General features: G+C 38.9%; 6 protein-coding genes and 1 long non-coding RNA gene across 8 annotated transcripts in view; 4 read left to right on the top strand and 3 right to left on the bottom strand.

Moving 5' to 3' along the window:
• Positions 1-6,515, top strand: part of LOC121370830 (lambda-crystallin homolog) — a 16,999-nt gene extending 10,484 nt beyond the window's left edge. For both annotated transcript variants that reach the window (XM_041496331.1, XM_041496330.1), the window contains exons 5-6: positions 262-367; positions 5,522-6,515. In XM_041496331.1, coding sequence (XP_041352265.1) covers positions 262-367; positions 5,522-5,757 — 342 coding nt within the window. In that variant the 3' untranslated portion in view covers positions 5,758-6,515. The remainder of the gene's footprint in view (positions 1-261; positions 368-5,521) is intronic.
• A 7,503-nt stretch (positions 6,516-14,018) lies between these two features.
• LOC121372142 (lambda-crystallin-like) lies at positions 14,019-22,740 on the top strand. The gene is made up of 6 exons (XM_041498410.1): positions 14,019-14,175; positions 15,265-15,499; positions 16,286-16,447; positions 17,473-17,667; positions 19,824-19,929; positions 22,302-22,740. Exons 1-6 carry the CDS (start codon positions 14,123-14,125, stop codon positions 22,541-22,543), a joined length of 993 nt encoding a protein of 330 aa, XP_041354344.1. The 5' UTR covers positions 14,019-14,122; the 3' UTR covers positions 22,544-22,740.
• Positions 22,741-38,916: 16,176 nt separating this feature from the next.
• Positions 38,917-43,507, bottom strand: LOC121369917 (lambda-crystallin homolog). The gene is made up of 4 exons (XM_041494997.1): positions 43,337-43,507; positions 42,406-42,600; positions 41,578-41,683; positions 38,917-39,207 (listed from the first exon to the last, which is right to left on the bottom strand). Exons 1-4 carry the CDS (start codon positions 43,505-43,507, stop codon positions 38,987-38,989), a joined length of 693 nt encoding a protein of 230 aa, XP_041350931.1. The 3' UTR covers positions 38,917-38,986.
• Positions 43,508-44,971: 1,464 nt separating this feature from the next.
• On the bottom strand, positions 44,972-47,386 carry LOC121370370 (lambda-crystallin homolog). The gene is made up of 2 exons (XM_041495539.1): positions 47,149-47,386; positions 44,972-45,471 (listed from the first exon to the last, which is right to left on the bottom strand). Exons 1-2 carry the CDS (start codon positions 47,199-47,201, stop codon positions 45,225-45,227), a joined length of 300 nt encoding a protein of 99 aa, XP_041351473.1. The 5' UTR covers positions 47,202-47,386; the 3' UTR covers positions 44,972-45,224.
• Positions 47,387-49,741: 2,355 nt separating this feature from the next.
• Positions 49,742-65,011, bottom strand: LOC121370833 (probable pyruvate dehydrogenase E1 component subunit alpha, mitochondrial). Its single transcript, XM_041496334.1, has 9 exons — positions 64,895-65,011; positions 63,540-63,605; positions 62,694-62,867; positions 61,584-61,710; positions 57,434-57,525; positions 56,106-56,354; positions 54,882-55,018; positions 54,196-54,304; positions 49,742-51,415 (listed from the first exon to the last, which is right to left on the bottom strand). The coding sequence occupies exons 1-9, from the start codon at positions 64,937-64,939 to the stop codon at positions 51,260-51,262; spliced, it is 1,155 nt and encodes a 384-aa protein (XP_041352268.1). The 5' UTR covers positions 64,940-65,011; the 3' UTR covers positions 49,742-51,259.
• Positions 65,012-72,404: 7,393 nt separating this feature from the next.
• LOC121370834 (snake venom 5'-nucleotidase-like) lies at positions 72,405-101,111 on the top strand. The gene is made up of 9 exons (XM_041496335.1): positions 72,405-73,071; positions 85,320-85,533; positions 91,656-91,844; positions 93,315-93,512; positions 94,700-94,831; positions 95,301-95,420; positions 97,866-98,027; positions 99,376-99,579; positions 100,293-101,111. Exons 1-9 carry the CDS (start codon positions 72,730-72,732, stop codon positions 100,493-100,495), a joined length of 1,764 nt encoding a protein of 587 aa, XP_041352269.1. The 5' UTR covers positions 72,405-72,729; the 3' UTR covers positions 100,496-101,111.
• A 24,531-nt stretch (positions 101,112-125,642) lies between these two features.
• LOC121370383 lies at positions 125,643-131,414 on the top strand. Its single transcript, XR_005957673.1, has 3 exons — positions 125,643-125,792; positions 129,264-129,357; positions 131,258-131,414. It is a non-coding gene; the product is annotated as an uncharacterized LOC121370383 (long non-coding RNA).
• The last annotated feature ends 2,351 nt before the right edge of the window (positions 131,415-133,765 follow it).

The following is a 133,765-nucleotide window of genomic DNA, read 5'->3' on the forward strand; positions in this document are numbered from 1 at the left end:
TTTAAGAGTACAGCGCAGCACACTACATTAGATGACACCATATCACACCACACCACACCACATCACACCACACCACACCACACTTTCTTTCGTGTGTGACATGAATCAACAGATGACCAATTGTATACAATACCCCCCTCCACACACACACACACACACACACACACACACACACACACACACACACACACGCACACACACGTACGTATGTGACTTTCAAGAATGAACTAATGTTTATATGTATTAAACTGATGTCTTGAGGACGGAGTCTGTGACGTGGCAGACGTGGAGACGGGGATGACTGAAGGTCTGGGGATGTGGTACTGGTGCATGGGCATGTTCGACGTTCAGCACTTGAACAGAAACGGTACACACATTTACTTAGACGCCTTACGATTCTGGCCCGTAGGAACCAGGGATATGGTGCGGGGGTTCCCGTGTCACTTGAGGACTTGTTTTCTTACCATATATATGACAATAAAAATAACGTTTAAAACAGCTGAAAGTTGTCATGCAAAATATTATTTTGTTTTCCTGATGCCTGGAAATCGCACTTGAAGCCTTCCAATGATACATTTTTTTTTTTTAATTCGACTTGCGTCCATCCGTTAATAGGATATGTGCTGCCCCCTCCCCCCTCTCCTCCACATTTCAGATAGTTTCCTACTGACCTGGGATTACTGTGTTCCTCATTTCGTCACCATTTTATTGATCAAATAATATATTTTTAGTTATGTATTATAGAATATATATGTATGTATGTATGTATTGATGTATGAATATCTATATATTGTATGTATGTCGAGGTTGACTATTACATACATAGATATTAACGCACTGGCGCAGGGGATAATTAAATCCTTTCTGGCCTCACAAATTATCCCATGCCGTTGCTGGGACTCGAACCTGTGGCACCGATTCGCCCGCAAATTGCAAGACTAACCACAATACGCTCTGAGCTATCGAAGCTTCCATAAAAAGGAAGCTCTTTTAACTCAACCATATGCATGGGGCCTACAATCTACGCGGTCGATCCCGCTTACGTGTATGTATGTATGTATGTATGTATATATATATATATATATATACATGTATATGTATCTATATATATCTATATACCACCATATGTGCAGCAACAAAACCTATGTATATGGTGCCGAACATAATTGATATCCGAGCTCCTTCAATGTGTGGAGATAGGATTTAGGGACCGTTCCAGAAATGATCCATGGGGATGTGTGAGGCACTCTAGTTGTCTGCCTTACTGCTTCTCCTTCGCATACATGGTTTAACTAAACAATAGTTTGTGGGCTGTGAGTATACACAAAACCAATTGCCTTCCACCCCTCCGGGCGGGACGTAGCCCAGTGGTAAAGCGCTCGCATGATGCGCGGTCAATCTGGGATCGACCCCGTCGGTGGGCCCATTCGGCTATTTCTCGTCACAGCCAGTGCACCACGATTTGTATATCAAAGGCCGTGGTATGTGCTATCCTGTTTGTGGGATGGTGCATATAAAAGATGCCTTTCTACTAATGGAAAGATGTAAAGAGTTTCCTCTCTATAGCCAATAGCCGATGATTAATAGATCAATGTGCTCTAATGGTGTCGTTAAACAAAACAAAATTTATTATTTCCACCCCTCCGCTCGCGTGATCGAGTCTGGAACAGCTCTTTGTTTAAAAAATTCCGAAAGTATGTATTGCCTTTTAATTAATTTCTTTGTTTATATATTCTTGTGACAATAGTTGATCGAGAAGAAAAGTACATTTAGAAAATAATTTTCTTAGCAGTATCCATCGTCAAAACAGGACAGAAGTTTATTTACACTCAGGCCGTACTACAACGGCGTCAAACGAACAACAAACAAACAAACACGTTTTTACTCCATTGGTCATATTACATGACATGACGGAGAAAGCATTTATCAATGCGTCAGGGCATACCTAGCTAATTGATAAAACAGCGGGTAGGGGTGGTAAGGGTGGGTAGGGAGCATTGTTCTTCCAACTTGAGATTATGCGTCCCAACTTCGTTGAAGGGCGAATTAATAAATTACTACACCCCGCCGCCCCCTCCTATTCACACACACACACACACACACACACACACACACACACACACACACATTCAGTTTGCTGGCATGTTGCGATGCGTGTGTTATCCTAAAATTAGCTAAATTATTATATTATTGTGAGGTTTTCTTTGGCGTCTGTCAAATACAATTGAGCACATAATCAGTCAGGGATTAAGAAAAAAAACCCCACAGATCGCTGATAAAAAAAACCCAACCCCAACGAATTCACATTCCTGCTGTGTTTACGAAGTTTGCGTTCTGGGGCCTAATTCACTAAACTCTCGCAACTTTGCGATATCGCAGTCCAATGCTAAAAGACGTGCAAAGAGGATGCTTTGTTGTCTAGCAGAGCCTAAGAAAGAAATGTTTTATTTAACGACGCACTCAACACATTTTATTTACGGTTATATGGCGTCAGACATATGGTTAAGGACCACACAGATTTGGAGAGGAAACCCGCTGTCGCCACATAGGCTACTCTTTTACGACAGGCAGCAAGGGATCTTTTATTTGCGCTTCCCACAGGCAGGATAGCACAAACCATGGCCTTTGTTGAACCAGTTATGGATCACTGGTCGGTGCAAGTGGTTTACACCTACCCATTGAGCCTTGCGGAGCACTCACTCAGGGTTTGGAGTCGGTATCTGAATTAAAAATCCCATGCCTCGACTGGGATCCGAACCCAGTACCTACCAGCCTGTAGACCGATGGCCTGCCACGACGCCACCGAGGCCGGTTAGCAGAGCCTAAGACAGCTTTGTGAGTTAGGCCCAGGTGGTCGAGCACATAAGGAACAGTGTACTGTCTTAAATATCATTTCACTGATGTTGGTTTTTCATCACACTTTCCAACTGAGGTGGCAGAATAGTTCTTCTTTGCACTCATTTTTATTCTTATTAGGATGTTTTAACTGGTTTACTTATATTAATATACTTGTCTTTGACACCCAATGACCGATATAATTAACTTTGCGCTAGGATGTTATTAAGCATGCATTCATTGTCACCCAATAGTCGATGTGTATTTTTGTTCTGTGGTGTCTTAAACATTCATTCATTCATTCATTCATTCATTCATCCATCCATTCATTGATTCATTGATTGATTGATTGATTGATTGATTCATTGTTAGTATTGGTTGTGTTAATTAATTCACCATTACACCCACTGCATTAATTAATTAATTAATTCGTTCATTCATTCATTCATTCATTCATCCATCCATTCATTCATTCATTCATTCATTTATTCTGTCAATTTATTCGTGTATTTGTTGCACTTACCTTATGCTTAACAATGTTGCTAGAAAGGTTGTTACGCATATACAATGAGTTACTCAACTAGTTATAAAAAAATAATCGAAATATTGTTCATCTAAAACCGTAATTAACCTTTTCCCCTCGGGCTGGAGGCAAACGGTAAACAACACAAATATAAAACACAGCTGACATGTATCAACAAAATCTTCTCCCGCATAGTGTTATCATGTCATAAATTTGAAAAAAAACCCACCCTTCATTATTACACTAGTAAGAATTTGTTTTATCTCGAGGAGTCATAATACATATAACACTGAAACAACAGGGCGGGATTTAGCTCAATCGGTTAAGTGCTTGCCTGACGTGTTTGCGTCGCGGGATCGAACCACCTCAGTGGATCCATTCAATTGATTGTTTTTTTCTCGTTCCATCCAGTGCAGTGCATATCAAAGTGCATATTAAAGATCCCTTACTGCATTAGGAAAAATGTAGCGGGTTTCCTCGGATGACTACGAGTCAGAATTACCAAATGTTTGACATTAATCAATGTGCTCCAGTGGTGTTGTTATACAAAACAAACTTTCTGAAGCAAAATTTCCTTTTATAATCAATTTTCCGCATGTCATAGCAATAAAATAAGTAGGCCTAATAATTTTTATATCGTTTGATTGGTTGTGAGTAGTGTAACGTACCTCAAACTCATCCGATTGGTTGTAATGACTGTAACGACCACCAGACCCATCCGATTGGTTATAATGACTGTAACGTACACCAGACTCATTGGTTTGTAATGCGTGTAACGTACATCAGACACATTCGATTACTTGTAATGAATGTAACGTACACCAATCTCATTTGATTGGTTGTTATGAGTGTAACGTACACCAGTCTCACCTGGTTGGATATTATGAATGTAACGTACACCAATCTCATCTGGTTGGATTTTATGAATGTAGCGTACACCAATCTCATCTGGTCAGATGTTATGAATGTAACGTACACCAAACTCATCTGATTGATTGTTATGAGTGTAACGTACACCAATCTCATCTGGTTGGATGTTATGAATGTAACGTACACCAAACTCATCTGATTGATTGTTATGAGTGTAACATACACCAATCTCATCTGGTTGGATATTATGAATGTAACGTACACCAATCTCGTCTGGTTGGATTTTATGAATGTAGCGTACACCAATCTCATCTGGTCAGATGTTATGAACGTAAAGTACACCAAACTCATCTGATTTATTGTTATGAGTGTAACGTACACAAGTCTCATCTGGTTGGTTGTTATGAATGTAACGTACACCAAACTCATATGATTGATTGTTATGAGTGCAACGTACATCAATCTCATCTGGTTGGATGCTATGAATGTAACGTACACCAATCTCATCTGGTTGGATGCTATGAATGTAACGTACACCAATCTCATCTGGTTGGATGTTATGAATGTAACGTACACCAAACTCATCTGATTGATTGTTATGAGTGCAACGTACATCAATCTCATCTGGTTGGATGCTATGAATGTAACGTACACCAAATTCATATGATTGATTGTTATGAGTGCAACGTACACCAAACTCATCTGATTGGTTGTTATGAGTGTAACGTACACCAATCTCATCTGGCTGGATGCTATGAATGTAACGTACACCAATCTCATCTGGATAGATGTTATGAATGTAACGTACACCAAACTCATCTGCTTGGTTGTTATGGGTGTAGCGTAAACCAGTCTCATCTGGTTAGATGCTATGAATGTAACGTACACCAATCTCATCTGGTTGGATGCTATGAATGTAACGTACACCAATCTCATTTGGCTGGATGCTATGAATGTAACGTACACCAGTATCATCTGGTTGGATGCTATGAATGTAACGTACACCAATCTCATCTGTTTGGATGCTATGAATGCAACGTACACCAATCTCATCTGGTTGGATGTTATGAATGTAATGTACACCAATCTCATCTGGTTGGATGCTATGAATGTAACATACACCCAACTCATCTGATTGGCTGTTATGAATGTAACGTACATCAGCCTCCTCTGAATTGATCATAATGAATGTAACGTACATCATTCTAGCGATTTTAATTAACTCAAACATAAATATTTCACACCGAATTGATGTAACCACAAGATGATTTTGTGTTTACTTTATATTTGCAGGTTGGCAAGATTTCTGTATCAGAGGCGGGGACATGGTATTGGGGATACAGAAAGACATAAATTTTTTTGAGAGAATGGGAGGCGATACAGCCAGGAATATCGAGAAAGATTTGTCAGTGCATGTGCCACTAGACCAATTGCAGAAAGGTCGCAGGTGGAGAGATAGGCGCCTTTCATCCCTGATTAAGTTCAAAAACACTTTAGAGCAAAGGGATTCTCAAGATGGTGACATTTGAAGTAATGAAGAAGATCTTCGTACGTAGATACACCGTCTAAACAAGAACGTATTTCAAGGACACAAACGCTGACCTCGCCCGAGGAACTGAAATTAGTTTTCACGTCTGCTAGATATAATAATTATATCCTGTATACAAGTTGTGATTTTGAAGTTATAACCTGTACAGACGCTTTTTTTTTTTTTTTTTTTTCATACGGTGAATCAGTTTATTCAATTGTGTTTCAAGGCTAGATGATAATGAAAATACAACCTCCTGCCACCCCTAGTTAATCATTTCTGGACTAGCCCTACATATTAAACCCTCGAGGGAGCTGTATTTCTGAGAGCACTGACAGATTTATGGCTTGTTTTTGTCTGGCCTGTCGTTCCTTTGTTACTCAGAACATGCACCAAGTTCCTATTGATCCTTCAATCAGAGCCTCTAGATTGTCTTTCTCAGAAACGTGAAATGAAATTAAGGATATGGTAATGTGAGTAACTCAAGAAAAGCAAGAAAGCCTTTGTGACCGTCTTCTGTATAATTCATAATGTGTTCGCAGAGAATCGGTTGATTGGGACAGATTCCATTTGCCCGATATACGTATGCGTATACGTGTATGTTTATTAATAATGCATAGATATGCACACGCGTACTGAATGAATGAATGAATGAATGAATGAATGAATAAATGAATGTTTAACGACACCCCAGCATCCACTATTTGGTGTCAAAACATAGATAGATAACTAGTTTAACGTGCTCATATACCACTAGGGCTTCGAACACGCCCATCCAGAGTCCGACCTCCGATAAGATCGGTGGTCTGACTCGGGATGGGGGAAGGGAGAGTTGAAAATGGACAGAATTTTGAAAATAGCAATTAGTAAAATTAATAGAATTTTTGTCAAAAGAGGTAAATATATGGAATTATTATCCATATGGTTAAAAATACCTTGGTGCGTATCAAAGTGATACGTCCCACTAGAACGCCAAGTGGGACGTAACTTCATGACGTCATCGATTGGAGCACTGCAACCTTACAGGAACATCAACCAAACGAGATGAGTGATATAAATTAACATCGATTATGGGTAATAACTAGAATGTTAAACTCGCTACCATTTCTTATCATGTTTGTATCCCTCGTGAAATAATTTTCATTGTGTTTTACTCAGGACATAAACATGATACGAAATGGATATCGTATGATTGTTACACGCATACGGAGACGCATAAATGGAATCTACTCAACCTGTTTGCATACAAAGTGATTGTTACGAATTACGCATTGCGTGTACGCATACGGATTACGGACAAATACTGGAAATTGAAATCACTGGCCTGCGACGTAAGACTGGTAGGTACTGGGTTCGCAGCCCGGTACCTGCTCCCACCCAGAGCGAGTTCTAACGACTCAATGGGTAGGTGTAAGACCACTACACTCTCTTTTCTCTCACTAACAACAAACAACCAACCCACTGTCCTGGACATACAGACAGCCCAGAACAGCGTGCTTGAACCTTAATCGGACATAAGCACGAAATTAAGTTAAAATGAAATGAAATCACTCTCATCGAAAACTATGGTGTAGAGGTTATGTTACAGTCATCCGTTTTACAGTCGGTAGAGCGCTCGCCTGAGGATGCTTCGATCGAAGGATCGAATCCCAGCGGTGGACCTATTCTCTGACTGAGGGTTTTCTCGTCCCAGCCAGTGTCCCATTCCTGGTATATCAAAGGCTGTGGTATGTGCTGTTCTGTGTGGGGGAGATGTATATAAAACATATTTTGCTGCTAAGGGGGAAAAAAACCCATCTCCACCTACGCCCAGGACAGGCGTGTGCAACAACAACTTGTTATGAATGTGCACGTAAAACCCTATGACCTGACCTGACCTGACCTGACCTGACCTAAGTGAAAAATGTAGCAGGATTCCTGTGAAGACTACGTTTACAGTTACCATATGTTTGACATCTAGTAGCCGATGTTTAATTAATGTGCTCTGTTGATGTTAAACAAAGCAATCGTAGTTGTTTTGTTTTAAAGCTAATACATACGGGTTTTTATTTTATTTTTCGAAGTTAAATAAAGTTGTACACCATTTTGTTCCCTGTGTCTGGTATTGCACACCTTGTTGCTTTTCGCCAAGCTGCATATCAAGAAGTGACTGAAAACACTTGCCTCATGGTGAGAGAAGGAAGGACATCTTTTATTTAACGACGCACTCAACACATTTTATTTACGGTTATATGGCGTCGGACATATGGTTAAAAGGACAGACCCTCGTTTCAACCCGTGGAAATTAACACTACATTTAGTTAATCTACAAACCTGTAACACATTTGGATAAAAGAAAGAAAGAAAGAAATGTTTTATTTAACGACGCACTCAACACATTTAATTTACGGTTATATGGCGTCAGAAATATGGTTAAGAACCACACAGATTTTGAGAGGAAACCCGCTGTCGCCACTACGTGGGCTACTCGTTCCAATTAGCAGCAAGAGATCTTTTATTTGCGCTTCCCACAGGCAGGATCGCACAGACCATGGCCTTTGTTGAACCAGTTATGGATCACTGGTCGGTGCAAGTGGTTTACACCTACCCATTAAGCCTTCCGGAGCACTCACTCAGGGTTTGGAGTCGGTATCTGGATTAAAAAATCCCATGCCTCGACTGGGATCCGAACCCAGTACCTACCAGCCTGTTGACCGATGTCCTACCACGACGCCACCGAGGCCGGTCATTTGGATAAAGTTACAGTTGAGTGAAACATGAGTCTGTGATTTTGAAATGGTGAAATACCCTCTAAAAATAGACTAAAACTCGACTCTATAACTATTACTCCTGCGCGTGCTGTAACCTCACCGTGGTGCAGGGGTGTAACATTCTCTCTGAAAATTACCAATACAGCACACATTTAAATTTTGAGTAAAAGTCAGTATCTATCTGTGATATTTGTATTTTTGCACAGTTCTTTACACTGTTTTTATTTAAATCTTGAATTTTGATCATCACCTTATTTGTTTGCATTACCATAGTTTGACACCCAATAGCCGATGTATTTTTCGTGCTGGGGTGTAGTTAAACATTCATTAATTCATTCATTCTATAACTGTTACTTCTTAGACGCACGTGTGTTTTAAAAATGAAAAATGCATTTTGTGGTACCAGGATGACCAAAAACACTTCGAATGTACGGAAATGGATAATTTAAACAATACATACTTTACAAGTAAAGTAAGATTTTAGCTATCAAAAACGGCTCTTAATAGTTAAAACTGTGTCTTAGTATTTAAAAACTAGGGCATGTCCCTTTAAGGACCGCACATATATTGAGAGAGGAAACCCGCTGTCGCCACTTCATGGGCTACTCTTTTCGATTAGCAGCAAGGGATCTTTTATATGCACCATCCCACAGACAGGATAGTACATACCACGGTCTTTGCTACACCAGTTGTGGAGCACTGGCTGGAACGAGAAATAGCCCAATGGGCCCACCGATGGGAATCGAATCTAGATCTATCGCGCATCAGGCGAGCGCTGTACCACTGAGCTATACCCCGCCCCTGGCATGGTGAGAGATGATAAACATATTTACCAATCAAACTACATTCTAGTGACCGTTTGAACTATAAAGCCCACTTGAAAAATTCTCATCAAAACATAATTAGAGTTATTTGTATAGACGTGAATGTGCCATTTCTCTTTGAAAAGCTTTTTAACAAAAGTGAAAAAACCTAACAAAGATGTATCCACAAAATCAATTTTCCATCAACAAATATAGCCGTTTATATTGCACTGCGATGCACTTCAGTTATACATGTACATCAAAGATTTATATAAGCGTGCGTTATCTTCAGGGACGCAAATCCCCAAACACATTAGAAAGAATGATTAATTTGTTTTTGAAAAAGAAAACTTCAGGTTGAGTGATTATTACAATCTGTAAAGAGCAGGGATGACAGAACACAGCTTCCTACCCCCCCCCCCCCCCCCCACCCAAATAAAAAAATTAAATAAAATAAAATAAAAATAATATATATATATTTTTTTTTTTAAATACGAAGCTGCCCGTTTTGAATAGGAATAGTATATGTAGCGAAGGAAAGAGGGCAGACATGTTGCCCCCCCCCCCCAACAATTAAAAAGAGAAGAAGAAAAATACAGAAGAGCCTTGTAATACCCCCCCCCAAAAAAAAAAAAAAAACCCCAAACAATTGGACCCCCCCTTTTTTAAAGCTGGAAAAGACCCCGTGATTATTCTCTGCCCCAGGGGCGGGGAGGGGGTCCACAGGTCTGGACCTCACCCTTTTTTGAAAACCTGCATAACCGGGCCTGATTATATTAACTGTTCTGTGTAAAAGGAGAGGTCAGTCATCACATTTAGACCCCCCCCCCCCCACACACACACACACACTTTCAGAAATCCTGCATCCGCGCCTGCTCTGTACTGCCACGCCAGTTAATTTAGACAAGGTACGAGCATGTTATTGAAGTCTAAAACAAAACATTTTAAAAAGTAATGATCGATTTAAAATGATGGGTCTTGGTATTGAAGCACACATTACGTGAGATAAATGATGGTGAGAAGCAGTAAAAAAGTAAAGTTTGTTTTATTTAACGACGCCACTGGAGCACATTGATTTTTTTTATCTTATCATCGACAATTGGACGTCAAACATATGGTCATACTGACACTGGTTTTTTTTAGAGGAAACCCGTTATTGCCACATAGGCTACTCTTTTACGACAGGCAGCAAGGGATCTTTTATTTGCGCTTCCCACAGGCAGGATAGCACAAACCATGGCCTTTGATGAACCAGTTATGGATCACTGGTCGGTGCAAGTGGTTTTTACACCTACCCATTGAGGCTTGCGAAGCACTCACTCAGGGTTTGGAGTCGGTATCTCGATTAAAAATCCCATGCCTCGACTGGGATCCGAACCCAGTACCTACCAGCCTGTAGACCGATAGCCTAACCACGACGCCACCGAGGCCGGTAGAAGCAGTATGAAAACCACATCCATCCATTTCTATCATCAGAACGATCTAAGGCAGAACGTAGCCCAGTGGTAAAGCGTTCGCTTGATGCGCGGTCGGTCTAGGATCGATCCCCGTCGGTGAACCCATTGAGCTATTTCTCGTTTCAGTCAGTGCTCCACAACTGGTGCAACAAAGGCCGTGGTATGTACTATCCTGTCTGTGGGATGGTGCATATAAAAGATCCCTTGCTGCTAATCAAAACGAGTAGCTCATGAAGTGGCGACAGCGGGTTTCCTCTCTCTATATCTGTGTGGTCCTTAACCATATGCTCGACGCCATATAACCGTAAATAAAATGTGTTGAGTGCGTCGTTAAATAAAACATTTCCTTTCATCAGAACGATCTATGCAAAATACGTGTCAGGGAAACCGTTTTTGTGACGAATAATAACAGTTCATAAGAGTACAAACAAAACCCCCAAAACAACAACAACAAATAATAACAATAAAATAAAAAATAAAACACACAATAGTAAGAAAATAAATAAATGAAAAACAACTGTGCGTCTGAAATAAAAATAGTTTTTGATGGGTTGTTTTTGAAAATAAATTGGCTATTTCGTACTTTAACAAAAAACGTTTTGGTGGCATGTGAACAAACAAAGGGTCGAAATCAGACCGAATATTTCTGCCTCTGCAAAGCTTTATTTCATGTTTTATATTATCTTTAAATGATTTGCCTATTTTATATTTATATCTTATCTTCAATGGCTTTTACAGAGACAGAAAGTAAATGCCATTGAAGATAAGATATAAATATAATATAGACAAATCATTAAAAAATAAATATAAAACATGAAATAAGCTTCATTACAGAGACAGAAATATTCGGTCTAGGTCGAAATATGCTAATCATACATGATCGGACATGATCGGACATAATCGTACATGATCGGACATCATCGTACATGATCGTACATGCAGTCGGTAAATGACAAGCATATAGAGACTAACGCAAAGCACATAAACTAGCTGTGAGGCAGAAATCAGGGCACGAGTAATCTAAAGGGTCAAAGCCAACGGTCCAGATACCTCCACAGGGTCGGGTCTGGTCTGGTCTAAAATAACTAGGGGTGGGGGCAGTAAAAATTCGGGGAACTGTTATGTGGGGTCTAAGAGGCAAAAGGAGAAAAGGAACACTTTTAAAATAAAAAGAGCATTTGGTATTTATTCTTCGGGTGGGTTTGGGGGGAGGGGTGACAACTGTCCATCCCCTACATCCTATTAAGTACCGCCCTGCTGTCGCGTGTCAAGTGAACATTTCATAAAACTACAACGGCAACCCAGACGTAAAGCGTGTCAAGTTAAATATATAACTGTTTATCAAGTTTGACATACAAATAATTAGGATTACTTATGAAAAGCTGTTGCCAGTACACGTACACTATATTTAGTATACGTAAACCATTGAGTTGAACAGTCTTCTATTTCGCGCATTCAACCAAAGAGCACATAACATTATGTTACAGTACTGCCAGCATTTGACACATAGCAGGCGCGTGCGCAGGGGGGGGGGGGGGGGGGGGGTTTGGGAGTCGGAACCCCCCCCCCCCCGCCCCCGCTCAAGGCGAAATATTTTTTGTCAGAAAGCAGCTCGGCTAGCCAGCAGAAAACACCTCAGAATAGCCCTAGAAGGGATCAATTTTTTTTAACATTTTCGGGGGGAGGGCCCCCCAGACCCCCCGCGACGGGCTTCGCCCCCTGCAAAATTTCCTGCGCACGCCCCTGCATAGGCCTACACAAACAAAGAGAGAGAGAGAGAGAGAGAGAGAGAGAGAGAGAGAGAGAGAGAGAGAGAGAGAGAGAGAGAGAGAGAGAGAGAGAGAGAGAGAGAGAGAGGAAGGAGAGAGAGAGAGAGAGAGAGAGAGAGAGAGAGAGAGAGAGAGAGAGAGAGAGAGAGATACTACACACAAATCCGCGGGAACGAACACGCGCGCGCGCGCGCGCGCACACACACACACACACACACACACACACACACACACACACACACACATACATCGCTGCACTACTGACAAACAATACAAACTATTGGCAGTTTCAATAATGGTGATAGTGATCAACTACACAGTGGGTTCAGCTGAATATTTAAGGCCGAATTTACAAAACCTCTTTAGGTCCTTTATGGTAACTACATGTATATACATTCTTAAACACCAAAATTTTGGTCCGTAATGTATAAATGCTATTAAAGAAAACTGCACCCAAACAACACATACACTGTACCCTTTTGATTTTAAACTATCTTTTGCATCCAGCTTGTGTATTGCTGACACGATTTACAGACTGAAATTCTAGCAAATTAAGGGTCCAGCTATACCACAAGAGCACACTGATTTATAAATATGTGTATGTGCGCACGTATGTGTGCGTATGTGTATGTGTATGTATGTGTGCGTATGTATGTGTGCGTATGTATGTGTGCGTGTTTGTGTGTGTGCGTATGTGCGTGTGTTTGCTTATGTGTGTGTGTGTGTGTGTGTGTGTGTGTGTGTGTGTGTGCTTTGATTTGTGGTAATTTAGACTTAGTGAGAAAACCCGCTACATTTTTCCACGAGTAGCAAGGATTCATTTATATGCACCATCCAACAGACAGGATAGCACGGCCTTTGATATACCAGTCGTGATGCACTGGCTGGAACGAGAACTAGCCCAATGGGCCACCGACGGGGATCGATCCACGACGGACCGCGCATCAGGCGAGCTGTTTACCACAGGGTTACGTCCCTCTCCCAGCTATAATGTTTCGCTTTTCGACTTTGTGTTAGTGCCTTGCCTGGGGTACTTGCGTCGTAGGATGGAATCACACGAGTGAAAACATTCTCTGATTGGGCTTTTTCCCGTTCCAACCAGTGCCCACAGACTGGTATATCAAAAGACTTGGAATGTGCTGTCCTGTCTGTGGTGGTGGGGGAAGTGCATATGAAAGATCTCTTGCTACTAATGGAACAAAAATTAGCGGGTTTCCTCTTTAGACGATGTTTAAACAAACTTTTAAATGGGTATGCGCGCGCGCGTGTATAACTGTGCATGCATAATCTTCAAAACTTGAGAGACGAATACCCCCTCCCCCCACCCCCCACCCCCTCTACGTTTATGTGTAACCTAATACATGTTTTTACTGCATCCCCCAGTTTGGCACACTCCACGTACACATGTGCAATAAGTATACTGTTTATGACTGAAATTATAATGACTTTTTATTTACGTAACCTACATTGCCGATGTCCCTGTAAAGTGTTTATCTCTCGGACTAGTTTTTATCTTTCCACATTATATATATGCCAGCAGGCGGTTAGTGTGACCTTGCCCACAATTAATTAATCTACAGTGTCAATATGGCCTCCAGTGGTACTCCTCTCAGGGACGAAAGGATCGCTATAATTGGAAGGTGAGTTGTGTTCCAGCACTATTCTGTAAGTGAGCAGCTCCCCAGACGTTTAATTTACTGTGTTGATGTTACTTGTAAAGGTGGCTTATGCCGAGTTATGCACCTCTGTTACAGTCAGCGAAAAAACAGATGCAGTTGCTAATAAAAAAATGTATACTGAGATAAAGAAAGAAGAGAACAGTTGGTATTGTAGACGAAATTCCAGTTACTGTTAGCATCGTAATGTCTGTTTAAAGGACAAGGATGTAATGTGGGATTAAATGTCAGTAATGTGAGATTGAATGTCATAAGGTGAGATTGAATGTCATAAGGTGAAATTGAATGTCATAAGGTGAGATTGAATGTCAATATCACGGTTAATCTCGTGACAATATGGATTAGGGTGTTGGTTGCATTCACTCACTCCTGTTGGTGTTGATGACTTGATGTGATCCACCATTATGTATGAAGATAGCGATGAAGCAACAACATCAACTGTTTTATATAAAGATGGTCAGTCTTCCTGTTTCTCTCTACATGTATCTGTCTATCTCTAGCTACCCCCCCCCCCCCTCTCTCTCTCTCTCTCTACGCTGATTACAGGTTGCCACATATATAGTCTTTAAAAGTTTTGTTGTTGTTTTTTGTTTTACCGTCTGTACTGCGAATCAACGGATGTGTGTTTCACAGTTGTCTATAAATCAACTTATGACATGTCTCATTCACATTATAAATCGTTTGGGAGGGAAAAAATTAGCCGATTAAGGCAGGTGACCGCTGATTACAGGTGGCCGCTAGGACAGGTTTGACTGTATATATATATATATATATATATATATTATATATATATATATATATATATATATATATATATATATATATATATGCCTCTCTGTCTCTGTATGTCCGTCTCTCTCTCTCTCTCTCTCTCTCTCTCTCTCTCTCTCTCTCTCTCTCTCTCTCTCTCTCTCTCTCTCTCTCTCTCTCTCTCTCTCTCTCTCTCACTCACTCTCACTCACTCTACATTTAGAGTATAAATGAAAGGACAGCTACTCACGCGTAAGCTATTTAGTTATTTAGAGACCTTATATTTTCGTTTCACTTCCTCAGTGGTCAGATCGGGCAGAGCTGGGCTTTACTGTTTGCCAGCGCCGGTTTCAAGGTTTCATTGTATGACGTCAATCCAGAGAATGTGACGAAGGCCCAGGAATTGATCCTTCAGCTACTCCAATATCTGAAGAAGGAGAACTGCCTGCGAGGATCACTTCCAGTGCAAGTTCAGTACGACCGGATATCAAAGGCAGACACTATCGACGCATGCGTCAATGATGCTATATATGTGCAGGTATGGAAATCGTGAAGTCGTGCGTAATGCTTTAATTTGCTGAGGGTTGGGATTAAGTGAGTGAGACAGTGGTCGCCTGGAAGGCTATGGAATATAGGATCGACCCTCCTCACACACACATACATACATACATACACACACACACACACACACGCACACAAGCAACACACGCATGCGCGCGCGCGCGTAAACCAACAACATAAATACAATTAATCGAGTGTTCATCTTTTACAGTATTTGAAAGATAGTAAAAATTGTAAAAGAACTTACAATTATAACTTGGTCTCGTGTCTCTAAGATTCCGTCTCTATTACATGGTATCATCATTCGTGTTTTAGTCTTACTAATCACTTATTAGTCATACAAACATGCTTTGTGACACGTATTCACACATTTGCATAATGATGAAACACTTGTGCGTATTGCCCATGAAGTATGTATGTGGGCATATCTCCCTTTTTCAGTCTCTCCGTCTTTCTCTGTCTCTGTCTGTCTGTCTGTCTGTCTGTCTCTCTCTCTTGTCTCTCTCTGTCTCTCTCTTCTCTCTCTCTCTCTCTCTCTCTCTCTCTCTCTGTCTCTCTCTCTCTCTCTCTCTCTCTCTCTCTCTCTCTCTCTCTCTCTCTCTCTCTCTCTCTCTCTCTCTCTCTCTCTCTCTCTCTCTGTGTGTGTGTGTGTATTTACATGTGACTTTCTTTGTCTTTGGGAACATTACATCTGTGTATTACAATGGAAATCAATGAAAAACAATTTACAGCTCTTTTTAGAACCACCACGTTTTATTTGTAGGAATGTGTATTCGAAGATTTGGAGTTGAAGCTCCAACTGTTTGCTGATGTTGACAAACATATTGGAGATAACACCATAGTGGGCAGCTCCACCAGCTCCATGCTGCCATCTGCCCTGTCTAAAGACATGAAGCATCGACACAACTTTCTTGTTGTCCATCCGGTAAAACATGCATTTTACACTGACGCGTCTTGTAAGCTCAATATATTTATATGTGGATGTGGATGTGGATGTGGATATATATATATACACACAGTCAAACCTGTCTTAAGCGGTCACACAAGGGAGTAGATCAAAGTGGGCGCTTAAGACAGGTGACCGCTGATTACAGGTTGCCACATATATAGTCTTTAAAACTTTTGTTGTTGTTTCTTATTTTACCGTCTGTACTGCGAATCAACGGATGTGTGCTTCACAGTTGACTATAAATCAACTTATGACATGTCGCATTCACATTATAAATCGTTTGGGAGGGAAAAACGTGGTCGCTTAAGGCAGGTGACCGCTGATTACAGGTTTGACTGTATATATATCTGGTGTGTGTGTGTGTGTGTGTGCGTGTGTTGCGTGTATAAATGAATGGATAGATGGATAGATGGATGGATGGATGGATGGATGACATACATTGATGGATTGTTTGATGTTTGGATGGGTTAATGCATGCATTTTATGTATTGATGATTGGATGGGTAGGTAGATAAATGGTCTGTACCCATATGTGGATAGAAAGATAGATGGGGTTGTGTATGTATGTATGTGTATGGATGTATGTATGCGTGTGTGAGAGTTTCTATGTGGTTGTGTGTCTGCACGCGTGTCTGGTTGTGGCTGTGTGTGTGCGCGTATGTGTGTGTGTGCGCGCGCATATGTGTGCGTGTGTGTGTGCGTATGTGTGTGTATGTGTGCGTATGCGTGTGTGCATATGTGCGTGTATGTTTGTGTGTGTGTGTTTGTGTGTGTGCGTATGTGTGTGTGTGTTTGCGTATGTGTGTGTGTGTGTGTGTGTATTTGTGTGTGTTTTGTGTGTGCACGCGCGCGTATGTATGTGCGTGCCACTGTGTGTATGCGTTTGTGTGTGTGTTATTTGCATTCATCGTGTTTTAAACTGAAGGAAGATAAAAAAAAAAAATTACACAATAATATATGAACAAGTCCATTTTAATCAATTACGTTGTGTGTTTTTTTAGACAAATCCTCCATTTTTCGCTCGTGCTGTGGAACTTGTACCAGCGCCATGGACAACACCGGAAGTGATGGGGAGAACTCGAGAATTGATGGTTGCTATCGGCCAGGCTCCAATCGTGTTAAAGAAAGAAATTCCAGGATTTGTTCTAAACCGGATGCAATTTGCGATCGTGGGCGAATGTTACAGACTTGTTAAGGTGATGTGCATCTAATACTAGGTTCAGACTATCAACTGTCACGACGACGTTGGCCAACTTGACGGTTATGTTGTAATTCCCCCAACTCCCTAGTTATATATGGGTGCGCACATATTAACAACTAAGCGGGCGTAGGATTTGTTTACAATGAAAATCGACTTGTAAGACCGCTAAGACTTGCAACTGGACAGTCGTAGAAGTCATGAGGACAGAAAGTTGGCCAACTTTGTCGTGGCAGTTGGAAGTCTGAGCCTAGCATTACTCGCGCTAATTGTGGTTATTACCCTTACACAGAGAATACTTATCAGACTAATGTGCGGGAATTTTAGCAGCTGGGGGGGGGGGGGGGCGGAGGGTGTGTGTGTGTCTAGACTGTGGGGACCGAAGTTTATAGGAGCAGAGGGTCGAGTCATGCTCCTCCAAACACCCCCCTCCAGAAGCGCCTGATTACACAAGCTTATATTACGACGAATGCATACACACCAGTTGTAATACAAACCCAAAAAACCCTAACAAGAATAATGTACAACTAGTAACACACGAGTTATAAAAAAAAACAGCATTTTTTTTTGTAAGATGTAACATTGTAGGAAAATTAAACAGAGCGCAGTGACTCTCTATTCATGAGTGCGTGACACACCTGCGCACTCACTTGCACTGATACCTTTCAACATACTCACTACACAAAAAGATAGCATATGCTGCCATTGAACAAAACATGGCATAGGGACTAAGCGATAAAAGTTTAAAATACGATTTAACTTCAAACTGGATTAGCTTAGAAAAGAAATATATGTTTATCGGTTAAAGTTAAAAAACCCAAATCAACGACACCACTAGAGCACATTGATTTATTAATCATCGGTTATTGGATGTCAAACATTTAGTAATTTTGATATATAGTCTTAGAGAGGAAACCCGCTAAAAAAAAATTCCATTAGTAGCAAGGGATCTTTTATATGCACCATCCCACAACATTCCACAGCCTTTGATATATCAGTCGTGGTACACTGGCTAGAACGAGAAATATTGATTATCGGCACCCCAGGACACTAATATACGATTATTTAATGAATGATATGAGAGTGTTTCTTTCGATATTTCGTCGAGAGAGAAAAAAAGATGAAACCCGATACAGCCACACATGCTACTCTTATCCATTCGACTGATGACGATTACTTCAGCACTTAACTGACATGCAATGAGGTCATGATTGATTTCTAGTATTTAATTTGAAATGTCCTTGGAGGTTTTCTCTGAAGAGGGACGGCATTTAACTCAATCGGTTGAGTGCTCGACTGAGGTGCTTGCGTCGCAGGATCAAACCACCTCGGTGGATCCACTCAACTTATTTGTTTTTCTCTCGTTCCAGTCAGTGCATCACAACTGGTCAAAGGTCGTGGTATGTGTTTTCCTGTCTGTGGGAAAGTGCATAATAAAGATCCCTTTCTACTAATGGAAAAATGTAGCGGGTTTCCTCTTTTCTAAGATTATATGTCAGAATTACCAAATGTTTGACATCCAACAGTCGATGATTAATAAATAAATGTGCTCTAGTGGTATCGTTAAACAAAACAAACTTTACATGTCAGAATTAATTTATTAATCATCGTCTATTAGATGTCAAACATTTAAAGTAGTTTTGACATATAGTCTTAGATAAGAAACCCAATACATTTGTTAGTTATTAAGAAATTAAGGATTTTTTTATATGCACCATCCCACAAACAGGATACCCCATACCACGGTCTTTGGTATCCCAAATGGGCCTACCGTCGGAGACTGATCCTAGACCAAATGTGCAAGTCCTAAACGCGAATTTTTATTTTATTTCAGAAAGGGCGGGACGTAGCCTAGTGGTAAAGCGCACGCCTGATGCGCGGTCGGTCTAGGATCGATCCCCGTCGGTGGGCCCATTGGGCTATTTCTCGTTCCAGCCAGTGCACCACGACTGTTATATCAAAGGCCGTGGTATGTGCTATCCTGTCTGTGGGATGGTGCATATCAAATATCCCTTGCTACTGATGGAAAAATGCAGCGGGTTTCCTCTCTATGACTGTGTCAAAATGGCCATATGTTGGACATCCAATAGCCGATGATTAATAGATCAATGTGCTCTAGTGGTGTCGTTAAACAAAACAAACTTTTTATTTCAGAAAGGTGTCATAAGCGTTGACGGCTGTAACAAGACGATATCGGAGGGCATCGGTCCGAGATACGCGTTCATGGGACCTTTTCAGACGGCTCATTTAAACGCAGACGGTAATAGCAGTTATTAGTTGTCACCGACCGTGAAAAATAAGTATCTCCTTCGCGGTGTCATCATTAAAAAAAAAAGAAGTAAAACAAAGAAAGAAAGAAGTGCTTTATTTAACGACGCACTCAACAACTTTTATTTACGGTTATATGGCGTCAGACATATGGTTAAGGACCACAGATTTTTTTAGAGGAAACCCGCTGTCGCCACATAGGCTACTCTTTTACGACAGGCAGCAAGGGATCTTTTATTTGCGCTTCCCACAGGCAGGATAGCACAAACCATGGCCTTTGTTGAACCAGTTATGGATCACTGGTCGGTGCAAGTGGTTTACACCTACCCACTGAGCCTTGCGGAGCACTCACTCAGGGTTTGGAGTCGGTATCTGGATTATAAATTCCATGCCTCGACTGGGATCCGAACCCAGTACCTACCAGCCTGTAGACCGATGGCCTGCCACGACGCCACCGAAGCCGGTAAGTAAAAAAAAACCCACGTCGTAATTAACCTGCAACTCGATCGATCAACGTCCCAGGTTAATACGCCCTCGAAGTCATTTTGACCCGGGTTATTTCATTCGTTTTCAAATGGTTTCGCCCTACATGTCACAAGCATCGGAAGATGCCAGCACACGAGGGACCAGTAATGTATTAGTTTGGCGCCTAAGGGTGGGGTATGTTGGGTTGAGGGGGAACAGGTGGTTTATTATCTTCATAATTGGTGGTGCCACCTGTGCCCCCGCTTCCAACACCTATATGTATGTTTGTGATAATAAATTCTACTTTAAAACGCTAACAGCTTATGTTCACCGAAATGTTACAAGCGTAATGCAGTAGCGTAGGAAGGTGCCAAAAAGTGTGTGTGTGTGGGGGGGGGGGGGGGGGAGGCACACTTATATTTACACACTTTTACACTATTATAAAGCAAATATAAAGCAAAATATCTGAAAAGTGTGTGTGTGTGGTGGTGGTGGGGGGGGGGGGGGAGACATGCCCCCTTGCAGCCCGCTTCCTACGCCAGTGTAATGCTAAAGATAATAGATTATACGTTATTTACATGATGTTAAAGGGTAAAACAATTTAATATTCTTAATTTGATAATGGAATATAGTTTCTTTATCAGTATGTTTAAATTTTTAAAATGGGAACAATGGCATTTTGGTGTTTCCATTTTTGTCGCTTCAACTTATTTTCGTGCTTATATCCAATTAAGGTCAGCCATCTGGGCTGTCTGTCCAGGACAGTGGGTTGGTTATTAGTTGTTAGTAGTTAGTGAGAGAGAAGTGGTCTTACATCAACCCACTGAGTCGTTAAAACTCGCTCAGGGTGGGAGCCGGTACCGGGCTGCGGACCCTGTACCTACCAGCCTTAATATCCGATGGCTTAAGCACGATACCACCGAGGCCAGTCATTTGATGTTAAATAATCGCCCATCATTAAAGGTGCGTGTTCCTTTTGAAACCTTGTACAATACTTCAAGTTAAAACATATAGTCTCTTGTTTAGAATATTCATTTCTGCTTTATCGAGTTTATTGTTAGTTGTTCTAATGTTCTAACGAAGCTCAATGCATTTATTGGATGTGACCGTTTGACGCAAGCCAGAATTTGGAAAACGCTGAGTCTTTTAGAAATATCAGGCCCGTAGAAACCGGAAATGCAGGTGGGGGTAGGTGCAAATTACGTTTTGAGGCTGTGACCCACTCACTGGACATTGTGCCCCCCCCCCCACCCCACTCCAGATATCGTTCCTACGGGTCTGAATATTCTCTTTGTAATCGTCAAGATGTTATACTATTAAAAAACATTTTAAAGGGACATTCCTGAGTTTGCTACATTTTTAAAGATGTTATCGACTAACAGAGACTTTTTAACGATTGTAATTACATATCAAATATATTTTTTTGCATAAAATATTATTGGCTGTATATTAAACGTGTTTCTGATCGTTCTAATATTTGTTCTAGATTACATTTCATTTTATAAAATAAATATTGTTTTTTCGTACGTACGAAATTATTTGAAGACAAACTCCAGTTTGGGCTTCTTAGAAATATTAAGACGACCAGAAACACATTGAATATACAGACACTGATATTCTAAACAAGAAAATATATTTAATATAAGTTTAATCGTAGAAATATTTTATTAGTCGGAAACATCTTACAATTGAGCAAACTCAGGAATGTCCCTTTAACAAAAGCATTTTTTTTGTTTTCAGTTTGTGGGTAACAACACACTCAGATATAAATGGCATGTCACAGTGTGCAAAGAATCTAATACTAGTATTATAATTCAAAAATAAGCAAAAACAAATAGATAAATAAATGACTAAATAATAAAATAAATAAATAAATATGTTCGTCTGTTTAATCCGCAGGATTTCAGAACTACTGTGACCGCTATGGCGACATAATATATCGTGTCCAGCAATCGTTTGGACCTCCAGAGAAAATGGAGGGAGAATTGGTACAGCAGATACAGAACGAACTGGTGAAAAAAGTTCCTCTGGACAAACTCGATGAGCGTAGAAGATGGCGTGAACGCAGAATGGCTGCGCTCAACAAACTGAAAACAGAACTAGCGCAACAAGGACAAAATGCTACTGATTCCGGAAAATAGTTTAGAAAATTATTTTCCTTTTTTTAATCCTACAGATATTTTCTAAAGAACTTTCTTAAACACCCGTTTATGAGAACACCATGCATTATTTTTGATAACACATGGGTTGTTAACACACGTACGTGTTACACGTGCTACGGCTGTAAATAACTTTTAGTCGAAAACGAAAAAGATGTTAAAATTTGCTTAAAACCTGGTTTTTGAGGATATGTAACAAATAGAATGATACATTCGTGTCCGTTAGAAACCATTTATCTCACAACTCGTTCTTTAAAAACGTATTAAACTCGCTTTCGCTCGTTAGATACATTTTAAAACAACGAGTTGTGAGATAAATGGTATCTAACGGCCACTCATGTATTATTCTCTGTATATTCTGCACAAAAAGTAGTGCGTTAGTTTTACATTCTGTGAAGTATTTACTTGCACAGAAGGATTTTTTGTTAAAGAGATGTTCCAAAAATGACAAAATTCAGTCAATAAACTAAAATATTTGATATCACTATTAAAAATATGTGTGTGTGTTTTAATATGTTGTATGTGAATAGAGTATTTTAGATTCAAAATTATTAATTCATTTCATTTCAACTTATTTTCGTGCTTATATCCAATTAAGGTTCAAACACGCTGTCCTGGACACACACACACCTCGGTTATCTGAGCTGTCTGTCAAGGACAGTGGGTTAGTTTTTAATTGTTAGTGGTTAGTGAGAGAGACGATGGTGTAGTGGACTTACACCTACCCGCTGAGTCGCTAACACTCGCTCTGGGTGGGAGCCGGTACCGGGCTGCGAACCCAGTACCAACCAGCCTTATATCCGATGGCTTAACCACGACACCACCGAGAACGGTAAAATGATTAAAATTTTGATAAACATTTAGTATTTACATGATTTAAAAATATATTTCTTATGATAAAGGTGAGGTGAAATGTAAACTACTTATTCAAAATTAGCCGAATGGAATCAGTCGTTGTTGCTGTAAATATTAAATATTATAGATTCTTGCAATTAGTGCAATATATGGATGAATGATTATAAATTAACAAATGAAGAAAATGATTAAAGTAATAAACGAATGAAAGAGAAAAAAGTTAGTTTGTTTTGTTTAACGAAACCACTAGAGCACTGTCACGGGGATCCTATAATACCCATAACTGAATGAAACACACGATTATCCAAATATCTCTCCTAACTGTATATCTATTAGATCTCTCTGTAACGGGCAGTTCAACCCGCGTGGCTCGTCTAGGTATTATCAGAGATAAGATCTTATATAAAGTATATATTATTATAGCACGTTTAGTTCACTAGAAAACACAACAAAAACACAATACACTTTGGAATCTGTATTAACCTACGCTGACAAATGTACTGCCGCAGTAGTTAATTAACAACAACAAATAATAACAACCCAGAACTGATCACTTAATTAGTTAATCTCTAGGTGTCTAGTTTACACAATATTGTAATCACTTCACCGTGACACAACCCCCACACGTGTGATAATTGAGAAACGCTTCCAGGGGAACTTAATTAATAAAGGAATTACAACTCTATTCCTAACTGGTTAATTTTTAATTAACCCTTACTACTCATTCAGTAACGTGTAATAATTGAGAAACGCGGCCAGGGGAACTTAATTAATAAAGGAATTACAACTCTATTCCTAACTGGTTAATTTTTAATTAACCCTTAACTACTCATTCAGTAACCTTGTAACACAGAATTAATACTGGTACCGATCACAATAAAGACAATAACCTACAGTTTACCTAGGTCCTCTAGGATGACTGGTTAAGCTTTATATATATTAGACAGTGAGCCTACAGTTTATTGCGTCAGATTACCGGCAGCACCGTTTAAATAATATTGGTATAATACAGTATTAAAATATTTAAAGTCACATCAATCACATCAAGGTTATACACAGAGCAGAAATAAAATATTTACCAGTCCGGACGGACAACGATCCCTGGGAGCCTTCCTATGGTTCTCCCCGATATCTCTAAAACCCTAGCTATTTATCATAAAAATCCAAATATCGCCTGGGGGTACAACGCGGTCCTCCCCCTATCAAGTGATATTTCCACAGCGACCAAGCCTGCATATTTTTCTTAGATGGCCAGACTTGCCGACTAACAGAGACTTTTTAACGATTGTAATTACATATCAAATATATTTTTCTGCATAAAATATTAGTGGCTTTATATTAAACGTGTTTCTGATCGTTCTAATATTTGTACTAAGTTAAATTTCATTTTATTTCCAGTTTAGGCTTCTTACAAATATTAAGACGACCAGAAACACATTGAATATACAGACACTGATATTCTAAATAAGAAAATATATTTAACATGTAACTTTAATCGTAGAAATATTTTATTAGTCGGAAACATCTTACAATGCAGCAAACTCAGGAATGTCCCTTTAATATTTCAACGTCACCAAACCTTGTTTGAACTGGTGCAGGTGCACTTGTCCCAAGACATCCCGTATCTGCAAGTCATAACTGTAATATATAACGTAGACCAATTGGCCTAAAAGCCAGACACAAAGTACAAAGCAATATTTGTCACATTAATGAAGACTCTTTTGTGTATTGTCCATAGACCTCGTCTCTGCTATAAATAATTCCGTTCGAATGATAATACTGCTATAAATAACCAAAGCACTCAATATGTTTCAAAATTATATTTCTTTTCTGTCCTTTACAATATACAGTGTGCTCGAGCCCTACTTTGATAAGGCACTGGATTTTATGTTATACGGTAGATGGGTTTCATTAGAAAACAAGTTTGTTTTGTTTAACGACACCACTAGAGAACATTGATTTATTCATCATCGGCTATTGGATGTCAGACATTTGATAATTTTGAAATATAGTCTTAGAGAGGAAACCCGCTACATTCCCCATTAGTAGCAAGTGGTGTTTTATATGCACTATCCCACAGACAGAATAGCACATACCAAGACCTTTGCTATACCTGTCGTGGTGCACTGGCTGGAATGACAAATAGCCCAATGGGGCCACCGACAGGGATCGATCCCAAACCGACCGCGCATCAAGCGAAGGCTACGTCCCACCCTCCCTTGAGAGGATGTTCACACGTTCCCGGAACCGTGCCCACTGGTCCGTGGGGCCATTGGGCTATTTCTCGTCTCAGCCAGTGCGCCACTACTAGAATATCAAACGCCGTGGTATGTGCTATCCCATCTGTGGGATTGTGCATATGAAAGATTCCTTGCTACTAATGGAAAAATGTAGCGGGTTTCCTCTGTCTGTGTCGGGGACGGGACGAAGCCCATTGGTAAAGCGCTCGCTCGATGCGCGGTCGGTCTGGGATCGATCCCCCTCGGTGGGCCCATTGGGTTATTTCTCGTTCCAGCCAGTGCACCACGACTGGTATATCATAGGCCGTGGTATGTACTACCCTGTCTGTGGGATGGTGCATATAAAAGATCCTTGCTGCTAATCGAAAAGAGTAGCCACGCGGGTTTCCTCTCTCAATATCTGTGTGGTCCTTAACCATATGTCTGACGCCATATAACCGTAAACAAAATGTGTTGAGTGCGTCGTTAAATAAAACATTTCTTTCTTTCTTTCTATGTCTGTGTCAAAAAGACCAATTGTTTGACATCAAATAGCCGATGAGTAATAAATCAATGTGCTCTAGTAGTGTCTTTAAACAAAACAAACTTTACAACTTTAATCAAATACATTAAAATTAAACTATGACATGACTTATTCTTATTTTTTCTTCATCTTCTTTTCTTCTTTTTTCCTTCAGCTATTTAAAGAAATATAGCATAGTTCGTTTTATAATGACTATAAATTAAACATAAAATAATATACAAATATGTTTTCTTAAATTTCTCTGAAGGAACGTTTGAGCTAAGATATATTACTTTTAATTAAAATTAACGTTAAACTTTTAAAATAAATATTGAGTCACATATATTAATATATATATATATATATATATATATATATATATATATATATATATATATATATATATATATATATATATATATATATATATATATATATATATTTAAAACATGCGGTATTTTTGGTTTGCTCGTTGTTATTCTGTTTTCTTACACATTCGTTGGTGAGATTCTGAGAACATCATTTGTTGTTTTTGATAAGACATACTGTTAACACATATACGTGTGAGAACAGTTTAAAGGGACACACCCTAGTTACGCCTATTTGTTAACCATTACGGCGTTGTTGTTCGCTATTAAACCCCATTTTTCACAAATAAAATTGCACTTTACTTACATTTTATTATTTAGAATACACATTTCCATTCACCTGAAGTGCCTTTTGGTAATCCTGATGTTTGTAAAACCACGAAATTAATTTTTTGCATTTTTTCACAAGACGTGCTGTCGAGAGAAAAAACCGTTAAGCAAGCGAGGTCCAATCTATTTTTAGAGGGGATATTTCCATTTCAATGTCACAGACGTTGGTATATCACGTGACCGTTATCATTTTGGTTCGGTTTGTTTTCTCGTGCACGGTTCGCGCAATCAACATCCGATTTGTTGTTGTTCATTTGTGAGATTTTTCTTCACAGTTCGTGAACATTTTCAGTAACAATAAAGTTCAGACAAGTAAATGTCTCCATACAAAACGTTACAGACCCTTAAAACCAATAATTTTGCTAAGTCCTACGATATCTGGAGAGGGGATACAACCAGGACAGAACAGTTGGAACATGTCCAGGAGAGGTGAAACGAACGCACCCCAAGTCTGTGAAATTTGTCGTGACGTAGGCATTGTTGTGCTTCGAGCGACATCTACCGGTGACATCAGAATACTAACTTTCAAAATTATTTCAAGCAATTGGGACATGGGGATTCCCATGGTATTTATCGATATAAAACCTGCTTTTTCACTCCATTTGATAAAAACGTGATCTAAGTGTGTTACAGGTTTGTAGATTAATCAAATTATAATTTATTTTCGCTGGATGGAACTAGGGTGTGCGGCTTTAAGGAGATACGACTGGCTGCTCCTAGGTTATGACCAGGGCCCGTGCTAATAAATGACTCTAATGACGTCACACGCATACAATTCTATTAGAGTCTCGAGTCTAGATTCTAAAAGTTTTATAATCACCAGGCCTGCTGGTCGTCAATGCCAAACCATCCAATGAAAAAAAACGGCATGATCAAAATAGATCACTCAGTGACGTACAGGCTCAATTGAAATTGACTACAAGCGCTAGGGCCGTAAATAGGTTTTAATTAAAAAAAGGTGTTTAAGTTTATTTAAAAATTCTTTTTTTAGGATACATAAGAAATGAATACTACATACGTGCCCGTCAGATCCCATTTATCTTACAACTCGTTGTTTAAAAATGTATCCAACTCGCTTTCGCTTGTCAGATACGTTTTAAAACAACTCGTTGTAACATGAAAATGGTATGTAATGGACATTCAGCCAGTACTCCACAACTGGTGTAACAAAAACCGTGGTATGTATTATCCTGTCTGTAGGATGGTGCATATAAAAAAATGCCTTGCTGCTAATCGAAAAGATCAGCCCATGACGTGGCAACAGCGGATTTCCTCTGACGCCATATAACAGTAAATAAAATGTGTTGAGTGCGTCGTTAAATAAAACATTTCCTTCCTATCGGGCATTCATATAGTATTCTCTATTTATAGACTAGTTTATATTAACTTAGTATGGATATTTTAAAGTCATATTTATAACTAATGGAAAAATGTAGCGAGGTTTCCTCTCTAAACCTACATGTCAAAAATACCAAATGTTTTGATACAACAGTCTATGATTAATAAATCAATGTGGTTTAGTGGTGTCGTTATAAATAACACAAACTTTTACACATGGATTCCCCTGCCCGCCTGCCACTCGCCGTGGGATCCGGCCCGACTTGGTGGTGAAAAACTCCACCTGGGTGTTGGATCGCCAATCTGGATTGGGCACGATGCGCACCCCAATCGTTAACCTTTCCTCCAGGGCTTAAAAATAATTTAATAATAGGGAAAATATAAGTTTAGAAAGCCTGATCAAAAAAAAAAAACTGTGTCAACTAAATATTTCTAACTTAAAATATCATTCTATCTCTCTTTTTTGGCAGACACATTAAAAAGTGTTAAATCCCCTGATTTAGTGTAAGTTTCCAAATTAGTCGCCTAGTCTACAACCCCTCTCCCCCTGGTCGAACCGCTGGCCCGGCCAGAGATAGGACCAGGGGGAGACATGCCTGAACCCTAGTGGATATAGGCATGCAAAAACTGGTTTCAAGTTCAAGTACACATGGATCACATAAAATGTGCTAGTTGTAGTGCATGCATGTTTATTAACTAAACAATCGGACTAGTTCATTTGTGAAAGTCGAGGTTGGGGCGAAATTTGGAAGAATTCATCTCGCTCACGCCAACGTATCGAATACGGTTATAATATTTCATCCTCTTTGGGACGAGTTTATTTCGTACAGGAAAAGGGAGTGTCTGGGCGAACCTACTCTGTGAATCTTTTGAGTATCCTTGCACCATATGCATATTAGCGGCCAATCAGCGAGTCTGCCTGCACTGGTTCCCGCGACGCTTGCACCGACTGAGTACACCCGGACGTATGTCCTCGCTCGGCGCACCAGTAGTACTGGCAGCCAGTCGATTGAAGTGCGACCGAACCAAATGTCAAACGTCCCCATTAGTATTTAGGCCATGTCATGACTTGCACTTTAATATCCGAAATGACATTATGAGGAATAATTTCCTTGTTTCTGAATGTTGTCACTACGGATTAAAAACAAAAATATATTGTTATGGCGAGAGTATATGCTGGAATATCAGCACGAAATCTAGTTAAAATCTTTAAATACGGGAAAGAAAAGGTACGATATAGGGTGGGGGCTGATCCCTCCCCACCCCAGTGACAGCCCTTTGCGACCAACATGATGCGGATGCCTCTTGTACATCCTCGTGCTAGCAATATGATCGGAAATATTTTATTTGTTTTCACGTGTAAATTAAAGGGACATTCCCGAGTTTCCTGCATTGTAAGATGTTTCCGACTAGTAAAATCTTTTAACGTCTAAACATACGCATTAAATATATTTTCTTTTGTTCAGAATATCATTGTCTGTACATGTATATTCATTGTATTTCTGATCGTCTTAATATTTGTAAGAAGCCCAAACTGGATTTTGTCTTCAAATAATTTCGTACGTACGTTAAAAACAATTTTAGGAAATAAAATGAAATTTAACCTAGTACAAATACTAGAACGATCAGAAACACGTTTAATTTACAGTCACTAATATTTTATGCAGAAAAATATATTTCATATGTAATTACAGTCGTTAAAAAGTCTAACATCTTAAAAATTGCAGCAAACTCAGGACTGTCCCTATATTGGGTTTTTTAAAAGGTCCCAGACACGTATCCCTTTGAGATTACCACAATCGGTCATAACATTCAACGATCTACAGTCTAAGTGAAAAACGTTCCAAGACATTTAATATCTATGTCATGATATGCAAATGTAATCTTCTGACAGTGAGAGTCTGTTAAAAGGCGGCCCACGTTTTGCCTTCCGTCATATGAACATCACCCACATAGTAATGAACTCGCCCTTGCCTAGATTAAAAACATTTAGATGATGTGTAAAACTAATATTGAAACATTTGTAGCATTTTTCATTTAGGTTTTTTCTTCTTGTTGTCATAATGGTGTTGTCGGCTGATGAGTAATTATATTGATCACGAAAATACGCGAGTAGAACGTTGTTTTATATTATTTTTATATAAAAAAGAACCAATCAGAAATGGATTTGCACTAGTTGAATAAACATTAATTTTTAAAAACTACTTGGTAATGTCTAGACCGATATTAAAGGGACTGTCCCGAGTTTAAAGCCATACTAAGATGTTGGCGATAACAGCCTTGTTGGCGACTACTGTTTAATACTAAATACATTTTCTTGTTTAGTATGCCAGTGTCTGTATATCGAATGCGTTTGCGGTCGATTACTAATGTTTGTAGCACCTAGTTTTTACTTTAATTCGTGATATATATAAAAATCCGGTAAAACCGGTTTGGACTACTTCAAGCATTAGGACAACAACAAACAACTTGTAAATACAGACACTGATATTTTAAATAAGCAAATGTATTTAATTTGTATGTTACGCCATCGAAAAGGTTCTATTGGTCGGACAGATTTTACAACGGTTGTACACTCAGGACTGCCCCTTTAAAATATATAGTCTATATCATAACGCACAGTTACTTGTTAGAATTCTACACCATAGACAAATTCATTATGCATTCACCATAAACCAAGCGTCTGTTAAAACCATATCATCCATGATAGGAATGACACGAAAATGGCATTCTACCCTATTGAGGTTTTGCGAAACTGTTGATGCTATGAAACTTAAACAACCAATCAGCATGCTAATTGTTCTTAGAATTAAAGATACTTGCAATTGTGACTGTAATTAATTATTTGCTTGTTCATTTAAAATAATTATCTGCCTGTATTAAATCATATAGTACACCATCGTAGAGTAATTAAATGGTGTGGGCAAGATTACCCTTTTTCTTCCCTGTCCCTCTACTGCCGCGGAATAGGTCACTGACGGTGCCAGAGGCCGAGTCAGGGGTGGGCGTGCCTGAACCTTAATTGTATATGGGCACGTTAATAAAGTTCTCACTTCCCACTTCCCTGTCATGTACAGAACTCTCTGGCGAAGTCAGAGGTTATGCCCACGACAGGCGTGCTTTAACAGTTCTCTAATGGAAGCATGCCAAAAAATCATTCACACCCACATTACCTTTTTGCACTGTATGGGACAGTCAAAATTGTCTTCCAAATTATTTAAAACTTTAGAACGACGACTATAAACGTATTTACATTAAACAAAAATACACCCACTAATTTATCGATTATAGATCACTAATTAATCAAATAAAGCCATCACCTTTTGTCCAAACCCGTTTCTGTCCTGGAGAGGCAGTCCAGGCTGTTGGACTGTGTCACCAGGACGGCTTGCTTGAACCTTAATTGGATATAGGCACGTGAAATACTTATAAGTAAGACGGTATTGAAAGGCGATGATACAGTTCAACAGTCTGTTTGTTTTGTTTAACGACACCACTAGAGCACATTAATTTATTAATCACCGGCTATTGGATGCCAAACATTTGGTAATTTTGAGGAAAGCCGCTACATTTTTTTCATTAGCAGCAAGGGATCTTTTATATGCACCATATAGACAGACAAAATAGCACATACCACGGCCTTTGATATACCAGTCGTGGTGCAACGACGGGGATCGATCCTAAATCGACCGCGCATCAAGCGAGCGTTTTACCACTGGGCTACGTCACGCCGCCTCCACAGCCAGAATGCATGATAGTAGGCCTACATATATTTGAATTTCGATGGTATGGGTATCCAGGTATGGGGTGGGACGCAGCTCAGTGGTACAGCGCTCGCCTGATGCGCGACCTATCCCGTCGGTGGGCCCATTGGGCTATTTCTCGTTCCAGCAAGTGCTCCACAACTGGTGTAACAAAGGCCGTGGTATGTACTACCTTGTCTGTGGGGTGGGATGGTGCATATAAAAGATCCCTTGCTGCTAATTGAAAAGTGGCGACAGCGGGTTTCCTCCGTCAATATCTGTGTGGTCCTTAACCATATGTCAGACGCCATAAAACCGTAAATAATGTATGCTGAGTGCGTCATTAAATAAAACATTTCCTTCCTTCCACAGACACATCTCAGGCGAGCACTCTACCTACTGACTAAATCACGCCTCTTTATATATATATATATATATATATATATATATATATATATATATATATATATATATATATATATATCAATTTGATACTACTGCATTTTGCATGAATCAACACCCACCTCCTCCAGCTACTTGTAACAGTAACACCTTTCCTATTGTATTGAAAAATCGGCTGTTATTTATACTGACAGATGCTGCATCAAATAAGCCCACTGACTCATTTCGCTTTGAAGGCTACGCGTTTTCTTTTATTTAAGGACAAGTACCAAATAGCTGAACCTTTTTATCTTAGTACATAAGTAGCAAACACCACGATGAATAGAAAGAAGCTGCATTTGCCAAAGCTGATAACTTCATCGAAAAGTTGTAGGTAATGTGTTAAAAAAATCTATACTTACAGACAAAAATAGTTTACACAATGTTAGCCTAATCGAGAACAGTGAACAGTTGTAATGATGGACAATGGGCGGATCCAGGCTATTGTAAAGAGGGGTGACACAAAATTTAAAAAAAGGACAATTTGAATTTGTGGATAAAGTTAAAGTTTGTTTTGCTTAACGACACCACTAGATCACATTGATTTATTAATCATCGGCTAATGAATGTCAAACATTTGGTAATTCTGACTCGTAGTCAACAGAGGAAACCCGCTACATTTTTACTAATGCAACAAGGGATCTTTTATATGCAGTTTCCAACAGGCAGGAAAGGATATACCACGGCCATTGACCATTTGTGGTACACTCGTTGGAACGAGAAAAAAAACCCCAGTCAGTTGAACGGTTCTGACATGTAGTCATAGAGAGGAAACTCGCTATATTTTTCTGTTAGTAGCAAGGAATGTTTTTTATATACATCATCCCACAGACATCGCATATCACGGCGTGGAGCACTGGCTGGAACGAGAAATAGCCCAAATGAGCCCACCTAAGAAGATCGATCCTAGACCGACCGCGTATCATGCTAGCGCTTTACCACTGTCGAATACAAATAAGCCGAGCTCCCAAAGGGAGCGAAATCTCTGATAGGGGAGGGGTTCGGATGCATGCTCCCTTGAAATTTTTGAAATACAGATGCTCAGAAAGAATTTTGTGTGTATATTGTGAATGACTAAGGGCTCTTAAAATGGACGGGGATGTCGGGGGTGGTGGTGGTGGTGGTGGTGTACAGGATCCCTCTGACCCACCGCTGGATCCGCCAATGCATGCATCAGTACAATTTAACTAATGGATGTCAATGTCACTTGCCAGCTCAACATTTATTGATGCTTTTTTTTGGTGTTTTTTTGTGTTTGGCAAGGGAGTGAAACGACCGTGGAAATCGAGTGACATTAAATCGATTACATTCACCGTTTTATGAGTCACAGCTACATACGCTACATGTCTGCAACAAATTGTTTTTTTGTTTTTTTCAAAAGTCAATACGCAGTTATGATATAATTTCCTCATGGTTAGCCACATTAATGCTAATAATCTGAAGATCCAAGCAGCGATGTCATGGTCTCTAGGCGATTATCAGCATCATATCGCCCAAACATTACAAAGGACATTTTCACATTCTGTTGCTGAGGACACCATCTAGGTTGTCAAGGAATGACTAATTTATATTTGACACGTGAGTTTCTAAATTCAGCACCCCAAAACCCAAACATGGCCAGTGTAGTGCAACACATTACATTTGTATATGCATCTATATTTTCATTGTTATGGACGCCATCTTGGTTGCTTAGAAAGAAGTGAGCTGACAGTTGCTGAAGATGTACTTTTATATCAGGCATCTCCCAAAAGCCTTCAAAGGCTCAACCTGCTGAAATATATATAATATACTCTTCAAAAAAACAGTAGGGGAACTCTAATACGAATTTACAATTGCCAAAATTGTAAGGTATATTAGCTGTGGGGAATGCAGGCCTTTCCTCAAGATTTGTTTTAAGGCGCTTACATTTTTAGCATTAGTATAACACAAATGAAGCCAAAATAAGTGGGGTAGTGGGTTGAAAACAGTTAAGTATTGTCCTTCAATCCAGCTAATCATGCGTTTTTCTTCTTTTTAAATTTTTTTTTAAATATAACGCATCAATTCCCCACCCCTAACAATTTCATAATTTGCGCCATGTTGTTGTTGTTGATTTCAGCGTCGTGTTAAAGTTACATTATCTGGTTACCATATTATAACATCATGTACAAATGTGAAATACAAGCTCAAATGCACTTTTAAAAAAGTCGTGTGTGTTCGCTATGAACGGATATCGTCAAACGTATACGCTTGATTCGTCGCCTGTGCCGCCATAGCTCGGCAAAGCACAAACAACAGCCTGTTGTCAGTTTCAGTTAACACGTGCGTTTGCCGATTTCAAATTGTAGGGTTCGTCTCAAAAAATTAAAAGAGAAATCTTGCGCTGTAGTTAAAACCGGTTTGATCTTGACAACGTATTATCGACAGTCGTACCTTCCTATTTCAGAATTGATATTTTATAAAGTGTTAGTAGAACTTTCAAAGTTTAGTTTGTATACTAGTAGCACATTAATCATGTATATATTTTTAAAATAAAATATACTAAAGTAGACAATGAACGTTTTCACATTTTACGTGTTAAAATCAACAAATTCAAATAAATATTATTTCGTTTGGAAAGGGTAAAGTTGGGGGGGGGGGGGGGGGGGGGGGGGGGGGAGGTGTTTAACGACATCAAAGATAAAGCATATTGATTTAATAATCATCCGACCCCATACAACCGTAAATAAAATGTGTTGAGTGCGTCGTTAAATAAAACATATCCTATCTTTCCATCTGCTGTTGGATGTCTAACATTTGGTAGGCCTAATTTTGACATATAATCTTAGAGAGGAATCGGGTGCATGTGCAGGGGGAGGGTATTGGAGGTCGAAACCCTTACTTGTCCAAGCTTAACAAAAATTGAAATGTATTTTTGGGGGGAGCATGGCCCCATATAAACTTCGCTTAACAGTCTATAACCCCAACCCCGCTGAAATCCCTGCACACGCGCCTTGGAAACCAGCTACATTTTTTTTTTAGCAAGGGATTGTTTATGTTCACATACAATGGTCATTTTGTATACCCGCCGATGGGGATCGATCCTAGACTGACCGCGCATTTCCAAAAAACACCTTTTTAGGTCTAAGTAATGAATAAAAATAACATATAGTCTTGAAAAATGTTACGTAAATCGAACACAGTAGCCTCTTCCTCTACCACTAGAGCGTTACGTAATTAGTAACACCCCCTTACATGTAACGCGTATGCCAACAGCTGGCCACTGTCAAAATTTCAAGGCAAATCCCCCACTCACCGACCCCTGGAAAGGCGTTGTACCATACCTCTATGAATATAAATATGTTTTGGAGATATGAGACGACCCCTCAATCAAGACAGTTAAATTTGTTCAAAAATTGCGAAATCTCACGTGATCTCTTGTTGGGGAATTCTATACTTGTGACAAGCCAATGAAAACCGAGATCGGTACGGGCCCGTCAAAAGTGTTCCACTTTCAAAATCATGGCTTTGTTTTTGACCTGGATAAGCCAGCGTAGTGAAACCAATGCGGCGTCATATATGCACTAAACGTAATTAGATTTTCTCTTCTATATGCTTAAATAATAAAAATATTCCAGGGAATGTAGTTTTAAATGCTTGTTGTGACTTCTCCTTGTTACATGTAAAATACCTAGGCTAAGAATGCTGACTTCACAGTATTATATTCCATTTATGAAAAAAAAAGTTAATAAAATCCAGCTAACTTATTAAATGTCACCTCACAGTCTTACAAATATATATCTAACATTATCTAACAAATATGATTATTGTAAACTAATTCAGTGTACGTTTAACTGCACTTATTGACTCAATGGTTATATGATAATAGTGGCTTTATGACCACCAAAGATCTTGAAGGACGATTGGCGTCAGAAGTGAAATTTGAAAGTTGACGGGTTTTTTTTATCAGTAAATCGCAAATTCAAACAATAAAACTGACTAAAAACAAAACAATAACAGCTGTATGATCAAAAGAATGCACACGATTTACAGAAATAATGTTCCACAGTGATTAATGGACCTTCCTAGAAATTGTCAAAATCGAGAATGAAACCCCACGCACGTGTACGGGGCAACAGCGTGATGCATGTGCAAACTATGGAATGTGTTTCGGTGTGTTGATAAACAGACCTGAACGTTCTTTACTAGGATGTCTGTGGTCAAAACGTATATTCGATCTAATAGTTGATATTAACATTAATATTTCAGGTTCCCCTACTTTTTTTTGAAGAGTATATATACAACTAACTGCCACCATTTTGTTTTTAACTGCCAACATTTCAACTAAAATGTTGTGCTTATTCCAATTAAGGTTCAAACATGCTATCCAAGTCAGCTATCTGCAAATTTTTGTCAGGCAGTCTAAAAAAACACCCTTGGTGCCACAGCTACTAACAGAAGCCTATCTATTTACAATGGAATCTGGTCACTAATAATTATTTTTTATTTATTTTTTTATAAAGTCTTGCTTTTATCTGTAGTCCTGTGTGGGCTGTTTGTTTATACTTATTTTCGTGCTTATATCCTATTAAGGTTCAAGCACGCTGTCGTGGGCACACACATATTAGCTATCTGTCCAGGACATAGAGAAGTCGGCGTAGTGTCGTTACACCTACTTACCTACCGAGTCTGTACACTCACTCTAGGCAAGGGCTGTTACCGGGATGCGAACCCGGTACATACAGGCTTTAAGTCCGGTGGTTTAACTGCTAGACCTCCGAGGCTGGTAATACCGGTGTTAGACACGGGCGTCCGAATCCTGGTTGGAGTGGATGGAAAGGCGAACCCAGTATCTACAGGCCTTCTGTCCGGTGGTTTCACCGTTACACCTCCGAGGCTGGTAATAACAGTGCTAGTCACGGGTGTCCGGGTCCTGGTTGGAGTGGATGGAGAGGATGGCGAGGCGAACCCAGTACCTACCAGCCTTCTGTCCGGTGGTTTAACCGCTACACCTCCGAGGCTGGTAATAACGGTGTTAGTCACGGGCGTCCGGGGCCTGGTTGGGGTGGATGTTCAGGATGGAGAGGCGAACCCAGTACCTACAGGCCTTCTGTTCGGTGTTTTAACCGCTACACCTCCGAGGCTGGTAATAACGGTGTTAGTCACGGGCGTCCGGGGCCTGGTTGGGGTGGATGTTGAGGATGGAGAGGCGAACCCAGTACCTACAGGCCTTCTGTTCGGTGTTTTAACCGCTACACCTCCGAGGCTGGTAATAACGGTGTTAGTCACGGGCGTCCGGGGCCTGGTTGGGGTGGATGTTCAGGATGGAGAGGCGAACCCAGTACCTACAGGCCTTCTGTTCGGTGTTTTAACCGCTACACCTCCGAGGCTGGTAATAACGGTGTTAGTCACGGGCGTCCGGGGCCTGGTTGGGGTGGATGTTGAGGATGGAGAGGCGAACCCAGTACCTACAGGCCTTCTGTTCGGTGTTTTAACCGCTACACCTCCGAGGCTGGTAATAACGGTGTTAGTCACGGGCGCCCGGGTCCTGGTTGGGGTGGATGGAAAGAGTCGTGTGTGCTATACTGTGTTTTGTCGTCTTTGCATAGTCTTTCCATCCAGTCCATTTAGTCATTCATTTCAACTTATTTTCGTACTTATATCCAATTAAGGTTCAAGCACGCTGTCCTAGGGACACACCTCAGCTATCTGGGATGTCTGTCCAGGACAGTGAGTTAGTTGTTAGTTGGTTAGTGAGAGAGAAGAGGGTGTAGTGGCCTTACACCTACCCACTGAACCATTAAGAACTCGCTCTGGGTTGGAGTCGGTACCGGGCTGCGAACCCTGTACCTATAAGCCTGTAGTCCGATGGTTAACCACTCCGCCACCGGGCCAGTCGTCCCCTCCAACGAGGATTCGAACGCCCATGGTGTTAGTACCTACAGTTGCTACTGAGTAGCTTTGTATTGGTATAACATGTTTTGTACATTATGTTTTGTATTGTGCATCATTTTAATAGTAAATCATATGTCAAAATTAATAGTCTACCATCAATAGATAAAATTATAAATTGATTTATGCTGACCGTCAATGTTCTGTGTGTTACACACTTCAAATAATAAAAGGAAATTTTTTCACAAATCACTCGATGTATGGGATGTATGTATGTATATTAGCTGCCTTTGTTTAAAGCTAGTTAAAAAGAATTCTTAAAGGGACATTCCTGAGTTTGCTGCAAGTTTTAAGATGTTATCGACTAACAGAGACTTTTTAATGATTGTAATTACATATCAAATATATTTTTCTGCATAAAATATTAGTATATTAGCTGTATATTAAACGTGTTTCTGATCGTTCTAATATTTGCACTAGGTTAAATTTTATTTTATTTCCTGAAATATATGTTTTTCGTACGTACGAAATTATTTGAAGACAAAATCCACTTCGGGCTTCTTACAAATATTAAGACGACCAGAAACACATTGAATATACAGACACTCATATTCTAAACAAGAAAATATATTTAATATGTAAGTTTAATCCTAGAAGTATTTTATTAGTCGGAAACATTTTACAGCAAACTCGGGAGTGTCCCTTTAACAACAGAGTGATCTCTTCAGATGTTGCCTTGTAAGGATCTATTATTTTCGTCACGGATCATTTACATCTAAATCGTCTTTCATCTTCTGTAAAGCGGCTAGTGCCTTGATACGGAATCTACGCTGTTCTTCAAGCATATCCAGAGGCACTATTTCACACAAACTGTTGTGAATTGCCTTCGCAGTTGCGCCTTCCATCCTCTCTGGTGGTAAAAATGACTTCTGGACTTCATAGTGAGCATTCCCATATCTTTTACATAGAGCAACGAAACCTGGAGACCAAACAATTTTTTTTCTTAATATTCACAAGTCAGTCTGTGTGTGAGTGTGTGTGTGTGTGTGTCTCTCTCTCTCTCTCTGTCTGTCTGTCTCTCTCTCGCTCTCTCTCTCTCTCTCTCTCTCTCTCTCTCTCTCTCTCTCTCTCTCTCTCTCTCTCTCTCTCTCTCTCTCTCTCTCTCTCTCTCTCTCTCTCTCTCTCTCTCTCTCTCTCTCTCTCTCTCCAACAAAAAATGTTGGTGTGTTTTTGATTAGTTGACCGGCCTCGGTGGCGTCGTGGTTAGGCCATCGGTCTATAGGCCTGTAGGTACTGGGTTCGGATCCCAGTCGAGGCATGGGTTTTTTAATCCAGATACCGACTCCAAACCCTGAGCAAGGCTCAATGGATAGGTGTAAACCACTTGCACCGACCAGTGATCCATAACTGGTTCAACAAAGGCCATGGTTTGTGCTATCCTGCCTGCGGGAAGCGCAAATAAAAGATCCCTTGCTGCTAATCGGAAAGAGTAGCCCATGTAGTGGCGACAGCGGGTTTCCTCTCAAAATCTGTGAGGTCCTTAACCATATGTCTGACGCCATATAACCGTAAATAATAGAAGAAGGGGAACAACCCTAGCTCTGTTATTAGCGCAACATTATCGAAGAAGTAGCCGGACTTGGGTGATTTACGTTTAAATTTGGAATTCAAAGTATACTGACACACAATGAAAACACAAACAGATATTTTTGTTGTTGTGATTAATGAAAAATATATTTATTGGATTTAAAATAACAATTTATGAGAGGAAGCCATTGATTGGTACTTTTGTCTGGGTTTTAATCCTGGTTTTGTTCTCGTTACACATACAATAGCAGACACACAGAAAATGGTGATTTCAGGAGTGATTTCAGGAGTGATCTCATCATTGTCCACGATGCCCTTACAGCCCAGCGTTATGTTGACGTTATTCTAAGACCAGTTCTCCAGCCACTTTTGCGCCGTCACCGAAGACCAGGAGGTCCCCTTCTGTTTCAACCAGACAATGCCCGTCCACATACTGAAAGAATTACCCAGGCATTGCTGCAACAAGCCGGTATCACCGTTATGAACTGGCCCGCCGTTTCACCGGATTTGAACCCAATTGAACACATGGGGGATGAGTTAGGACGTCGTGTACGTCACCGCCAGCCACCACCGCATAACGTAGCTGAGCTTGCATAGACGTTGCAGGAGATTTGAGGCCATTTGAGATTTTTGTGCCAATCATTTCCCCGTCGTCTTTACGCATGCTCACGGGCCAATGGTGTGTACGTCACCGCCATACTGACCTTGATAAACGTAGGGGGGGGGGGGGGGTAGGGGTGAACTTTTCGATTACGAATGCAAACTCGATTACTGATGATAACTGGCCATGTTTCCATGGCTGATCTCATGAATACCAGTCATTAATGTCCATCCTTATCCCCTCAATTCATTTATAGTGCTGTCGGCCCATTGGACACACCAAATAGTTGTTTTTATGCGTTTTCATTGTGTTTCAGGGTAGTAATAGTAATCGATTAGTAAGTAGCAAGTAACAGCACTGATATTAGTGGCAACAGAAGCATTATTATGAATAGTGGTGAATGGTAGTGTGTCATCTTGGTGGTGGTGGTGGTGGTGGTGGAGTTGGTGGAAAATGGTGGTGGTGGTGGAGGTGCGTGGTGGTGATGGTGTTGGTGGTATAGTGGTGGTGCTAGCTGTGGTGGAAGTGGTGGTGGTATTGTGGTGGTGGTGAGAGGTGGTGGTGGTGGCGGTGGAGGTGGTGGTGGTGGTGGTGGAGGTGGTGGTGGTGATGGTGGTGGTGGTGGTGGTGGCTGCTGTGGTGGTGGTGGTGGTGGTTGTGGTGGTGGTGGAGGTGGTGGTGGTGGCGGTGGAGGTGGTGGTGGTGGTGGTGGTGGTGGTGGTGGTGGTAGAGTGTGTATAACTGTCCGTCTAGCTATCTTACAGAGTACTCGACTATAATAGTAGTAGTTGTTGTTGTACTAATAGTATACTAATAATAATACTATTAGTATAAGCAGCAGCAGCAGCAGCAGTAGTAGAAGTAGTAGTAGTAGTAGTAGAAGTAGTAATAGTAGATGAAGTAGTAATGGTAGTATTAGTAGTAATAGAAGTAGTAGCAAAAGTAGTATTAGCAGCAACAGCAGCATTATTAGTAATAGTAGTGGTGGTGGTGGTGGTAGTAGCAGTAGTTGTTGTAGTAGTGGTAACAGTAGAAGTGGCTGCAGCAGTTGTTTTAAAAAACATTAATGTAGTGCTAATTACTGACTTCATTTATGACCAAATATCAAATTGAAATGGATCTTGGCAATTACAAATAAAAGTAACAATAAACTCAACCTACCATCTGCGTTTAGGTGTTCTATCTCAAACAGTCCCAGAAAGGGATACCATTGTCCAAGTCCTTCCTGCATAGCTGTGTCCACGTCTACAGCGTCACAGTAACCGCCCTGGGGTAAACATAATAGTATATGCTTTAATAAGGAAGGAAGTGGTTTATTTAACGACGCACACAACACATTTTATTTACGGTTATATGGCGTCAGACATATGGTTAAGGAACACACAGATACTGAGAGAGGAAACCCGCTGTCGCTACTTCATGGGCTACTCTTTTTGATTAGCAGCAAGGGATCTTTTTATACACCATCAAACAGACAGGATAGTACATACCACTAGCCTTTATTACATCAGTTGTGGAGCACTGGTTGGAACGAAAAATAGCCCAATGGGGCCACCGACGGGAATCGATCCTAGATGGATCAGGCGAGCGCTGTACTACTGAGCTACGTCCCGCCCCAACCAAATAATACTTTAATAGATGACATAATTGAAGTTAAAGTTACATCTGTCTGTTTTAGAAATTTAGTTATTTGTTGATTTGGGTGAGAGAGAGAGAGAGAGAGAGAGAGAGAGAGAGAGAGAGAGAGAGAGAGAGAGAGAGAGAGAGAGAGAGAGAGAGAGAGAGAGAGAGAGAGAGAGAGAGAGAGAGAGATATGCTCATACACACGCACTCTGTATCATTAAAAAGAAAAGTAACAACAACAAAATATCGTTGCCCAATATGGGGATGGACACCCAATAGCTAGTATGTTTTTCGTGCTGGGGTCTCATTAAACATTCATTTATTCACTATACCGGAGATAGTCTTCTTTTCCTTTAAAGAACAAACCTTTACTAGGTGGTAACACTCTGCCATCAGACAGTAGTGGATTCGATTCATGGTGTATCCATCTATCTCTTTGAGCAGCACAATAGGAAGAAGTCCCAGGCCTTCAAGAATCTTCGTCAACCTTTTGAGGGTGTTAGTATTTGTCCATGGGGAAGGTACCACTTCAGTACTTTTTATCAACAAGGTTGGTTTCAGCTTAAATTGATAAAATAATAACGTATAGGTGATACTAACAGTGTAGACTAACTGTATACGGTCTAGGCGTTGTTTTGTTTTTGTTTAGGTTTTGATTTTATACTATTATATACTGATGGAAAGAAATAAAGGATCACACAGATAGCAACAAGAAATAATGAATGCATCAAAAATCAATTCATATTGTCGGAAGTTGACTGGGAACATATAGGCAGCACATTCAACACTACAGACATTCAATCCCACATTCTACAAATTAATGTGTCCCCTTATTTTTTTCCATCAGTATATTTTTGCTTTTGTTGTTGTTGTTGTTATTGTTTTAGGGTTTTTTTTTATGTGCAATAACTATGGGTAGACCCAAGATAAGGCAGGCAGTTTAGGTAGGAGTCACGACCTTGTTAAAACGTTCCTTTGACTGCGACTTGTACATAGATACGAATGTTGATTGCAGTAACAGTTTTGTTGTTCAGATTCAGTACTGGAGTTATTAGTACACCATGACTGGAGCAAATTCAGGATCGTTACTACTGAGGGAAGTGGGTAATTGCACACCCCAGAAGATATAATTACATATCCCAAAAGACATTACCAAAAGGTGTTAGAGCACCACGTTTGTCTAACCGGAGAAGACACTATTCTACTTTTTTTTTGTACTACCACTCCATTTATTTCAGGATAGTTGCGGTCCTAAAATTATATACCAGTATTGAAAATACCCCGTTAAGAAACATACAGAATGAACGACGACGAAGTTCTCTTTATGGTCAAGATGTTCTGACAGCAAAGACGGCAGCAGCGCTGAAGCGAAGCTCACAATGATGGTGTCTTGCTGTACATGGCGTTCTATGGTCTTCAGCAACTCGCGTTTCCTTTCCAAGTCTTCTGGTATGCATTCCTTAAACATAATGACATTGATTTATTAATCATCAGCTATTGAATGTCAAACAATTGGTAAATTGTGTGTTGCCTAGATGATGGTTTCACTTTGCACATAGCCCGTGCTACGACATCCGAGATGGTACACGTGCATAGTAAATTTTATGCAAACCATGACTTGCACATGCGAAAGATCACATGATCGCCACACCATTGCCACATTCACATGTAGAAAAACACGTGAAACCTTGCGAAAAACAATAATAAAAGAATGGCTAAACTGTCGAATAACGATCGCGAGTGCGCCACGTGCAGCCAGTAGACAATGCACAATCTAAGGAGACGTGTCCGGCAAACGGAGTCAACAGCAGATCGCCCATGGCCAGGAGCTCTCACCGGAAATGGTCGTTCTCGACTCCTGGACATTAATGGTAACCTTATAGCATGACAATATCGTGACCAAGTGTTGACGCCAGAACTTATTCCATTTCTTCGTGCACATTGCCCAGGATTCACGTTCCAGCATGATGATGCCACGCCCCATACAGCAGCCTTGACTCGATTTAATTAAAAAAAAAAATTGCGCAATGCTCCTGTGAATTTCTGGGAATGGCCATTCCGCTCACCATATTTAAACCCCATAGAGCACATTTGGGAAGAACTGGGCAGACGGCTGCGAAACCTTTCGAACGCTCCCCAGAATCTGCTAGACCTTGGGCAGGTACTGGTAGAACAATGGCATCGACTTCCGGTACGGGTGTTCACCCGACTTCGGCAGTCCATGAGGAGACGTTGCAGAGCCGTCGTGGAAGCCACACACGTTACTGACTGTAATTTACTTTAGCATCCTTACTGAGTGACTTTTGGGTTTTATACGGCGTGACGTCTTTGGATTCATTGATCAAATACTTTACTTACATATGCCCGTCGTCCCTTCTGGGGCATAGGCCATTGGCTACAGTTTTCCAGAGTTGTCTATCCTGGGCTCTGGTTTCAAGCTGCCTCCAGGTGTATCCTGTCTTCTTGGTGTCCCCCTGGAGGTCCCTTCGCTATGTGTTCTTTGGGCGGCCTCTTTTTCTTCTGCCTTGTGGGTTCCATGTCAGAATTGATCAAATAAAGCGATGGAAAGCCATACCGTTTTGGCGTTGTGCGGTTTATACACCAATGAATACCATAACAGCAGCAGCTAGTTTCTTTTTTGTTTCAGTATATATCACATGCACCATCCGACAAACATAATAACACATACCACGGACTTTGATATACCAGTCGTGGTGCACTGGTTGGAACGAGAAATAACTCAACAAGCCCAGCGACGGGGATCGATCCTAGACCGATCGCGCATCAGATGAGCGTTTTACAAGGCTACGTCTCGCCCCCAAACAAAATGAGAATAAATCCTCAATACCACAAACCGGTAGCATCAGATGATTATATTATAATGCAATAAATAAACGGATATATGTATACACATCCTGCTAAACAAGACAGCTTTTCAGATGGAAAGGTTGCTATTTATTACAAATTTATACAGATGTTTCCTTTTTGTTTCGTTTGAACATTATTTGCATGTAAGTACAAAATAAATAAGAAAGAAATGAAATCAGTTGTTCAATTGGAAAAAATGTTTCCTTGCCCCTGCCTCTTTTTTTCTTTTTTTTATTACAGCAAGGATTATATAGAATTTTTTTTTTTTAATTGATAAAAATGTATCAGTATTAATACAGACTTCTAAAGAAACAGACTCAAGGACTTGCTTGCACTAAAATGGAATTCCGGACGCATTCTTCCACACTGCTACAGATAGTGATTCGTTCAAACTGCTGTTCGGCTGTAAAACCTTCCTTGCCGTGTCCGTTCTCTTCCAGATGGTACAATTCCGTCCGGATCTGCGCCAGGGACGCTCTCATGTTGTCTGAACTGACGTCATACACAGACACGCGATAACCCCCTCGTACGTATAACATCAGCCAGGAGCTGCCGAAATAACCACTAAATGGAACAGAAAGTTAAAAGTAAAGGAATACTTGTTTGATGACATCGCAGCACATTGGATAGTTAGTTAGATGGTAAGGGAGAGAACCGCTACCGCTACATAGACTACTGGCCACATACCACAATTAATTACGCTATGTTTCTATATAGCTTTAGTGCCTATAATTTTTTTTATTAATATCAGCAAGTCCATGGATTTGTATATGTACTTTTGCAGAGGCGGATTGGGGGGTGGGGCAGGGCCCAACCCCCCTAAATTTTGCGATAGTTATAATTTTATTATATATTAATTTTCATTTTTTTTTACGATCCCCCTCCAAACCTCCCCGAAAGTTCCCTTGGCATTCCACGTCATGTCACTGCCCCCCCCCCCCCCCCCCCCCCCCCGTAAATGGATTTTCAGGATCCGCCACTGGTTTGTCTGTCTGGAGGAAACATACCCTGAAAAGAACAACCCCTGTTGTTCAGCTCTTTCTCCCAGGATATTGGTTTAAACAAACACACACTAAACCTGGCTGGTGTACACCCATTTTATAAAAAAACCCACTACTTTTGCATGGGCCAGAATTACGACAAACAAGTCTTTAATGTCAACAAGTTACACATGTTTACAAACTATATGCTCTCCCCTGTCAACTTCAGTCAAATAGTTGCCACATCAAAGCTGTCTGCCATGAACTAATCACAGTCAAACAGCAGACTACTTGCGCCGACAAATTCCCGAATGGAAGACAACCAAATGGGAAGATAACTGTGATCTGAGGACTATCACCGATAAAAAGAAAGACATGTTTTATTTAACGACGCACTCAACACATTTTATTTACGGTTATATGGCGTCAGACATATGGTTAAGGACCACACGGATATTGAGAGAGGAAACCCGCTGTCGCCACTTCATGGGCTACTCGTTCCGATTAGCAGCAAGGGATCTTTTACATGCACCATCCCACAGTGTAGTACATACCACGGCCTTTGATATACCAGTCGTGATGCACTGGTTGGAACGAGAAATAGCCCAGTGGGCCCACCGACGGAGATCGATACCACCAATAAGGAAGGAAATGTTTTATTTAACAACACACTCAACATATTGTATTTACGGTTATATGGCGTCGGACATATGGTTAAGGACCACACAGATACTAAAGGAGGAAACCCGCTATTGCCACTTCATGGGCTACTTTTTTCGATTAGCAGAAAGGATATTTTATATGCACCATCCCATAGACTGGATAGCACATACCACGGCTTTGATGTACCAGTCGTGGTACATTGGCTGGAGCGAGAAATAGCCCAATGGGCCCACTTACGGGGATCGATCTCAAACCGACCGCGCATCAAGCGAGCGTTTTACCACTGGGCTACGTCTCTACCCCCTTCTCTACAGAACCGAAGCCATCTGGTATCATTTGGGTTGTGGCATTCAGTTTTAAGAGGGCATACTTAATTAAGGCATACACATGAGTATATTCCATAAGATTCTAAGGTGGGGAGGGAAGCAATCTTTTTTGACAGGGGAGGGAGGGGCAACAGCCCCCATTCCAACCCGGCTACAGACCTACTTTCCTAGAACACCTAAAATGCTTACTATGATTAAAGACAGTTTCACCTTGTTGCTATGTCAGATTATTGTAAAGAGGTAGGTCTACAGGTATAAGATAATCTACGTACCAGCCAATTATGCTGACTTTGTCGTCTTTTAGCTCGACATCTTGAGAGGCCATGTTTCTTTAAACACTGTAAGTATTTACTCAGTGATCCAACATTTACACTGCATAAATAATATGCTGGACAGTGACCCAGGCATGTCAGGGACTTGTGATATGCTTCTAGGTCACGCAGACGATTGTGTAGACATATACTGAACAAAAAAAGAAACTTCCGATTTGTACATATAGTATTTGTTGTGTTAAAGAATTCATTGTGTAATGAAATTATATAGGTAGTATTAGCCTTGAGCTGTATTATCAGGATTCATGAATTTTATCGATTATTTTTGCAGTTAATCGTCGACAACGTGAAATTCAATTTGCACGTGCATGCATGGTTCGACATGTCCCGTGTAGTATTCGGTCAATTTGTTTTACTTGTCTTACTGACATTGTTGTCAAGTGAACGAAAACGCTTCAAAATGTGTAAAAAAATTAACGTTTTTTACATTGTAGCATCTTAGTATGCCAAGAATACCCAATAATTTACGCGAACGGGCGATTGGCATGCTTGATGCTGGCATGTTCTAGTCGAGCGATACGAAATCGCGTAAGATTTCGAACGACAGGAAGCACCGACGACTTGCCACGTTGTGAACGTCCGCGTGTTACAACGCGTGGTCAAGACCGCTGTATCATGAACACGCATTTGCGCAATCGATTCCAAACTGCCACTGCTACTGCTGCTAACACACCTGGGCTTCATAATAACCGAATCAGTGGGCAAACTGTTCGTAATCGTCTGCGGGAGAACGGTTTACATGCACGACGTCCTTACGTTGGATGCGTTTTAACGCAACGTCATCGTCTAAATCGGGCACGTGTACACACTCGTTGGATACGGCGACGCTGGAATACCGTTCTTTTTTCGGATGAATCCAGATTTTCTTTACAACGTGGTGATAGCAGGGTGCGCGTCTACAGTAGGAGCAATGCACGCTATGCTGACTGTTGTGTTCTTGAACGAGATCGTTTCGGGGGTGGGGGTTCTGTCACGGTCTGGGCAGCCATTGCACATGGTTATCGTTCACCACTAGTCGTCATTGATGGCAATTTAAATGCTCAACGTTACCGCGATGACATTCTCGCTCATCACGTCATTCCTCTGTTCCATAACAACGCCAACATCTCGATTTTTTAGCATGATAATGCCACCTCTCATACAGCTAGAGACACTGTAAATTTTCTTAGGACAAATAACATTGATTTCATTGATGACTCGCCCGCTAAAAGTCCTGATCTCAACCCCATCGAGCATGTCTGGACAGACGATTGAGGCGTCGTCCCAACCCACCCGCTAACGTCAACGAACTTCGTCAAGCGCTCATTCAGGAATGGAACAATATTCCACAGGCAGAAATCAACACTAGTCAATTCTATGAGCCTGCGATGCACTGCAGTGGTCAATTCAAGAGGTGGTCATACCCGTTATTAAGTCGGGTGTTGTTTTTGTTTTAACCCCTACCACACTTGGTCAAAATTTCTCCCAGTTTCTGTTAACCCTATGGCCATGATTTTTGCACCAAACGATGCATCATGGAACACTCTTTAAACGCATATATAACAATTATTCCCCCGGTTTGTTTTCATCAAGTTATGTTCAAGCAAAGTTAGCGGAAGTTTCTTATTTTGTTCAGTATATATATATATATATATATATATATATATAAACTCGTTCTTCACACGCATCTGTCACGTGCTTTTATATCCGTTAATCCCACTTCAGCGCAGAATAGTTAGTAAACGTTGAGTTTCAACAGAACAAAGCTAGGTTTCATACAGCTCTTGTGTCCAGTTTTCACCTACATTACATTAGTTCTGCTAGTCCGTACAAGAACAAATGGACATCGTATGAAGAAACACCTCTACCACCTTGACATACGTTGGATCAGTTTTGTGTGTGTTGTTTTTGTTTGTTTGTATGTTTTTTGTTTGTTTTTTTAAATCTCCAAGATGAATAATATGCAATCCCAATATTGCCATCAGAAATGTTACCCAGGAGATGCCAATATGTTGCCAAAAAATACGGAGACGCAGAAATTGTCAATGTGTACACATTTTCAGGGTTTTGTGTTTTAAAATATACAGACTTAAAAAGGTAATATTTCTCATTAAAGCAACTAAAGCGCATTGATTAATTATCCATCGCCTATTCGATGTCAAACATGTGGTCATTTCTGACATGTAGTCTTAGAGAGGTAACCTCTCAACACTTTTTCCATTAGCAGCAAGAGATTGTTTATATGCATTTTCCAATAGACATAACAGCACATACCACGGCCTCTGACATACCAGTCATGTCACACTTCCCCCTCCCCAATCTAAAGACAATACATTGACCTCCAGTTGAATATCAATTTATGATAGCTGGCTCCCCACCTAAAATATCTAAAGACAATACATTGACCTCCAGTTGAATATCAATTTATGATAGCTGGCTCCCCACCTAAAATAATTGCAATAATTTTCCAAAGCCTGTTTATCAAGGTTGTGACGGTATTCTCATATGAATCATTGTTCATAAGTTTAAAATAATGTTCAACAAACAGTTGGCAGACTATTCTATTATTTTATTAATTAACCAGTAAAAAGTGAACACGTGGCTAGACCATCAAAGCTAAAAAACCAACCTCCTCAAGGCTAGCTCACACTTCCATTAATCTTTCTAATCTAAATGTTTCATCCTCTGCCCATCATTTTCTTTTTCTTCAAAGATAACCTTCCAATTTGTCCTGCAATTTCCAATTTTGTGTTGTTCTGTCAGTTTAACCCAACCCCATCTTCTGACCTCGCCACACGACACTACCATTTGCTTGTCTCAGCTGACTTCATAGGCACAAGCTCTGGGTAATTCCATGCACCAATAATAAAGCTATCTGGACCCACAGGACTAATGATCACAGCTAGTATGGTACGTGATAGCTGGCGTTTCTTTATTTCTGAAGCAACCACCAATGACATGATGATGATGTGCTTCGAGGTAAGTCAGGTATTTCTCTCGTGAACCTCAAACATGGATATATCAGGGCAGAAATAAAGTTTGATTTGTTTAATGACACCACTAGAGCACACTGATTCATTAATCCTTAACTACTGGGTGTCAAATGTTTGGTAATTCTGACATGTAGTCATCAGAGGAAACCTGCTACATTTTTCCTAATGCAGCAAAGGAATCATTTTATATGCACTTTCCCACAGACAGGACAGCACATACCACGGCCTTTGTGGTGCAATGGTTGGAAAGAGAAAACAACAATGAGTTCAATGGATCCACAGATGTGGTCTGATCCTGCGACACAAACACCAGAGTCGAGAGCACTCAACCGACTGGACTAAATCCTGTCCGGGGCAGAAATAAGATTCAAGGTCATTAGCAAGATCAGCTGTACAATAAATAAACTGATGGATTCAGGAGGATGGTTATACAAAGGATGCTCTCTGGAATATGACAAAGACATTATGACGGTTAAAGAGATTACAGATGATAACATTTTTTTTTTTATAGATACATCTAAAGACAATTCACACAGTACCTACACTAACATTTTAACACCCCATGTACATCTTTTGTATAATCCAGTGGTACCTCACCCCTACAGTGGATACAATCATTTACCTCACACTTGCATTCAAATTAGTTATTAACTGGCAGTTCGTGTTTTATCTAAAGCTGCATAACCGACATGCCAAGTGAATGATAGTTTGCGTGAAATAGTGTGACCAGTGTAACACATTCTGATCAAAACATTAACATGAGAAAATCAACCAGAACTAAAGTACTACATGTATTTTCTACTGAATATAACAGTACTAAGAAAACTACTTCACTGAAAACATCTCACGAACATGAAAGCACCAAATAAATTAAAAATAAAAACAAAAGAGCACTTTTCAGCATTATCTACACAATGTACAGTCAAGAACAAAATGTTTAAATAAATATATATATATATATATATAATTTTTATATAGTACTCTCATTGGAATAACTTTTGTGTTTTTGTAGTAACTTCATTTTCACAATAACTCAAAAGTATTTTGTGGGCCACTGGTTTCGACATTAACTGGAACTTTCATCTAAGTATTGTTGGGTCACATCCACGCACTTTGAAATCGGGGGTGGGCTGTGAATGGATGTGAGTGTACAGCTCGTCCAGGGGCAACTCCGAGTCAGTTTTGGCCAGCTGAGCTGCTTCTTCCACCTTTTTCCTGATCTCCGTGTCCACTTTCTGGAAACAAAGGAAAGGAATGTGTATTTTAACGAAAACCTCAACACATTTTTTATACCATGGCTTAACGAAAGAAAGAAATGTTTTATTTAATGATACACTCGACACATTATTATTTACGGTTATATGGCGTCAGACATATGGTTAAGGACCACACAGATATTGAGAGAGGAAACCCAGTGTCACCACTTCATGGGTTACTCTTTTCGATTAGCAGCAAGGGATCTTTTATATGCACCATCCCACAGACAGGGTAGTACATACCACAGCCTTTGATATACCAGTCGTGGTGCACTGGCTGGAATGTGGCTTAACGACACCTCACCATAGTTTAAACTATGGCTATGTGGTGTCTAACATGAATATGGTTATTTTGAACATATGGTTGAGAGTAAGAGAAAACTGATGTTGCCACACAGGCTATTCCTAAAGATTCAAGGGATATTTTATATGTACTTTCAGTGAACATTTTGATCAGTATTGCATCGCGATTTTGTACACAAGTTTCAGAGATTGCTACACAATTGAAACAAAATTAAACTAGTTTCTAAGCAATAATGTTGACTCGAAATAATGCTAATCGTGATTTTGAAAACAAAATGTTCCCCCCGACTTTCTATAGACAGGATAGTTTTTGTTATGACCTTTGGTGTACCTGGATAAGAGGAAATAATTGCACATTTGGCGAGTGCTCTTCCAGTGAGTTACATGGAAGCCCCACTTTATGTAAAGGACCAACACATTTAGCACAAGGTTGGGTCAGAATCCGACTTGGAAAATACAGAGCATGTTTAAGGTGCGTGGGTTATAGGATTGAATCCCCTTAGTGGACCCATTCTCTGATTAGGGATTTTCCCTTCCCAAACAGTACCCCATGACTGATATATCAAAGGCCAGGGGATCAAAAATCCCATCGCCCGACGCCCGTGCAATTTTCATGCCGGGCAAGTAATTATGTTAACTGTATATGCCCGATGACAAGTGACTAATGTAACACCTAAAACTTTTTAAAATTTTATTACAAATCTTGGTAAAACCTTTGGAAAGAGTTCCGATCGTCCGATCATTTACATACAATGTAGCTCGAAGGAGAACTAACCCTAACCCTAAACAGGGTTTCTGCTAGAGGGTAAAATGGGTAAGGCGCCATACCCAAATTCTTGGCAGATTTTTTTAACCCCAACCCAAAACGTAACCCATTTTCCTTCTGGGGGAGGCCTCCCATACCCTCTGTTGACTGTGGTTGCATTCAATTCCATAGTGCCATACCCAGAAACACTGCTAAATGCTGGAACGATCGGAACTCTTGCCAATGCGTTAACACACCAAAACGGAAAACAATGTGTTGAAAAGTTTGATAACTTTAGAGTTGTTCCCCTTTTATTATAAACTAAGATCGGTAATTTCCGCCACTGAACGTTGGACTGAATTCGTACAAGTAATCGGTTCGATGATCTTCAAAATTGGAAATAGCATCCAACATAACGTATACATGCCTTGTGTGTGCAATCAAAATGTTTAATGCTTGCAAATATGGTATATGAGGTGGAATAGTTTAAAATTGTCATATTCAAATTAAATGGAAAAGTGAAAAAGGATCTCACCACATCCACGGCCATACAAGTGGTCACTAAGACATACATTGTCACAATAATTATATTTAGATGAACAAGTGGACACTAACAAACAAATAACAAAGTTTAAATCAACAAATGGACACCATTTTAAAAATAGAGTTCAAATCAACAAGTAGACAAGTCAGTGGATACTACTGGACAGACATATATAATTAGTACTTTCTGGGCAAGTGTTGTAACCTATTGGCAAAATTATTTATTTGTGCAATTAAACCAATTACTTTCAAGATTATTACATTATTAAGCACTGTATTAAATTAAATAGGAGTAACACAATTGGTTACCTTAAGAAGTATGGGCAAGTGGAAAAATATACGGGGCAAGTGAATATCTGATTGGTACTTGCCCTGTGGCAAGTAATTTTTTTGAAAATGTTTGAACCCTTGAAGGCTATGGTATGTGCTATTTAGTCTGTAGGAAAGTGCATATAATAGATGCCTTGCTGTTAACAGAAAAATGTAGTGGGTTTCCTTTAAAACCATATGTCAGAAATAATGTGCTCTGGTGGTGTCAGTAAACAAAATGAACAAAAGGTTTGTATTTGGAAAATTAAACAAGACAATATGTCTCCTCATGAGCTAAACTTATTCATTCCTTTTGACAGGCTTTGTAAAAGAAAAAGAAACAATAAATAAAAATGACTGTTTTATTTGCACATTTGCTTAAGCAAGATAGTTTCGCGTAACCCTTTTTTTTCATTTGGATTTTAAAGTTTGGCCATCATTTACATGTTATAATGGGTTATGTAAAAAAAAAGGAGGAATGGGTTACCTGGAAATGTTTTTGTGTAATCTAACCAATAAACAGTTTATGCATCTTTTGAATTCGTAGAATTTAGAAACCTGAACCAACAAATATTATTTAACAAATGTTTTATTACAGCACACTTTTTCTGCTTTTATGTAGCCAAGAATTTTACCTTCAGTTCTTCTGGTGTTATGAGATTTGCAGATATAATTCTATCAAGACATTTACCTTCAGTTCTTCCAGTGTTACGAGATTTGCAGATATAATTCTATCAAGACATTTACCTTCAGTTCTTCTGGTGTTATGAGATTTGCAGATATAATTCTATCAAGACATTTACCTTCAGTTCTTCCGGTGTTACGAGATTTGCAGATATAATTCTATCAAGACATTTACCTTCAGTTCTTCCGGTGTTACGAGATTTGCAGATAAAATCCTGTCCTTGAAGTTTGTGATTGGATCTCGATTCTCTCTCACCTCTTGAATCTCATCTCTCGTTCGGTAGCTACAAAAGAAAAACCAAGACAACAATGCCAAGATATATGTTGTTGATGATGAAAGTAAAGCAAACAGATTAAAAAGCAAATTTCCATAAGCAGGGCTAGTTTTAGTATTTGCTAAAGTTGCAATCTGTGGATTTTATTTTAATTTCATGTCATAATTGTTAATTTGTTGGAAAATAAGTGGGTTACTGCAATTTTTGAAAGTTTAATAGATACTTTGGTAAAATTTTCTGCTCAAGCAGAGCTAGTCCAGACAACAAGTATTAACAAAACTTAAAGACTATTGTCACCAATAGGTTTCTGATTACTAATCCTTCTTAATTATTGAAATTCTTGTTTACACTATGTGAATATTTGTGGGTTGTTGTTGTTGTTGTTGTGGGGGGGGGGGGGGGCTTGTTTTGCTTTTAATTTTTTTTTTATATTTACCATAGTACACATTAATAATTTAATTAGCTTTTGATACTCTATTCTAATGTCCATGTACATAATTGTATGCATAATGTAAAACAAGGCCCCCAGCATTGACTGCTTTTTTTTGTTGGTAATAAAACAATTAAGTAAAACAAAAGAACAAACCTTGTTCCAGGATCACTCATGCTGTGTCCATGGTAACGGTATGTTGCCACCTCAACCAGAATCGGTCCATTCTTTAATGCATAATCTTTAGCAAACCTAGTTCCTTCTCTCACTGCTAGAACATCCATACCGTCAACCTACAGTAGAAAATGTTGAATGAAAAATATGGGTGAGATCAGTATCAATTTATAATACTGCAATTATTAGGTGGATAATATTCCAATAATTATGAATTGAGACTATTTTTTTAATAACATGATGTAATGTCAACCTTTGAAGAAAGAAAGAAAAAAAAAACCCGATATCAAATTCATAAGATGTATTTATTTTACACAATGAATTTTAGTCATATGACCAATGAAGCATATGAATAAAGTGATAACCGTGTTTTCCTTAGCTAATTTAAATCATGGTGCAGCACCATGCCTCACTAGTCTAGAGCCAGCCTTTATAAAACACTCAGAAAATGTATTATTAATTACTAAAATATTCCTGTTATATATTTTACCATTCATTTATTTAAGCAAGCACATTAATTACATTTATTTTTATTTCAATTATTTGTTTTGTCTTTACTGAGAAAAACAAAAAGTGCCTTGAAAATGCCCCAAAATGTTTAGTCTACCATGCCTTGCCAAATTTCTCGGGAAAACACTATGATAAAATCATTGGTACCTCATATTTTTTCAAGCAATATAAGCAGCCTAATGGTGAAGGGAGGGAAATACATGCCTTTTTTCTTCAATGCTTTAATAAAGTGCAACTTAAAGTTATGAAAAACACATTATTACCTCCCTTTTATGCCTAACCACTAAAATAAATCCAATGTTATTATAAAATAAATGAAAGAAAATAAACAATGACACGATAATGTATCTAACATGTCATGTATCACACAACCTATCTCTAGAGTTGTTCCTTTATTTATTATTTTGTCGAAACAACATTTACATTTTTTTTGCAATAAAACACAGAAGAGCAAAATGCTAAAATAAAATTAACAGAGACCAGGGGCCTAATTCACTAAACTCTCACAACTTTGCGATCTCGCAGTGCAATGCTAAACGACTTACAAAGAGGATGCTTTGTTGTCGAGCAGAGCCTAAGAGACCTCTGTGAATTAGGCCCCAGATCACATATGGCTGAGTGAGAAAAAAGCTATATCCATTTTCCATCTTCTAAGATGTACGTGACACACAAAAACAAAAAATGCAAATGAATTACCCAAAGTCCGGGCACATAATCCCCCCTGGTGTAATACTGGGTGCTGGCCGACGCCCTGTCTGCGCTGGTGCCCATGCCAAAGCCGTTGTTCTCACAAATGAAAATAGCAGGAAGGTTCCACAGCTTGGCCATGTTGAAGGCTTCAAACAGCTGGCCCTGGTTAGCAGCACCGTCACCATACAGCGACAGACACACGTTGGGTTTATTCTGGTACTGAAAGGCAAATGCAATCCCAGCACCGAGGGGAACCTGGATGAACAAAAAAAGAAAAGAAAAAGAAGTTTGTTTGCACCACTGGAACACATTGATCAATTAATCATCGGCTATTGGATATCAAATATTTGGTAATTCTGACTTGTAGTCCATCAAAGGAAACCCGCTACATTTTTTCTAATGCAGCAAGGGATCTTTTATATGCACTTTCTCACAGACAGGAAAGCACATACCACAGCCTTTGTCCAGTTGTGGTGTTCTGGTTGGAACGAGAAAAGGAAGAAAGGAAATGTTTTATTTTACGATGCACTCAACACATTTTATTTATGGTTATATGGCTAGATGGATAGACAGATGGACAGCGAGACGAAAACAAAACCTATAGTCCCTTCAATAGGGGACCAATGATAATAATGTATCTCCACAGTCTTGATCTCTAAAATCAGGAGTGGGAATTGGTGAACTGTAATAAAGAGGAAATCTAGAGGGGTCCTGGAAATTCTTGAAATCCTAGGTTAAAATCTGTGCCATCTGACACATTTTGGAGGAAAGGACGATTAAAATGCGAAGAAACGCAATGTTCCATGAGAGGAAAACAGCTGATCTGAGGAGAATTCCCACCTCTGTAAAATAAATCACTAAATGACCAATCATTGTATATTTTTATTATCAAAGGAAAGTATACCATAACAACAGATTCCTGTAGTATAGTAATACTGGCTAAACCTTAAAGTTTTATAGGTATGAGTGAGACCAAAACTCAATGGGGAGGTCTAAATACTACTTGTCTCTCACTAACCATTAACCAGTTAGCTATCACAGCCCAGATAGCTGAGATACATGTATAGGGGAGAGGGAGAGGGAGAGGGAGAGGGGGGGGGGGGAGAGAGAGAGAGAGAGAGAGAGAGAGAGAGAGAGAGAGAGAGAGAGAGAGAGAGAGAGAGAGAGAGAGAGAGAGAGAGAGAGAGAGAGAGAGAGAGAGAGAGAGAGAGAATTTTTACATGCCTCTATACCACTAAGGTTTCATAGTGCAATTAAAATGAAATGGTAACAGCTGTTTTTAATTCTCTTGCATATTCACTTCAGTTTAATTATATTTCAAGCAGATTTGCTACCTGAGCTCCGACGATTCCATTTCCACCATAGAAATTCTTGCCGTACATATGCATGGATCCACCTTTGCCTTGTGCACATCCAGATTTCCGGCCTAAAATACAACAAAGGAGATGAAGCAACAACAAAGAATCACTGAATATTATTAAACTCAGCCATTGACAACAGATGTGTTTCCTCATTTGCAAACTTGCAAACATGCAATATGACACCAAAATTACAACAATTATTGCTGATGTTTTGTAACTATCTAACCTGTATTTTAAAAAATGTCCACGGCAAAAAAAAGAAAGAAGGAATATGGTCCATGGTAAAAAAAAGTGCCGCAGAGAATTAAAAACTCCATAGCAATCTCCAAGGGCAATTATAGGGGTTGTCTAACCTAGAAGTACGTATTACATGCAAAATTAGTTGTACTTATTTTTCGCATTTACCATATAAATGCATAGTGTGAGACATTTTAACTGGAAACAGTAAATCAGAGGAAAGGAATATAATAAAAAATATATATATATCTTATGCTCTGCTGCCATATAGACTACCCTTAATGTTAAGGAAGGATGCAAGTGGTTTATTTAATGATGCACTCAACACATTTTATTTACGGTTATATGGAGTCTGACATATGGTTATGGACCACACAGATATCGAGGGAGGAAACCCACTTCATGGGCCACTCTTTCCGACTAGCAGCTAGGGATCTTTTATATGCACCATCCCATAGACAGGATAGCACATACCACAGGCTTTGATATACCAGTCGTGGTGCACTGGCTGAAGCGAGAAATAGCCCAAGGCGCCCACTGACAGGGATCAAATCCCAAACTGACTGCACATTAAGCAAGTACTTACCACTGGGCTATGTCTTGCCACTTAATGATAAAGTAGCATCACATCTTTTATATATGTATACACTTTACCATAGACAAACCATGGCTTTTATATATGTATACACTTTACCACAGACAAACCATGGCTTTTATATATGTATACACTTTACCACAGACAAACCATATCTTTTATATATATGTATACACTTTACCACAGACAAACCATGGCTTTTATATATGTATACACTTTACCACAGACAAACCATGGCTTTTATATATGTATACACTTTACCACAGACAAACCATATCTTTTATATATATGTATACACTTTACCACAGACAAACCATGGCTTTTATATATGTATACACTTTACCACAGACAAACCATGGCTTTTATATATGTATACACTTTACCACAGACAAACCATATCTTTTATATATATGTATACACTTTACCACAGACAAACCATGGCTTTTATATATGTATACACTTTACCACAGACAAACCATGGCTTTTATATATGTATACACTTTACCACAGACAAACCATGGCTTTTATATATGTATACACTTTACCACAGACAAACCATATCTTTTATATATATGTATACACTTTACCACAGACAAACCATGGCTTTTATATATGTATACACTTTACCACAGACAAACCATGGCTTTTATATATGTATACACTTTACCACAGACAAACCATATCTTTTATATATATGTATACACTTTACCACAGACAAACCATGGCTTTTATATATGTATACACTTTACCACAGACAAACCATGGCTTTTATATATGTATACACTTTACCACAGACAAACCATGGCTTTTATATATGTATACACTTTACCACAGACAAACCATGGCTTTTATATATGTATACACTTTACCACAGACAAACCATGGCTTTTATATATATGTATACACTTTACCACAGACAAACCATGACTTTTATATATATGTATACACTTTACCACAGACAAACCATGGCTTTTATATATATGTATACACTTTACCACAGACAAACCATGGCTTTTATATATACTCTTCAAAAAAAGAAACGCAAAAGGGTACAAATGGGTTATAACTCCGATTTTATGTTTCCTACCGGTTCATGCTTTGTGAATATAAGGTCATTGCATGTCCCAAACACATTCCCACGGTTACATTCGATAAAATGCAGCTACTGTACAATAAAGTTCCAAAATGTGAATATTCGCAAAAACGCAGCCACGTGCAAACCATGTCACCACTGCACGTGCGTTGTCTGCACGTGCAACATGAACACCGACAGTATAAAAGTGCAGGGTGTTCGCTTGCCTGGCCTCTGTATCTGGCCGACAGTTGACAATCCAGGACATGCCACGTCTCAGTGAACCGCAGAGAAACAATGCCATCGGCAGACTAGACGCAGGCGAATCCAGAACGGCCGTTGCCAGGGCATTCCATGTGTCCCCAAGCACCATCTCCAGACCGTGGGACCGTTACCAGCAACATGGATCAACACGTGACCTCCCTAGATCTGGTCGACCACGGGTCACTACTTCCGGGCATGACCGCTACATCCGGGTACGCCACCTTCGGGAACGATTGACTATTGCCACCTCCACAGCCGCAGAAATACCAGGTTTGCGCAGGATATCCGACCAGACCGTACGGAACCGCCTACGTGAGGTAGGAATTCGTGCCAGACGTCCAGTTCGAGGTGTCATCTTAACACCACAACACCGTCGACTCCGACTGCAGTGGTGCCAGATTCATCGACAATGGCCTCAACTGCGATGGAGACAGGTGTGGTTCAGTGACGAGTCCCGATTTCTGCTCCGACGTCATGATGGAAGATGTCGCGTGTATAGGCGTCGTGGTGAACGTTATGCGGCAAACTGCATGCAGGAAGTGGACAGATTCGGCGGGGGTAGTGTCATGGTGTGGGCAGCCATCTCACACACTGGCAGAACTGACCTGGTCCACGTGCAGGGCAACCTGAATGCACAGGGCTACATTGACCAGATCCTCCGGCCACACATCGTTCCAGTTATGGCCAACGCCAACGCAGTGTTTCAACATTACAACGCCAGGCCTCACACAGCACGTCTCACAACGGCTTTCCTACAGAACAACAACATTAATGTCCTTCCTTGGCCATCGATATCACCGGATTTGAACCCAATTGAGCATCTATGGGACGAGTTGGACCGACGCCTCCGACAGCGACAACCACAGCCCCAGACCCTGCCCGAGCTGGCAGCAGCCTTGCAGGCCGAGTGGGCCACCATCCCCCGGGACGTCACCTGTACTCTGGTTGCTTCAATGGGCAGGCGGTGCCAGGCAGTTATCAACACACGCGGAGGCCACACCCGGTATTGACTCCAGATGACCTTGACCTTGGTGGTGTGTCCTATCACTTACTCACAATGGACTAGAATGAATTGTGAACAATCCTGCAACATTTGGTAATTATCGGACTCACCATTCAATAATTAAATCAATTCTCCAAATGTTACGACAATGTGGTTTTGCGTTTCTTCTTTTGAAGAGTATATATGTATACACTTTACCACAGACAAACCATATCTTTTATATATATGTATACACTTTACCACAGACAAACCATGGCTTTTATATATGTATACACTTTACCACAGACAAACCATGGCTTTTATATATATGTATACACTTTACCATAGACAAACCATGGCTTTTATATATGTATACACTTTACCACAGACAAACCATGGCTTTTATATATGTATACACTTTACCACAGACAAACCATTTCTTTTATATATGTATACACTTTACCACAGACAAACCATGGCTTTTATATATGTATACACTTTACCACAGACAAACCATTTCTTTTATATATGTATACACTTTACCATAGACAAACCATGTCTTTTGATGTGCCAGTTGTGCTGCACTGATTGTGATAGAAAAAAACATAAGTCAACTGAGGGAGATCGAACCTGCGACCCATATCAACTCAGGCAATTGCTCTACCACTGAGCTATATTCTGTCCCTGGAAACAGGATATACGCACAATAATGTTATAAATATTTTGAAAACATGTACTAGTACTTGAGATAGAAAACTTATATTAAATTAAGCAAAGATGAATTTGCACCTGTTAGTTCTGAAAGTACCCCTTGAATGGGCACTCCACGCATGTAAGTCCAGCCGTGTGCTACATTCTGCATTTGGAAACAGCAAATATGCATAACAATGATATAAATATTTAGAAAACAGGCACTAATACTTGAGATAGAAAATTTACATGTATATTAATTGAAACAAAGATGAATGTGCACCTGTTAGTTCTGAAAGAACCCCTTGAATGGGCACTCCACGCATGTACGTCCAACCATGTGCTCGGTACGCTGTTATCACAGCATCATCGGGAGATATGGCAGCCTCCATTCCTACACAACATGCCTCCTACAGCAAAGAGAAACAACACGCATAATGTACATGTACATCTGTATGTCAGAAGACCACATTCAACAACAAACTTCATTGAACATAAATCCAAACTCATACCCGGTTTAACTATTAAAGGGCAGTAACTCATCTGCGAAATCATCTTACATATATTTGTCTTTAAAAAAGATTAAATAAATGACAATGGCATATTTGTTGTAGTCAAAAAGGGATGTGAGAGGAGCTGGAACAAAAAAGGTTACAGTGGCCGGGGTCCAGGGGCTGCTCAAGGGCCCCTGAAGGAAAATTGTTGTTTACAATCCCTGGATCTGCCAAAAATTGCATTCAATGCTAACAAATCTAAACTGGTTACAACTTATAATATAAGGCACACATCATAAACTTGAAACTGTGAAAATATGCAAATGAACCTTGTGTGGTCAACAGTATTGAACATCATGTTTTTGTGGGTTTTTTTTAGACGAAATGGAAAAGCGCATTTACGCGTAGCTGTCACATCCCTGGTCAAAGGTTAAAACCATAAGCGTATGAGAAAATCCTCAAATTCGGGCAAACTGAGCTAGCCTAAAACGTTTTCACTCTGTATTTCAATCATTCTAACCACAATATCAGTTGTAATCCATTTAAAAAGGAGTAGTAGTGATTCGTATGCAACCCTATATAACTGTTTTGCAGTAATGCTAAGATAAATAAATTTTGTTATCCCGATTCGGGCATTTTCATTTAATTAGGGCAAAAATGGAAGCCTGTACACCTACAGTTGAAACAATATGTAAACATTATGTAAACAATATGTAAACAATATGTAAACAATATGTAAACATTCAAGGGCCAATAAGATGATTAAAAAACCCAGGCCAGTTAGAAGCCAATTGACACTGTTGTTTTTATCATAGGGTGAGGAGGCATGTATACATGTAGATAACAAAACTTTTTTTTTTTTAATTTCTTTTTGTTACAAAATTAAAGTCAAGATGTACCTGTCCTGAGTAAAGATGACAGAATCCTCTGACGATTTTTGATTTGTAGAGGTTTCCTGCCACAGTCTCCATCCGCCGAACGGTCTGCATGTCTCTGTAAAACTTCATGGCATCATCTCGGCTTAGAGTTACTGTCGTCTCGGGACCCTTCTCAAGTTTGAACAATTTATATGGCTGTCAAAGATACACAAGTACATACATATGTAATTATGTTGGCATGATCAGCGTATTAATAATAATTGTACTAATTCATTCACAAATACCTTTAATATTCACAACCAGTATTAAAATTCAGACCTTTAAAAATTGTAAGAACGACCGTTTCATGTGTGTGTCGTTCACGCAAATCTAATTTAGCTTAACCTATTTTCCATTCGTGCATTAAATTTTGGATATTATTTACATGGACATAAAGGTAACACAAAAAGAAAATGGGTTGCCTGAATTTATTTTTGCGTAACCGATAAATGGTTTAGGCAAATATTCTATTCTTAGAGACCTGAAATTTGTTTACATGAAAGCAATGATACATATAGATCTGTATGTATGTACAGGGCTCGCACTGGAATGAATTTTGGTTTCGCAATTTTCAGATATTTAGCTTAAACAGCTACATGTACTTGTACAAATATTTTCATTTTAAACCTTTCATTAACAAATCACTTACATGTAGTATTGCATATATATTTTGTATTTTGTTACATACAGAAGCTCATATATCCCATTTCATTTTCAGATATATATATAATACATGTAGCTGATAATGAAGCAACATGCATACAACATTAACCAAGTACAGCATTACATACATGTATGTATATGAATAAAAAGCAAATGATGACTCACCGTTGTTTCAAAACTTGCCTCACTTTCCGTTCCATACTGGCACTGCTGGCAAGCTGCAAGTACCGACTAGAAGTAAAACAAAGAATTCATTGTTATTAATATTAGGCCACTTCAGGAGTTAGTTTATAAAATTCAGAACAGATGATGGAATAAAATAAAGAAATTAAATATGCTTGTCAGGTAAGAATAGATGGAATAAATGGAAAAAGAAAACAACTGCAAAACATTATCAAGTGCTGTTTCTGCTGACCTCCGGGCAAGGCAATAAATTTAACCCATGCGTGTGCACTATATAGATATATACTAAAGGAACTCGGCAGGGATCGGATCCTGACTTGGGGTCACATCAAATGTTCGAACCGTGATTATAGGAACAGTAAAAGAAAGTTTAGAAAACATCAGCAGTCATGAAATTGATAACATATTTTCAAATTTCCAAAACAAAGTGTTAAAATCACCATCTTCCAGGAACTTGAAAACAGCTTTCAACAATTCAAGGATTTTCAAGGAATTTAAGGCAGGGCTCGAAACGGCCTGTGGCCAGGTCGCCAAATGCCACCAATGTCCTATTTGGGCGACTTAAATATTAAAACATAATGGCGTTAGTTGCCCCAATAATATTATTTGGGCGATCTTTTATTTAGAGCTATATCATATGATTATGAGCCACTATTAATATTTGTATTGCATATCTTTATTCCACATTAAAATCTTGCTCAAGGTTCACGGTTCGCTTATCTTAATTTGCCAACATCCATGATTATTTTTTGGGCCACCATATTTTTTGGCAAGTTTCGAGCCCTGTAAGGATGTGTACGAACCCTGTGATTGTGTTTCAAAGATTAATAAAGTACATATTGGGGGTTGATTGTCCAAATCAGGCAATTACATGTACATACATGTATATTTTAGATATACCAAAACTGCAAATTAATGATAATCTGAAAATTTTAAAGTAGTGTTGGAAAATTGTATTGTTAAAACATAATAATATTTAATGTAATTGGTACAAAGTTTAGATTAGATCAAAGTATTTATGTTTTAATTAATGTAACTGATCATCACAACTGTTTTGTTAAATCAAAACACAGGTTTTCAAATAGCCCTTAATCTAGTTCAAACACATATGATTTATTTACTATGTATAATTTTAAAACACCAAAAGTTGAAGAAGAAGAACTATTAAACCTAAAATTTGGGCTAACCCTTCCAAGATAAATTGAAGATTCCATGACCTTTTCAAGGCTTTTCACCTCTTGAGGTCAAACTAAGCAAAACTAAATCAAGCGTAGTTTTGTTTGCTACTTGTTAAGTGCAACACCATGTTCTGTCAATATTCCAAGTATCATACTTACTTGTTTATTTACTAAACGTAGTATTCTACGTGTAACCGACAGCATGATGACAGTAATCAACCGGATTTTTGTATTTCAGCTATTACACGAAATCAATCTTCGAAAAAGAAGAGTAATAAGGGAATTAACTCTGATAGATTGACCAAGTCGAGCTGAAGGTTTCTTCACACCAAGTCATTCGCATTTTCGATTAAGTTCACATTTTAAGACTCGATTATATTGAAGATATGCTTACACAGTAATTTTGAAATAGTAGCAATTTCGTGGCATTTTCAGAGTACATATTTAATTACAATGCATTTTGTTTTCAAGAAAAATTAAAATAGTCTTCAAATTTAAAATACCAGGTTTTCACATATCCTCGCGGTATGGGTTTCGACGCAGATAAGCAACGATCTCGTGTAGTGTAAAAATAAAGATGTTTTTCTTGTTATTATTTACAGAGACATAACCTAATGTATATATGTCATTGAAATATAAACATTAAATTCAATATATAGTGAGATGTCTAGGTTTAGTTTTAGCTTACATGTGCATACTGTAATATTCTAACCTTTTTAAGGCGATATGTATTTTGACGCGGAACATCCAGATAACTTGTGAATGACCAATATTCAAGAAAAACAACTCTAAACAACTGGAAACGATGTATGGTGGTCCATAAATTATATATTAATAATACACGTAAAAAATAACACAATTAAAATACATTTTAACCAGATTATCACATGTAAACAATATAGCCCAGTGCAAACATAGTCACTATTTGTACATTGATAGGGTGGAAGTAAATTTAACAGCCATTCGAGACTTTTTTGTTTGTTTATTATTAATATTATTCAAAATAATGTCCACTTTACATTTCATGTGAAATAGATATTATTTTAAGATGTAATATGCACTTGAACGTCGTTTAATCCTGACCCAATAAAATCGTATGCAATGCATATACAATAAGGACTGGGGACTCATTCGGACGTGCATAAAAATAGATTGATGTAGAGGTGATCTAATTGCCTTGTGTTTATTTCAATAGTAGCAGATGACAATGTTTCATGCAGCAGGTGAGTAAAGTTCAATGAGAAAATTTGAAGATAGAGGGATGTTTATGTATGTTAAAAAAGTGCCTTACGGAAAATAGTACTTTTTTAATTGTTTATACTTACCGCAAACTGGCAAATTGAAAACATTGCATTATTCTTATCAATAAAAAATACTTCCGCCAACAAAAATTTCTGCATTTGACGTTATAGCTTTTCTTTGATGACGCACAATTGCTATTTAAATATAGCGCGCCAAAATACATACCGCGTTATAATATATACTGAGACGATACCCATTGCTGATAACAGTATTCGTTATTTTTGATAAGACATATATAGTGTTAACACACATACGTGCGATGATAACATTTTAAAGACACACGACTGGCTGCTCCTAGATGATGACCAGGTCACCGATGCCATACCATCCAATGAAAAAAACAACAAAAAACCCCCCAGGTCGATTCGATCACTCTATGACGTACAAGTTTACCTGAAATTGACTTGTCTGTGACACACACGTTAACCAGGCCTATAAGTTGGAAAAGGCGTTTAAATTTATTTTAAAACTGTTTTCTGAAGATATACATGTAAGAAATAGAATACATGTACTACATTCGTGTCCGTTATATATATACACTACTTATCTTACAACTCGTTGTTTAAAAACGTATCCAACTTGCTTTCGCTCGATAGATACGTTTTAAAACAACTCGTTGTAAGATAAACGGTATCTAACGGCCGCTCATGTAGTATTCTATATTTATCAAAACGAGTGGTGCAGAGTATTTTCTGATACTAGTTTGCAGAAGTGTACAGTGAAGATATGTTTCAGATCGAGTGATCCACAAAATAATAATAATAATAATAACACATATTATAATATTAATATTGCAGTGAATTCAAACAAAATCATCAAAATGGCTGAACATACATGTAACTGCCTATGACACGGTTTCGCAGCTCGGATAACAAGAATAACAGAGCGTTTATAGATTCTGAGAAATACATTTCAAGCAACATCAATAATGTAAAAAAAAAAAACCCAACCCCCCAAAAAAAAAATACCCACCACCACCAACACCACCACCACCACCACCACCACCAACAACAACAACAACAACAACAACAACAACAACAACTTCGTAGTGTATTTTAAATAATGATCCTACAGAAATTCACTTAACATCAGCTATTGTGGAAAAGGAAATTTCCATCTCCAAAAAAACTCAAACAGCATGATTAATGTAGTGCAAAATAGATCCGAAGGACACACACAGCTAAAAAGGCAACTATATACAAATGTATTGAGAGTTCTAGTATAGACAGAAAGATTATGAAAGCAAAGTGCAAATGTAGGGGGGGGGCAGCATCCATGTGTTGTACATGACATTTGATGCGTTGTTTCTCTCTGGCATTGCAGAATCATTTGACAGTTAGAAGATATAATCGTGCCCGGATGTTAAAAACATGTATTGACCCCATCTTATCAAAACTGGCCTCAATGCAGATACGGTTAAATAGTATATTAATTGTGCATCTTTGGATCTTTATACTATGCACTGTATTTCAGCTGATGATCTCTTTAAAGTAAGACATCCTGAAAGACATGAGGGAACTGCATTCCAACTCACGGTTCACATTTTAAGAATTTGTGAAAAACACTGGTGTCAAATCCATCGCAGATGTGATGAAACATGTCACTTAAGGTATCTCAGTAATGTGATCTGTGGTATTGTTGTCATAAATTGCAGTGTCTTCATAATCAGACAGCAATAATGCTAGGTTGTCATCAGACAGGCACTGTAGACAGGAACTGTTGTTAGACTTAAAGGGACATTCCTGAGTTTGCTGCATTGTAAGATGTTTCCACTGAAATGCACAGCTTTTGGTGAAGCATATAATGACCTTATATATATATATATATATATATATATATATATATATACATAATGTATATATAATTCGACCGAACCATTCAGTCAACATCGGACATTTCCGTAACATCAGTTAGAAAGTTGAATTAGATACAAATTGTGTAATACACGTAAATGCATTGAAATCAAATAAATAAATGGCAAATTCTTAATCTGTATTTACATGAATTTATTACTGAACACCGGCCTCGGTGGCGTCGTGGTAGGCCTACAAGCTGGTAGGTACTGGGTTCGGATCCCAGTCGAGGCATGGGATTTTTAATCCAGATACCGACTCCAAACCCTGAGTGAGTACTCCGCAAGGCTCAATGGGTAGGTGTAAACCACTTACACCGACCAGTGATCCATAACTGGTTCACCAAAGGCCATGGTTTGTGCTATCCTGTCTGTGGGAAGCGCAAATAAAAGATCCCTTGCTGCTAATCGGAAGAGTAGCCCATGTAGAGGCGACAGCGGGTTTCCTCTCAAAATCTGTGTGGTCCTTAACCATATGTCTGACGCCATATAACCGTAAATAAAATGTGTTGAGTGCGTCGTTAAATAAAACATTTCTTTCTTTCTTTTTTCTTATTACTGAACAATTTGAATATTTCAACAATAACAAAACGCAGCACTGTCCACTTTTCAGAAATGTAGTCGTTTTCAAAGTAACGCTATATGCTGAGGCCCGTTTGTGCGCTAAATGTTTGATTGGTATCATGGTTCATTTAACAGTTGCGGTAACACTAGCTGTACTTGAAAGATCATTACCGATAGTATATCTATGTATGTATTGATGTATGTATGTATGTATGTATTTTTATATTTTGAATATCTCTATTGTATGTATGTCAGGTTTTGACTTAAACATACATATATTCAATGACGCACTGGCACAGGGGATATTAAAATCCTTTATACCAACTACGTTCCACAAAAATAAAACGATCGTTAGTCGACCATATTCATACCGGTCCAACAACTACGCGGTTCTAAGGCCCCATGGCTTGGCAACGTTTGACTTACATGCAGATATGGACAGACCTGGCACTGGCTATATATATATTTTTATATTTTTAATATCTCTATTGTATGTATGTCGGGTTTTGACTTAAACATACATATATTCAATGACGCACTGGCACGTATGTATGTATGTATGTGTGTGTATGTGTGTGTGTATGTATGTAAGTATGTATGTATGTAAGTATGTATTTAAGAATGAATGAACGCACTGGCTCAGGAATTTTTTAAAACTAAAACATTGTTATTTTCTAATTTTGCCCCAGGGATTCGAAATTGATTTTAAATTGACCGTTGTGATATACAAAATATAACTGTTTTTCGGTCTTGTTTAAAATTTATTTGGCTAGTACTATGTTTTGTTTACAGCCGGATACGATGTATTTGTTTTAAAAAAACTGTTAGGAAAGGGATAACAACAAACCAACCACTGAAAAATGGACTGGCTTAGAGGCTTAAGCGGCGTGTAGTCGGGTGGAGACTAAGATATCCTTGAGACTTGGATTTTTTCTATATACAATAACCGGACGTGCTGTAATAGGGTTTTTCATAACAGTTTGCAGATTTAAAAACTCCTCCTTCATAAGTTTACCAATATCAACGCTACGTCGACTGTAAATTATTGGAAAAGTTATTTTATCTCTTTTTACAGCTTTACCAGATTCAACGTTGATTCCAAATGGCTGTTTTGTCTGTAATGTACGAATCCAGAAGGCCTCTCGTGCAAGTCTCAAGAGGTCTGTTTCGTCTTTTGAACCAAGTATCAGGGGTTGTTCATTTGGAATTATTTCAAAATTTTCATCTAGCGAATGGTCAGGTAGATTGAAGTGATTGGCGACAGGGGTGTCAACTTCATGCCGAATATCATACTTGTGACAAACTGCTCTAATTCTCAGTTGGTTTTGCATTTGTCCTACGTACTGTTTTTTACATAAATTACAGGTGATTAGATATACTACATTCTTCGAATCACAGTTCATGTCTGTCCGAATTTGATATTCAATTTTGGTCTGTTGACTTTTGAAAGTCGACTGCGTTTTAAGTAAGTTGTGAAGTCTACACCTGGTTTTGGCACAAGTAGTAGAGAAGCCAGTGCTTATTTGAGGCAATTGGTTATGCTGAAGTTTGTATGGTTTATAGTCTTCAGTTGCCCTAAAGGGATTTTTTTTTAATTCTCGAACAGTTTCAGATTTAATTTATCTTAAAAACCGTTTGAATATCCCCTAGGTTTTAAAGCACTAAATAAAAGTGAACAAGCCTCATTGAAATTCTGTTTGTTACTCGAATTTCTGTGAAATCTAATAATCTGAGATTTAACAATGCCTTTAAAGGTGTGGCATGGGTGAAAAGACTTGCAGTGGAGAAGTTGGTGTGTGTCTGTGGGTTTGAAAAACACTTTGTAGTCTAGGTAACCTGATGTTTCAAACTGTGTACCTTTATAAATTGTTACATCCAAAAAGTCAACTGATTTATCTGATATGGTAGCCTTAAGTTTGATATTGTCATCCTGTTGATTTAATAGCTCAAAAAAGTTCCAAAATTCTTGTTTAGAATGTGGCCAAATGATAAGTATATCGTCGAGATATCTGAGGTACAAAAGAGGTGTTTTACTCGATTTCTTTAAAGCAGCCTTTTCCCATTCGGCGACATAGATAGATGCAAAGTTTGGACTAAAACGTTTGCCCATAGCACAACCACATACTTGCTGATACATTTCTCCATCAAACTCAAAATCATTTCCTTTTAGGCTTAATTCTAACAGTTCAATAATGTTGTTATCTGGTCTGTTTGGATCTGGGTAGTTATCAAATGCTCTCTTAACTGAGTCAATGCCCGCATCAATACCTATGTTGGTGTACATGGAGTCAATATCAAGGGTAACCAAGAATGAATCTTTTGGGATTTTGGTTTTTGATAATTTTGATAGAAGATCTTCAGTGTTTTTCACAAAACTATCATGTCTATTTGCAATTGGTTTTAAGTGAAAGTCTATGTATTCTGAAATATTGTACGATTCTGATCCACAGTCTGAAATGATTGGACGACCGAGTGGTGTGTTAATATCGGTCCATGTATCGACTGGCTTGTGGATTTTTGGAAGTAGATAAAATTTCCGGGTTTGTGATTGTGACCTGGCTTCTAAATATTTTACTTGTTTTTTATTAATATGTCCCTGATCTTTTAGACACTGAATAATTGCATTGAACTTTTTACAATTCTCAGGCCAAATAGCTTTGTCTAATTTTTTGTGTTACTTTGAATTATTAAGCTGTCGATGGGCTTCCCGAATATAGTTCTCCCTTGATAGAATGACAGTGGCTGACCCTTTATCTGCAGGTTTTATAACAATTTTGCGGTTTTTGCGTAGTTTGGTGAGAGCACGATTTTCCATGACAGAAAGATTTTGCTGATTTGTGTAAACTGTCATATCACCCACTTTTTCCACTATCCTTTTATGAGCTTTAATGATTTCAGGATCTACACTAGAGTTTGGGGGTAACCAGCCGGAGTTTTCCGTGAATGGGATTTTTTCTCCAGTTGAACGCCGAAAATAGTCGGCCAGTTTCATTTTGTTGTCAAAAACTGCCGTATCCATTACACCATTGTCAAGTTTAGCCTCTAAGCCTGTTTTTGGTTGGGGTGTGGGAACAAAATTCAAACCCCTATCCAGTAATGATTTTTCAGCGGATGTTAGAAGGTTAGTGTCACCATTTGGGTTAACAATGTTAGTTCCTAGTCCTAAATCAGGATGGACATTACCCTTTCCCGGCCTTAGTTTAAATTTAAGTACCTCATCCAACTGCGATAAAGTTTATTGGCAGTTGTTTCTGTCCAGTGAATGTTGTCCTGCCCAACCTCAAAATCACACGCGTGAAGCGCAGGTATAATTTGTATGTTCCTCATTGTTTTTGCAGCCAAATTTATTTGGTTAAGGCAGGTTTTTTGACTAGCCAAAAGTCTGTCCGAAAAGTTAAGCTCGATAAAAAGTATTTTTGACCTAGGGAAGCGTTTCCGAATCCGGCTTATCATGTTTCGCAACTGATTTATTGCACTGGTTGGATTTTGAACTTTTGAGTTTATACCAATGTTAAGAACAATGGTTTCGGGTTGAGACTTGCCCTTATAATCTGAGGCCATGGTCCGAAAATGATTAAAATTGGCGCCTGGGTAACATTCTACTTGCACCTCAGGATGCGTGTCCAAATTAATTCTGGAGAGATTTGATGAGCCAAAAAGAAGAGTTTTTTTCTTAATTTCTGGAAGGCGCCATTGAGATTTGTCCGAAACGTTGTGCCGAAATTGATAGAATTTTGTTTGTCGAAAATTTGTATCCCGCCCTGAGTTGCGATTCGGGGCGGTGGGAGACTTTAATCCGTCAGCAAAAGAAGTTCCCCGACGAAGTAATGAACTACATGAGTTAGATGGGATAGGTGGGGTGGGTGGTGAGTTAGGCAGTGGTGTGAACCGTGATACCAATCAAACATTTAGCGCACAAACGGGCCTGCATTTCAATACTGTCGGATCCCGTTTGTGATAAACAAGACACACTTTTTAACTTTCCGTAGGCCTATTTGCATGACAGTGTGAATGCAACCAATTCAATTTCAGTGCAGTTTAGTTCCGTGTGTCACCAGGCAAACAAGAACTAAACAGCTTACAAACACCTTGTAAGTGTAAGATCCGGCAAATTATTTGTAACTATCATGTCGCTGCAGGCTGTAGATGTGGTTGCGGCTGTGGCTTTTTGTTGTAATACTATAGGAGTGACAAGGATATAATTGTTGTGGAATATCTCCGCCGTCACTAGTTTACATACGACACGCTGACCTGACTGTCAACTGCGCAATCACACATGATGGGTGTCGCTCTTCTGTTTAGCATTACCTTTACCGTTACCTGTATTTTCGCCTTCTGCTTTAGCTTTAATCTTACGATTATGCACACGAATGACGTCCACGATCGCTTTGAGGAGACAAGCAAATACAGTGGGAAATGTCGACCAAAGGACAAACTAGCCGAGAAGTGTTTCGGTGGAACAGCTCGTATGAAGACCGAAATTAAAAAAATCCGGAGCATGTACCCGAACTCGATTCTTCTCGATGCGGGAGACCAGTATTCGGGAACTTTGTGGTTTTATAAATACGGTGGAAACGTCACAGCGACATTCATGAATTACTTGGGCTATGATGTTATGGTAAGTTTACATATTTGTTATAATATGAATCAAAAATTAAATAAATAATAATTCAACTCATTTTAGTATCATTCATATAATGTATATATAAATAATCTGTCAAACCAGCCATGTTGAATAGTCTAATCTATCTTCTTTTTGTTATTTATTTTTTTCTCCTTCTAAAATGCTCCAAATTATATAACATTTTAGCTGTTCATTAGTAGTACGGTACTAAGTAGTTTTTTTATAGTTTTTTTTAATTTGTTTTTTCGGGGGGGGGGGGGGGGGGGGTAGTGGGTGGTGGTGGTCTGTTAACGTTTTATTCAGGATTTCTTTTCACCAAGTGTTATTCCAAATTGTCCATAGCTAGCCATAAATACCTTCCCCTCCCCGGCTCGCCCCCGCCCCTGGCTATGTCAAAGCCTGTACTCACAATGAGCGCGTTTGAACTTTAGTTGTATGTAAAACTTGAAACAAGTTGACCCCTGCGTGTGCTGTAACCTCACCGTGGTGCAGGGGTGTAACATTCTCTTTGAGAATGGCCAATACAGCACAAAATTGAAGTTTTGAGTAAAATTCAGTATCCGTAAAATTCTGTGATATTTGTGTTTTTGCAGTTCTTTACACTGTTTTTGTTTAAGTCTTGAATTTTTATATTGATGTTGATCATCACTTTATTTATTTGCATTACCCAACTTTGACACCCAATAGCCGATGTATTTTTCGTGCTGGGGTGTCGTTAAACATTCATTCATTCATTCATTCATTCATTCATTCATTAAACAAGTTGATTGATTGATTGATTGAGTTGTTTATACAATCGTATATGCATGTAATATATAATTTATTTACATCTGTGATTAATATATCCGTCCCGGACCCAGCCACTGGCGATGTTAGAACATACACTTGATATAGGCACGTAAATACAGCGACATAAAATGACACATATTTCATTATATATAGCAAAACAACAAAAGTGCGCATTAGTGTTTATTCATTAGCATGTTTGGAAAACGTCCTCGCCTTAGACAAAACATTAAAATATTTGTAAAATACTTCAAGTTCCATGTCATGTTATGAGTTACATAAATCTGATTGTACGTTCAAAGATTGCTTTGTTTAACGACACCACTAGAGCACATTGATTTATCAATCATCGGTTATTCGATTCAAACACACACACACACCTACGCACGCACGCACGCACAGACATACACACACACACATACACACACACACACACTCTCACACACACAGAGACTCACACGCACACACACACGCATGCACAGACGTACACACAGACACACATACACTTACACACACACACACACACACACACAGACACACACACACACACACACACACTGAAAACACACACTCTGAAAACACACACACACTCACATACATACACACACACATACACAGACATAGACACACACACACGCACACACACACTCACACACTCACACATACACATACACTCACTCACACACACACACACATATATACACATACACACACACTGTCTCTCTCTCTCTCTCCTCTCTCTCTCCTCTCTCTCTCTCTCTCTCTCTCACAAATACACTTACACACACACACACACACACACACACACACACACACAGACACACACACACACACACTGAAAAACACACACTCTGAAAACACACACACTCACATACATACACACACACATACACACACACACACACACACACACAAACACACATACATATACACACACACATTACATACACACACATATACACACACACATACATACACACACACACACACACACACACACACACACACACACACACACACACACATCTGTACGTATAAGCAGGGGACAATCCAGATATTAAACAAACTGAGTTTCCTTGTTTACTTGTCACCTACTAATTTCTGTCACTGCCCTTGGCAAGGCAATTATGCCAACAGTATATGTAGGTATCCTGGTTGGCGCAGCTGCCGCAGTTAAGTAAAATAATTGTGTCATTTCATCAAGCACACGAAGATGAACTCGCGTATTCATCTCGCAGTGTTTACCACGGATGATTTTACTGCAGGCTTACAACAGTTGTGTCAAGTAACAAACTATCAGGCAGTTCTGAGTCATTGAGTAGACAGAGAGGAGACGAGAGAGAGAGGAGGGAAGAGAAAAAAAAGAAAATATAGTGAATATACTAAAAGAGAGAGAGAGAGAGGAGAGAGAGAGAGAGGGGGAGCGAGAGAGAGAGAGAGAGAGAGAGAGAGAGAGAGAGAGAGAGGAGAGTAGAGGAGAGAGCAGAGAGAGAGAGAGAGAGGTGGGAGAGGAGAGATGGAGAGAAGAGAGTTATACGAGTATACTGGATGAGAGGGTGGAGGGAGAAGGAGAGACACGAGAGAGAGGAGAGGCCCCCGACCACTCCACACGAGAGAAGAGGGAGAGATAGAGGGCCTCTCTCTCTCTCCCCCCCCTCGGAGGAGAGAGCTTGAAGAGAGAGGAAAGAAGAAAAAGACATCATTACTGAGTTAGAGAGAGAGAGAGAGAGAGATATAGAGAGAGACCGAGATATAGAGAGATGAGCCCCCCCCCAGATTGAGTCTCTGGGAGAGAGAGATATATCGAGGAGAGAGACGCTATGATAGTCATCGCAACCCCGACATATACCTGATATATGCTAAGAGAGAGATAAGAGAGATAGAGAGATAGATTAGAGAGAGAGAGAGAGAGAGAGCGAGAGGAGAGAGATTATGCTCGCACACACGCACTCTGTATCATAAAAAAGGACAATGCTTCTATTCCAGTTTTAGAGGAGACATATGTCATTGCTCTTAAGTAACATTTACATCGGGTTCATATTTCATTAATAATTAATGTATGGTGACATAAGAGACATTATTTCACATGCCCTGGGCTGTCTGCGCTTAGTGAGTTATATAGGTCAACAGGCGCGTGTGCAGGAAATTGTGCATGGTAGGAGGGTGAGGTGTCACTGGAGGCTAAATCGTGTGGAGCGAAGTTTGTAGGTGGAGTCATTCTTCCTTGTAAATTAATTTGCTTGGAACCTCCCCCTACCCCCTTTTTCTGCACACGGGCCTGATTGTTGAGTTACTTTGCACCAGTAGCAAACTGTCAAGACCAATCTGCTGGCTTCCTGGACGATTTGTCTATATTTAATACTATCTACAAAAAACAGAACAGGTGAAAATGTTTGAACTCTGTTAAGTTCACATGTTTTTGTGGTGACTTTCAAACGCTATTTATTGTATATTTCTTGTAGAGAAGAGTTTTTTTTTTTAATTAAATATGTAGGCACACCTCGGAAATTTCTGAAAAGTGGATACCATTAAATGGAATAGACGTGATTTGAAAAACAACATAAAAACAAGACAAAAAATAATAAAGAAACACCCCAACCCCAACCCCCCCCCCCCTAAAATCCAACAAAAAGCAAACAACAACAAAAATACCCCCCTCCCCAAAAATAAATAAATAAATAAATAAATAAAAATAAAATAAAATCCTTTTTACAAAGAGTACTACTGAGAGTAAAAGAAAATAGACCTATTTTCGTCTTGAAAACGATGTTGTGGCCTTGTATGTTTAAAATCAACTACGTTTCTAGGGTTCTAACTGTCCTGCTTGTTTTTCCAGTATAAGTTATAGGAGCAATAAAATGCACTTCATTGATTACAAACATGGTCTTTGAGTGCCTAAATTCTCTTATTTTTTAAATACCATTTATGAACGAACGCCGATCGAAACATTCTATTCTACTATAAGTACTCCAGTAGTACTAACACATTCTTTGTCATTTAGAATAAGACATTGCTAATCAGTTTGTGAATATTGGACGAATAGTTTTTAAAATCACTGCAAAGAATTGTTAACCACGAAAATTAGGAGATAAGCATATTCACATTTCATTTTCGAGGTAAGTTATCGTGGATTTGATAGCTCTAAATGTCATTTAAAACTGAACTCTAAATATACATATCAAAATGAAGCACAGTGCTATAATCAAATATTTAACATTAGAAAAAAACCCACGCCTTCGGAGATTCATACTCCAGTGATTGTACCAGGACCAATCGCCTTCATATTCCATAGTCGGTCTGTTGAAGACGACCCCAGGTCTGGCAGGCCTTGGATACCTAAAACCAAGGAAAACGTTAAGATTGAAAAACGAATTGCGATGGGCGATCGAAGAGTGACAGTGTGGCAGATTGTAGACATTCTGGGGTTTAGCTATAGCCTCTATTAGAAACATACTTATCTGCCCTTGATTTGCATAGCGCTAAGCGGCCCCAATCAGCCTCTAAATGACTTCCGGCGCGTTCACTCTCCAATCGCTTGTAACAAAGGCCCTTTGTTTACTATTGAATTGTGGAGTAGTCATCGACTTGTTCCTTTATTTTTTGACGTTAATAAAGTTTTATATTACTATTATTGTTTGTCAGATTGTGTGCAATCTCCTTCTTTTACAGAAAAGAAAATGTACAATATGTTTTGTGTTCTCGTGAATTTCTAATAGAGGCTATGGCTAAGTGAAATCCATTATCCATTAACATTTGAGTATGAGCAAAGTCTGGATGCCAAGAACGTCGACATCCGAAAATCTCGAGCTGATGAATCTGGACTGGAAACGCTTTAAGTAACATTTAGTAACCAGGTACCAAAAATGGATCCATAACTATGACCCTGTGTCCAATCAACATTTGAAACGTTGGGAAAACGTCAATTCTCCAACACCAAAGAAATTCCATGTCCCAGTGCTAGCAAGACCATGTGCATCATTCTCTACGATGCCAAGAGACTAATCCATATCGACTGTATGCCTCATATGTCCATATTAAGGGTCAATATTACGCTGATTTGTTTAGGTGTTTGCGTTAGTCAATGCATCGAAAACGGCAAGGAAAGTTGGTGATTCACGAAAATGTACCAGCTCACACAGTATGGGTTATAAAAGCAGCTCTGGATTCGAGTTGTTGCACCCACCCTACCCCGACTTTGTTATCCCAAGAATATTCACCGGCCTCGGTGGCTTCGTGGTTAGGCCATCGGTCTATAGGCTGGCAGGTACTGAGTTCGGATCCCAGTCAAGGCATGGGATTTTTAATCCAGATACCGACTCCAAACCCTGAGTGGGTGCTCCGCAAGGCTCAACGGGTAGGTGTAAACCACTTGCACCGACCAGTGATCCATAACTGGTTCAACAAAGGCCATGGTTTGTGCTATCCTGCCTGTGGGAAGCGCAAATAAAAGATCCCTTGCTGTTAATCGGAAAGAATAACCCATGTAGTGGCGACAGTGGGTTTCCTCTCAAAATCTGTGTGGTCCTTAACCATATGTCTGACGCCATATAACCGTAAATAAAATGTGTTGAGTGCGTCGTTAAATAAAACATTTCTTTCTTTCTTTCCCAAGAATATTAGGGTTTGGGCAGTCTGATCCATATATCACCTCCGGAGACATGGTATGATGTTAAAAGGGGCACGTCTTGTAAGGCCTAATCATACCGGCATACTTAATCATACTGACATATTTAATCCAATCTAATTAAAATTAGCTCCACTATTACATGTGGATCTAAAGACAGCCAGTTGGAGCTCATGTCCACCAATCAAAACCTGACTTGCAGACTCCTGCCAGTGATTTAAAACTAACAACACTGCGTAGTCCCCAATGTCCAGGTAACATTTCGTCTGTAAATAATAATTTAAATATTGACCAATCACACTTCGCCTTTTATAACGTTATTTGGGAGCATACAAATTCTAAAAATATCGGGCGAGTCTATTTTAGTGGCCGCAGTACAGCGAACCATACCAATACGTACGGGGTGGGTTATCAGTCTTCAGTTTTACATTAAACATTATTTATTTATTTATAAAATTACTAAAAAGTAATTCACACGAAAGATGTCGTATACCCTCAGGATAATTCGGAATGTTTTCAAATTATTTTTAAATCACTGACAGGATTCTGCAAGTAAGGTTTTGATTGATTGATTTCAACTTATTTTCGTGCTTATATCCAATTAAGGTTCAAGCACGCTGTCCTGGGCACACACCTCAGCTATCTGGGCTGTCTGTCCAGGACAGTGGGTTAGTTGTTAGTTGGTTAGAGGTTAGTGAGAGAGAAGAGGGTGTAGTGGCCTTACACCTACCCATTGAGCCCTTAAGAACTCGCTCTGGGTAGGAGTCGGTACCGGGCTGCGAACCCTGTACCTACCAGCCTGTAGTCCGATGGCTTAACCACTGCGCCACCGAGGCCGGTAGGTTTTGATTGGTGGACATGAGCTCCAACTGGCTGTCTTTAGATCCACATGTAATAGTGGAGCTAATTTTAATTAGATTGTATTTAATCATACTGACATACTTAATCATACTGGCAGAGGACATAGTTACTCTGAATAGATACCCGCATTAACAAAAAAGTTGATATAACGAGGTTCATCAATTACAGGGAATATACAAATTGAAATTATGAAAGAGGAATATACCAGACGTTTTAAGAGAACAGTCTCAGAAAAAATCATGATTGAATTTAGCTTAATTGTATAATATACCAGATTACCGTCAATGGGTTTGAACCGTACCAGATCACGCTGAAACACGTGTTTCAAGTAAACCCGGTGTTTTCAAATTATATAGAAGAATTGTTTAATATTATAAATAGCAAATGTCAACGAAATCAATCACATGTTCCAAGGAAATCTGTATATAGCATTGTTAGTATGCTATTAGTATGTAGAGACTACAGTAATAAGTCTTTAATTTTCGTGAAATCATCTTTAAAAGTGGTTCAGAATACATCTAATTAGTCTGAAAGCATGTTTTTCATATTCCTCACCCCAAAAACCATATGTTTTGATATCAAAATCATCCTAATATGTGCCAAACTGGAAGAGATATGGCTTTCTTTAATATGGCACAAGCCATCTTGGAAAATGGCCGCCATGCGAAACGCACGCTGTTTTGAGCGTGTCATCACGTTGTTTCATGATCAACACACCATAATGAATTAGTTTAGACATGTGAACTAACGTTACCCTGCCGGTACCGGTACCCCTCTATTTAGGTGGCCCTGTTTACAGAACTATATGCATTAACTTCTCAAGACTCATATTTGATGAAAATAGGGGTGAGCGGCCCGCTACACCTTTTTTGATTAAATACACTATTTCTTCTAATTTCTTCGCATTTGTTTTATAGTTCTTCAACTAATTTTTTTTTTCATTCGGAATAATTATGGACTCGTCATCTACCCGCATATGTTACGTCGTATCTATAACACTGCTAGGTTCAGGCTATAAACTGTCAGCAAAAAGTTGGCCAACTTTCTGCTGTCACGACTACAACGACGATTGTCCAGTTGCTAGTCTGAGCGCTCTTACAACTTGATTCTCGTCGTATAACCCATTCGTTGTTAATATGAGAGCACCCGTCGTAAGTCGGGAGTTGGCGGAAATCACAACGCAACCGTCGAGTTGACCAACTTTCTGCTTGCAGTTGGTAGTCTGACCCTAGCATATTCTATATATATAAAATTATAACACTAGTCAATAGATGTCAATGTGACATTTTCATTTCCATTTCTTCGTGATCTACAGTAGTTGATTCGATTAATTTTGAAAGGTGGACCAATTCAGTGTCATGTATTTTTTTGTATTTTTATTTAGTTCATTTAAAAAAAACATCTAAAAAGCGAAAGCGAGTTGTATACATTTTAGACAAGTTGTAAGAAACATGGAATGTAATAACTGTGAGTGTTCGTGTAATATTATCTATATTTCTTGCACATCCCCAAATAACAGGATTAAAAACATTAAAACTCCTTCTCCAAATAAAATATATTTTGATATCTTGCATATTTAACGTATACGTCAAAGGCAGCAATCCTCGTGCCAGCCAGTGCTCTACAGCTGGTGTAACAAAGGCCGTGGTATGTACTATCTTGTCTGTGGGATGGTGCATATGAAAGATCCCTTGCTGCTCATCGAAAAGAGTAGCCCATGAAGTGGCGACAGCGGGTTTCCTCTCTCAATATCTGTGTGGCCCTTAACCATATGTCCGACATCATATAACCGTAAATAAAATGTGTTGAGTGGCGTCGTTAAATAAAACATTTCCTTCCTTCCTTCAAAGGCAGGAATCAGTTTCTGTGGTGTTACTCTCAGTGGATGGTTTGGCTGTGACATCTACATCATTCATATTTATTTAAGTCGATCCCAAACATAGGTGGGATATCCTCGTGTGATGTCACATATCTTACACGGTGCATTTCTTCTTCTCCAACAACGGGCCTATAAGAAACAGAGATTCACAGGACGGAATCTAGCTTAGCGGAGAGCCGTTTGGCACTGGTCTGTTCCAGTAGTAAGGTGTATTGTCTTGTCTTTGTGGGTTTTTTTTAACGGCGATGTAGAGGGCATTTTGGTATACAATGTCAAAGCAAGGCGTGTGGCCTGGACTACCGATGTCGAGATTACAGACCGAGAACCTCCGGGAGGTGTGTATTAGCCGAGACCAGAATAAACCAGGAGGTATTATCTTACCTAGACCATTGTTTCTGACACGCCCTCTCGACAACACCAGGTGCGTGTGCAGAGACGTGTGTTTCTGTCTGTCCGTTTGTCTGTCTGTCTGTCTCTCTCTCTCTCTCTCTCTCTCTCTCTCTCTCTCTCTCTCTCTCTCTCTCTCTCTCTCTCTCTCTCTCTCTCTCTCTCTCTATCTCTCTCTCTCTCTCTCTGTGTGTGTGTGTGTACATGTGTGTATGTGTGTGTGTTGGCGTGTGTGTTTGTGCAAGGGGGGGTGTTTTGGTATGGGGGGGGGGGTCAAAATATATTTTTTGGGGCAGCATAACCTGAATCCCCTTAGAAACTTCGCTTGTCATATTACAGTGATCATAAACTGCGTTCAGCCAGACCGAGCAGAAAAAACGTCCGCTAGACTGGTTTATGCGCTTCACGGTGAACCAAATGGCCACGTCAGAAAACCAATCAAATAAAGTTTGTTTTGTTTAACGACACCACTAGAGCACATTGATTTATTAATCATCGGCTATTGGATGTCAATCATTTGGTAATTTTGACATAGAATCTTAGAAAGGAAACCCGCTTAATGTTTTCGCTAGTAGCAAGCTATCTTTTTATATGTACCATCCCATAGACATGATAGCACATGCCACGCCCTTTGATATACCAGTCGTGGTGCACTGGCTGGAACGAGAAGTAGCCCAATGGGGCCCACCGACGATGATCGATCCCAAACCGACCGCACATCAAGCGACCGCTTTACGACTGGGCTACGTCCCGCTCCCTCGCTCGTCATATAGTCATAAGCTGCGTTCAGTCAGACAGAGCAGAAATAAACGTCCACTAGACTGGTTTATGAGCTTCACGGTGAACCAAATGGTTATGTCGGTAACCAATCAAATAGTTCGCGAACTTCAACGTAAAACGTTTGCTGATTGAACTTGGGGATAGTCACGAATCCTACCCCACCCTGCTTAATTTTTCTGCACACGCGAATGAACACACCGTGAATTGTTTGCTGTCACACAGTAATACCACACTAGTGGGACAGTGATTTAAAGACATCTGATTGGCTGCTGCACGACGACGACTCGGAAGCCACAGCCATAACATCTAGTGAAATAAGCACGACCGAAATTGTTTTTTTTTTTGACGTGTAAGTTAATTTCGCTTGTTAGTAAATGGTATCTAACAGTGACTGGTCAGGTCAGGTCAGGTCATAGGATTTTACGTGCACATTCAGAACAAGCTGTTGTAGCGCACGCCTGTCCTGGGCACAAGACAGGACAGGAAAGTAACAGTGACTCATGTACTATCCTTTATATAGCCGGGTTGTAATAAGGCCTAGGCTAGTTTGTATGGGAGACAGTTAGGGTGACGAGTATACTGAAGTCTGTTAAGTTGGACTTTAGGACAGAAACAATCGAATGAAAATGTAACATAATCGAAAGTTTAAAAAAAAAAAAACCCGACTCGTTTCGTGCCTGAGTATACTGCTCATTCAAACAGAACGTTCAGCATGCTTCTTTCTTTGTATTGGAAAGGCGTAGAAAATTGTGTTTCCTAAAAAAACCCTAATAATACAAATTAATAAATATAAATAAATAAATAAATAAATAACAGATCTATTCCTGGTGACACAATTTTTGTTTAACCTAATTATACTGATACATTCATATATAGCCTAAATAACAGATGAAATGGGATACTAAGCTTCAAAACAATCACAAAATGCTTTATATTTATTCAGTCGTCCTCACGGTTCCACAGGAAGCACCTCTGCAATTGTTGTTACTTCCTGTACCCTTACTGAATTTGCCAAAGTAGACCTATTCATCAACTGATACAATCTCATCCAACAAAACCCCGCCCAACAGGGCCAGTGTTTCGTTATACAAATACACACTGAAGTACATTCATCATTTACAAATTATCCACACTGGTTTACGGTTTCCGACAGTACCGATTCAGTTTATTTGAATCAACGCCTTTTATAGCGCTTTTTCTAAGGCGAATATTTGTGCTAAGGCCTATACATATTATGTATCCTCTTTTCAATTCCGTTCTATTCACATAGTGTATAGGGATGCAAAGAGTCTCACTGGGCCTCCTGGGCAGTCATACAGGAGAAGGAGAGAAACAGTTTTAAATTTCAAGCTGTACTCTGTTATTCCCCATCCTATCAAAAGCCGTGGTATATATAAAAAAATAAAACCCGTGGTATGTACTTCCCTGCTTTCGGGAAAGTGCCTAAAAACCTCTTGCAGCTTTATCAGCAGTGGCGGCAGTGAGTTATTACTGTATGTGTCTCTCTGTCTGAACTTATCTGTCTTCATCCACTTCTCTCTCTCTCTCTCTCTCTCTCTCTCTCTCTCTCTCTCTCTCTCTCTCTCTCTCTCTCTCTCTCTGTCTCTGTCTCTCTCTGTCTCTGTCTTTCTGTCTCTCTCTCTCTCTGTCTGTCTCTGTCTCTGTCTGTCTGTCTCTGTCTCTCTGTCTCTGTCTGTCTCTCTCTCTCTCTCTCTCTCTCTCTCTCTCTCTCTCTCTCTCTCTCTCTCTCTCTCTCTCTCTCTCTGACACAAACACACACGCGCACACGCACGCACGCACGACCAAATGTCGAAATCCCATCCTGTATCTTTTACTAATGTGTGTTTTTGCATTCGACAAGTATCGTCAGTTATCTAGGTAACTCAATTTATTTAAAAGCTAAAATAAAATGTAGTCACAATTCATGTACATGTAATTGCATACGATGTGGACTTTTATTAAAAGCGCAGACCTTGGTTTCAGCCCGTAAAAATGGACACTTAAGTTTAGTTAAGCTACAACGTGAACGAAGAGTCTGTGACGTTAAATCTAAGAAATATCCTTAAAAATAAACTAGAACTCTAATAAATAACCGCTACTTCTCAGACGCACGTCCGTTTTAAAAAATATGAAAAATGCATTTTGTTTTATTAGACACACCAGGATGACCAGAAACACTTCGGTTCTACGGAAATGGATAATCGAAACAATAAAATATAAGTAATGTTTGATTTCAGTGTGATTATAAACGGCTCTAATAGTAAAAAATATGCATCAGTGTTTAAAAACTAGGGTCTGTCCCTTCAATGATATCAATGAACAAATGTATTATCCTAAAGTACACGTCAAAGAGCCCTTTAATACTGATGATCACATGGTACTAGTGTGTGGTGATGGCGGGTTTCTTTTCTGTCTGTAGACCACTGGCGTAGCCAGGATTATATATTGAAGGTGGGGGTGGGGGGTGGAGGAGGGCAACCCATATATGTATGTATGATTTTATAAAATTTAATACAGTTAATAAAAAGAAAGAAAAAAAAAAAGAGTGTCGCAGTTTTCTAATAGCTAGCGGTGGATTAAAATGTGCTGAGGTGTCAGGGAAATATTTGGAGGGGGGAACTAAGGGAAAATTAAGGGCACATGAATCAACTCGTGCAAAGAGCACAACAACAACAACAACAACAACAAAAAACCCTCCAACCCCCCCCCCCCCAATAAAACAAGCGAAACACCCCATCGCCACCCTCCCCCCCACCCCCCAAAAAAAACACAAAAAAAACAACACAAAAACCATCACAAAACAACAACAAAAAACTAAACAAAAAAACAACAACAAAAAACCATCAAACAGAGACAGTTGAATATATTGGGCGGGTGAGGGTGTGTTCTGGGTGCCATTAAGCATTTAGGCTTCTCTTTCTACAGGCTATTGGAAATCACGAGTTCGACAGACGTGTTGAAGGACTTGTGCCGTTCCTGGAAGGCGCCAACTTCAGCGTGGTTAGCAGCAATATAGACGCGACCAAGGAACCCAGGTTGCGAGGTCTATTCAGCGCAAGACATATTGTTAGTGTAGGAGGGGAACTAATAGGCATCATCGGCTACACCACTACGGAAACCCAATACATATCACAACCAGGTAGTACACGAGGAAAACAAACCCACGCTGAGTCTAGATTTAACTTTTTTTTAGAACAACCGAAATGGAAATGTTTTATTTAACGACGCACTCAACACATTTTATTTACGGTTATATGGCGTCGGACATATGGTTAAGGACCACACATATTGAGAGAGGAAACCCGCTATCGCCACTTCATGGGCTACTCTTTTCGATTAGCAGCAAGGGATCTTTTATATGCATCTCCCCACAGACAGGATAACACATACCACGGCCTTTGATATACCAGTCGTGGTGCACTGGCTGGAGCGAGAAATAGTCCAATGGGCCCACTGACGGGGATCGATCCCAGACCGACCGCGCAACAAGCGAACGCTTTACCACTGGTCTACGTCCCGCCCCAGCAATCGAAATATTCATAATTATGTCGTAACAGGAATAAGAAGTTTTGTTCTGTTTAATTACACCACTAGAGCACATTGATTTATTAATGATCGGCTGTTAGATGTCAAACATTTGGTAATTTTGAAATATAGTCATTGAGAGGAAACCCGATACATTTTTCCATTAGTAGCAAGGGATCTTTTATATGCACCCATGGGCAGGATAGCACATGCCACGGCCTTTGATATACCAGTTGTGGTGCACCGGCTGGAACGAGAAATAGCCCAATGGGCCCACCGACGGGGGTCGATCCCAAACCGACTGCGCATCAAGCGAGCGCTTTACCACTGGGCTACTATACGTCCCGCCTTAACAGGCATAAGACTAAGAACATTTTTATTGGTCAGTTAAAGTTTGTTTTGTTTAACAACACCACTAGAGCCCATTCATTAATCAGTCATCAGCTATTGGATGTCAAACAGTTTTATAATTAAAGTAAAAAGTACAGTTTTTTTGTTGTTGTTTAACGACACCATTAGAGCACAGTTTGTCATTCTGACACGTAATCTACCGAATGAGCTTAGATCACGCCCCTTTTGGTCAGGTAACCAGGCTCGTGCACACTAGGTAGAACTAACCGAAATACTACAGGCACGGCGGAGCATGGGTGTGAGAGCTTTAAGCCCCACCCCCATTAATTCTGAATAAAAAATATTGGTAATAAATCTTATTATTGGTAGTAAACCCTCCTAGAAACTCGGTATCGATCTCAGTCAGCCCCCCCCCCCTCCCCCCAATGTCTACTTGTTTCCGCCGTGCCTGTACTAGTAACTTCCGGGTTTCGATAGAGCAGTTAATAACATAAGTCCTCTGATTGGTGATAAATGTGAGTGTGTTGGTTGTAATAATAATAAAAAAGTTTTATCTGGGCAAAATAATGTATGCAATTTTATTTCATCTAGTACCACTGTGTCAAGTAGCCTTGTGCTTGAAACATGTATGATGTACCTGTAAAACAAAGAAAGTCCTAAAGTTTTGTACGGAACTAGGGTAGTCATAAACGATACCCGTTATTTCTGAAATGAGCAGCTCAACCTTTATTTTTTTTCCCGGATTCATTTTAAGGGTGAGGGGTGGTAGTATTTACATCCATGGTGTATATGTCGATTGATACGCTGCAGGTAGGAATTTTAGCCACATATGTTACTATTGTCGTCTGTGGGATTTGATTTGGTGGTAGGGCAGTGACCCCAGTATTAAACCAGTACCCAGTATTCGACCAGTGTATTTAATTTATTACCCTACTCGTTTAAACTGAATAGTATATAGATTTTCCCAAAGTATTTAGAACGTACGCGACAGGGTGAACATTCGTTCTTCCGGAAACGCAATAGCAGACGATAACCATGTGAATGAACTTAAGTATATATTCATCGGCCATTTTTATAGCATGCTATTACACCATCCAACATTCCATGAACATTTGCAACACTTTTAATTAATTTGAAATCTTTGAAAATGTCTTTAATATTTTTATGCAATGCAATGCGACTTCATCCATTATAATTTCGAACACATGACCACGTGATCAAAGCATGACATATAATAGAGAGGGTTGCTTCAGTATTCGACCAATAGAAAAGCTTGAGGATACATTCCTACAATTATATTTTCTTTTATTTTCAGTCTAATGCCATTATCTGTAAATTGAGATAGCACCAAAGAGACTGTTTATCAGAAAGTATGTGTGCGTGTGTGAATGCAAGCATGTGCGTGCGTGCGTAAATGGATGAATATGTGTTACAGTTGTTAAAATCAACAGTTTTTGGATTTAGCTGCTTGATATATGTTGCATTTACGATAAAATAAACTTCAAAGTTTAGTTTTATTAGTTAATTAGAAAGTGGTCGAATACTGGGTCATCTGGTCGAATACTGCATACTATTCATTGCGGCACTCAAACCTACTCTAGTCGGCGTATACTGCATTAACAAAACTTGGGTCTATTTCATGAATAGCATTGCCAGTAAGTATGTACGAAGAAAAACAAATATTAGCAAATGCCAATAAAACGAACACGTTATAATCCTTTATTTCTTAAGTGGTCGAATATTGGGCCCGTTGCCCTATACACCCTACTATAGTGGAGCAGGTGCATGAAGCTGTAACAAGTTTCCACCAGGGAACTGTAAATATTTGTTCTTTACAGTTTAAATATACCCTTGCTGTGCAGCAGAACAAGACCTTGTTACTAGCGGTGGTGAATAATGGAAGGAAGGAAGACATCTTTTATATAACATCACACTCAAAACCTTTTCATTTACGGTTATTGGGCGTCGGGCATACAGCTTATTCATTCATTTTAACTTATTTCCCAATCTGATTAAAATTAGCTCTACTGGGTCTACCAGTAGATCTAACAATTTTGCGTAGACTCCCACCGGCCTCGGTGGCGTCGTGGTTAGGCCATCGGCTTATAGGCTTGTAGGTACTGGGTTCGGATCCCAGTCGAGGCATGGGATTTTTAATTCAGATACCGACTCCAAACCCTGAGTGAGTGCTCCGCAAGGCTCAATGGGTAGGTGTAAACCACTTGCACCGACCAGTGATCCATAACTGATTCAACAAAGGCCATTTATTCTTTCATTTTTTCCTTTATTCTTTCTTTTTCTCCTTTATTCTTTCTTTTTTCAATAATATTTATTTTTGTTCATATTTAAATTGCAAAAATATATTACTGTCGTAATATGTTTGCATTTTGGAGAAGGCCTAGTAAGTTGTGTAACTTGTGCCTAATCCATTTGTTCTTTAAAAAGCAATAAAATATGTTTCAATCAAACAAAGGCCATGGTTTGTGCTGCCATGCCTGTGGGAAGCGCAAATAAAAGATCCCTTGCTGCCTATCGTAAACGAGTAGCCTATGTGGCGAAAGCGGGTTTCTTCTAAAAAAAACCCAGTGTCAGAATGACGATATGTTTGACATCCAATAGCCGATGATAAGATAACAACATCAATGTGCTCTAGTGGCGTCGTTAAATAAAACAAACTTTACTTTTACTTTTGCGTAGACTCCCATGTCCAGGTGACATTTCATCTATAAATAACAATTTTAATATCGACCAATTACACTTCGCCTTTTATAGCGTTATTCGGGAACATACAAATTCTAAAAATATCGGACGAGACTATTTATACAATAGGCGAACTTGTTGGTCTATTTCAACATTGAAACAACAGGGGGAAAAGTACAGTAATAAACTTGTATACTAGTATAAACAGATTTTATGGCTATACCATCACGGTTTTTTGTTTCGTCTTGAAACGAATTTTATATATAAAATTTTATATTACAATTAGTTTCCGGTATACTTCGTAATTCACCCGAATCATTTCGTATACCCTCGGCATAATCCCGAATGTTTTCAAATTCTTTTCAAATCACTGCATTCCCAGTCACTCCCAGTCTGGAGCTCGTCGCGGTAAGACGTATTTGTTTCGCGTGTGCACACTGCACGTGCTTTCGCGGCTCGACTTGGGAATCCTTCACTTCGTTGTTTTTATCAGCGAAGTGAAGTTTTGTACTGGGATGTATGCGGCCATTGGAACTGATTGAACGCTGGAACGCTTCTCGTTTCGACAGTCTTCACCACCAGGTTGGATTTTTTTTTTTTTAGCGAGATTCCTTGCCTCCACGTCATTTCTCCGTCTGACTATGTTGACCACGGTTGTTCGCGTTTAGTCTCTACATGTCCGAGCTTGTCCTAACAGCACTGGAAGATTGACCGCGCCACTCTAAGAAGAAATAGGAAGCGGGGTCGGCCCCTACTACTCTTTCTAGACTTTACTTTGTTTTATTGTAATACCATCTTGTATCCCCCTGAGTCGGGCCCGTCCGCACCACTATACCAACACATGACGACTGGACTATACCCTAGTCTGATTCTCTCTCTCGTTCAGACGGATCCGGCTTCTCAAGATCTGTATTTCAGCACAGCACTACACCTTCAGCGTCTATTGACTGTCAATCTAGGGGTTTTCTTGACGGGATGCAACCCATCTCGTCCCTACAAGCTTGACAAATACTTAATACAGGCGAACAAAATGAGGGATATGCTATTACTACAAACAACTTAATATATCTATATTTGTGTAACCCATATTGCCGATTGTTTATAGATAGATATAGATGGATTGTTTTATCGGTATATGTGTATGTATTTTATTTATGTAAGTGATTCTCCACCATTGTTCCGCACTATTGTACATAATATTGTATTTCATTGTTATAATGCTGATAAGTTGGAAAACTTAACGCAATAAAGAACTTGAACTTGAAAGCTGTGCACCCTAACGGCCTTAACGAGGCCACTCATGTGGACATATAGATCGGACTTTAAACTTTTAGACCTTCGTTCAAAAATTTATGTCGAAATTACTTATTTTTTTAAATATTATTAAATAGTCCGATCCTCTCTTCTTTCTCTTATTTACTTTTGGACTGTCCTTCTAAAATGCTCCAAATTATATAAATATTCAACCGAGCAGTCAATTCTTTTTATTTTTGGCTTGTAACGTTTTTCTTTTTTTTTAAATTTTATTAACGTTTTTTTACAAATTGCTATTTTCAAAATTCTGCCCATTTTCAACAATACCCCTCCCCCCTCCATCCCGAGTCAGGCCACCGATCTTATCTAATTTCTTTTTGACTACCCTATCTAATTTAGCGACCAAATTTAATGAGTAGAATTTTCTTTATTAATTATATTAATTAGAGATTCGCATCAATATTTTAAAGGCCCACTATTTAATTTTTGGATGTAAATTTCAAAATTGTCCGCTTAATTTTTTTTTTCTGTCCCGGGACAAGCCCCTGACTATCCAGAGACAGGCCCCGTGACGGACATGCTCGAAACTCTAGTGGTATATGAGCATGTAAAAATTATTCGCACTCGCACTCAAATCACTGGCATAATTTTGCAAGTAAGGTTTTGATTGGTCGAACTGGACATGAGCTCCAATCGGCTGCTGTTAGATCCACATGTAATAGTGGAACTAATTTTAATTAGATAATTAATTGAATTATTTTCGTGCTTTTATCCAATTAAGGTTCAAGCACGCTGTCCTGGGTACACACACCTCAGCTATATGGTCTGTCTGTCCAGGACGGTGGGTTAGTTGTTGGTTGGTTAGTGGTTAGTGAGAAAGAAGAGGGTGTAGTGGCCTTACACCTACCCATTGAGCCCTTGAGAACTCGCTCTGGGTTGGAGCCGGTACCGGGCTACGAACCCTGTACCTACCAGCCTGTAGTTCGATGGCTTAACCATTGCGCCACCGATGCCGGTCGTACAGGTTAAAGTGCACACGAATAAAGAGATAGGAAACCCGCTTCCACGGACTACTTTTTTTTATTAGCAGCAGAGAATATTTTATATACACCATTCAAGAACCAATATGATAAAAATAATTTGATGTGATGTCCTTTCCCAGCCACCGTACTTATCGACCTATAGTATGGGGGGAAATATAAATATGACAGATCAATGTTACTGAACTTATTTTTAAACAGGTGCTTGTTCTGAGAAGCTTTGATCGTAGGATCGTACCCACTCAGAGGACTATTCTCATTTAAAAGATAAATATATGTCGTAGGGTCGGATTTCGTCACTAATTTTGTAATTTGAATAATCGTCGTGAATAATATTTTATTTCTTTTTTAAATTTTTGTTCAATTTTTTGTTGTTGTTGTGATAACACAGGACCAACATTAACATTCAAACCCGAGATTGATTCGATCCGGGCAGAGGTGGCCGCGTTAGAAGCAGAAGGGGTCAACAAAATAATCGCCCTCGGCCACGCCGGCTTTTCCGTCGACAAGGAGATCGCCAGGAATGTACGAGGCATAGACATCGTCGTGGGCGGCCACAGCAACACGTTTCTTTATAACGGTAAGAGGTTGCACCACACCAAATTAATTACCATTTTTGAAAATAAACCATTAGATATATAAATTTCAAATTTTGTTTTGATTAACGACGCCAATAGAGCACATTGATCAATAAGTATTAATCATCGGCTGTTGGATGTCAAACATTGGAAATTCTCTAGTTAATTAAACATTAGCACTGAAAAACTTAGATATAGGACAGATAATTTAAAAATAATTCCGAAAATGTAACAATAATTAAAAGGAATAAACTTCAAAATGTAAACAACCGACTCTAATATCGGAATACTATAATAAAATAGGCAGTGCAAAATGATTAATTTATATTACTTGATATTAAAAGTTCTATATCTCAGTTATAAATGACATATTTCGTTAGTTTTAGATTTACTTGCAAACGTATCGATCCCATACACAATCTTTGCATATAACTTAAGAATATCGAAATTGTAATATGCTTATACCGTGTAAACAGACTAAATTCCTGTGTTTTCAAATCGTAAAAAAATCTGAGGAAATCGGCGAATCTACAAAATTTGACAAATTGACTGGATTTGGCCGTCAGAGACAGATATGAGATGCTCAAACACAGCAAATTTAACGGCAACATTCGCCTGCCATTTTCCAGTATATTTTTATATTTATGTATACGCTGAAAATATAGACATGTATATAAACACCAGCCATTATGATTACCGAATTACTGGATCAAATGAAATAATTATTTTCAACGAACCATGCAATGAATAATTTGTTACAATTACAATCGCAAATAATAGCAAACAATGAATACTATTTTTAATTTATTATGTAGGACTTTGTAGCCTATTTAAAAAAAAAAAAAGACACAGAAATGGTTTAATGACTCTTTTGGTACTGTATAGGTCAGCTCTAGAAAGATTCGGGGAATCCTTTCCTAGAAAATTTTGAAAACTAGAAATGCAATTTCTTGCATTCTACAAAAAAACAAAAAAACAAAATTCACCACGAGAATGATTGAAATACATAGTGATAAGTGTTCAGGCCAGCTCATGTTGCCCGAATGTCGCCAAGGATTTTGCCCGAGTGTGTATGTTTGTTCCAGCACATAGGGATGGAGGGGGCAGTTGCCTCACCTGTCCTGCCTGTGAGAATGTGCGCATAAAAGATCATTTACTCAGGCCCGTAGGAATGACATCTGGACTAGGGGTACACAACCTCTAGTGTGTGTGTGTGTGTGTGGGGGGGGGGGGGGGGGGTTGAGGGCACAGCGATATCTGTCTCTCTCCTGGATATATTTGGACTAAATCTTAGAGGAAGGAAATGTTTTATTTAACGACGCACTCAACACATTTTATTTACGGTATTATGGCGTCGGGGACTAAATCTTAAATGAAGTGTATTACGATTATATAAAACGTTGATGTGAATGGCCCTCAATTCATTCTTTTTTTCACCTAAAAGTCTAAAACAAAATTTTTATTATTTCCAGGAGATGCGCCGTCGAATGAAAAACCCGTAGGAAAGTACCCACACGTGGTGACGCAGGCGGATGGGAGTCGGGTGCTGTGCGTACAGGACTACGCGTACTCGAAATACCTGGGTTTCCTTCAGGTCCACTTCGACGACAACGGCGTCGTCACCAGCTGGAGCGGGAACCCCATACTGCTGGACAAGACCGTGAAACAAGGTATCATGACTGTCACCAAACTGCTGGCGGGGCAGGACGTAGCCCAGTGGTAAATCGTTCGCTTGATGCGCGGTCGGTCTAGGATCAATCCCCGTCGGTGGACCCATTTGGCTATTCCTCGTTCCAGCCAGTGCGCCACAACTGGTGTAACAAAGGCCATGGCATGTACTATCCTGTCTATGAGATGGTGCATATAAAAGATCCCTTGCTACCAATGGTAAAATGTAGCGGGTTTCCTCTCTAAGACTATATGTCAAAATTACCGAATGTTTGACATCCAATAGCCGATGATTAATACATCAATGTGCTCTAGTAGTGTCGTTAAACAAAGCAATCTTTAACCAGTTATTCGGGAGTGGCTGTCCTCCTAAAGACGAGGCTCAAGATTTCCTGTCTGGTCAAAGTGCATATACAAGATCCCTTGGTGCTAATGGAAACATTTACCGGGCTTCCTCTGAAGACAATGTATGTGTACCGGCCTCGGTGGCGTCGTGGTTAGGCCATCGGTCTACAGGCTGGTAGGTACTGGGTTCGGATCCCAGACGAGGCATGGGATTTTTAATCCAGATACCGATTCCAAACCCCGAGTGAGTGCTCCTCAAGACTCAATGGGTAGGTGTAAACCACTTACACCGACCAGTGATCCATAACTGGTTCAACAAAGGCGATGGTTTGTGCTATCCTGCCTGTGGGAAGTGCAAATAAAAGATCCCTTGCTGTTAATCGGAAAGAATAACCCATGTAGTGACGACAGTGGGTTTCCTCTCAAAATCTTTGTGGTCCTTAACCATATGTCTGACGCCATATAACCGTGAATAAAATGTGTTGAGTGCGTCGTTAAATAAAACATTTCTTTCTTTCTTTCTTTCCCAAGAAGATCCCTTGCTGCCTGTCGTAAAAAGAGTAGCCTTTGTGGCGACAGCGGGTTTCCTCTAAAAAACAGTGTCAGAATGACCATATGTTTGACGTCCAATAGCCGATGATAAGATAAAAAAAACCCAATGTGCTCTAGTGGCGTCGTTAAATAAAACAAACTTTACTTTACAATGTATGTGAGAATTATCAAACGTTTGATATCCGATGATTATTTGTTTTTAATACTGTGTATTAATAATGTGCCTTAAGTGTGGACCTTTAATCAATGTGATCTAGTGGTGTCGTTAAACAAATCAAACTTCATTTTGTAGATGCTGATACCCTGGCCAAACTGGAACCCTATCGCCAGGGAGTGGTGAACGAGACGGATCAGATCATCGGCAGGACTCAGGTGTTTTTAGAAGGACGGAGAACAGTGTGCCGAATCACGGAGTGCAATATTGGTAGGGCATTAATTAGCGGGGATTTCTAAAACAAAATAACTAGGACGTACAGGCATGGCCAGGGGGGGGGGGGGGGGGGGGGAGGGGGGGGGGGGGGGGGGGGTGGGGGCTGGAGGAAGGGACAAACTCCACAATGACACCTCTATTTTCCCCACTCTCTTTTGCATTTTTACTGTCGACCTATATCACGATTCAGTGCCCCCAATGTCGTAGAGATTTTTTCCGGGTTTTTTTCGCGGCATTTATTTATTTATTTTGCTTAATTATTTTGCCATAAATCTTTCACATTTTTATCTCACCTTTCTTAATTAATTATTCATGTTTTGCAATACTGACGCAGTAACCACCTCTAGTACACATTGACCACAAAACTGCCGTTGATATGATTTGCTCCCCCCCCCCCCCCTTTTTTTTTGTTTTTTTTTTGCCGTGGCCATTTTCTCAATTTCCAGGGTTGTTATCATTGCAGGTAATCTGGTGACCGACGGGATGCTTCACCAGAATCTAAAACACCCTGACTCGACCGAGTGGAACCACGTGTCAATAGCTGTGATGAATGCAGGAGGAATAAGATCGTCTGTACAGCAAGGTTACTATGTTATACATACGAAGAAAAACGAAGGAAAAGGTTTTGTTTAACGACGCGCTCAACACATTTTATTTACGGTTATATGGCGTCGGACATATGGTTAAGGACCACACAGATATTGAGAGAGTAAGCCCGCTGTCGCCACGTCATGGGCTACTCTTTTCGATTAGCAGCAAGGGATCTTTTATATGCACCATCCCACAGAAGACAGGATAGTACATACCACGGCCTTTGTTACACCAGTTGTGGAGTACTGGCTGGAACGAGAAATAGCCCAATGGGTCCACCGGCGGGGATCGATCCTAGACCGACCGCGCATCGAGCGAACGCTTTACCACTGGGCTACGTCCCACCCCATCTTATACATACATACAAACGGAAGGAAAACCGAATGGACTCATGGATTTACGGATATACGGACATGTGGATGGGCGAGCGAATAGACAGACAGATGGTGATGTTTTCCTCAGTTCCATTTCTGTTTTATCCAAGCAATGACAGCTTTCTAGTTTACATGTATGTCAAAGTGACAGACTCTAGCTACGACTTCGATCGCTTTATACAAGCCGTTTTTGATAATTTACATTTTATTGTTTAAAATATCAATTTTTGTACATCTGAAGTGTTTCTGTGTTATCCTGGGTTTTAGTAGTACCCTGCAATACATTCTTCATAATTCTAAAAACGCACGTAAACTTTAGTCTATTTTTAGATGATATTTCAACTTTTAAAAATCACAGGCTTAGTTTCACTCTATTACATTTATAACTTTACCCAGATGTGTTGCAGGTTTGCATATTAAAAAAAGTTAGTGTTCATTTCCGCCAGGGGCGTAGGCTAGTGGGGTTCGGGGGGTTCGGACGGATCCCCCCCGCTGAAGCAAATGTCCGCTTTCAGAACTAAAACATACAGGTTTATACATATGGAGTTTCTGGTGGTGCAAAAACAAAATAGAAAAAGGTCCACTTTGTACATATTCGACCCCCCCCCCCCCCCGATCCACATCACGCTACGCCCCTGTCCGCGGGCTGAAATTAGGGTCTGCGCCTTAACAAATAACCGAATCCGTGTACAAAACCATAAACGTATCATCATATAAATATTATTCAAAGTCCTAACACTATACAAGACACGTGGATACAAAATCAGTGTGCAGAGCGTTAACTATAGCCCTCAGAGGTCACTCGTGTAAAAGCAAATGTGAAAAGATCGATTCTGAGACGTTTTATATGTAAAACAAAATTCTGTTTCAACAAATAAAAACACTCTGAATGTTTTACTTCCTTGAGAATATGTATGTCTTTTCCGCGGACAACCAAACCTTAGCACTGAGTAAATCAAAAGCAAATATATCAGAAAACAACCTCTATATATAGAATGTCAGGTTACCACGTCTTGATTTCGTGGTTATTTGGCGAAGTTTAGATAATGGTGTGACCTGATACTCTATATATAAAAGGTTGTTTTCTGTTATGGAACCGAGCCAAATAACCACGGTATCAAAACGTAGTAACCTGATATTTGTTTTTATCATGCAATCCCTTTCAAGTTTGTATTTTTGTAATATGTTTCAGTCAAAGCGGTATAGAAACTATAAGTATTATCGTTCAGAAACTACGAACGGAAGTCAGATAATACCAGTTGCCCGAAAGCATCATGGGAATGGCATAGCCAGCCAAAGAGTTATGTTTCCATATTTTAGATCAAATACTTTGATTATATTTCAAAGTCTGTTGTGTCACATTTTTTTTTCTCAAACCTTTTTCTGTGAACGTAAACGCACGTTTGTGTGTCACTTGAAGAAGATCTACATCACTGGCTACTAGTGACTGTGACGTCAGACGCTGTTCCATTGTAAACATTCTTTGCATGAACCTACTGGCTTTTTGTTTCAAAATGTTTAGTTCAAAACGCTGGCTAATTCCGAATGGGAGGCGAATAATAGAGAATTGAAAAATAAGATGTATAACTGCTATATTTATTTATGCACTTCAACAATTATTCCTGTAAATGGATGTTTGAAAAATTAGGAAAGGTTCTACCTGAACATGGAGCAAACATCCGCCATGCGCACATCTCATTTCCTAGTGACCTGCTAACACGCCAAGGTTATCATGCTAGCAACAGAGGTGTTATCAGGCAATGGCATAATAACACTCCATTAGCGGCAAGAGATGTACCATCCCAGAGACATAATAATACATACCACGGCCTTTAATTTGATATGTCAGTCGTAGTGTAACGAGAAAAAGCCCAATGGGCTCACCGACGGGGATATATCATAGACAGGCGAGCGCTTTATCCTTTTCCGCTCTGTCTAAGGATATGAACATATTTGCTTGCAATTGGTATATCCTGTATAATCAAGTGTTGAAATAAGCCATATTTGCAGTTTAAAATGTGACAATATGTCGCTGTTACAGTATTGCATTCCTTTCTTCACAGGTGATATATCAGTCGGCGATGTCCTGTCAGTGCTCCCATTCCGGAACACAGTCGACATTATCGAGTTAAAGGGAATCCACGTTCTAGGGATGTTTGAAAACTCGGTGGCTCGTTATTCGAAGGACGCTGATAGATTGTTTGGCGGTTTCTTACAAGTGTCTGGTAAGCATGCCACATATTAACATATTTTCTTACACACACGTCGGTGAGAACATCATGCGTTATTTTTGATAACACATGGGTTGTTTACACACGTACGTGTGTTAACAATATCAAGACATACGACTGGCTGCTCCTAGGTGATGACCAGGTCACCAGTGTCATGCATCCAATGAAAAACAACACGATGGAAATAGATTATACTGTGACGTATAGTTAACCTGACAAGCATGCGTCTTTGACGCGTAAGTCAGCTAAAAGTGCAAACGGTTGTAAATATTTTTTAGTCGAAAAAGATGTTAAAATTTGCTTAAAACCTGGTTTTTGAGGATATGTAAGAAATAGAATAATACATTCTTGTCCGTTAGATACCATTTATCTGACAACTCGTTGTTTGAAAACGTATCAAACTCGCTTTCGCTCGTTAAATACATTTTAAAACAACTCGTTGTGAGATAAATGGTATCTAACGGCCACCCATATATTATTCTCTATATAAAATAGGCGGTGGAAAGTCACTAGCAGTTAGGGGTTGAGGAGTGTTATTAATTCGCTACTAATAGAAACATATAGCAGGTTTCTTCTCTAAGACTATATGTCAAATTACCAAATATTTGACATCCAATAGCCGATGATTAATAAATCAATGTGCTTTAGTGGTTTCGTTAAACCAAAAAAAAAAAAAAAAAAAAAGTTTTATTTAACGACGCACTCAGCACATTTTATTTACGATTATATGGCATCAGACATATGGTTAAAGACCACACAGATATTGAGAGATGAAACCCACTGTGGCCACTTCATGGGCTACTCTTTTCGATTAGCAGCAAGGGATCTTTTATATACACCATCCCACAGACAGGGTAGTAGATACCACGGCCTTTGATATACCAGTCGTGTTGCACTGGCTGGAACGAGAAACAGCCCAACGGGTCCACCGATGGGGATCAATCCCACACCGACCGCGCATCGAGTGAGCGTTTTACCACTGGGCTACGCCCCGCCCCCTCTTCTTCTTTTTAAGGTGATCATTAGCGCTAAGATAGCTTCGTAAAACGAGGCCGTGGGAAGTCTAACAGCCCTGGTAGCTGAGATGTGTGCGAAAAGCAGTGTGATTGAACCTTAATTTTATATAAGCAAGAAAATAAAGGTGAAAACTAAATGTAGCTCGCCAAACATCAAATGTGAATTATAGAACTTTGCTAGTATACCCGTATATCATTATTGAATTTCCTAACGGCTGTTAACTCGAATACCACGTACCATTTCAATATCCACCGCCATTTTATCTGTTCCTTTTAATAATGTTATTGATTTAACGGGTTTTTTTTTTTGTGTGTTTTTTTTAAAGGTATACGAGTTACATATGATATCGCCAAACCTGTGGGAAAACGTGTTGTGAAAGTAAAGGTCCGTTGTAGCAACTGCTCTATACCGAAGTATGAAGATCTGGATCCAGATACAGTGTACAAGATCATAATGCCATCATTCATAGCAGACGGCAACGACTTTTATAGTGTCATCCGTGAAAACAAGATCAAACACCACCTTCTTGGTACCGTTTTTGTTCTTTTTTTTTTTTTAATTTTTGTAACCGGAGTATATTTGATTGATATAAGCACATCACAGATAATTAAGCTGGTAACTGGAAAGAATAGGAATACGTCTTCAATGTTACATTTAACAAGTGGACAGTATTTGAGTCTATAACTATGGACAGGTACAGGCACGGCGGAAGCAAGTAGATATTGGGGTGGGTGGGTTGACTGAGATCGAGGGCGGAAAGTTCTCCTGTAAAATTTTGAAAACTAGATGTCCTGAAATGCAGTTTCCTGCACTCTACAAGTAAAATTCGTCATTAAAAAATGCTGGTAAATGCAACACTATTTAAGTGCATGTTTCACGAAGATTTACCACCAATAATATTTTTAATTCAGAATTAATGGGGGGCTCTGGCCTCCCTGCTCCGCCGTGCCTGAGGTAAACAACGGGAGAGAGGAATCATTGTTTTGTCGTCAGTCATGCACACATGCTCTAGGTCATGTCAGATGTGACCTCTTGCTAAAAATGTCATACTAAAAATACTCTCGTGCAACATATGCGAGTTTAATCAAATGACCTTTTCTATCCCATCGCCAAGGTTTTACCCTACCGTACTGACATCGGACTGCATCGGCATTATTATAATTTAAAACAAAAAAATTGTTTTGTTGGCAACATTTTTCCATTAGTACTAATAGTAGTATATATATTTTTTTTACTTTTCAGGTGATGTGGACAGCGATGTACTGGTAGAATATATCAAACAGAGGACACCGATTATTAGCGGTCTTGAGGACAGAATCACCATTTTAGACGGAACCCAGGTCTGTGTCAAATGGTCTACAGTCGCGGGTTCTGCAGGGATGCCTCCTTTCTCCTTCGCTTTATATCTGTTTAGTATCTTTGTGTTCCTGATCAGAGAATCATAACATAATGCCGATGACTATTGTCGATTTGTTCATTTTATCATTTTTATTTTTAAAAATGTCATTGACATATCATAAAGTTAAAGTTTGTTTTGTTTAACAACACCACTAGAGCACAATGATTTATTAATCATCGGCTGTTGGATGTTAAACAATTCTGGTTCCACATTTTGGCGGGCAAAATCAGACACCAGTAAAACGACGTTAGTGTGTCACCCGGGCGGAACGACGGGTATGTTTTGTGGTGTGTGTGTGGATTGGAGGGGGGGGGGGGGGGGGGGGAGTGAGGGTGATAGATATATCCTATAAATAATGTGCATTTTCCTTAATAAATTATCGTATGAAACACCTATGTTTATGGCTATTAACAATGGAATTCTCTTCATTTTAATCAATGTTAATTTTGTTTTTTACGCCGCTTTGTTCTAGTTGTGCTCTGGTGGTATTGTCATTGCCTGGCAACGTGGAGGTACATGCATATAATTATGTAATGCGTTTGCTTTGACGTAACGCAAGGCTCATTGATGCTAAATTTACCTGTAGTGATGCGAACTCTGGGTTTTGTTCAGGGAAATACATTCAAGTTGAGAGGATGTATTAAAACAGATTTTATTATTTATGTGTATGTGTGTTGGCTTGTTTGTTTCGACTTATTTTCGTGTTCATATCAAATCAAGCATGCTGTGCTGGGCATACACCTCAGCTATCTGGAGTGTCTCTCCAGGACATGGGTTAGTGGTTAGCTGTTAGTGAGAGAGAAGTCAGTGTAGTGGTCTTACACCTACCCATTGAGTCATTAAAACTCGCCCTATGTGGGAGCCATACAGTACCGGGCTGTGAACCCAGGACCTATGTGCGATGGCTTAACCACGACACCACCGAGGCTGGTTGTGTGTGTTGGGTATTTATACATTTTAATTACGGTTATATGGCGTCGGACATTAAGGATCACAAAGATAATCAGAGAAGAAACTCGCTGCCTCCATACCATAGACTACTCTTTTTCGACTGGCAGCAGAGGATCTTTTATATGCATCATCCCACAGACAGGGAAGTTCGTACCACAGCTTTTGTTACACCAGTTGTGGAGCACTGGTTGGAACGAGAAATAGGAGAGGGTCTCGTAAGTTGGATAACTTGTTCCCAATTATTTTGTGTGTGTGTATGTATGCAATAAAATAGTTTTCAATCAAGCAAACGAGAAATAGTCCAATGTATATAATGAGACCAACGACGGCGAAGACGTTCTGATCACTGAATGGACTGGCATGACGGTACAGCACATACCACAGGCAACACACTTGTTTCTGACAGCTCTTTCCAGCTGCCGACAGTCAACTTGCCATATTTTGTGGATTCGCTGATTTCACAGACTTATTACGACATAATAAAACATGAATCCACAGAGCCGGTTTATCCTAGTAGCACAAAAAAGAGAGAAAACATCCGTAAAAAATTTATAGAAACTTGAAGAAAATTCTCTTCTTAACCGTTTAAGAAGTTTTAGACTACTCAGTTACCCACCCCCCCCCCCCCCCCCCATCCCCTTCCAAACAAAAAAATCCTAGTCAAAAACAAGTCATAGGTAGTCTGTAGTTTAAATACCTGAAACGTGTTTTTCTAAAATCAAAGCAATGACTTGTTCAGTATTTTATCTACCTATTGATATTCATGTACAGGTGTATTTTTGGAGAAATTGCATAGCTTTACGATTTATTCAGCAGTTAGTACAACATGGTCACCAGAGTGAGAATATCGTACAATGGTATGCATTCACAGCGTTTATGATTAAAACTCCCGACATGTTGTAAAGAAGGCCTTATCTTTGTCTTTGTGATATATTGTCACTGGAGATTTATTACATTGTTTACCAACAGCTGTATAAATTAATCATGTTTATTACACCGCGATTCGCTTAACTGGATTGGGCACAAAGCCCACTACAGCCCTTTTCTAACCTTTCCTCTAGGGCCTTGCAAATTATATAGAATAATTAATGTAGAAACACCATTTAGAATAACCCGATCAAATTCAAGTGTCACACTAAATATTTCTTTAACTATTTTATCACATTATTATCCTTTTAGAAGTGATAAATCAAAATTAGTAATTTTCCCAACTGCCCTTTTGGTATAATATCAAAATTATTCCTTTTATAATTATTGTTCTCCCCTGGATCAAACCAGGTAAGGGGTAGAACCCAGGGGAGACATGCCTGAACCCTAGTCGATATAAGCATGTGAAACAGGTTTCAAGTTTAAGTACACCGCGGTGGAAGAGATTCCAATAATATATGTATTGTTTCTTTAGACGGTATTTCCTCGATTTGTCTCCAATTCAACCAATCGGATTTCAGCATTTCGATCGTCTTAATCGTGAAGACACACCAAAAATCCGTCTTAATAACAAGTCACGTGACCAGAATTACTTCGGCCAGACGTCATCGCCAAGAGCTGTACGAATGACGTCAAAACAACTGGCGCGAGCACGCAATGACGCTTGTTCCGCCCATATCGAGTAATGAACCTACGAAATACCGTCTAAATCTATTAGAAGGCTTAAAGGGACATACCCTAGTTTCAGCCCATGAAAACTTAACACTAAGTTTCGTTAATCTACAAACCTGTAACACATTTGGATAAAGTTACAATTGAGTGAAACATGAGTCTGTGACTATGAAATGGTGAAATACCCTCTAAAAATAGACTAAAACTCGACTTCATAATTGTTACCTCTCGGACGCACGTGCGTTTTTAAAAATATGATAAATGCATTTTGTGATATTAAAAACACCAGGATAACCAAAAACACTTCGAATGTACGGAAATGGATAATCTAAACAATAAAATCTAAGTAAAGTATGATTTCAGTTATCAAAAACGGCTCTAATAGTAAAAAAATATGCCTTAATAGTGTTTAAAAACTAGGGTATGCCCCTTTAAGACGTTTCTTCAGAAATAACAACGGGCTCCGCTTCGCTCCTCTCCTTCTTATTTCTGATGAAACGTCTTAATTGCCTGCTATTTCGAGAAATTTTAAAAATCTAAATGGCTTGAAATGCAATTTAAAAATGATTTTGGACTATATTAAGGTGGATTTTTGTTTTTGAAATAAATAATTTTTTTAATCTTTAAAATTCCACATCCTTTTTTAGTTCCGCTATGGCGTTCGTTAGCAGAGGTTTTCTAATACCGATTTGTCCGTCCGTCCGTAACCTTTTTACAGTCTTGATTGAATTGTTCTGAAACTTGGTACATTGACCCTTTAATTTTCATCTTCCACAATATAATAGAGATATTTGGAAATTTTTAAACATTTGTATATACTGTACTTTCCTTTTCAAAAATTTTAATTGACATTTTGAAAGGCTATCTTCTCCAAGACTTTTGATTGTTCTGAAACTTGGTACTATAATTCTCCGAGGCAGTCTTCACAAACTAATAAAGAGATATTCTGGAATTTTTATATTAAAAAATATTAAAATGTGGATTTTTTTAGTTGACACAAACTGTCCATCAAAAAAATATTTTACGTTTTGTTTTGATTTCTACCTGAAATAAACGTGTTACGTGGCAGTTATTAAAATTTATTCTTATTAGCATAACTGCCAAACAGCGGTTACACACGAATCACTACACATTTGTACATGGATTACAACCAGTATTATGAGAAAAATTATGGAAATACATGGTGAAAACTCTTCAGGCCAGCTCAGTTTGCTTCCCGCTACCCCCTCCCCCACCTGTCTCGTACGCTTAAAGGGACAGTTTGCTGCATTGTAAGCGGTTTCCGACTAATAAACAATTCTACGATTAAACTTGCATATTAAATATATTTTCTTGTTTAGAATATCAGTGTCTGTATATTCAATGTGTTTCTCGTCGTATTATTATTTGTAAGAAGCCCAAACTGGATTTTGTCTTCAAATAATTTCGTACGTTTAATATACAGCCACTAACATTTTATGCAGAATTTTTTTTATATATTTGATATATAATTACAATCGTTAAAAAGTCTGTTAGTCGATAACATCTTAAAAATTGCAGCAAACTCAGGAATGCCTCTTTAAGATGTATCCCGAGTACTCTGCGAGCCGGACGAACATTTGGATGGTTATTTTTATTTTTATTTATTTTTTATTTTATTATTATTTATTTTTTTATCCCACTGTCCCCTTTCCTTTCTTTCCTTTGAATTCCATCTCATTTCTTCCCGATCTGGCAACTCCTCCTATCTTTCAACTTCTTTCGCTGTCCACCACCACATCCCAGTCCTTGTCTCTCCAATCGCGACAGGTGCTTGTCTCTTGTGGCTATCTGTGCCACACACATGGATGGTTATGATCGCTTTGTGAGCTACAGATAACTGAATATAGAAAACACGGAATGGCTGCATACTACACTACTAATACAGCCTGGGGCGGGACGTAGCTCAGTGGTACAACGCTCGCCTGATGCGCGATCGATCTAGGAACGAGACATTTCTCGTTCCAGCCAGAGCTCCACAACTGGTGTTAACAAAGGCCTTGGTATGTACTATCCTTTCTGTGGGATGGTACATATAAAAGATCCCTTGAAGCTAATCGAAAAGAGTAGCCCATGAAGTGGCGACAGCGGGTTTCCTTTCTCAATATCTGTGTGGTCCTTAACCATTATGTCAGACGCCATATAACCGTAAATAAAATGTGATGAATGCGTCGTTAAATAAAACTTTTCCCTCCTTCTACACATTAACCACTAATACACACATTACAGGAAGAAACACGACAGCACCTACATGTTTAAACGGAACATTACTGAAGGGGCGGGGGGGGGGGGGGGGGTGCTGTCGGGTTTCTTCCTGTAGTATGTGTATTAGTGATTATTATGTGAAATATTTATTATCGGCGATCTCGAAAATGATCAAAGTATTAGCGTCAAACAGGATTTTTGTTTTATGACAGCGGGAATCTTTTACTTCCGTGTGGTAGTCGGCCATTCCACGTTTTCCCTATATTAAAGTAACCTCTGATTAAGAGTAGGGCGTAGGCGATTTCGACATATAGGTGGAGTTAGGTTTGTCCGGGGGCCTCCGCCCTCTCCCCTCGGTCCCCCCCCCCCCCCCCCTCAATGTTCCGGTCACACTGAAGTTCCCAATGGAACAATGGATGCCCCTTATGTACTCCTTCCCAACCTACTAAATAAACTTCTGGTAAAAAACATCCTCTCCAACTCCTAGGACTAATTAATAGAGTCGCTGTATTAAATTTTATTGTTTAGAACTGCCCGACCTAAAATGTGCCTAAATTTGTAATAATATTATTTGATTTTCTTTTTCTCTTTGGCAATGCGCAAATAAATTTTAAAGCCCCTCTTCCCTGTTTTGCTTACAGTTAAAATTGTCCTGACTAAATTCTGCCCCGGATTCGGCTCCTGGCTTTCTAGGGGTCGAACCCTGGGGCGGACGTGCTCGAAACCTATGTGGTATATGAGCATGTGAAAGTCTTACGCACGCACTCTGATTGAGAGAGCGATTTTAAAGGAAAGGAAAGGAAGGAAATGTTTTATTTAACGACACACTCAACACATTTTATTTACGGTTATATGGTGTCGGAGCGACCATAAACGTCCAAATGTCCGCCTAGCTCTCGAACGGCGGGGTACTAGAGCTAGGCCCTATTACACACATACTATTTTGTCCATAATCATAAATATTTTCCACAGATGTAGGTGGGTGGTCTTAGACCCCACCCCACTCCCTCCAATTGCCTGGGTTTATAGACCAATGGTGCATAGTTTTATTGGCGCGTAACTCGGTGACTAAATATGCTGCTCCCCTCAGAATTCATAGACGGACTACGACGCGATATCATTAATATTTATTTCTGTGGCTAGCCATTTTAACGATGACGCCCCGTCGACAATGTTTTATTATCCCGTACAAGACCAACAAAAGTCTGCTGTGTGCGGGTAAAATAAACCAATTTGAAAACAATGGTTGACAACAATGGTTGACAACAATTGTTGGCCACGTGCGCTAGGCTTAAGCCGCGATCACATTTATCCGCTTTTTACTCTCCGCTCCCGCTCCCGCACCCGTTATCCGTCGTCCGTTGTCCGTTGCTTACGAACACACCTGTCAGTAATTTTAACAAAAATGCATGTCTACAGTTGCTACACGAGAATACTTGATATTCACGTGTGTTGTAGGGTATATATACTTCGAAGCATACAACAAATATCCCTAATTATTCGACATGTCGAAATACCTACAAGTCCGCTGCAATGATGATAATGATGATGATGATGATGATGTTTTGCTAATGTATTGGTATGGAAAAAGGAGAACGAAGACGACGAAGAGGTGCCAGACCAACAACCTACGTAACTACGTACCTTAGAAACATAAATTTCGCCAGTAAAAGACACTGCAGACAATAACGTTTTCGTATTTATAGCAAATTGATTACAAATTACTTATAGCCATTGGTCGATATTAAGTCATCATTTCAACAAGAAATTCATGAATACTGTGATTTCACGTGTAAATGTATTCATTGGCATACCTGTATCACTTATTTTTCGTGGGAATGGGTGGTATTTGACCTTTAACAAAATATGAAAGTACTTGATGGGTTGGGGTATGTTTGAACCCCACCTTACCACAACCCCCCTATAAAAATTAATTATGAAACTATTTACATTGGTGGAATAATGAAATAACTTACACACACAAACACACAGACATATATACAGACACACAGACAGACAGATATTTATGTAATTAGAGCTGTATCTACGAAGAATTGAATCGCGAGGTCAGGAAATACCCTAAATATGACGTCACATTGTGGGAATCCTATCCGCATCCATTGTCCGCTTCAGTCAAAATCGGTCCAGGAACGATTTGTGCGGACGAGTGTAAGTGTGCGGAAGCGGAGACGGGTAGGTCTGTTTGGACGCATTGATTTCAATACAATCGAATTTGACTGACGACGGATAACGGGTGCGGGAGCGGAAGCGGAAGGAAAAAACGGATAAATGTGATCGCGGCCTAAGCGATGTAATTTTCCGGGTCATTAATCTGCATTTTCATGTATTGTTTAGTTATTTTGGAAGTCATTCTGTGCAATTTTTGTTGTTCATTGATGTGCTGTGTAATAAATACAATAAATACAATACTATATAAATACAATACTAAATAAATACAATACTATACTCGTTCCGCGTGAGACCATTTATATTACAACTCGTGTGTTTTAATCGTACATCACTCGCTTTCGATGTACGATTGAAAACACACTCGTAATATAAACTGTCTCAGACGGAAACTCGTTTAGTATTCTCTATATATCAAACATAGTAAAACGTCAACACACACCATATAGCTACAGATATAAAGTCAAATTTTGTTTCGTTTAACGGCGCCACTAGAGCACACTGATTTTTTTAATCATTGGCTTTTGGCTGTTAAACATTCAGTAATTTTGACATATAGTCTTAGAGAGGAAACCTGCTACATTTTTCCATCGGTAGCAAGGGATCTTTTATATCCACCATCCCACAGATAGGATAGCACATACCACGGCCGTTGATATACCAGTCGTGGTGCACTGGCTGTAACGAGAAATTTAATAGCCCAATGGGGCCACCGACGGGGATCGATCCTAAACCGACCGCGCTTTACCACTGGGCTACGTCCCGCCCCATTTTGTAGATAGGTCATTAGGAGTGTATGTTTGGGATTGGGTGTGCTGTGTTCACATCCCGGCTCCGGTGACGAGACATAAAGACATGTACTGCACCATTAATTAATTCCTGTTTTTAATTATTTAAAAAAAAAAAAAAAAAAAAAAAAAAAAAAAAAATTAAACTCATTATCCCCAATATATATAATTAAAAATTCTCGGAGCATCTTTATTTCAAAGGAGAGTATGTCCCCAAACCCCCAGCAGATGTAGTTTTCTTTGGGAGAGCTCGGCTCATTGGACTTCGACAAACTCAAATTGGCCTTTTTATAATTTTGTGACTCCCATTTACAAAATCATGCATCCACCCTTGCACCCCAGATAACATGTTTGAATCTTAGGTGAATAAAAAGCACGAAGGTGAAAAATGAAATTCAAAGAGTATGTTGATACTCCAAGAAGATGGCCAAAACAAGCAAAACAAATCTTAAATTTAATAAACTTTTTTTCCAATGTTTAATTTGTCTTTTTAAATATGTCCTTTTGCTTTACAGCAGTCACACTAAAATATTGCATTTTCGAGAGTTATAAATCGACTCAGTTTGCCTACAGATCAAGCATTTCCATATAGTTTTTAAAATATTAAAACACATTATGGAAACTCTCGTGCATAACTATATTAAACCATGTGATTATTATTATTATTATTATTATTATTATTATTATTATTATTATTATTATTATTTGTAAATACAACTAACAGGATTATCGGTTTCCTCTCTCTCTCCACCCCTCTTCTTCAACTTCAAAAGAAAATATATTTCAAAGTGGGTTCTTTTTCATTATTCAGACCAAGCCCATATATAAAATTGGTATCTGTGACAGAAAACCGATGAACACTGTTATTACGGAGTAGGCCTATATTGGAGGCGTCGAGAACTTCAACGAGGGGATTATTTTCCCCACTCTGACCTAATGATTATTTTCCATTTAAAAAAAAAAAATCAACCTCCTTCACATAACAATGTCAAATATACAATGCGAACACAAACTGATAATTTGAGAGAGAGAGAGAGAGAGAGAGAGAGAGAGAGAGAGAGAGAGAGAGAGAGAGAGAGAGAGAGAGAGAGAGAGAGAGAGAGAGAGAGAGAGAGGGGGGGGGGGGGCTATACTTTTATCTTTACTGTATCAGAGTTCGGCAAATCCGCTAACCCGACGCCCGGGGCTAGTGCTTTTTAACAAAGGGCTAGTGACAAATTAAAAACCAGTAGCCCGATGGGCTAGTGGCTTACACCCCCCTCCAAAAAACACACCAAAATACAAAAAAAAAAAAAAAAAGCCGCTAGCTCACAATATTTTTTCTCCACTGACGTACGTTATTCTAACATTTGTCATCGCATAATGTCAAAAAATTCATAAATATATATTAATATTCAACTTGAACTAAATTTCTATAAAATGCAGTAACAAGAAGTTTCTACATCGTCAATTACAACAATACACACGATACAGACTGTTTCCTTTGCACTTTAAAGTTTCATGGACAGGATACACAACCTTAATAAAACGTGTGTTTTGATTAGTTGTACAAGTCACGTGGTAGTAAAATATCGCACATGTCAACAAAAAGAAAGAAAGAAATGTTTTATTTAACGACGCACTCAATACATTTTATTTACGGTTATATAGCGTCAGACATATGGTTAAGGACCACACAGATTTTGAGAGGAAACCCACTGTCGCCACTACATGGGTTATTCTTTCCGATTAACAGCAAGGGATCTTTTATTTGCACTTCCCACAGGCAGGATAGCACAAACCATCGCCTTTGTTGAACCAGTTATGGATCACTGGTCGGTGCAAGTGGTTTACACCTACCCATTGAGCCTTGCGGAGCACTCACTCAGGGTTTGGAGTCAGTATCCTGATTAAAAATCCCATGCCTCGACTGGGATCCGAACCCAGTACCTACCAGCCTATAGACCGATGGCCTACCACGACGCCACCGAGGCCGGTCACATGTCAACAAGGTAACAAAGGTGTGAATTAATTAAGTCTATATACAGTTGTGGGTGTCAACATGTACATGCATATGCTGTACATGTGAATGTGGTTGACTACAGATTATAATACGGCAAGTCTGCCAATGGGTCCTGTAGTTTGAAACATGACAATCGTTAATTGAAACCATGGGATGGACGTAGCACAGTGGTAAAGTGCTCGCTTGATGCGCTGTCCGTCTGGGATCGATTCCCGTCGGTTGTCCCATTGGGCTATTTCTCGTTCTAGCCAGTGCACTACAACTGGTATATCAAAGGCCGTGGTATGTGCTTTTCTGTCTGTGGGATGGTGCATATAAAAGATCCCTTTCTGCATTAGGAAAAATGTAGCGGGTTTCTTCTGATGACTACGGTGTCAGAATTACCAAATGTTGACATCCAATAGCCGATGATTACTTAATCAATGTGCTCTAGTGGTGTCGTTAAACAAAACAAACTTTAAGAAACAAACTTTGAACTGAAACCTCGAAAGTTCGGACTTAAAAATCAAGACTACTCTTGACGTAGTTAGTCTCCATGGAGGACCCACTGGGTTATTGCCCCTGATAAAAACTAATTTATGACAAGTAGTCGTTTCTGTTACCGGCCTTGATGGTGTCGTGGTTTAGCCATCGGATATAAGGCTGGTAGGTACAGGGTTCGCAGCTCGGTACCGGCTGCCACCCAGAGCGAGTTTTAACGACTCAATGGGTAGGTTTAAGGGCACTACACCTTTTCTCTCTCACACCACTAACAATTAACAACTAACCCTCCGTCCTGGACAGACAGCCCAGATAGCTGAGGTGTGTGCTTGAACCGTAATTGGATATAAGCACGAAAATAAGTTGAAATAAAATGTTTCCATAACCGGCCTCGGTGGTGTGGTTAAGCCACACCACCGAGGCCGGTTAAGCCATCGGATCTAAGGCTGGTAGGTACAGGGTTCGTAGCCCGGTACCGGCTCCCACTCAAAGCGACTTTTAACGACTCAGTGGGTAGGTAGGTGTAAGACAACTACACCCTCGTCACTGACCACTTATCGCTAACCACTAGCAACTAACCCACTGTCCTGGACAGACAGCTCAGATAGCTGAGGTGTGTGGATTTAAGCACGAAACATAAGTTGAAATGAAATGTTTCTATTTAGTTTGTGCTAGGTAAACAAATAACTGGTTTATTTTTCTTCTTTTTTTTAGAACATATTTTCAAGAAAGTTATGCGCCCTTGTCTGCCCAATGAAACGGTTTTCGATGATAGTTACAAAATAACATCGGTTACTGTTGACCACATCATAGGATTTTGACATTAGAAACAACTCAAATAAGTTTTTAAAAAACCCCCCAAAAAACGAGTACTTTGCCGTTCGAGAGCTAGACAGATATTTGGACGGTTATGATCGCTCTCTGCCGCCAGAGATAACTGTATACGCACGGAATGATTGCCAACCACACAGTAGGCAAAAATTCCCTCTCTAATACAACAAACATCCCAAATACCATCGCTAAATACTTTTATATATCGAGTTCGCCGATAACACATATTTCACATATTAACCACTAATACACACTACAGGAACAAAACGGTCAGAAACTATGTATTTAAACGGAACATTATTGAAAGAGGTGTACACAAACAGCCCAGATAGCTGAGGTATGTGTCCAGGACAGCATGCGTGAACCTTAATTGGATATAAGCACGAAACTAAGTTAAAATAAATAAATGAACTAGAAAGGTTATGCACAGTTGTCATGTCGTGAAATATAGCTATTGCTGACGGTGCGAATTTTATTAGAAACTCAATCGGATCAAACTTAAATGGATTTTTATCCTGCGATCACTATATATATTATAGTGGCAAGATATGACTAGATAAATTTCTATATTTTCCAAAATATAGCTTGTTGGGACGGAACTACTTTTACACTAGTTATGATCACCAAAGGAATGGTTTATTGTTAAATGTTACTTCTTCTTTTTTCCAGTTGATGGTTTTGATTTTATAAAAACGTTTCGAGCACTTTTTTTCTTCTTTTTTTGCAAAATAAGAAATAAACTGTTGGTATTTAAGAACTATATATTTTGTTTTGATATGTATCTATTGTAGGTGAAAAAGGCATACTACTTCAAATAATCTTTAAGGCCCCTCATTACAATGCTATTACGTCACGCTGTTGTTCGTTGCTTGGAAAAGAAGTTTCGCTTTCAGAACATCAACAACGATCTAAGGTCTCACTACACAGATGTCATCTGCTTTTGAAACCCATGTAAAATTGCCCAACTTCAAATGAAGATTGCCAATAGAGCGGGTTCTCGTTGGCACTAACAACATACACCATTGTAAACATACATTATATAAGTATTTATTTTCTCTCCATATTTGAGAACATTCCGTCTCAGTTTTTTGCTATATGACCGCATTTAGCTGTAGTACCGGTCCGAACAGGTGGTTCATTAACCGATTCACTCCGGCTGTCTCTTGCGCTATATACTCATGTCCCATAAGGTCAATGCACAATATCACAAAATAACATGGGCAAAATACAGCCAGAAGGCTTACCATTGAACATACATATTGTTTTAATTCTTCACCATTTCCTAGAAGTGACTATGTGAACCATAACACGTGTTACAATTATGAACTATAGTGACGTGATCAATCAACTCTCACCTGGAAATGATCTGTGAAGTGAGACATTTGCATGTGTGTGACGTGTGTGTGTGTGTGTGTGTGTGTGTGTGTGTGTGTGTGTGTGTGTGTGTGTGTTGTGTGTGTGTTTGTGTGCGTGTGTTTGTGTTTGTGTTTGTGTGTGCGTGTGTGTGTGTGTGTGTGTGTGAAATAGGAGAGAAAAGAGACAAGGGGAAATAAGACAGAAACGAGAGAGAGAGAGAGAGAGAGAGAGAGAGAGAGAGAGAGAGAGAGAGAGAGAGAGAGAGAGAGAGAGAGAGAGAGCAGGAGAGAGAGAGACAGACAGAGACACAGCGAGAGAGAATGAGAGAGAGAGAGAGAGAGAGAGAGAGAGAGAGAGAGAGAGAGAGAGAGAGAGAGAGAGAGAGAGAGAGAGAGGGGGGAGAGACAAAGACAGAGACAAAGACAGACAGACAGCGAGAGAGAATGAGAGAGAGAGACACAGAGAGAGAGAGAGAGAGAGAGAGAGAGAGAGAGAGAGAGAGAGAGAGAGAGAGGCAGGAGACAAAGACACAGACAGAGACAAAGACAGACAGACAGACACAGCGAGAGAGAAAGAGAGAGAGAGAGAGAGAGAGAGAGAGAGAGAGAGAGAGAGAGAGAGAGAGAGAGGGGGGGGGAGGAGACAAAGACAGAGACAAAGACAGACAGACAGCGAGAGAGAATGAGAGAGAGAGAACGAGAGAGAGAGAGAGAGAGAGAGAGAGAGAGAGAGAGAGAGAGAGAGAGAGAGAGAGAGAGAGAGAGAGAGAGAGAGAGAGAGAGTAATGTTTGTCAGTTCAAACGCAATGTAAACATAGCCTTTTATAGAAAATAGGTGACGACGTTGTATTAGCTTTTAATGGGAAGACTATTCTTTTATTAATAATATATTCGTTCTTTGAAGTTTTTTTTAATGTGGTCAGTGTTCGATTAAATGCCAATATGCAATATTGTTATAATTCTATTTCATAACACTGTAAAGTTTACAAACCATACAGAGAGTATCTGTTTTGTTGTCAGCTAAACTGAACTTTAATAATTAAGTTCAGAAATGTAACTTCTGAAGGTCAAATGCTGTTTAATATATTGCTTGAAGAAAAGCGAATGATCTAATAAGAACTCGGTCTAACTACTTGTAAATTTCATAAATATTTATTATTAAAGGGACATTCCTGAGTTTGCTGCAATGTTTCAGATGTTATCAACTAACAGAGACTTTTTGACGACTGTAATTACATATCAAATATATTTCTCTGCATAAATTATTAGTGGCTGTATATTAAACGTGTTTCTGGTCGTTCTAATATTTATATTAGGATAAATTTCATTTTATTTCCTAAAAACTGTTTTTTAGTACGTACGAAATTATTTGAAGACAAAATCGAGTTTGGGCTTCTTACAAATATTAAGACGACCAGAAACACATTGAATATACAGAAAATGATATTCTAAACAAGAAAATATATTTAATATGTAAGTTTAATCTTAGAAATATTTTATTAGTCGGAAACATCTTACAATGTAGCAAACTCGGGAATGTCCCTTTAAAAACGGGCTTTGTTCAAATAAAATTAAAGCATACACTTGTTATTTGCTCTTATCTCTTAAAAGTAAGATCGCAAGTATATTGCATCGGAAAAGTAATTTAATTCCAGTTTATTATCGTATAAAATAAATTGCACGGAGAAATAAACAATATTAAATTTGTGTTTATGGCGCGAAAACTGAATAAAAAGCAGACGACTTCGAGTCAGTGTCATTGTCGTCTGACTACGAACAGAAGCAAACATGAACACCTTCTTGTGTGCCGCCCTCGCCGTCGTCTGCATCGTTGTTGTTGGTGAGTTTTTGCTTTTATAACTGTAAGAAAATTCAAAGAAATGAAACAACAGCTAACGGGTATATCTTCCGCTATACTGACCAAGTGGCTTTCTTCCGTTTTAGGGAGGAACGTAAAAAAGTGGCAAAGCGCTTGCCTAATACGCTGTCGGTTTAGGATCGATTCCCGTCGGTGGGCCCATATGGGCTATTTTTCGTTCCAGCCATTCCACCGTGAATGGCATATCAAAGGCTGTGGTATTTGCCATAGGCGTACGGGCTCCCAATTTTTGTAGGGGGGAGGGGGTATCTGGCTGTTGCCCTAAGTAAGGTAGTACTAAACCAAATAACTTCCGACTGGATCAAACTTCGAGGTGCACCGAACTTTTGATAGAGAAGTGAACACCACAAGTCCTGTGATTGGTGAATGTGAGTGTGTTGGTTCTAAAAAAAATAGTTTCATCTGGGTAAAAAATGTATGTAATTTTATTGCATCTAGTACCACTGTGTCAAGTAGCCTTGTGCTTGAAACATGTATGGGGTACCTATAAAAAAAAGTACTTGAATTTTGTGCGGAACTAGGGTAGTCATAGACACTACCCGTTATCTCAGAAATGAGCAGCTTGACGCCCAATTTTTTTCTGATTCACTTTAAGGGTGAAGGGTGGTAGTATTTATATCCGTGGCGTTTATGTCGATTGATACGCTATAGATAGGAGTTTTAGCAACATTATTATGTTACTATTGTCGTTTATTGGATTTGATTTTGTATACACCCTTAAATGAAAATGCCCAAATCTGGATAACAACATTTATTCATATTTATAGCATTACTACCAAACAGCTATATAGGGATACAAACGAATCAGTACACATATTTACATGGATTACAACTAATTTTCGAGGGTAGAAAAACATGGTAAAAAGGTCTCGGGTTACCACATTTTGCCCGAATATCTGTATTATTGTTACCCGAATATCTGTATAATTTTTGCCCGAATTTGGGGTTTTGCTTCAGCACTAGGAGGGAACGGGGCAGTCCAATCCCCTTCCCCTGGTGCTTATGGTATGTGCTATCCTGTCTGTTGGATGGTGCTTATAAAAGATCCTTTGTTACTACTAAAAAAAAAAATGCGGGCTTCCTCTCAAAGATTTTACGTCCAAATTACCAAATGCTTGACATCCAATAGCCGATTATTAAGAAATCAATGTGCTCTAGTGGTGTCGTCAAACAAAACAAACTTTAACTTGTTCTCTTTTTAATATTATTAGAGATTTCGTAACCATACCATTACTGTTACGGATGCCGATAGATCATGATTCCGTAACCTTGTTTTGCAGATCGGCACTGTTACGGACTTATAGATAGCGGAATTCTCATAAGTGCTATTTATTTATTTATTTATTTATTTATTTATTTATTTATTTATTTATTTATTTATTTATTTATTTATTTATTCTATAAGCAACTGTGACAATGTTTTTAAATAAGTTTTTTGTTTTATGTTGATTTATGTGCAATATTGGTTAGTTTAGCGCAACAGCATACACTGTTTTCATGATCTGACCATAGCGTTAATTTTTGTCTTTTTCAAGATTTTATAGCCGATAAGTTTTGGGGTTTTTTGTTTTGTTTTTTGTTTGTTTTGTTTTGTTTTGTTTTGTTGGGGTTTGGGTTTTGGGTTTTTTCATTCATTCGCTCGTTCGCTCGTTCGTTCGTTCGTTCGTTCGTTCATTCCTTTATTCCTTCATTCCCAATAGCCAATGTATTTTTCGTGCTGGGGTGACGTTAAACATTAATTAATTAATTAATTAATTCATTCATTCATTCATTCATTCATTTTTTATTCATCCATTCATTTTTATTAAACTTTATATTACAGCTCAAGGAATTGAGATTGGAGGTGGAGGGGGAGGTTGCGCCTGTCAGTCCGTCTATGACCCCGTGTGTGCAATCAAAGACTACGGCAACCCCTGTGACAGAGACTGTGATAACGCGTGAGTATTTTATCAAACACACCTGTACAATTGTTAGTATCTTTCTTAAGGCAACGTCACACGATACGAGTTCCTCGAATGATGATAGCCGATTGTATAGCAACCGAAGAAATCGTCATGTTGTCATATTGATAATGTGATTTTTTAGTCTCTCATAACTCCACAAGGAGTGGCCGTTATATTGTTTACTAAGAATGTGTCTCGTGTATTTTACTGTTTATTGGGTGAGACTTTAGTAATCTGTCTGTCTGTCTGTATGTCTATCTGTCTTGTCATAATCGGCTATTCGCGTACGAGGCACACTAATCGTGTGGCGCCGCCTTTAGTTAATACTCATCCCCTCCTGGTGGAACAATAACTACGTCGTCTCTACCGTTTATCCAAAAGGTTTCGTTTGTAGATGGTAAGAAAGGAAAGGAAATGTTTTATTTAACGACGCACTCAACACATTTTATTTACGGTTATATGGCGACAGCCATATGGTTATGAACCACACAGATATTCAGAGAGGAAACACACTGTCGCCACATCATGAGCTACACTTTTCGATTAGCAGCAAGGGATCTTTTATATGCACCATCCCAGATAGGATAGCACATATCACGGCCTTTGATGTACCAGTCGTGGTCCACTGGCTGGAGCGAGAAATAGCCCAATGGGCCCACTGACGGGGATCGATCCCAAACCGACCGCGCATCAAGCGAGGTTGATGGTAAAAAAAGCATCTATAATCATCGTCGTAAATTTCTTGTATATATATATATATATATATAAGAATTGTTTCTAATTTTTTAGGAATTTATCGATGTATAAAAGTCACAAATGGTATAAAATCGCTTCGCTACGCTACGCGATTTTATACTACATTTGTGACTTTTATACATCGATAAATTCCTAAAAAATGAGAAACAATTCTTATAATTACAAACAGTACAAGAAGTGTACCTTAAAACACTCAAAAATAATTTCTTTCGTTCTTACCGTCAACCATGTTCTGTAAATAAGCGTAGGAATACATGTATACATACTATTGGAAATTGTCCGCTAAAAATAAAAATAAGTATTGAATCAACAAAAACAGTGTATATATCTTTATTATAACTTCTTTTTAAAAAATGAAACAATTTCATGTGCAGATTTGTCTTGTTTTTTTCTATCGCAAAGTGACCTTGATATTAACTTTTGTTTACGTGTAGTGACTGTTAGTGTTGTGCGGTTATTTCGATCGTGGTCTTCCGTGATGACGTATTTTTATGAGGTTTATGGAAGGATAACACTTGGTTTTTTAGTGACGTCAGCCAATCAGAATACAGTAAATCGTATAAATTCGGAAAATTTGTAATTATATATATATATATATATATATATATATATAACGTGATTTTTTTTATTGTTATTGTGATGTACGCTTTATAAATCAGCATAATATAACCAAAAAAGAGTTTTTAAAAATCAAAGCAGATTGTTATAAGGTTTTCTTCAGCTAGAAGTTTTATTTATTTATTTATTTATTTATAGAGACTATTACACTAGTGGCTACTAGATACTATTTATCTTAAAACGAGTTATCTGAAAACGAGCAAAAACGAGCAAAATAGTACCTCGCGGATTTGACTGCAGTACTGATAAATAAATATAAATAAATAAATAAATAAATAAATAATAAAAAGAAAGAAGAAAAAAGAAGAAAAACAGGTTTGTAAGAAATTTACACATCTTTTCCTTCTACAACTTATTTCCCGGCGCTTTCGCGCTGTGACTGATAATTTAGTCACACACACAAAAATCAGTTTCTGTAGTGTTCATTCCATTGGCTTTTGCTCGTCAGATACATTTTAAAACAACTCGTTGTGAGATAAATGGTATCTAACGGCCACTCATGTATTATTCTCTATTTCTTAAACACCTGTTGTGAGTTGTACTTTACCACAAAAAAAAACATTCCAGGTTGCCAACTTCCCTATTCGTGTTCAACCGAAACACCGGAAAGTGCGAGCCTGCGCCTGCCCCAGCGCCCACTGGCGGGAATTCGGGCTCATCCTCCGAAGATTCCGATGACTCCGATGGACGATAAACGCATCTCTGACGTCAATATATAGACATTATGCTGAATTATTTGTAACATTTTTTCTTCCCTAACTGATGTAAAAGACATAAACTCGAGATTAAATTTCTGCAAGAAAGATTTGCGATATAATAAGAGTTAAATAAAAAAGTATTTTGATCCTTTCCCGTGTCTCGACTTGTTTTTGGTTTAATGTACATGTATAATGTCGCTAGTTTTAATGAATTCATATATATATATATATATATATATATATATATATATATATATATATATATATATATATATATCTTATTCGTGTATTGTATTATCTCTGTCAGTTGGAAATAAGCGGGATGTAACTCAGTGATAGATTAGTTTGTTTGTTTTGTTTAACGACACCACTAGAGCACATTGATTTATTAATCATCGGCTATTGGATGTCAAACATTTGATAATTTTGACATATGGTCTTAGAGTAGACACCCGCTGCAAGGGATCGTTTATATGCATCATCCCACAGACAAGGTAGCACAGAGAGAGAAACACACACACACACGCACACACACACACACACATAGTATCACATAAAAACACGTACGTGCGCGCGCACACACACACACACACACACACACACACACACACTCACACACACTCACACAACACAAAACAGCAACCCCCCCCAAAAAAAAAATCCCAAAAACCCTACCTAAACAAAAACGACAAACCATTAACAAACAAACCAAAAATAAACATAAAAACACCCGCCCCACAACCCCCTCCCCCCGAAAAAAAGAAGAAAAACCCCAAGCCATTAAATATATCGGTGCGTCCCCCCTAGTTTTATCTGTTCTTGGAACAAGTCCCCAGTTTTATTAATAAAATACACACTGAGCTTAATTTAAACCTTTTTTTTTATGACGAATACATAATTGTATCATTACTTATTTAATACATGATATTAACGGTTATTGTGTATTCTACCATAACTTTGGAAAACACTCGATTCTGATTGGCCAGTTACCTTTAATCCCAGGTGATTAATCATGGAGAACCACCTAATATTTAATTAGGCCGCTTTACTCGCGTATGAATACAACGCGGTATTTACAAACATGTCAGCCGAACCAAGGGGCACCTTTGACATCGGTACGCTTAAAATTAACTCCACTATTACATGTGGATCTAACAGCAGCCAGTTGGAGCTCATGTCCACCAATCAAAACCTTACTTGCAGAATCATGCCAGTGATTTGAAAATAATTTGAAAACATTCTGAATTATCCTGAGGGTATACGACATGTTTCATGTGAATTACGAATGCCTTAAAACATGTTTTATTTTATAAAATAAATAATTTGTAATGTAAAACTGAAGACTGATTTAGTTGGGTTTTTTTTAATAAATAAATAATTTGTAATGTAAAATTGAAGACTGATAACCCATCCCGTACGTATTTGTATGGTTCGCTGTACTGCGGCTACTAAAATAGACTCGCCCGATATTTTAAAATTTGTATGCTCCCAAATAACTTTATAAAAGGCGAAGTGTCAATATTTATTATTTACAGACGAAAGCTTCCCGCCCCGGAATTGGTCACTGGCGAAGTCAGAGGCTATATCCGGGGTGGGCGTGCCTGAACCTCTGTGGATATGGGCACGTAAATAGAGTTCCCATCCCATCCCATACAGACGAAATGTTACCTGGACATTGGAGACTACGCAGTGTTGTTAGCAATCTGATTAAAATTAGTTTTACTGGTCTAAATAAGGCATTCGTAATTCACACGAAACATGTCGTATACCCTCAGGATAATTCGGAATGTTTTCAAATTATTTTCAAATCACTGGCATGATTCTGCAAGTAAGGTTTTGATTGGTGGACATGAGCTCCAAATGGCTGCTGTTAGATCCACATGTAATAGTGGAGCTAATTTTAATTAGATTGGCTTCAGGAAGTTTTTGATATAAACCCAGACTGGTTTGAAGAAAAAATGTATGCAGAGGTTGCCAAAACAAGAAAAGAATGAAAGTAAGTACACAAACTGCAGTTTTAACAAGAAGAAATGGAAATATAGCTGTGTAACACTCTAGCCTAGTTATAGCAGACGATCGAATTTTGTTTGGGCGGGATGTGGGGGTTCAAACAAACGTGCTATTTATTCTTGTTTATGGATTTTCCTTTACATCTGTTAATAAAATAGACAATATTAAATATTTGTTCCAAGTTCTACGGTCGTATGTATTTATTTATTATGTTTTTATACTGTCAACAGGTGTTGACATTTCAACATTATGCACATAAACAAAGTAGAACTATGCTGCCTGTTCACTTCTATTCCCTCCGCGTAGTAAAAATAGTTCTAACTTTGAATACGTTTTAATCGTGGTAGAATGGATGATTTCATTTTCGAGGTAGGTTATCGTAGATTTAACACCGCTAAATGTCATTTAAAACCTCATGCGTTCGGTTTTAAATGACATTTAGCGGAAATCAGAGTATGTTTATCTCCTAAATAAACGATGTAATCTACTGTCACGGGGATTCTATAATACCCGTAACTGAATAAAACACGATTATCAAAATATCTCTCCTAACTGTATATCTATTAGATCTCTCTGTAACAGGCTGTTAAACCCTAGTATGGCTCGTCTCTAGGTATGATCAGAGATACGATCTTATATAAAGTATATATTATTATAGCACGTTTAGCTCACTAGAAACACAACAAAACACAATACACTTTGGAATCTGAATTATCTACGCTGACAAATGTACAGCCGTAGTAGTTAATTAATAACAGCAATAATAACAACCCAGAACTGATCACTTAATTAGTTAATCTCTAGGTGTCTAGTTACACAATATGCGAATCACTTCACCGTTACACCGCACCCACACGTGTGATAATTGAGAAACGCTTCCAGGAGAAGTTAATTAATAAAGGAATTACAACACCATTCCTAACTGGTTAATTTTTAATTAACCCTTACTACTCGTTCAGTAACGTGTGATAATTTAGGAACGCTTCCAGGGGAACTTAATTAATAAAGGAATTACAGCTCTATTCCTAACGGGTTAATTTTTAATTACCCCTAACTACTCATTCAGTAACCTTGTAACACAGAATTAATACTGGTACCGATCACAATAAAGACAATAACCTACAGTGTACCTAGGTCGTCTAGGATGACTGGCTAAGCTTTATATTACCAAATACTCGTATAATGTTAGAACAAGAAGTCTACGATTTACTTCGTCAGATGACCGAAGACACTGTCTAAAGAATATTGGTATAATACAGTATTAAAATATTTAAAGTCACATCAATCACATCAAAGTTATACACAGAGCAGAAAATATATAATTACCAAAGTCCCGTCTGAACTAATATATTTCGTTCAGTGGACGACGTCCGTGATCCCCTGGAGCCTTTCTAATTCGTTCTTCTCGATATCTCTAAAACACTAGCTATTTATTATAAATCAGGATTTTGCCTGGGGGTACAAGGTGGTACCTCACGTATCATCTCATATTCTACCTCTACTAGAGTCGGTATATTTCTCTCTGATCGTCAGTCTGGCTGTCGCCAACCGCGAGCAATCTCCTGGCCATAAACAGCACTACCGGAGATATTACGTAACTACTAGCCACATGGCCTCCGCACCTGGCTGGGTGTGTATTAGGCGTACCGATCGAGGACTGTCGCGCAGAAGTCTTACGTAACAAGTTGCCCATCTGGGCTTAAGTGCAATGAAACTGCACACGGCCCTCTAACACAATTAAAATCGCCACAGGCGAAACAAATTTAAGAGCCTGTACCGTCACATCTATACATAATTATACTGTCTGTTCCTTTTCGGGAAGTTATAAACTGTGTCTATAATATTATATCTATCCTCTGTGAGATATCATGGAACTATATAAGGAAGGACATTTTTTAAATTATTGAACGACGCACTCAACACATTTTATTTACGGTTATATGGCGTCTGACATTTCTCGCTACATTTCTCCATTAGTAGCAAGGGATCTTTTATAATCCTCTATCCCACAGACAAGACAACACACATTACGGCCATTGATATACCAGTCGTGGTGCACTGGTTGGAACTAGAAATAGTCAATAGGCCCACCGACGGGGATCGATCGATCCAATGATACGTGATTTAGATTTGTCTGGGGGTTTTGTTTTTATTTTATTTTTTTTACCAAGTATTCTTATCAATATTCTAATATGTAAAGATTAATTCTGGGATCGATTCATTTTTAACTATTATTTACCACAAATGAATAGTGGTGTAACAATACATCAAACTATCGATATGTTGCGATAGTCAGTGCCTCGATAGCAATGCATCGATAGTTAATACAACTATCGATAACTATTGCATTATTGTTTGCTAAACTATCGATAGTTTCGATAGTATGCATAGTGAAATAATAACAACAGCAATGTGCGGTCTGTATCTTATAAATTTATTGAATGATTTCACTACCTAGTGACATTATTACAAATAACTAAGTACAAACACAGACATACATACAAACACAAACATACGTACATTCGCACGCACACTCACACAGAAAAACATACATACACCAACACACACACACACACACACACACACACACACACACACACATACATACATACAGGTAAATAGTTTAGAGCAATAGCCGTTCATATTACTGTAATCAAGCACAATAGTATTTTAACTATCGTGATACAATTACAATAGTAAAACTGATCTCAACAATTACCCCTACAAATGAATATAAAAAGTAATAGCAAAATATTGACAAGTTAGCAACTACGATAATGCATCTTTAATAATTGAAAAAAAATAAAAAAAATAATAACAAAGAGAAAGAAAGAGAAAGAAAGAGAAAGAAGCAAAAGAAAGGAGAAAAAAAGAAAAGAAAAAAAAGGACAAGAATAGACTGAAAAACGAAAAGTGAAATTTATAAAAAATTCAATGAAAACCAAAAAGGTACCTTCCACCTACTGTTTATTTAACGACGCACACATTTTATTTACGGTTATATGACGTCGGACATATAGTTAAGAACCACACATATATTGACAGAGGAAACCCGCTGTCGCCACTTCATGGGCTACTCTTTTTCGATTAGCAGCAAGGGATATTTTATATGCACCATCCCACAGTCAGGATAATACATGCCACGGCCTTTGTCACACTGGAACGAGAAATAGCCCAATGGGCCCACCGACGGGGATCGATCCTAAACCGATCGCGCATCAAGTGAGCGCTTTACCACTGGGCTGCGTCCCGGCCCAATTCTTGGAATGTGTTAGTAGCATGACACACATTCAGCTTTATTAATTATAATTGGGATCTTTATTTGTGTACTAATTTCCCGCCAGTTTACTTGTTTTATGACTAATTCAACATTTTATCACCTATTTATTTCATACTTGATATTAAACGGTGATTGTTTTATAAATGCTGTAATCCCAACTGCTTGATATGGCTCATTTGCTGTTTGCTAACTGTTATCATTGTGTTATTGCTGATACTATCTATACAAAGTTTTATATTGCTAATTTTTGGCAAATTACTGGTAATGACAACCGAAGAATGTGACAAGGGGAAGGAAATGGGAGGGTGGGTGAGAGGTAAGAAAATAATTAATTTAAAACGCTTGGTACAAAACAATCAGTGACTGATTTAGGGTACCCCATGCACCGCTTACAGAATGTTGTAAATTATGTTTTGAGAAAGTTATACGTCAAAGTCTTATCTTGGTGAGTTTGTTTTGTTTAATGACACCACTAGAACACATTGATTATTAATCATCGGCTATTGGATGTCAAACATTTGGTAATTTCAACATCTAGTCTTAGAGAAGAAACCCGCAACATTTTTCCATTAGTAGCAAGGGATATTTTATATGTACCAGCCCATAGACAGAATAGAACATACCACGGCCTTTGATACACCAGTCGTGATGCACTGGCTGGAACGAGAAATAGCCCAATAGGCCCACCGACGGGGATCGATCCTAGACCGACAGCGTGTCAAGCGAGCCCTCATCTTGACGAATGCATCTTAGGTTGAAAACAGGCACTACGTTTCCGACGGCCACTACCACGGTAACGGCAACGACATCAACATTTACGTTTAGCTGCAACCTTACGTTTTTGCGTTTAGCTCCATTTCTTACACATGGTAAGTCCGAGATCAGTGAAACTTGGTTTATAGTTTAAATCATTATTATTTTAACGTTAATTTTTTAAAGCATATGTTAATCCTGAATGTTACCTTACAAATTAATTGTCTTGGTTTTTCTTTTCGTGGGCTGGTCTGTTTGTTGTTTCTGTTTTTTTAAGGGGGTTCTCGTGGTTTCTTTGGGTTTTGGGGTTTTTCTTTGTTTGTTTGGTTTTTGTTGTTGTTGTTGTTGTTTTTTGTGTGTGTTTTTTGTGTTCTTTTGTTTTCTTTTGTTTGTTGTTGTTTTTTTGTTTTTGTTGTTGTTGTTGGGGTTTTTTTTGGGGGGAGGGTCGTATGCCTGTGTGTGTGGGGGGTTGTTTCATTTATTTTGTTGTAGTTGTTTGCTTGCTTTTTCTAGTTGTTTCTCGTTTTTCTTTCTTCTTTTTTGTTTGTTCGAGGGGTTTTTTTTCTATGTTTTTATTCACAGTCAGTTTATGTCTATGATAAGCGTGACTGTTAAATCCGCGGAATTTTTGTATTCATATACTATAATTACTATTTATTTGAAATGTTAAACTTTTTAGAGGGTGTTATTGTTTTGTGTGGGTTTTTTTTTTTTCAATCTTGTGGGGATTCGTGCCGGTTCGTCATACCCCTCGAGTGTACCGGTCTGCCGGATGAACAGCAGGTGAAGATTTTTTTATGTCAACATTATTTCAACATAAAACTTATATGGCGGTCAAATTATCTCAATTAAGCAGCGACTACCAGGCGAGAGCTCTATAAGAGGAGACAACTGCGTGACGGCGACACTGTTCTATAGGGTGGTTACAAACAGAAGCAAACATGAAGCTCTTCCTCTGTGTCCTGATTGTAGCGTCCATCTTTGTGACTGGTAAGTTTTCATCTTTAAACAAGTTCCAGTTTTATCTTTGTTAAAGGATATATTTGTAAAGCATTTTGTTCACATTTAAATTTTAGGTTACATTTTTATTTTTTTATTTTTTTTATTTTATTATTATTATTATTATTGGTACCAAAAAATGTAGTAAGATATTTCGCTACGACAGCAGCAATATCCGGTATCGGTCACAGACAGTCCTGCCCATGTTACTGACCTTGGAGCTGGTGGACACTTGGTTCGCTTCCCGGTACCGGTTCCCACCCAATCTGATTAAAATTAGCTCTTTTGGGTCTACCAATAGATCTAACAGCATTGCGTGGACTCCCATGTCCAGGTAACATTTCATCTATAAATAACAATTTTAATATAGACCAATTACACTTCGCCTTTTATAGCGTTATTCGGGAGCGTACACATTCTAAAATTATCGGGCGAGACTATTTATGCAATAGGCGAACTTGTTGGTCTATTTCAACATTGAAAAAACAGGGGGGAAAGTGCAGTAATAAACTCTGGAATGTATACTAGTATAGACAGATTTTATGGCTATACCATCACGTTTTTTTTTTTTCGTCTTGAAACGAATTTGATATAAAAATTTATATTGCAATTAGTTTCCGACATACTTCGTAATTCACCGGAATCATTTCGTATACCCTCGGCATAATCCCGAATGTTTTCAAATTCTTTTCAAATCACTGGCATGATTTTGCAAGTAAGGTTTTGATTGGTCGAATCAAAGGTCAACTGGACATGAGCTCCAACGGGCTGCTGTTAGATACACATGTAATAGTGGAGCTAATTTTAATTAGATTGGGTTCCCACCCAGATTGAGATTGAACGGAGAGGCGTAAGGACACTACACCCACTTCTCTGTTATTAACAACTAACTTCTAATCCACTGTCCTGGACAGACAACCCAGATAGGTGAAGCGTGTGCCCAGGATAGCGTGTTTGAATCTTAACTGGATATAAGCACGAAGATAAATTTAAATGAATTAACGAATTTAAACGTTGAGGGCTCCAGAGGTAAGCGTTCAGGGGCGGCCAAACCCCCAAGTATATACTACTATTATTTATTTTATATGTATTATAATAATTATGTTTCAGTATTGAAACGTTTTCCAGCAGAAACCTTTAACAAAATATCTCAAAGTAAAAAGTGTTGTTTTCACATTTACTTCTGTGATACTGAACAGATTCAAACTCTAACTGTTTCCTTTAACTTTTGTTCAGAACATTCGAAGAATCTAACCTCTTCCGTTTTCATATTCACTTAAAGTCGCACGCCCTAGTTTTAGCCCGCGAAAATTAATTTTAATTTTGGTTAATCTACAAAACTGTAACACACTTAGATCACGTTTTTATAAAATAGAGTGAAAAAGCAGGTTTTATATCGATAAATACCATGAGAATCCCCGTGACCCAATTACTTGAAATAATTTTAAAAGTTAGTATTCTGATGTTACCGGTAGATGTCGCTCGAAGCACAGAAATGCCAATGTCACGACAAATTTCCCAGAGTGCACACAGACTTGGGGTGCGTTCCTTTCACCTCTCCTGGGCATGTTCCAACTGTTCTGTCTTGGACAGCGAAAGGAATGAGTTTGGAACAGGAAGTTACTTTACCAACATAGGTGCTTCTGTTGAGGAAGTGGCTGCTGCAGCAATCATGATACTTGAATCGGAATAAGACGACAATGATAGCCCGTCACTGACCATGTTGACTATACTACAGTGTTTGAAATAATAAATTATATATATAAACCGCAATTAGCCTACATTTGCTATTCGGCACCGGGTACCAGTGGCTAACCGATTGTTATTAGCAATTAGATGCACCGTTTATTATTGTTGGTAGTAGTAGTAGTAGTAGTAGTAGTAGTAGTAGTAGTAGTAGTAGTAGTAGTAGTAGTAGTAGTAGTAGTAGTAGTAGTAGTAGTAGTAGTGGTAGTAGTAGTGGTAGTAGTAGTAGTAGTAGTAGTAGTAGTAGTAGTAGTAGTAGTACAGTCTGTAGTACAGGATGAAAATGTAAGGTTTTTTTTCCTACTCTATTTAAATAAAGGTAACAATATAGCTTGTGCCCCCCCCCCCCCCCCCCACCCCCAAGTTTGTATCCCCTCTCCAGATATCGTAATTATTGGTTTTAAGGGTTTGTAACGTTTTGTATTGAGATACTTACTTGTCTGAACTTTATTGTTAATGAAAATGTTCACGAACTGTGAAGAAAAACCTCACAAATGAACGACAAGCAAACGCCAACAAATCGGATGTTGATTGCGCGAACCGTGCACGAGAAAACAAACCGAACCAAAACCGATAACGGTCACTTGGTATACCAACGCCTTTGACGTTGAAACGGGAAGATCCCCTCTAAAAATAGATTAGACCTTGTCTGTTCAACGTTTTTTTCTCAGACGCGTTTTTAAGAAATACGAAAAATGCATTTTGTGGTATTACAGACACCAGGATTACCAGGATTACAAAAAAACACTTCAGGTGAATGGAAATGTATATTCTAAATAATAAAATGTAAGTAAAGTGCAATTTTATTTGTGAGAGAATGGGTTTAATAGCGAAAAACAACGGCGTAATGGTTAACAACTAAGGCGTGTCCCTTTAAGAATTGAACGTTATATTTTTGACGTTCATGCGATGATAAACACCAAAATCGTTTTACACACTGTATGAATGGCGTAGAGCGTTATAATTCCAAATGCATTAATATTGCCGTTATACAAAACTATATTAAAAAACCCAATCGAACTCTATTCCATAAAGATTTACAACTGCATCAATACACAAATAAGGGAATTCCCTCAGAAAGTTACATTCGTGATTTTTTTCTCCATCAAATCTCCGATTCATTATAATGATTTACATAAGGTTTTATAAATTTTAATTTTCTGAATCAAATGTGGATAAAAAGTTATAAAATTTAAAATAACTGAACATCAAAAACATAAAACGATTATTAATTAAGAATTGAACGATCTATATACTTAAATGGAAGATTTGTTGTAAAGCGGTTAGAGTATACATTTTGAACTAATTAACATAAAGGAGAGCTTCTAATATACATTGTGTGTCTCAGTTCAAACCCTGAGTCGTTTAAAGCCTGAATTGTCACTATCACTCACAGTGCAGACGACATTGGGATAAAAATAGAAAAGATGGAATCCTCGGGGATTCCGTTGTTGACGTATTTGATAAAAAGTAGTTCCAGTAATAACATTCGGTTTTTATTTGTTTACCGAAAAAGTGCAGTTTTCACGTTCATGGAAGAATGAACGTTGTTTTTTAGATCACGTGATAGCATTATAATCAATCCAGACGCCTATTACAAAACAGTAATAATAAAATGGAATTATAATGTGATAAAACCCAAAAGAACTAATCTAACATTCTGACACATTCTCTTTCAAGACAAGCATCTTACACATTTTTCTTCTGTAATTTCAGCGAATTGTGAGATGTGCATATGTACCCTGGAATATGCCCCTGTGTGTGGCGTGCAAGTCTACCCAAACGCATGTGACAGAGGGTGTAATAATGGGTAAGTACTTCGTATATATGTCTGTTTACACTGTCTTATTTATTCAAGTGTAACTCTGTCTGTCTGTCTCTCTCTCTTTCTCTCTCTCTCTCTCTCTCTCTCTCTCTCTCTCTCTCTCTCTCTCTCTCTCTCTCTCTCTCTCTCTCTCTCTCTCTCTCTCTCCCCTGTATGCCTCTCTCTTTCTCTCTCTCTCGATCTTAGCCCTAAGATCAACTTAAGTGCATAGGGTAGCTATGCGCTTACGGTAATCTTAGGGCTAAGATCGCTTCGTGGAACGGGGCCCAACAAAGGAATGTTGTTTTGGCGTATAACTATTGTAGGTGACGTGTGGTCCATACATTGAAATACAAATGTCAAATGGACACATAATGCTAATCAATTAGAGGTTGTAGACGAATTTAATTATCTTGGATTATTACTCTTTTATAATGGAAAATTTAATCGTGCGCAAACAAAGACTTGCTGAACAAGGACGTAAAGCCTAAAATTGGATCACAAATATTTTTAATAAGATTTTTTTTTAACACTGAAACAAAGTTAGCTGTTTTTGATACTTATGTCAATAGTGTTCTCAGTTACGGATCTGAAATCTGGGGATGTCACTCAGCTCACGAAATTGAAAAAGTGCATATACAATTCTGTAAAAGAGTATTGGGTGTACATAAAAGAACGTCTAATTATTTAGTTTACAGTGAATTGGGACGATTTCCGTTAGCTATTACAAGAAAAATGCGAATTTTAAAATATTGGTAGCACCAGTCTCTCTCTCTCTCAATATAATTTATTAATAATAATAATTTTAATAATAATAGTAGTAGTAATAGTAGTAGTAGTAGTGGTAGTGGTAGCAGTAATAGTAGTGGTAGTGGTGATGGTAGTAGTAGTAGTAGTAATAGTAGTAGTGATAGTAGTAGTAATAGTAGTAGTAGTAATATTAGTAGTGGTAGTAGTAGTAGTAGTAGTAGTAGTAGTAGTAGTATAATAGTAGTGGTAGTGGTTAGTGATGTTCCAATAATCGATAAAAATCGAAAATCGATCGGTTTGGCTCTACCGATGTTATTATAAAAATCCATAATCGATTGTGTGTGGAAATGTTAACTGTAATTGTTCACCCGGTTTAGATGGGATTGAAGTAATTATATGTTGGAGCAGGTTTTTGTTTTCATGTGTACATAAAAAAAAAAATATATATATATATAATAGTTATTAAAGTTAAAATCAGCAAGTCATAAGGTCCCTTCCAGTTAACAGGACAATAGGGTGCATCGACCTTATAATCCAAATCCTTTTTATGTTCATATACTTCTAACCGATTGGATAATCGAAAGTTGATCGGTTAGTGCAAACCGATTATGATCGATGATCGATGATGAAATTCCAACCGATTCCCAACACAAGTAGTGGTAGTAGAAGTAGTTTATGTAGTAATAATAACAATAAAAGAAAGAAATGTAAAAAATAATATTGAATTAAATATATATATATTTTTCTACATGATATATATATTATATATATATATCATATTTATTATATATATCGTTAAAAGCAATAAATGTTTATGTTTTTATTTCTTTACTTCTCCCCCTTTTTCGTGAGAGAGTTGAAGGATATAATTGAGCTCTCACGTGCGACAAGGTCAGACGATGTAGATTTAATTAAATCTACATCTGATGAGTGAGAGCAATAATTCAACTCTCTCACGAAACAAGCCTGTCATGTAGAGAAAAACATACACTTTTTAACGATATATCTGGCTCCCACACGGTTGAGCACTCTATAAAATAGCGTCTTTCAACTCGAAAACGACTACTATATATATATATATATATATATATATATATTAATTCCATTTATTATAAATACTTTATTTGTTCTTTAATCTTCTCCCCCTTTTTCGCAGGATTCCTGCTGAAGGATATAATTACAACCGAGCCACCAACACGTGCGACAAGGTCTAGGTCAAGGACGATGACGACAATTAATACTATCTTGACATGAAGTCATACTTGAGGCATTTGCAAAATAAATTTAAAAAAAGACATTTGTCTTCTGAATAATGCCTGAGTTTAGTGTTCGTGTTGCCAGCTCGTATTGGTAGAAATATAACGGTTTATTTACTGTTGGATCCTAAATGTATTATTATGCCTATAATTAACCCTGATAGGTAGACATAGCATATATCAAGCTGAGGCGGGATGTAGCCCAGTGGTAAAGCGTTCGCTCGATGCGCGGTCGATCTGGAATCGATCCCCGTCTTTAATTTTCTTCCCCTTTTTCGCAGGATTCCTGCTGTAGGATACCATTTCAACTCAGAAACCAGCCAGTGTGAAAAGGATGAAGAGTCAGATTAATATATTATCTTGACATGAAGCCACACGTGAGGCATTTACAAATTAAATAAAAACATTTGTCTTCTGACCTATGTCTGACTTTAGTGTTCGTGTTGCAAGCTCATATTGACAAAAACAGGACGGTTTATTTAGGCCTACTGTTGGAGCCCTTAAAGGGACAGACCCTAGTTTTTAAACTCTAAGGCATATTTTTAACCTAGACCCTAGTTTCAACCCGTAAAAATGGACACTAAGTTTGGTTAATTTACAAACTTGTAACAAATTTGGATACAACAGAATGAAACGAGAGTCTGTGACGTTGAAATACCCTTAAACATAGATTAAACGCGATTCCATAACCGATACCACTCAGACGCAAGGGCATTTTTAAAAATATTAAAAATGCATTTTGTGGTATTAGAAACACGAGGATGACCAAAAACACTTCGGTTGTACGGAAATGGATAATATAAACAATAAAATATAAGTAATGTTATATTTCAGTGATCATAAAAGGCTAGTCTAATAGTGAAAACTATGCCTTAATGTTTAAAAAAATTAGTCTGCTTAAAATTAACCTTGAAAGGCATTTGTGTAATATTTATATTACACGGGTGGATATTAATGTACTAGGCAACACTCGTAGTACGTTTCTACAAATGTGATTTTCTGTTAGATTAAATCACATACCGTATGTGAAGATTGCTGTCCATGGCCCCGTTTCACGAAGTGATCTTAGCATTAAGTTCACCTTAACTACATAAGGTAGTTATGCACTTAAGGTTATCTTAGGATTTAGACTGCTTCGTGGAACAGGGCTTTGCTCTTTAATGAGCCTCAGACTTAAAAACTGCTTAATCGTTTATTATACAAACAAAGTCTAAACTTAAGGAAGGAAGGAAGGAGGAAGGAAGGAAGGAAGGAAATGATTTATTTAACGACGCACTCAAAACATTTTATTTACGGACAAATAGTTAATAACCACACATATATTGACAGAAGAAACCCGCTGTCGCCACTTCATGGGCTACCCTTTTCGATCAGCAGCATGGGATATTTTATATGCACCATCCCACAGACAGGATAGTACATGCCACGGCCTTTGTTACACCAGTTGTGCAGCACTGGCTGGAACGAGAAATAGCCCAATGGGCTCACCGACGGGAATGGATCCTAGATCGATCTCGCATCAGGCGAGCTACGTCCCACTCCTGTAAACTTAAGGATAACATGTGGCTTGATTTGCAAAATAGTTTTAAAATAAAGTTAAAATAACTACACTTCGGGCATTATAGATGATTTGTGTTCATAGGTATGTAAAGGAAACAGACATCAAATATGATACTCCTATTTTCCATAAAATCTGTAACACTTCGGCGATCGACACAGATCTAAGAACAAATAAATTATGGCTACCCGGTCGCAGACAGTTTGCTTTGAACAGATTCGTGACAGGTCCAAAACTCACGTCTGCGACTGTGTTCCCACATAAAAATATGTGTTTCGTCTGCGTCCGTCGCCAACCTGCTACATTTTCTCAACTTGTTCTACTGTAACCATATTACGGACTTTAACGTATCATCCGTAGAGCAGTGGTTGGAACAGAAATAAAGCCCAGTTAAAGGATGGGTCCACCCAAGAGTGTTTCAGTCCTCCAGTCGACCCAAGCACCTCAGCAAATGCTCTTCCAAACCAGAAAAGTTTGTTGGGTTTTGTTGAACGACACCACTATAGCACATTGATTAAATTAATCATCGGGTAATTGGATGTCAAACATTTGGTTAATTCCTTACTCGTAGTCATCAGAGGAAAACCACCTACATGTTATCTATGCAGCCAGGTATCTTTTTCTATGCACTTCCCCCAACATAACATGAACAGCACATACCACGACCTTTGACCAGTTGTGGGCATGTTGGAACGAGAGAAAAACCAAAATCAGGTGCCATGGGTCCATTGAGTGGTTCGACTGGATGAACCCCAAGCGAGCACCAAACCACGAACTAACCTGCCCACCTTTTCAAACGAGGCAGAAATATAAGCGGTGACAAAAAGAGAGAGAGAAAGGAGAAAGAAAG

Source organism: Gigantopelta aegis, chromosome 4 (genome assembly GCF_016097555.1).
Source record: "Gigantopelta aegis isolate Gae_Host chromosome 4, Gae_host_genome, whole genome shotgun sequence".
In the NCBI taxonomy this organism is placed as follows: domain Eukaryota; kingdom Metazoa; phylum Mollusca; class Gastropoda; order Neomphalida; family Peltospiridae; genus Gigantopelta; species Gigantopelta aegis.

Bases quoted from the DNA above. Each gene is read 5' to 3' on its own strand.
- LOC121372142 (XM_041498410.1), top strand. From the start codon at position 14,123: ATGGCCTCCAGTGGTACTCCTCTCAGGGACGAAAGGATCGCTATAATT. The intron at 14,176-15,264 runs GTGAGTTGTGTT...TCACTTCCTCAG, and splicing joins AGGATCGCTATAATTGGAAG to TGGTCAGATCGGGCAGAGCT. The intron at 17,668-19,823 runs GTGATGTGCATC...TTTTTATTTCAG, and splicing joins AATGTTACAGACTTGTTAAG to AAAGGTGTCATAAGCGTTGA.
- LOC121370370 (XM_041495539.1), bottom strand. From the start codon at position 47,201: ATGGCCTCTCAAGATGTCGAGCTAAAAGACGACAAAGTCAGCATAATT. The intron at 45,472-47,148 runs GTACGTAGATTA...TGTTCCATTTAG, and splicing joins AAAGTCAGCATAATTGGCTG to TGGTTATTTCGGCAGCTCCT.
- LOC121370834 (XM_041496335.1), top strand. From the start codon at position 72,730: ATGATGGGTGTCGCTCTTCTGTTTAGCATTACCTTTACCGTTACCTGT. The intron at 85,534-91,655 runs GTAGTACACGAG...GTGATAACACAG, and splicing joins CCAATACATATCACAACCAG to GACCAACATTAACATTCAAA. The intron at 91,845-93,314 runs GTAAGAGGTTGC...TATTATTTCCAG, and splicing joins CAACACGTTTCTTTATAACG to GAGATGCGCCGTCGAATGAA.
- LOC121370833 (XM_041496334.1), bottom strand. From the start codon at position 64,939: ATGCTGTCGGTTACACGTAGAATACTACGTTTAGTAAATAAACAA. The intron at 63,606-64,894 runs GTAAGTATGATA...TTTTACTTCTAG, and splicing joins TACGTTTAGTAAATAAACAA to TCGGTACTTGCAGCTTGCCA. The intron at 57,526-61,583 runs GTGCACATTCAT...GTTGTATTTTAG, and splicing joins GGTTCTTTCAGAACTAACAG to GCCGGAAATCTGGATGTGCA.
- LOC121369917 (XM_041494997.1), bottom strand. From the start codon at position 43,507: ATGTTTAAGGAATGCATACCAGAAGACTTGGAAAGGAAACGCGAGTTG. The intron at 42,601-43,336 runs GTATGTTTCTTA...TATCAATTTAAG, and splicing joins ACTTCGTCGTCGTTCATTCT to CTGAAACCAACCTTGTTGAT. The intron at 39,208-41,577 runs GTAGGTTGAGTT...TTTGGTCTCCAG, and splicing joins AGAACACCTAAACGCAGATG to GTTTCGTTGCTCTATGTAAA.